Raw genomic sequence first — 144,179 nt, 5'->3', positions numbered from 1 at the left:
ATTAGCCCAGCCGGAGGCGGTAGGCTGGTGGTCCGGCCAATTACCAGCAATGGTGTAACTATTTGGCTGGACGCCGGGGTGGGGGGTGGGGCGTGAAGGAACAGTTGGGGTTGTTCAGTTCGGGGGTGGGACCAGGGGGCAGTTGGGGACAGGTTTAAGGGCCACCTGGGGGGTGGAGGGAGGGGGTAAGGGAGATCAGGTTGTAACACAAAAGGAGCAGGAAAGGAAAAGTGCCACGAGCCAGCTACCCAGTAAGATGTTGATCATAGTCAATGGCTGAGGATCTGCCCGCCCTGGGCGTGGGTTCCCTTAATGTGCGGGGGATGAACACCCCAACCAAGAGATCCTTGGTCTGCAGGGAATTTAGGAGGGCAAAGCTTGACCTGCTCTTTCTTCAGGAAACACACTGGGCCCGGGGGAAGGAACCGAAAATGCGAGGGGGCGGGATCGGGGAGGTCCTCAGTGCATCTCACAGAACCAAGAAAAGGGGGGTAGCCATACTACTAGCAAGGGACGTTGGCTTTGAAGTGGAAGCCACGGTGAAGGACCCAGAGGGCCGATATCTGCTGGCAAAGGGCTCTTTGCGGGGTTCCCCCCTGACTCTGGCAGTTGTGTACGGCCCTAATAAGGGCCAGGTGCAATTCTGGGAGGGAGTGAAGGACGAATTGAAATTGTTTGTTCACGGGATGTTGGTGGTGGGGGGGGATTTCAATATGGTCCTAGACCCAACCGCGGATAGGAAACGCTTGGGGCCGCAGCTCACTAGGGCCGCAGATAAAACCATGGCCCGTACATTCCAGAGGGTCAACGCGGAGCTAGGCCTGGTGGACACCATCCCGACTCCCAGGACAGGCCTCCCGTCCTTCACCTACTACTCAGCAATCCACATATCATACTCCCATATAGATCATATCCTGGTAGATGAACCCCTTCTCCCCCATGTCTCTGGCCACAGGGTTGACCCGGTTCCTTGGTCCGATCACGACTTGGTCCGTACCACTATAGTAGGGGGACTGCGGAGTGGCAGTAGAGGGCGATGGAAGTGTAATGACTCCCTGCTGAAGGACGAAGTTCTAGTACAGGAGGTGCAGGACGCCATCTCGGAGTATTTCGAGTTGAACGACAACGGCGAGGTGGGCACACACGTGCTGTGGGACACCTTTAAGGCGACCTTACGCGGCGTCCTCATTAGAATGGGAGCCCAGAAAAAGAGGGAGAGGGAGGCCCAGGAAAAATCCCTGAGGGAAAAGATAGCCCAACTCCAACCGGGTGACCTCCCGCAGGCTCCCCTGGAAAGAGAGCAGATTGCTACCCTGGAAAACTACAAACTCCAGTTGAAAGACCTCCTGTTACATAGGACCGAACGGAGCCTCCAGCTAGTGAAACAGAAACATTATGAAAAGGGGGACAGAGCTGACAAAATCCTGGCCTGGAAACTCAGAGAGATTCAAAGGAACAGAACGGTGAAGGCAGTGAAGAATGATCGGGGATCATTAGATCACAACACCCCTAACATTGGAGCAGCCTTTCACCGTTACTATGAAAAGTTATACTCGTCAGAATATGACGGGGATGACACTCAGATAGAGGGTTTCCTGGACTCCATCCAGATCCCATCCTTGACAGGTGAAATGGCGGAGGGTCTAGAGGGCCGGGTGACGGAAGAGGAGGTGGAGCATGCGATCAGTGGGATGAAGGTGGGAACGTCCCCGGGGGAAGACGGCTTCTCCGTATACTTCTATAAGAGGTTTCGGGCTATCATAGCCCCTCACCTGGTGAGGGTGTTTAACAGGGTGTTAAGGGGGGCTCTCTGCCGGAGACCATGATGAGGGCCATAATTGTGGTCATGCCCAAAGAGGGCAAAGACCCCACTGAATGCTCCTCATATCGCCCAATCTCCCTCCTAAATATAGATGTAAAGATCCTGGCCAAGGTGATAGGCAAACGGATGGAGGGGATAATGCCCAAGCTGGTTCACGGGGATCAAGTGGGATTCATAGGGGGCAGGCAAGGCTCTGATAACATCAGGAAGACGATAGACCTAATCCACCATGTCCAAGAATCAGATCTAGATGCAAGTCTGCTTTCCCTGGACTCCGAGAAAGCTTTTGACAGGGTGGAGTGGAGGTACATGCAACTCCTCCTCCGTCGAATTGGCTTCAGGGCTCATATCAGGAACTGGGTTTCCGCCCTATACAGGGCCCCAACCGCGAGAGTGCAGGTGAATGGAGAACTCTCCGACTCATTCTCCCTCACACGGGGGACGCGACAGGGATGCCCACTCTCCCCTTTAATATATGTCCTGATGATGGAGCCCCTGGCCATAGCGGTCCGAGCTCACCCCAACATTAAAGGGATTAAAAGAGGAGAGGTGGAGTTCAAGCTCTCCCTGTTTGATGACGATATTCTTGCATACCCGGTGGAGCCCGGCACCTCGCTCCCCCCCCTCCTGGCCCTGATGACGACCTTTGGGCAATTCTCGGGGCTAAAAATAAACGCGTCAAAATCAGTGTTACTCCCTATGATGGCTCGGGACCCGGGGCTAGACCACCGGGATGGGTGTGCGGGGATTGTGGTGGGGAAGGACTCCATCAGGTACTTGGGTGTACTCCTCACAAGGGATCTCTCTAAACTGGCTTCGGCGAATGATGGGCCCATTATGGCACAGATAAAGTCAGACCTGAGGAGGTGGGCACGTATGATCCTGTCCTGGTACGGGCGCATGACAGCGGTGAAAATGAACATCCTCCAAGACTGCTGTATCTTTTCACGGCACTTCCAACGGGGGTCCCCGACCAGATGTTTCGAGACCTACAGAGGGCAGTCCGAGAGTTTGTTTGGCAAGGGAAGAACCCGAGGATAGGGAAGGCCATTCTAACGTTACCTAGGGAGGAGGGCGGTTTCAGGCTGCCGGACTTCCTTCTCTACCACCGGGCCGCCTTTCTAAGGGTCTTGTTGGAACACATGAGGGAGGGGATGGGCATCTATTGGTCTTATCTGGAGGACATGGATGCCCACCCTCTGAAAGTACGCAACCTTTTGTGGCTGCCGCGTAAACACATCCCAAATAAATTGCAGACCCACCCAACCCTGGGAATACTCTGGTCGATTTGGAAGGAGGGACCCACAACTGCGCACCTCACGTCCTGGCCCTCCCCGATGTCTTCGCTCTGGGGCCTCCCGCTCAAACTAGGTAGCAGGGGATTCAGGAATGCCCAGTCCTGGTCGGATGGGGGGCTGGAATGGGCGGGGCAGCTGTTCAAGGAGGGCGAGTTCCTCGAATACGAGGAGCTGCGAGAAGTACTTGGGCGGGGGTCTCTTTCAGTCTTTGAATATCTGTGCCTGAAGGGCATCCTCTGTGACCAGACTTGGGGCCTGAATCTGCGGAGACAGCTGACCCCCTTTGAAAAGTTATTAGACACGGCGACAATGAGGAAGGGGGTAGTATCCAAAATGTACCAAATATTGAACACTGTTAACTTGGAAGGGAGGAGAGGGTTTCGTGGGTTCTGGAATGACCTGGCAGGAGAGGCTCTCTCGGAAGACGCATGGTCCAGGGTGTTTAAAATAGCTTTCCATGGGAACCTGTTCAGGTCGGACATGGAGCACAACTTTAAGATTTTACTGGGATGGCATAGGGACCCATCTAAGTTATCCAAGATGTTCCCGGGGGTGTCCCCCAGTTGCCCAAGAGGATGTGGCCAGGTGGGGACGAGGTGTCACATGTGGTGGTCCTGCCCTAAGGTACAGGGGTTCTGGGAGAAGGTACGGGGATGGATGGCGGAGGTCACCGAAGAACTTCTCCCACTCAATCCACTGACGATGTTGTTGGGCCTCCCACTGGAGGAGGCGGAAATATATAGGTACCCAAGAATGTGGGAGACCATGTTGCCATCAGGAAGGGTGGCCCTAGCGCAAAGGTGGAAAAGTCTGGAGACCCCCTCTAAGGAAGACTGGCTAAAAAAACTGAAGAACATATTCCTCATGGACAAACTGACAGCCATGGTAAACAACGAATCGAGCACCTTCCAGGCAAATTGGTATGGGGTTTACCAGGCATGGGGTTGGGAGGCTCACTGACATTACGTGGACAACACAGGGCGGGGGGCGATGGAGCCGGAGAGAACCACTCAAGAACAATGGGGTAGCCCACGGCCCAGGAGACAGCGGATCCGTCTAAGCCACCATTTAAGGGAATGCACAGCATGGCTCCAAAGCACTGAACTTCGAGTATGGTTGATGACTCCTGTGATTGGTTTTACGATGGGGCTCTGATCTGGGGGGAGGGGTGGAGTTGGAGAGGGGGGTGAGGGGAGAGGGGGGAAGGAGACTACGGGGGTTCGATGATGATGTTAATGTGATATTCATACTGCTCCCGGTGTTGTCATTGTGTCTTTTTCTGAAAAATTACCAATAAAACCAAAGTTAAAAACAAAAAAATGTACTTCAGCGGCACTCGAAAGTGTGTGACTCAACCACCTTGTGACTCTAATGTATTAATTAAATGCAATTACATAGACATAAACCAAATACATGTCTATTCTTCTCATAATAGCATCATTTAAAAATGTAGTGTGTTTTAGGGAAATATGTCACCACACGTTTCATGTTCGGGACATTCTAATGTGCCCAACAATCTTCAGGAGCTTGACAGTGTCATGCAATTGGAAGGTTTTACTTATAGTCCTTCTTTTCTTTGTATTAAAGAAATTGTTTATTTCTCTTAGGCTTTGTTAGTGAAGTCCATGCGGGATATCTCTCACGTGGAAGGAACACATAAAATACAAATTATTGCTTTTTATCTAGTCATACTGTTATGCTTCTTGATAGCTACAACAACACAATTAGCGACAATAGATACATGAATTACCTGTATGAAGCCGTTTGTGCTTCCCCTTTAATGGGGCACCTTCATTTTCTGTCGTAGGATCCCGATTGATCACCTATTAGGATACATATCGTTACCCTCTTCCATAGCTCTCAACCATTTGTGTCGCAAAGGCGGGTGAAATCATTCGATTTTGTTTTTGGCGGGTGAGACGCCTATTGGAATGAATGGGCGAGCAGGAGGCTTGGCGGGTGAATCAGCCCTTCACAAGGCGGGTGACACCTGCCAAAAGCATGTGAGTTGAGAGCTATGCCTATTCAATCTACGCAGAATGATTGCTACACGCCCCTTGCTCCACATGCCCCCAGAGAGATCTGTACTCACCAGATGGAGATTTAGTTAGGGTGGGCGTTTTCTGATTCATCTGATTATTATGATAGTTCGTGCTTGTACTGTCCCAGTGATAGCTATCAGTAGAATATATGGGTTTCCTTATCATTGTTATTCCGGAAATAAATATGTGTACATATCACTGTTGTAATCTACTTTACAATCACTTGTTTTGCACTTTTTATAAATAATTTTTTTTTCAAAAAGCCTACCTGTGAGTCTCTACATTTCACATGTGCCATACATATCCCAGGAGGATAGCTCAGTGGAAATGTGCTCGTCTTGGAAGCAAGACGACACTAAGCAATACAGGTTCGATCCCCTGGCACGCGCTTAGAAACCTCTGGGTATTTAAGCATGTTATAAATACGCAACTAATACACAAAAAACAATTACAGAACTAAAACAAACTAAAAAAACAATTCTTGTAAAAGCGCCTTGATGCCCACAGACTGTGTGAGCGCTTTAAAAATTCTAAATAAATAAATGTTAACTGCTGCGTATCTCTCACGTCATCATTTTCCTTCCTTGATGTGCAGCTGGACAGAGATCAAAGAAAAAAGCAAGAATGACACGTGTCAAACTAGACTGTATTTGGGGCTCAATTCAATTGATATGTGTGTGCCTGTTGGTTACAGGCATCACTCCCACGTTCTCTCTTCTCTAATTCTACGGTGGCTCTCTGCCGTGTACATCAAGTCCTTGTTTGCACAAGTAGCGTGTGCTCGCATTCTCTTGTTCCTTTTTGTTTAGGAAATGTTTGCTTAGTCATAGTGTTTCTACGCTTCGTGTGTAAACATAGATAAGAGACTTCTAATCTTAATGCTGATGGATCTGCATATGATGGTATATCGGGTGCCATTATGGAATGGTTTTGCCATATATTACACTCCCTTCGCTTGTCTATCAACTGCCTGATTGAGAATACATTTATTATGTCAAACATGTTTTATGGTGTTAGAAAGTTCACAATTATGACACACCTTAGTATAGCTGGTAAATACCACAAATTCATCATGATTAATCTGTTAATAGCAAATAGGTCCCCTTAAAAATATATACTTATTTAGTCATCCTAGGCTTATAGAATGCCTGGACAGTTCTTATATTTGTATTGCTTCAGTTTGTACCATTCAATTGCCTCTTTAAGACCCGCTCTTTGGTATTTTGGAGCAAAAATGAGTTCTTTTCTATGCAATTTCTTGTCTCTTGCAAAATGCTTCAATTATCAAATATTCTTGTTTTTCGTTTCTGTCTAGATATCACAAACCACATGGACATGTGATCCTGTATATACCTATATCTCTGTTACAATTTGTGAATTATTGCTGTTTCCATGGTTGTGCTAATCCTATGTCTATTTCTTCTGTTTTTGAAGTATTTTTACATATTCCACACATCCCACAAGGGTGGTGTCCTATAATCAGACTGATTCCCCATGTCTCTACAAGAGTAAATTGTCTTTCAGTAGGTTGCCTGATAGTATTGGTACTGACAATGTTTCCGATTGTTGTACTCGTATTGAAGGTGAAAACACCTCTACTTACTTGTCTGTTTTGTAAAAGATTTTCCAATGTTTAGAGATATTTTAAATTTTTAAACTGTAGTTGGTAAATATCATTACACATACTACACATATTTTGGAGTCTCCTCTTTGGATTTTGCATGTTCTTCCAATAGCACCTCTCTGTTGTTATTAAAAGCTCTTTTGGCTGCTTTTCTAACTAGTTTTTTAGTATAACCTCTCTTAGCTTATTTGTTAGCTGGTGCATTTCTCTTTCATATGGCTCATTCTTATGTTTCTTTTAAGCCTAAGAAATTGGCCAAATGGTAGATTTGTAGAGGAGCCCTCAAATATGGCCTGCCCTCCAACCGACCATTTGGAAGTTCCAGTAACGGTCACGCCGAGATATATGACGTATGATGAGCAAATAAACCAGCAGAGAGACGCAGTGGGACTCTGTCCGGTACCTATCAGACAGACAGTACCTATTGAAGTACCTACACTTAAGAAACCTTGGACAGTAAGGTACCCATTGAGAAAACCGTATCGACAAGTGAGACAGAATGACGATTGTCAAAACGTAATGCCTGAAGAAGCCACGAAAGTCCTAAAAGAGGATGAATGGTGACGTCACAAGAACTCGGACTGACACGCAGATAAAGAAAATGACGACCTGTGAATGATGAAAAGAGACGAAACACCATGGATAAGCGACATCCTGAGTGAAGTAAAAGGACAATGTCAAGTATAAGATGCTTATGCCATCAGAGCGATGAAGATATTCAACCAGTTTACATGTGTACATATGCTTGGAAACGCAAGAAAACTGAGGAAATTAGATGCAGCAAGCGCCACATATACATATCTACTTCAAAAGGAGCACTTTATATGACGTATATGTCCACTTTGCAAAAGGGCAGAACCAACTGCAAGTAACCAGAGGGCCCAGGAGAGAAGGCCCTCAAGCACAGGAATCGAAAGCCAAAGACAGAAATGAAACTCAGATGCATGAGACCCGTGCAAAGAAACCAAGGTCATCTTAGCTGACACAGGCTAATACAATTTATGACGCCAAGAGCGGAGCATCCCGTTCAAAGGAGTCAAGATAAGCAGCAGAAGGCATTGGGTGGACAGAAAGCTAAAATCAAATACACAAATTTCATGGAGACAGAGATGATTTCACGGTGCCTAAACCACGTATCCTGCCAAACCAGAAGAGTTGGGACCTTCACACCTACATGCAGCCTTGAGCCATGCACAGATATCCGAGTTCTCCCAGACAGAGAGGCAGCATCGAGGCCTACAAATTAGAAACTAATTGACACATGGCCAGTGAGTCAGTGATGGATGGTGGTACTGGTTGGTCGGAGGCTAGGGGAGCTGACGGGCACCCTGCATCTGGCCGACCATTCTGCATGCTGCTAGGCAAAGTGGAAAAGTACAAGGTGACGTGGTATCAACCCAATCACAATGCACCAAGTAATCTACGATCCTATAGTCTGTACAACCAATGAGACGTCGTACTTTTAGTGACATCTACAGTAGTCATTCTGAAGGAAGGGCTTAGATGCCCCACCTGACACAAGTTATCTAATCCTTTTACTCCACTATCATATACAGAGATAGTACCTATGGTAAAGTTACCTTTCTATAACCAATAGAATTGCATACAACATTTTTTGCGTTTCACATCAGCGATGACGGTTTTTTTGTATAAAGGATGTGATTCTTGTGAAGTTCATCGGATTTGAAGTGAGAAGGAAGATCGAGCAACTGATGTTATTCATAACTCCCCATTTTTTGTACTTGTCATTAAACAGACTTCCTTTGCCAAACCATTGAGTTGTCATTATTTATTTGATGCTTGATTATGAATCTGCATCCCCATCCATCTCACGGGTGCTGCTATTCCATCTTAAGGTGCCGTTTGGGAAAACCTCATTCCTATGGGCCGGCTGGGTTCCCTCCTGCACACTTGGTAGCAGAGATTGATGGTTTTCGATTATCTATTAGATAAGACACCCATTGACCGTTGACATAAAGTAACTCTAGGTCTTCGGCAATATCATGAGTCCTTTTCCATCCGGCTAAGTAGACCGCGAAGCTCCCCGTAGATAGTGGTTAGAATAAAGATCAAAACCTGCAGGTGAAGGTCTGAAGGGACCTGTACTTTCCCCTACAAACCCCTTCCCACTTCTACGAGCAGCTGAGCGGGCGAATGGCAGGAGAGGTGGTGATGAAGGCGGTGATCCCGAGCACCCAGAGAGGAAATATGCGAACAGTGAGTGAAAAAGACTGAATGCTTTGGCAAAAGTGCATGCCTTAGAACAAGTAAGGGAAGGTAACGGAGGGAGGAGGAAGAAAAGAAAAGAAAAATATAGTTAGAAGTAGAGTAGAATGTATATATATATATATATATATATATATATATATATATATATATATATATATATATATATATATATATATACACGGAAGGAAATAGAGACTCAAGGGGTGACCAAGTAGTGGATAGGAATACCAGGGAGAACACCCGAGAAGAGGGGGATACCAGGAGGATACCTGAGATAAGAGCGGAATACCGGGGAGGGCACCCGAGAAGAGAAAGCATACGCCCAAATTCCTACACTTAATATAGCGGCTAGAAGAAGCCTGCATCCATAGTCCTGAATAAAATGGGAATAAATAAGAGACCACAGCAGTTAAAGACGTCTGTGAAGGGGATGGGCTTACACCCCATGTCGGGGTAAAATCTAGGGGCAGAAGATCTGTGTAGCCAGCTGGAGTTTGTCTAGTCTGTTAACGTTTGCCTTATGTGTTGTGACGTCATAGGATGAAATTTTTCCTTTAAGGAACGAGCATAAAAAATTATGCGATCAAGTAACTGAGATATTGTACAATACGAATTGAGATTTGTTGGTTGAAAAAGGAAGTATAATTTTTGTGGAAAAAACGGGATTTGAGCTTGCGACGATTGGTGCTCGCTCATATTGTTGGAGCCGTTTTAAAGAAACAGAAGGGCATAACAAGTGTTAAATGAAGGAAGGGGAACAGATTTAAGCCTGGAGGATATGACTCCATTAGTACACTTGTGCAAACAGTTGCCAAAACATGCATCCAAGCTGAAAAAGTACAGTGCAGAACGGGTTAAAGGAACCTCGAACAAAATCTTTATGCCGTGGCCCCAGGGTGGATCGCTGTCTAAAGCGGTCCTACAGAACATGACGACATATTTGCACGCCACATACAAAGGTAAAAGTTAGATAAACGCGTAGCTAGTTTAGAGCTTTGGAAGATGTACCAAGAGGATAAGGAGGAGGAGCCACCATTAGATTGGACACTAAACGTATGTACAGAGGGGGGTGAAATCCCTTCAGCGCCACCTGCCCCGCCTGAAACAAAAATCAAAGTCAGTAAGGACAAAGGATTATACCCGCTAAGAGAGCTTAAAGCAGTCACGGGGTACAGCAACCCGGCATATGAGTCACCTGCGCAAAGTAGTGATGAAAGCCCAGACAAAGACAGAGGTAGAGATATCGCCTCCAAGGTCCCAAGGGACAAGGAGAGACACGAAAATGAGAGGAAAGACCAGGCACAAGCAAGTACATCTCCCGATACAGAGAGAGAAGGCAAGATATGGAAAGGAAATAAGGATAGAACTGATGAGATAGCATTTGCACAGAATGAATGGATGGGAGGTCAGATTCTATTGAAACTCGATGGTAAAAGCATTGATGGCGCGAATCGAAAAGAGAAGTTAGATGATGTACGGAGAATGGAGAAGGACAGGAACAAGGATTAAGGGCTGAAAAAATTGGGAAAAAAGATAGGCAGAGACGAGATCAGTTATATCGCAAAGGGTAAGAAAGATAATGAGATCATAAACAGAGAGCATCTATTGATCAAGACAGACAGGAACGAAGGCGAATAGAAGATGAGCAAAAGATACGGCAGATAAGAACAAAGAGACGACGGGATGAGGGAATATGAAGGGCAAATGAACGTAGAAATGCAAAGAAAGAGGGAGAAGATAGAGTCAGAAAGGAAGCGAGGAGGTGCAGAGAATTCAATGACGACATAGAATGTAAGCGGAGACAGAGGGCACACGATCTTCAATATCTGGAAAGAGAGGTTAAAAAACTTGTTCCAGTAGTAGAGTTGGAAGACATCGAAGAATTCTTTCCTGAGTAAGATTCAGTACCAGGCATGTCTAGTGTAAATATCGGGGATGACTTTGACACCAGAAGCATCGGAGAGACGATCGATAGAATATACGACGAGATGGGGCTAGAACAAGTACCCCAAGGGGAAGGGGAGGACGAGCGTCTGGAGAACACTCAGCTTTATGATGCTGAGGATGTATCCCTAAATAGTAAGAATATAGAGCTATCCCTAGATAAATTGGAAATCAGTAAGAACAAGGAGGATGCGAGAAGTTGCACAAGTTGGGCACAGATAATGTCAATTGCAGAAAGAGAGGAATATGAGGAAAGGGAAGACGAGAGAAGACACAAAAGACGGTTCTCAAGGGGAAAGGGAATAAGATGGTCGGAGCCTAGTGTGTCTGCACTGAGGGCATTGGAATCAGCCACACAATCAGGCCAACGCAAAGAAATATTGTACGGTCAGAGGGGGCTGTCTCCACCACCCTATGTGAGCCGACTGAGGACATTACCACGTAGGTGGCGATGCGAGAATATCACTCCTGCAGTAGATAGAAAAACAATGAGAGAAGAGAGAGAGGACTATGCATCCCAATTTCCGTTGGTCGAGAAAGGAGGAATGAGACCACAGTATATTCCACGGCCACACATGGATCAGGAAAACCTGAAAAACAAGCTCCCAATGCTGACTTTGGGAGCCAGAAAACAGATACACGAGTCAGAAAAAATGACGAGAGGGAACACATTAGCTATAGGTGATATCAAGGGTCTTTTAATCGCCATACTTGGTGATAGAGCTAATGATGTGTGGATACGTGCAGGTTACTCTGGTGTGACTACAGTTAATACTGCGCATGATGGAGCACCATTTAACAATTGCAGAGCCGCAGTATGGAAAGCATTACAATCGCTCTATCCGGATACTTCTGACATGGGAGCTATAATGTCATGGAAAATGAAGGAGTCAGTACACCCTTTGCTTTACATTCAGAATTTCCAAGAAGTGTGGGTACATGAAACGCGCGAAACTTGGGGGAAATCTATACCTGTGTTCTACCATATATTATGCCAAGGGCTGCCATATCAGGTACAGAAGCAGCTCAAGACATTAGTAGGAATCAAGGCCAAACCGTGGTCTGAAATACAGTTGACCATAGCTTACTATTGCAGACTGCTGCAAGAGAAGAATCGCAAAAAAGAGGCTACACGAAAAGGCGAGGGGGCGAAATTAGTGCAGAAGAAATTGTCAAAATATGCCATTGGATGGATCAAACATGCAGCAGGCCAACAATCAACAGCAGGGTAATCAGGGCAATAATGGGTTTTACCCCAGAGGGAGAGGCTTTCGAGGAAGAGGATGGCAGAGTAATCATGGAGGTTTCCAAAACATGCAGCATGGAAGTCAGGATATGTTAGATGGGGAAATGATCAGACCATCGCCAATATGTTGTGGGTGTGTGGGATGACAGGGCACCTAGCACACACATGCAGAAGTGAAGGCATGGTGCAAAACGACCAAGGACCAGAGCAGGTATTGTGAATCCACCTGTGTTATTACAACAAGGAGGAAATGGAGTTGTGCAAAATCACACGGTGCAAACGCAAATGCCCGGAGCGCAGCAAAGCTCGCAAACTCAGAATTTGATAAATAGTCCACATGGACAGTCCCAACAGTCACTGATGCAAATGTCACAAACAACAAGTATAGGTCAGGCTGTGAATGATGGGATAAGAGTTAACACTGGTGATGGTGGAAGACCATTCACGCAAAATCGGACAAAATTGTATATGGACCAGGACATCTCACTGGGAAACCTGATGTGTTCTATCCTATCAGTGACACCAGACCCTCACCAGGAACCAAGGGTGGATGTTGTTATAAGGGGTGAAGAATATTCCTTCTTAGTTGACACGGGTGCAACATGCTCGTGCATACGTGAAGGCAAGTTTTCCTTATCCGGCGATGCCATAAACACTCAGGGCTTCACAGGAGCAACAAGTTGTGTTCCTTTTACAGACACACTTCCAGTCTCTATAGGAGAATGTGACATGAATGTGCCCCTGTTATATTCAAGGCAAACCCCTGTAAATATATTGAGTCGAGACTTAGGCCCTCATTACGACCCTGGCGGAATTCGAAAAACGATGGCGGAAATGTAATACCGCCATCGAATACCGCTTGTTGCGATTATGACCCGTCACCGTAAAGTACGATGCCATTAGCGACACCGTAGTGAACGCCAACGCTAACTGCACCAAGTACGCGCACGCGCGCCTTGCAAAACCGTAATTACCACCATGGCGCAACAGTACGCGAATTCTGACCCTAGCGGACATTTACTCAACGCCATCAAGCATGGCGGAAAGTACCATTCCGCCATGGCGAGAATTACGGCATCGCGAACCAACCGTAAATGGCCCTACTGAGTGCCTGTACTCCACTCCCTGCCCACATTGCACAACTCCCCGTAGGCGCAATGTAGTCACACTATGCAACCAGTGAAATGTACAAGTCACCCATGCATGCCAACGAACAAATGCATGCAGGGGCTCCAAGTGGCTTGTGAGTGGCCATCCATATTTGGCATGTCACCATTGCCGTACTGATGCAGCACAGGCATGTGAAGGTTCAAGTACACCAAAATGAACTGAAATATTCCATGAGACAAAACAACAATAGTCCCCCATCGCTTGCCACCAGTGTAAATCAACATTCAAAGCAGTATCCTGAGGGAGACTGCACCAGCCCTGTACTCTTGCCAGTAGACAAACCAACCATCAGCATAAGCATGTACCACACAAGTTGGCAGAGTGACTGAGCAGCCAGGCTCATCTCAAGAGGGGCCAATGGGAGCTGTAGGGCACAGATGGCATGAATACAGAAGCAATTCCAATGGACCTGACCTCAGTCTCCCTCCAAGAAACGCACGCAAACACAGGCACCTGTGACCAGCCATTTTCTGATAATCCCATCATTCCACCAATCCACCTGGCTGACCGGCATCTGTTGCACAAAAGCTAATCCCCCGCCCCTGAGCATGACATCATAAAAACAGTCATAATGGCAGCCCCTATCTCTGACCTAACTGGGCTTTGTAGGCAAACGCGGCCAGTACAGTACCACACAACTCTACTCAGAAGCCGGAACCCAATGCAGATCATCTCACAATACATCGCGGCACCAATCGGAATATGCTACATTACTAGCAAAGAATAACGCTACACGGTTAATAACTGAATATAAATTTAATGCACATCAAAATCACCAAGCCCATACAGCTATTTGCTCATAAACTCCCAAATAATTTTCATTACTGTGGACTGCATCCGCAATAAATGACCAGCTACTTCTTGTGTGACACCCTGTTCCTTCATGGTACACAGGGGCTACATTTACGTTCAAAAAGGCAACATGGAAGCGCCTAGAACCGCAGGGCCGTCCCATGAAGTAGGCACTAGTCCAGCTGAAAGTTTGAGATGTTGCTCCTAGCCACTAGTACTGCGTAAGGGCATGTGGCCCATTGGCGATCGTCCCATAAGATCGTAATGGTGCTCCACTGATTAACTCGAAGCTGCAGGTGTCGACTGTAGAAGCCATCTGCAGGAGTGGCGTACAGATGGCAGCGGCAAAAGGGGAGGAGATACCTGTCACCCAAATGAATAAAAATAAAAATAGTATGGGCATCCGAACTTCATATGTATTGCTCACTTCATTCAACACACTAAATCTACAACCATATGCATGCTAGCCCACTCAAAAGGATCAATTTCACCCAAAAATCACTTGCGAATCATAACGATATAAATCGAGGTGAATACACTATCACAAACGAGTGTTTGTGTGCATGCGTCTGTTAAAACAGAATCCATTAGATGGGATTGGTAACGTGCATAGACACAAGTGTTTGAAGGCGCGTCGAGACAGGGAGGGTTCAACAAGGGCAGATAGACGATGGTCCCACTATGGCAACATTGCATCACATAGCGCAGGGGAAGGGGATAGATTCCAAAAAGCCATGTACATGGCAAACCCTCAATTAAATCATCTGTCCATGCATCCATTCATCATTCCCTCATCCCGGTATAAAAACGCCTGAATATTTACTCACATAACATTTGAAATTTCCATTGAGTCTGTGCGTAATGCAGTCTGCAAAATCCACTGTGCTCCTGGCCGGATTTCTAGTGTAGTGAAATAACATGTAATTGGGAACGTCCTGCCTTATCGTCCACTACGCTATTGCGCATCCCATTCAATTCATATCAATCATTGCATTCTCGTCATGGGCCCTGTCCCAAGGACATTCAACAATAGAACGTTATATTTCCAGTCAGACCTGTGGGCGTCTCCTCGCCGCTAGTTGAAAACCAAAAGCGCTGTCCTTCGAAATCCTCATTTGCAACATCACGTCAAAAAGGCATCTGTGAACGCTTGAATTCACAAATACATCTATGTGGTGCGGCTGTGTGTGAAAATGGTAACTGGCTCCAATCACTAATGGGACTCCCCGCCCTTCGGTGAACGTCGGTACAGTGCTGCATGAGGGTCCACCGTTGATCGAGTACTACATTCCACTGACCCTTCACAAGTTTGTTCGCGACTGCAAATATAGTATGTGAAACAATGTGACCATAGCAGAATTAACATATAAACCAATATTTCACTGCCATCGGGATTAAATACATGATTGTAATTGCAAGATGCCATGCGTCAAATTGCAGCGTTGTGTGCGGGACGTGCTCGCCCAATAGTTACTGCAGCTGGCACAGGTGGAATGAATCACCACAGGTGGAGGCTATACAGCCTGAAAACACATAAATTGCACACCCAAACCCCTCCCACAACCACACCCACTCCAAAATGCTACCGACAGGACTAGCGATGTTGGGCCTGGGGGACCTGATAGCACTGCAAGTACTCCAACTTCAAGAAGAAGGCGAACATCAACTACTACAACAACCGGCCGCACAGAGGAGACGAAGGAGGAGGAGGAGGAGGGCAAGGCAGGGGCAGCAAGGCCCACCAGCACAGCCACTACCACCACGCAGGCAGCCCGCAATCCCACGCCTTCGAGCTAATCCGTTCAACCTCACTGCTGAGCAGATCCACACCCTCTACCGTTTGGACCGGGAAACCATAACCGCCATTGTCAACATGACACACGCTGACCTTGTCAGCATGATAGATAGCCCAACCGCCATCCCACCCCTACTGAAGGTGGTGTCTGTACTCCACTTCCTGGCCACAGGCACCTACCAGCACACAGTCGGACAGTTGCATGGCATTTCACAGCCACTATTGTCACGGACACTATTCCAAGTGCTTGATGCCCTCCTGAAGCACACAGACGACTACATCTCTTTACCACGCTCGGAGCAGGAGCTTACAAACACAAAAGTGGGATTCCATGCACTTGGCGGCATACCGGGTTGCATTGGTGCCATCGACTGCACCCATGTGGAATTGGTTGTCCCACATGCCATGGAGGTCCAGTACCGCAACCGGAAACAATATCATTCTATCAATGTACAAATGGTGTGTGACTCCAACAGGATCTTTACACATTGTTGTGCCCGATTTACAGGATCAACCCATGATTCTATGGTCTTGAGGAACTCTACAATACCACGCTACATGGAGCGACACGCAGGGCACCGATCCTGGCTACTCGGTGAGTCTCATTTAATGCATGTGAATGTGGGGTAGGTGATGCGTCAATGACCTGGCAGGAAGGGGGGGGGATGCGTGCGTAGTAATGTTATTCCACAAACATCCTTCTTTGTCCACATACAGGTGATGCCGGGTATCCACTGAAGAGATGGCTCCTTACACCAATCCGGAACCCACAGAACCAGCATGAGGAGGACTACAACCATGCCCACTCACGTACCCGTGTAGTCATAGAACAGGCATTCGGCCTACTGAAGGCTCGTTTCCGCTGCCTCAGCAGGTCTGGCGGGGCACTCCTGTACCGCCATGAGAAGGTTGCAAAGATGGTCATGGCATGTGTCATGCTACACAACATGTGCATACGTAGAAATGTGGCCATGCCCCCTGACGCAGAACTGCAAGCACCTGAAGATGGTCATGATGAGGGTGGGGATGTGGCAGCACCTCAAGGAGTCCGCGAGGCACAGGAGGCCCGTGAAATTCGTCAGAATCTCATAGATGCATGCTTCTAGCACTCACGCCTGGTGGCTGTTACATGGACACGGGACTTGTGGCACTGTGTGTGTCTGGAACATGCACAATGTGGACTGTACGCCAAGAAAGGCCTCGTACACAAAGATCAATGTCCACACATCTCATTGGATGAATATGAAGAAATGTATAGCAAATGTGAAATGATGTTACACACCCAATCGACCCGCCACCCAAAGAAGCACAACACACCCCCTCCACCCTCCTACTTCCCCCCCGAACACCAGTGTCCAAAGATGCTCAGTGTCATTGGGCAGACGCTATTGCAAGCCCCCTCTCCGGGTATCAGGGGCACCCCTGCCTGTGGAGCGCAGGTTCCTCCCAGATCTACGTTGGGGGCTGCCCTGGACGGAACTTGCAACGGATGATGTCTCTGCCTGCTCACGTCCATGCATGTCCCTAAGGGTTTGTGAGAGCTCAGTGAGCACACGGCGCACAGCGGCAAGTTCATCACATATGTCTTTGGACGTCGCATGCAGTTCCCCCCTCAGGCTCTCGGTGCTTCTCTCCATTTGTCCCCTCAGGCTCTCGGTGCTTCCCTCCATTTGTGCCCTTAGTGTCTCTGTACTTCGCTCCATTTCTGCCCTAAGTGTCTCAGTAGATGTTTCAATGGCTGCCTTAGAACCCCCACATTCAGCAGCATGCTCCTTGAGGAGCGTGGCCAGTTGCTGCTGTTGCACAATCAACTGCTCGAGGGACTGTTGCCTCTGCTGGGCCATGCCCATTTGCGGTGGTGTCACAGAGGGGCTGATCACCTCATGTTGCCTTGCCACAGGCCTTGTGGGGGTTGGCCAGTCGTCGTCTTGTGGGTGCCCCTGCGTGGTTTCCTCATGGTGTACGGGATGAAACAAACAGGGGGATTGAGACAGGTCATGGATGGATCCTACATCTACAGCACCGTTTTCTGTGTCGGAGCATGCTGGCATGAAAGCAGTGTCACCTATGGTGCTGCTGCCACCAGAAGCAGTGCCTTCTGTGGCATCCATTGGGGGGACCTGTGGTACTGCTGTTGTGGACATGCTGGCTGCTGGGGTGCCTGTTGAAGTCCCCTCCAGTGTGCTGCCACTTGATTTGTGCTGCTGCCGTGTCTTGTTCCGTGCAGCTGAGGTGGAGGGTCTTTGGCCTTTGGTCTTGGCCCTCTTTGCAGGTGTGCTGGTAGGTGTGTCCTGTAGCTCGTCGTTTGATTCGGACCCTGTGGTGGAGTAAAGGAGGGCGAGCGTTATTTATGGGTCTGTGGAAATTGGAATGGCAATGTATCACATGCATTGGGGTGGTACCTGAGGGTGATTTGGGTCAGGGCCTTGGAGGTGGTCTCATTTTTGTGTGGATTGAGGATGCAGTTATTTTGCAGCCTGCAGTTAGGGTGTGCATGCTGCACATGTAGAGGGTGTTTTTAGGATTTTTACTTATTTATGTATTTGATCTGACTTTTAAAGGGCGCTATCATGGAAATGTATGTGGACGTTCTCCTGGACATGTGTTTCTATTGCACTATGGGGACACATGGTACTTCACATGATTGGACATTGTGGATTTAGCATTGTTTTATTTGGGCCACCTACCTGATTCTTCGGATGTCTGCACTCCTTTCTCCATCCCTCCGACTCCCTCTATGCTCTCCATTCCAATGGTGGAGGCACAGATTTCTTCCCAGGGGGTCAACTTGATGGGTGATTCCGATCCTCCCCCGGTAGCTGTGGCAATGTTTCGGTTGGCAGAAAGTATGCTCCGGACGCGTATCCGCAAGTCGTCCCATTGCTTTCTGCATTGCTGTGGGTTGCGGGGTGCGGTCCCCACCGCACTTACCCGCTGTGCCACCAGGGCCCATATGGCCTTCTTGTTCGCAAGTGCCGTCCTGGTCATTTGCGTCGAGAAGACGACGGCAGCATTCTCCTGGAGGGTCTCTGTGAGCACGGTGAGTTCCTCATGGGAGAAGTGGACCTGCCGCTTGCGATCGCACTCTTTTTTAGCAACTTTTCCCATATTTATTTTTTTAACTGGGGTGGCTAACGGGTTGGGATGTGTCTCAGGGTCGGATTTTTAATGGTTGTGTTGGGATTCTGATTTTATAGGTGTACGGCGTGCTGTTTCCCGTTCCGGCCCCATGTTTTTACTTCCGTTTCCGTATATTTACGGTGACCGTAATTTGCGCTGACCGCTCATTACGGTGACCGCTAAGATGGGTGGGGGAATTGCACCTAGGGCGGCGTACGACGGCGGTAAGGGGCGTTTTGGGGTCATTTCCGCCATCGCGGACTTTGCACTTCCGCCATAGCGTAATGCTCGTGCCCGATGGGTCAGAATTAGCCGCACTTTGCTCCATCGTGCTATGGCGGAAACGCTATTTACGCTGTGGCGGTCATGTCAGTTACTTTCCGCCAGGGTCGTAATGAGGGCCTTAGTGTCAAAGTTAAACATGACAATCTCGTTCACGGAGAAGGGCATAGTATGCTCGACTCCAGGAATGCACTATTTGAACGTATGCAAGATGATTAGAGCATACGCAGGACACACAGCCATGAGAGCTATCCCATTGGAGCCAGAAATATTTGCATACGGAGTACGGGTGCTGATGGCATGGCTACCAGGCCTTGCAGACAAAACCATGAGGACCTCAGATGAGTTTCTATTTAGGCCAAGAATACCTATGCACGAGGAGAAGGGACAAGTATTTCCCTTGATGATGCACACAGACATAGTGCGAGGGAAAATGGCTTTGATCGATGGTTGTGATGATGAAGGCCGACAATGGTGCACAGTGATCGCCATTGAAGAAGGATACAGGCTGACTGACGTCACGGATGACAATCTGTTAGACGAATGAACAGACGCTGAGGAAATAACAGTTGAAGTGAATCTCACTTTTTGGGCGAAGATGATCAAAAGAGAAGTGCCCCAGAGAATGATGTTGCCACAGAACCGTCCTGAATATTTTAAGGTCGATATGGCCGAGGTGCCTGTCTCAGTATGGACCACAGGCCCCTATGATGTAGGCCTATTGAAAGGAGTAAGAGAAGTCAAAATTAAACTGAAGCCAGGAGCTATTTTACCAAAGGTATGACAGTATACCATGTCTAGGGAGGCAGATGAGGGAATTTTCAAGACTATTTTGGCTATGATGGAACAGGGCATCTTAGTGACATCAGAGTCGTCATGCAATACCGCAGTTTATCCTGTCAACAAATCAAAGGGAGGGTCTTGGAGGCTAATTCAAGATCTACGCCCGATAAACGATATTGTAGAAGCCGAGTTCCCTTTAGTCCCGAACCCAGCCACAATCCTATGTAATATACCTGTTGAGGCAAAATATTTCACAGTGATTGACCTGAAAAATGTGTTTTTCTCAATCCCATTGCATCGAGACTCACAAGATCTGACATCATTTACCTTCAGACAGATGCATCTGAAAAGCACGAGGTTACCCCAGGGGTATTGTGAGTCTCCCTCAATTTTCAATAAGGTCCTACAGATGGATTTAAGCAATATCGCATTAGAGAGTGTTGTCTTGCAATGTGTAGATGACATCTTAATCTGCAGCACCACAGAGGAAAAGTTCAGACACGATTCTATTCAGCTATTGACTACTGGCTGAGAAAGGATATAAACTGGACAAAGAAAAGTTACAATATTGTCAGCAAGAAGTGTTGTATATAGGGTAGCTGATCTCACACAAGGGGAAAAGAGTTACCCCGGAAAGGGATGAAGCCATACTGAACACAGACAAGCCATACAGGATAAAAAAGATGCAGAGCTTATTAGGTCTTTGCAATTATGTCATAGCTTCGGTCTTTGGCTACAGCTCATATAGCAAGCCCTTGTTACAGGCCCTAAATAAGGCACAGGTGATGAAAGAAAAAATTGTGTGGTCTGAGACCATGGAGGAAGGGTTTACTGAACTCAAGAAAGCCATTTGCATGGCACCAGTTTTAGGGATTCCCAACTATGCAGAGGAATTCTACCTGTTCACACACACGAATGGCAGCGTCATGACGGCAGTACTCACACAGAGAACCACATTGGGGTACAAGACCCTGGCATATTACAGTGGGAATTTGGACCCAGTGATGAGAGGCCACTTCCTGTGCGAACAAAGTTTAGCTGCCGCAATGTTCGCCATAGACAAAGTGACAACCATTGTGATGGGATGCTCAATGACGTTGTACGTCGAGCACACGCTATTTGCCATTCTAGAGAAGCCAAAGGGCACATTGACGTCTCAGAGAGCTTCTGCTTATGAAGTGATCCTATCGAATGTTTTGTTTAAGATCATTCGATGCAAGATAGTGATCCCTGCTATGTTTATAGCAGAGCCATTCACTGAAGGAGAGCCAATACATGACTGCGTGAGCTATGAAGAATTTTATGATGAGATGTACCAAGTAATCTAGGATCCTATAGACCGAAGAACCAATGAGACGTTGGACTTTTAGTGACATCCACAGTAGTCATTCTGAAGGAAGGGCTTAGATGCCCCACCTGACAATAGTTATCCAATCCTTTTACTCCACTATCATATACAGATAGTACCTATAGTAAAGTTACCTTCCTATAACCAATAGAATTGCATGCAACATTTTTAGCATTTCACGTCAGCGATGACAAGTTTTTTGTATAAAGGATGTGATTCTTGTGACGTTCATTAGAGTTAAAGCGAGAAGGAAGCTCGAGCAACTGCTGATATTCATAACTCCCCGTTCTTTGTACTTGTCATTAAACAAACTTGACTAATGACTTGAGTTGTCATTATTGATTTGATGCTTGAGTATGAATCTGCATCCCCATCCATCTCACGGGTGCTGCTATTCCATCTTAAAGTGCCGTTTGGGAAAACCCCATTACTATGGGCCAGCTGGGGTCTCTCCTGCACAGATTGTCTCGTAGGTCGTTCACATGATGGCTGAACCAATAACATGCTCAAACCTTATTGTGGTGATATTATGTGAATTTGAGTCTGGGGAATGTTTGAGCCCATTGAGTGTGAAAAGCTCAAGGAACCCTGGGATATCCCTATTGTGCATATATGAGTACCATAAAGGACCTTCCATATTTTATATTTTTAAACACATTTTCCCATAATTTTGAAATGACTCTTTTTTAGTGTTTTAAACTTTTATTTTTGTAGTTACACTGCTGCTTAGGGGTAGTGCTATTGTACAGAGTGTCTTGTTATGACACTTTTTTTTACAACAGACCCTTTAAAAAACTGCTGGCGTGTTGGCAGAAAAGAAATAACGTATCTTCCAACTTCAGAAACTGTACCCTAGAATTTTGCTGTCTGCCTTTCCTTTCCTTGTGTGGGTAAAGTTATTACAACCTGGCATTTTTTCCCTATGAGCTTTGGGGAATCCAATCCTAACCTGTACCTTTTCATCCTGCATCCATTTCCCACACCAAGGTGATCCCGAGCTCAGGTATACAAGGGTTGGAGACGGGATAAGTATTTAAAAGTAAGGTAAGTGTGACAAAATGCACATTGCCATGCCCGCCTACACCTGTTTCCCAATAAGTGCATTGGAACCATCCCCCTGCTACCATCCCTATTTTTTCCAAGGGCAACTACTTCACATCCGTGGATCTCAGTGATGCGTATTTCTACATCCTTATTCGAGAATGTTACAGGCAATTCCTCAGGTTTGTAGTGGGGAACAACCATTTTCAGTTTAGAGTGCTGCCTTTTGGATTCCACACAGCCACCAGGGTTTTCACGAAGGACTTGGATCTCATGCTGGCCGATTGCCATGCTGTCTTACAAATGCTTGTTTCCATTGCTATGGCACCTGCACGTAGGTTAGAAGAGATGGGGGCTTTGGTTGCTTATGGTCCTAATATCATGCTTGTACTGGAGGAATTGGTCCAATGCCCTCCTCCGCTCTTTCGTCCCAAGCTCATCTCAGATTTTCACTTGCACTAAGATATGATATATTATATGATATGATATGGCATTTATAACGCGCCTATGCACAAGTGTTTCAAGGCGCGACAAGGCAAGGGAGGGGAACAAAGGGAGGACAGACAACGAACCTACTAGGCCAGGTGTCATTCAGATTGCGCAAGTGCGTGGGAAGGGGGCAGGGACAGTGCAGTACATGGGAATAGATAATAACAATAAATAAGTAACGGCCAGTAAGTGGCAAGTGCAGGGTAAGTGCAGACATCAGGTGTCAAGGGCTGGTAGGGGAATGTAGGGATACAGAAACAGTCCCCAAGTGCAGGGGTTGCCAGGCGGGAAGTGCAGGTGTGTGACGCTGGCGGGGGAGGGACCTGAGCCTGAGATCAGAGGATGTCCATGTGGCCAGTGCATTTCAGGTTACAGCCAGGAGGTCAGCAGAGCAGAGGAGGAGAAAAAGCAGAAGCAAAGAGAAAGGTTTTGAGGCGCTTCTGGAACCGGAGATGGTTCTCCTCAAGTTTAAGGGAGGCAGGGAGACTGTTACAGAAGAAGGCCCCAGCCGAGGAAAGAGATCTACCACCAACTAGTTGCTTGGAGAAGCGACTGAACCTGAGGGAGTTGGAGGCGCATGAGCGAAGAGCTCGAGATGGAAGATATTTAGGAAGAGAGAGTTGAAGGTATTGAGGCCCCAGGCCCCAGAAGTCCTTGTGGCCTATGCAGGGGGTTTTGAACTTAATCCTCGCAGCCACTGGGAGCCAGTGCAGTGATTTCAGTCCTGGAGAGATACGATCCCTGGGCTTGAGGCCAAGGACAAGTCTTGCAGTCCTGTTCCTGTTCTGGATGAGTTGCAGAGGGCGCAGAGTAGAGGCAGTCCAGCCTGGAGAGAACCAGAGCTCTGGAGACAGTGAGCTTCTGGGGGAAGGAGAGGAAAGGAAGAATACCTCTGAGGAGGTGCAGCTGGTAGTGTGACTTCTTAGAGACGTCAGAGATGTGAGGAGAGAAGGATAGTGTGGAGTCAAAGATGATCCCAAGGTTTTTAGCCTTGCCAGTGGGAGCAGGAAGAGGGCCAAGAGACGTCGGCCAGAGAGCTACAGGAAATGAGGGAACGGGTGTGCCGATGAGGAGAATCTCAGTCTTACTGGCAATAAGGCAGAGGCCGTTGGTAGCACACCACTTCCGGATAGCCGACAGACAGTCAGAGAAGAGGGAAGGAGAGGAGTAGGCCGAGGGTAGCCTGAAAATGAACTGGGTGTCATCTGCTTAGCACTGAAAGTTGGGGCAGAGAGCAGCGATGTGGTGGGAAAGGAGTGCCAGTTATTCGTTGAACAGCCAGGGAGAGAGGTTAGACCCCTGGGGGACACCACAGGTAGAGAAGAAGATAGTGGAGAGGAAGGACTCAAGTTGGAGTGTCAGTCTGACCAGTGATACCCAGGTTATCACAGAGACGATTGAACAGGATGGCATGGTTGACTGTGTCAAAGGCAGAAGAGAGATCAAGCAGGATGAGGACGCAAGGGGTGTTAGAGTCCAGGTTAGAGAACAGGTCTTCACAGATGTTTAGGAGAGCAGTTTCCCTGCTTCTGGCAACTCTGAAGCCAGACTGATGGTCATGAAGACAACCAACAGATTCAGTGTGGAGATTAAGCTGGTAGATGGCCAGTTTCTCCAGGATCTTGCCCGGGAAGGGAGTGATGGAGATTGGGCTATAGTTAGCCAGGCAGGAGGGCTCGGCAGAGGATTTCTTAAGAAGAGGGTGCACAAGGGACTGCTTCAGGGCATATGGGAAGACTCCAGTGGCGAAGGAGTGATTGCAGAAATCAGCCAGGGTGGGAGCCAGGGAGTCGATGTGGTCCTTCATAGTTTTGGAGGAACAGGGATGAACCTGTTTCGATGAGACTTTCATAGATCGGACTTGTCTAGAAACCTTGTCTGAGGAGAACAGGGGAAAGGCAGAGAAGGAGGAGAAGGAGGGAGGAGAGGTGGCTGCTGAAGGGCCAGAGGAAGAGCAGGGAGAAGAGGGAGGGAGGGGATAGGAGGAGGGGGAGGACAGGATGTCCTGGGTTTTAGAGATGAAGTGAGAAGCCAGTGCCGTGCAGAGGGCCTGGGAAGGGACAGGAGAGATAGAGACTGCGGCAGGATTGGCCAGTTCCTTGTAGATTTTAGAGAGTTCAGCCGAGTTGTTAGTAGCCGCAGAGAGGGGGGCTTTGATATGGGCTCTCTTCCTGGTTAGGACAGAGAGCCGGTATTGCCTTTGGAAAAGGTGGCAGGCCAGTTTGTGAGAGGATGTACATGAAGCGCGCCTTTCCTCTTGGCCACCCTGCACTTGCGTTTTAGGGTGACGAGGTCAGAGTCGTACCAGGAGTTGCACTTGGCTTTGGGCTTCAGGCGTATCCTCATGACAGGGGCAAGGATATCAAGAGTATCACATATAGCAGAGTGGAGCGTGGAGAGGACTGTGTCAGGGTGAGAGCCAGCCAATGGAGGAGGGGGGGGTGAGAAGGTGGCGGCGAAAGCCTCAGCTGATTGGCGGTTCATGGGTCGGATGACCGAGAAGGTGGGTGACAGTGAAGGAAATGGCTTTGCTTGAGGGGTAGGGAGGGTGAGGTGGGAGGCGAGGAGAAAGTGGTCACTCCAGGAGAGAGAAGTGCAGAGAGGGACAGAAAGGGGAAGGTCTGAGATGATCAGAACATCCAGGGTGTGCCCTGCAGAGTGAGTTTGGCCAGAGGGGATAATAGTGAGTGAGAGAGAGTCGCAGTGTTTGTGAGAAGAGTCCAGAGGGAGGACAGGAGGCATCCAGGTGGATGTTGAAGTCTCTAAGAAGGAGACTTCAACATCCTTCCTACCCTTGGTGATTTTGCTGGTGACCGTGGTTCTCCTCAGCCTCAGCCCTTGGATGCGAACCAGGTCTTGATATTCTATTTGGTTCAACTGGTACGCCCAGCCCAGACTGTCTTCCCGCTCCACCTTCCCGCTTCCCAGCTTCCACTTCCACCTTGCCTCCCTCCTCCCAGCCCACCCCTCCACCAGGATTGGTTCATTTGATGATCATCACTGACCCTCCCAAGGCAGCCCTCTGCCCATGCAGCCCCTGTGGCTCCATAATGTGTCTGCAGGTGTCAGCAGGGGAAGCCAGTGGCCAGCCGTCAACCAGCAGCGACTAGTATTGTATGAGTGGCCCGGGTGTGGAATAGAGCCATCACTCTACCCTTAAAATCCTGCCATATAGCAACCTTACCTACACTAGAATAATGCTGTGATTATTATCCTGTGCCACGCTGGAATAGCGCTGTGACATTTATGAAAGTATTTAAATTCCATTGTGCAACCTCAGCCTTTCTCCCCACTTTATAGGACTCTCAGACTTGGTGTGTTTTTCTGCGGTATTTAAATTGCATTGTGAAAGTAGTGTTGTTCATTGGTTCTGCCTTCTTAGCAAAGCATTCATCTAGCAAACTGTTCTACTATTGTCCAAGCACTTTCATCTTGCTCAATTGTCTACTATTGTCTCGCCTGTCTTTGTCTCATCTGCCCGCGCCCCTCCCTGTGTCCTTCCTTCCCTAGTTTACTTCCCGCCCCCACCCCTTCCTCCTCTCTCCTCCCCCTACCTACTCTATGGTGCTCTCTGTTTCTCCTATCTTTTCTAACTGTTTCTCTATCGACTATCCTGCTCTCGTCACTAAATCTGGTTGGAGGAAGTTTAAAAAGGACATCCTGGTCTCCAACCCAGGCCTCCCTATCGCTGACACCTATACCAGTGCTTCTTCCAGGCAAACCCTCACCAACACCCTCTTTGACGTCCCCTCACCAGACCTATGGACTCTCCATATGGTCTCTGTGCTTTCTCCTTTCTCTTCTTCTCCCATTAATGGTGGCATCCAGTTTGAGGCCCTCCTGGCCTCCTTCCACTCTATGTTTACCTGAATGGTACCATATTGGACCAAGGCCCTCAGACTAACCTTCTCCTCTTTGATAGACGCTTCCCGCACCTCATCAATATCCTTTCTTCTCCTGCTGTCCCCTCTCTTCCCTCCACGACTTCCTTGCCTCCCCCTGCTGTCTCCTCCTTGGCTACCTTGCTCTCTCCTTCTTCCTCTTCTGCCCCCCCTCAGGCTTATTCTTCTACACCTCTGCAGAGTATATCTCTGATTTGTACCCCTCCCCGGAAGTCTTTCAAAGATGGCAACCTTCTCCATTTTGCCACTCTCAACTCTCGCTCAGCTGTCAAAACTCCTCTGACATCTGCCACCTCTTTGAAGAACTTGACCCCAATGTCCTTGGTCTCACTGAAACATGGTGCACGGCTAGCTCTGTCACAAGCTTTGATACTCTCCTCCCTGACAGCTACAAGATCCTCTCCGCCTCCAGGTCCAACCATAACGGAGGGGGTGTAGCCCTGATCTTCCCTGAGTGGATTCATGCCACTGTCATTCCTACGCAGGCCTACTCCTCTTTCGAATGTCTCGTCTGCAGGCTCTCTTCTCTCTCCCCTAGCCATTCCATTCCCTCACTGTGGCTACCATCTATCGGCCACCTGGTCAGATGGCCTCCTTCCTCTCTGAGTGGGCGGACCTCTCTGTCATGCTTCGCCGCCCCTTGCGATTTGGAATAGATGGCGCTTCGGGCTCCATTATTGACACACCACGTATCTTCCCTGAACGTAATCAGCGGTCTAGCTGTTTTCAACATGGCCGCCACCTGTCCAGCTTTTATTCTGCTTGAACCTGCATCCGGCGCAGTTCAACCCCTATTGCTCTCTTTGCTTTGGGTGCGACGCTGCCAGTATTTCCTCTTGGCTCAGGTGAGCCCCTCTTTCCTGCATTTCGTCTCCTTTTATATGTTCATTCGCTTGCTGCCCTTCTCTCGCCCCTCTGCCGGTTCCCTCTCCTTACTGTTTTCTTCTCTGTTCCTCTCTTTTTGTTTTCCCCTTTCACCTTGTCTGCCTTTCCTCGCTCCTGTTTCCTTCCAGTGTGATTTTCTTTGCCTTACCTCCGCTTGGCACCCCTCTGCCGTTCCGCTTCTCCTTGTCGGCTCCTTCGTAGCTTCCTCCGTTCCCGAGGTCTCTTCCGTGCTTCCTTACTTACCTCCTGTGGTCCGCACTGCGATAGCTCTTCCTCCCCTTCTGGACCTTGCTACAGTCTCTTCTATTTTACTTACCCAGTGGAAGTTTACAGAACCTTGTGACAAGCTCTTCCATTCCACTTACCTACTCAAGTCACTCCGGACCCTGCTTCAGAGTCTTCAGTCCTACCGCCCACTGGAATTATTCTTCTTGAGTACATCACTTCCAAGCCACCACGTACAACACCAGGGGTTTTTTATGCCTGTTCGTCTTTTTCCCCTGTAGGCTATTACAGCATATTCACCACCGGACTACTTGTCCCATAAGTACTCACGGTGGCGAAGTCCCGGGGTAGACCATATCTTCACGAAAAGAAAGTCTACCGAAGAAGGCGGAATACTACCACTAGCCCCGCCAGCACAGGTGAGAAGATGGGGGAAGGATTTTCTGACGACGAGTGTGACACTCTCCTCTTCCCTCCTGGCCTCGAACACTCAACTCATTCTGCTTGGAGACTTTAACATCTACCTCGATGCTTCCTGTCCTTCCTCTGGACTCTTTTGTGACCTCTGCGACTCTCTATCACCCTATATCCTCCCCTCTGGCCGACTCACTCTGCAGGGTACACTCTGGATGTTCTGATCTCTACAGACCTTCCTCTTTCTATCCATCTAACCACTCCTCTCTCCTGGAGTGGTCACTTTCTCCTTTCCTCACAGCTCACTCTCTCCACCCCTCAGGCCAAGCCAACTCCAGCACTGCTACCTACCTTCTTGGTTATCTGAACCATGAAGCGTGTGTCAGTTGAGGCTTTTGCTGCCACTTTCTGATACCCCCCCCTCCTCCTGCGGCTGACTCACATCCTGACACAGCCCTTTCTATGCTCCACTCTGCTATATCTGATACTCTTGATGTTTTTGCCCCTGTCATGAGGATCTGCTTGAAACCCAAAGCGAAGTGCAACTCCTGGTATGACTCAGACCTTGTCACCCTTAAACGCAAGCGCAGGGTGGCTGAGAGGAAATGACATGCTTCCTGTACGTCCTCTGACAAACTGGCCTGCCGCCTGCTCCAAAGGCAATACCGGCTCTCTGTCTGCACCGAGAGCCCTCATCCAAGCCTGCATCTCTGCGGCATCCAACAACTCGGCCGAACTCTTTAAAATCTCCAATCCTGCTGCAGTCTCTACCTTTACTGTCCTCTCTGCACGGCCCTGGCTTCTCATTCCATCTCTAAAACTAAGGACATCCTGTCCTGTCTCTCTTCCTCTCCTACTCCTCCCTCTAATCCCCTCTCTTCCTCAGGCCCTTCTGTGGCCACCTCTTCTCCCCCCTTCTCTGCCTTTCCCCTGTTCTCCCCAGATGAGGTTTCTGACAAGTCTGATCTATGAAAGTCACGTCAAAAACAGGTTCTCCCCTGTTCCTCTAAAACCATCAAGGACCACATTGACACCCTGGCTCCTGCTTTGGCTGACTTCTGCAACCACTCCTTCACCACTGGAGTCTTCCCTTCCCCCCTGAAGCACTCCCTTGTGCACTCTCTTCTTAAGAAACCCTCAGCTGACCTCTCCTGCCAAGCTAACTACCGCCCACTCTCCATCACTCCTTTCCTGGGCAAACTCCTGGAAAAGCTGGCGATCTCCAAGCTTAATCACACTGAATTGGTTGGTTGTCTCCATGACCATCAGCCTGGCTTCAGAGTTGCCAGAAGCACTGAACCTGCTCTCCTGAACATCCGTGAAGACCTGCTCTCCAACCTTGACTCCAATACCCCCTGTGTCCTCATCTTACTTGATCTCTCCTCTGTATTTGACACGGTCAACCATGCCATCCTGCTCAACCGTCTCCGTGATAACCTGCGTATCACCGATCAGGCCCTGGCTTGGCTGACCTCTTTCCTCTCCGATTGATCCTCCCAGGTCCAACTTGGGTCCTTCCTCTCCTCTATCTCTATCTCTACCTGTGGTGTTCCCCAGGGGTCTAACCTCTCTACCTGGCTGTTCAACCAATACCTGGCACTTCTTGCCCACTGGATTGCCGCTCTTTGCCCCAATTTTCAGGCACCCTTCCGCCACCTCTTCTCCTTCTCTCATCTCTCACTGTCTGTCCGCTATCCAGGCGTGGTGTGCCGCCAACAATCTCTGCCTTAATGCCAGTAAGACTGAGATTCTCCTCATCGGCACACCTGCTCCCTCCTTTCCTGTCGCTCTCTGGCCGGCCTCTCTTTGCCCTCTTCCTTCTCCCACTGGTGAGGCTAAATCCCTCTGGGTCATCTTCGACTCCACTCTCTCCACACATCTACTATGTCTCTAAGAAGTCATATTACCAGCTGCAACTCCTCAGATGTATTCTTCCTTTCCTCTCCTTCCCCCAGGAGCTCACTGTCTCCAGAGCTCTGGTTCTCTCTAGGCTGGACTACTGCAACAGCCTCTTTCTAAATATGCCTGCTTCTACCCTCCACCCTCTGCAACTCATCCAGAACAGGATTGTGAGACTTGTCCTTTGCCTCAAGCCCAGGGATCGTATCTCTCCAGGACTGAGATCTCTGCACTGGCTCCCAGTGGCTGTGGGGATTAAGTTCAAACCCCTCTGCATTGACCACAACGCCTTCTGGGGCCTGGGGCCTCAATACCTCCAACTCTCTTTTCCTAAATATCTTCCTTGGCTAGCTCTTCGCTCATCTGCCTCCACCTCACTCAGGGCCAGTCTCTTCTCCAAGCAACGAGTTGGTGGTAGATCTCTTTCTTCGGCTGGGGGCTTCCTCTGGAACTGCCTCCCTGCCTCCCTGAAACTTGGGAAAAACAGTCTCTGGTTCCGGAAGCACCTCAAGACCATCCTCTTTGCTTCTGCTTTCTCTCCTCCTCTCCCCTGCTGAACTCCTGACTGAAACTACACTGGTCACCTGACTACCCTCTGATCTCGGCCCCAGGTCCGCTCCCCTGCCACCTGCACCCCTGCACTGCCTCGCAGGTAACCCCTGCACTTGGGGGCTGTTTCTGTATCCTTACCGTCCCCCAGCTCTTGACACTTGATGTCTGCACTTACCGTGCACTTGCCACAAGCTGGCCTGCACTTTTACCTATTGCTTTTATTTATTTTATGTATTGTTTACTGTCGATCCTGTGTATTGCACTGCCCCTTTCCCCTGCACTTTCCCTTCCCCTCCCCTGCACTTGCACGATCTCAATGTCATGGCCTAGTAAGATAGTTGTCTGTCTTCCCTCTGTGCCCCCTCCCTGGCCTCGTTGCGCCTTGAAACACTTGTGTATAGGCGCGTTATAAATGTCATATCATATCATCATATCATAGTTGGTGAAGATGGCCTTCATCCCCTTACTGTCTCAGGGGAGGGGTAATGGTCACCAAGCCACGGGGGGCAGATTCCTGGACACTTTCAGACGGAAGAAATCCTGTCTCGTGAGGCGGAATGGAATGACCGGTAAGTAATCCTGGACACATCCCAAGTATTTACAATGCTGGTGTTGTGGGTGCAAAACAGAACAAGCTCGTTTTCAATCACTGCCTTAGAGCCTTCCTCTGCTTACTAAACCGGGCATTTTGGGACGTTCTGTAACGCTCTTAATCCTGTGTTAAAACAGCAATTCGAAACAATGTGTTTTCTTTACAGGAAGAACACAATTGCAGAGGCCCCTTAAAAAAAATCGATGTTTAAATGGACCTGTTTTTTTTTTTTAGGAAAGGAACGCGGCATTGCTAAGGCATGTGTTTACGAACTGTGTTGAGCAATCTTGTTTGCAGTATTTTTTTTCATGCATTTCGTAGAAAAAGCTCTCACACAGATGACTTTGATCCTCTGAAATCTGAACACACCTCTATAGAGCGCGAGCGCTGGTCTTCCACACCCAACCGCCCAGTGCACAGTGTAACATGTCAAGCGAGACGGCGTGCCCTGCAGCGCCCTGTTTTCAAGGCAGTAGTCATTTGGCTGAACTCCGGCTCCGAATGTTAACTCTTAGTGTGCATCGAGTTGCCAGAAGATCAGAAATAAACTACTGCTTCACAAGTACTGCACGACTTCTCAACTGGGAAGGCCCGTCCACAGCTCGCATGTGATGTTTCTGAGGAGGACTCAAATGGCAGGGAAAACCGATGTCTTTCCGGGGCATATTCCTGTCCCAGAACAGCTGCGCCGGCAAAGCTGCTAATGGCTGTACCTTTGACCTTTATTAGCATGGTTATGATTGAAGGTCAGAAGGTTAGTAACCAACTGCAAATTACTAGATTGGAATGCCTACGAGCGTATTCTGTTTGCGCGTGCGCAATGGTCCATCATAATTGTAACTAATGTTTTTTAATAGAAGCAGCTGCTGATTTCCGACATGTTTTTTAGCCAGACCGCTTAACTGGTAGGGTTTACAACTGTTAAAATGAAACGATTGACATTACATAGCAGTTTGTTTAAAGAATAATGGATATTTGTATTTTAATGTCAAAATTGATAATATAAATGTATTAACAGAAGGAGTCACAAACTTCTGAAAATTAAAAGGATACCAGGCCAGGAAAAAAAGTGTGCCTGGCGTAGCGCCAACCTCACTTTCGTTATGTTTGTGCTGCTAGCTCTAAGAAGCAGTAACGCGCTTCACAGAGAATGCTTATTGTAACTAGGGCATGCCAAACATGAGACGGTATAAATAATATGTTGCATGGGCGCTAGCTGACACCGGATTACCGAGGTCAGTATATGATCATAGCGTATAAATGAGGACATTAATTTGGGATGTTATATGCATAAGTGTCCCATTCATTTCCATTGATGCTTATCTCGTACTGTTTTTTCTCTGCATTCCGTGAAGTTTAGTCCTGCACAAGTTCCAAAATGCAAAAACGTACATTGACATTACCTCACTCTACTGCGAGACATTTGGGTAAGTTCACCAGAATCACTTGATTTATTTCACCAATTACTAAAGAGTGGCTTGGTAGCCAAGTCTCCAAGTTTCAAAATCAGCAGCTTGGCCACTAGAACTCATCCTCTCAAGTGCCCAAAGCATCCCACAAAGTGGCCATACCTTAAGGTGTGTCTTGATGAGCGTCATCAAAGAAATAAGAGCCCTTCTTCATTCAAGCCCCCTTTCCTTTCGCGTCCCTCTGCGCACTAGCTGAAAACGGCACTGGTTACCTGGCCACTCTTCTGACTCTGGGCCCAGGCCCCACCAGTTGCCCACCTGCACTGCCTCCCTGGCAACCCCTGCACTGGGGACTGTTTTCTGTATCCCTACAGTCCCCCTACCAGCACTTACGTCTGCACTTCCTTGCACTTGCCACAAGTGGTCTTTTTATTTATCTATCTGATTCTACTATCCCTGTACTGCACTTTCCTCTCTCCTTTCCCCCCTCCCCTTGCACTTGCGCGATCTGAATGACACCTGGCCTAGTAGGATCGTTGTTCTGTCTTCCCTCTGTTCCCCCTCCCTTGCCGCGTCACAACTTGAAACACTTGTGTATAGGCACGTTATAAATGCCATATCATATCATACCATTGAAGGGGTATCTATGCACATCGGCATAGCATTAATTCCCTTCAAATGCTGAAAGAGTGAGTAATGAGCCATGGTGTTACACCTGGGGACTATCAGTGTTGAAAGTTACTCCATAGCGTTGCGTACTTTGTTGATTTTTTTGCCAGTTTTGAGGCACAATCATGCAAACGCCCTTAAGCTGCCTGACTGCAGTATGGGATGTGATCTGTGTGTAGTCCATGGCCGAACGGGGCCCGGCTAGCAGGGGCTACATGAGTGTCCCCTAAGGGAACACCTAGAAATAAAGATAGACACTATGGTAACAAAAGGATTTTATTTAATGTGTAGTGTGTTATAATTATGTGTGTGCTGTGTGTGTGTCTGTGTCTGTTTGGATCAAACCATCCATTGCACCATGGGGAGTGATAGAATGTTGAAAAAGAAAGAAACGAAAAAGTACAATGGAACAGAACTCCACTACAGAGGAGTGGACTGGGCAGTGGAGAAAAGAATCGAAGAGGATTTTAATATAGACGACAATTGAAAAAAGACAGTTGAAAGAAGAGAAAAGAGGGAAGCAGAGAAGAGGAGAGACTTACCTGTGTGTGTGGAGAGTGCTGTTGCCTTGAGCGCCCCCCTTCCTCTTCAGAGCCTAAGTCCACAAATGGCACCAGGACGTGATTGGGGAACTCCCTCAGAGAGTGAGCCAGGAGGGGCAGCTCTGCTGTCCTGGGGCCGTGGCCAGTGTCGGTCTGCCTGGGGGCCAGACTAGATGGGTCCAGGAATCATCAAGGGCCTGGCCAGTGTGCATGGGCCGGCTGACCAGGCCAAAGATGGACAGCCCAGCCTGTGCCGCATGTGAGGTACAGCCCACACCAGGCTGCTGGGCCTTGTCCCCAGTCGGCCTGCCTCGTGGCCAGCGAGATGGGTCCATTTCTAAAAGTCATGCCAAGCTGTGTATCTTAGGCGTAGCACCAAAGGTGAATAATGGCAAAGTCTGCTCCACCTTGGTGGCTAGCCTGGGTAAAGAGGAGGAGTGGAGGAAGTCTAAGGCTGCTCCGTTGGGCAGCCCTGGTGAAGGAACCCTGGACTGCCCCGCAGAGTGGCCCAGATGAAGATCAGAGGCCCGCCACCGGCATCGCAAGGCGCATTGAAGAGTGGCAGCCCAAGAGCAACCCTTGGCTGTGATCAATGATGGTATCCCCTGTTGCTAAGGGGATGCCAACTGAAATTAAAATGGTTATGGGTGTGACACTGAAACCAGCGGTGCCATGGCACAGAGCAAGTCACCATAAGCAAATACGGTGGAGTGGCCACGCGGTGCCGGGGGGAGGACCCCACACTAATGGGATACCCTGAAGATTTTAAATAAGGCAGCACAGCGCTTGCAGTGATTAGAGTGGGTGGGCCCCCAGCCAATGGGCCCACCCAGAAGATTATAACAGGTCACAGGCACGGCTGTGATCATGGGTGGCCCCCCACCAATGGGGCCACCCAGAAGATTTGCTACCAACGGCAGGCTCTACTCGCGCAGTGAGCAATCCAGAAGTAAAAAAGCAGCACAGGCAGCGCAGTGATCTTGGGTGGCCCTGTGTGATGTATGGGTCCACCCAGAAGAATGAACAGGTGGGACCAGCCACAGTCACACCAGAAGATAGGGCCCCAGCCAGCCTGCAGCAAGCATCACCTTCCAGCCCTGCAACGGCCAGCCCTTCCACTAGCCTTGCAGCTAGCCATCAGTGTGCCAACGTCACCAAGGATAGACCCATGAAGGTGCTGAAAGAGGGGTAACTGTCTGCAGGGGTTTTAATGGGAATGCTATGTAGGTTTAAAAGTTAAGTAAGGGTAGGACGTTAAAAATATAAAAGGACATTAAGTATAAAAAGGGGACAGAGAGCAGGTATGCTGGCATGAAGTATCGGGATAGGATGACGGCCTGCCTGAGGCCACCTAGCAAGATGGAACCACCCACAGAGGTCATCCTCTGGCCTCACAATCCATGTGGGTGGTACCTTAGTGTAGTTAAGGGCTCTGCTACCACAGACTCACCTTAAGGGTCCCCGAAACCTCTCCAAGGAAGGGTGAGCTGACATAGCAGGATCCTATTCAGTTGAGGCTCATGCCAGGGCAATCCTAAAAGTACTAAAAGTATAAAAGTGATCGCTATAAAATTCACTCTGGTGTCTGTGTTTAGCTAGTCATCTCAGAACTCAAGGTGTAGCCCATTTCCTGTTATCAACAATTTTATTTTGAGGTGCAACGCCCCTCCCTATTGTCTGGCCTTCGGGGCTGGGGAGGTGATTCCCATGGGGACTGTCCGTGGTCCAGGGTGAGGGAGGTGGAGACAAAAAAGGTAGCAGGCGCCCCTCTCTTGAAAGAACACAGCATGATAACTGGTTCAGTGGTTATTGAGAGTTTGCAGCCATCTGCTTTTTGCTCACTGTACCTTTCACAGATGGGAAATAGCCATTTGCATATCAGTCTTTGTCGCACCCACATGGGCAGTCCAGCACTGAAATGCTATGGAAATTCTCTTCTGAACAAGAGAACCAACAGCAACCCCATACACGTGTTTCAGCCTTATTGAGCCTCATCAGTGAGGTGAAGCTGTGCCTCTCTGAGCACAGTGAGCAGGGAGTCCACGTCTGGTTGCCCCCAGGTAACTTAGGGTGACCAACCCCAAGTTCCTTCCAAAAATACAAAAAAGGTAGCAGGCGCTCCTCTCTTGAAAGAACACGGAAAGATAACCGGTACATTGTTTATTAACCACTTTGAGAGTTTGCATCCATCTGCTTTTTGCTCACTGTACCTTTCACAGATGGGAAATATCCATTTGCACATCAGTCTTTGTCCCACCCACATGGGCAGTCCAGCACCGAAATGCTACGGCAATTCTCTTCTGAACAAGAGTACCAACAGCATCCCCATACACGTGTTTGTTGGGCGTCATCAATGAGGTGAAGCTGTGCCTCTCACGGCACAGTGAGCTGGGAGTGCTACAAACTCTCTTCTCAGAACAGGTTATCATGCCGTGTTCTTTCTGGAGAGGAGCGCCTGCTACCTTTTTTGAGGTAGGTGGATTACCTTGGTTGGACCAGGGCCAGAAAACAGGAACTACAATGCAAGTTTTATCCCAAGATGGACACAATCCGCTCTTTCCAAAGTCAGAAGGTGGAGGAGAATGGGGAAGGGAGAGTTAGACAGTGTTTCTGCATTTGCAGTGCACTGCCTCAGAATCTGCTACAGGGCAATGGGGGGTGGAGTGGAAAGTGGACTGGGCACGGGAGAGAGTAAGAAGTACGGGAGGAACTGATCCACAGCTACAATTGGAAACAACTGAGCTATAGAAGTAAGCATTAGACATATAAAAGGGTAGCTGAGGTAAGTAGAGTCAAGATGAAGGTTGAAGTCACCTAGGAAAAAACACAGGTGTTGAACTAGGTAGCATGATAGTAACAAGAAAGTCAAAATCCTTATAAAATAAGTGAACACGACCAGGGGGATAATATAAGGAACACATGACAGGGCAAGGACGAGGAAATGCTCTGATTTTATGTTAAGACCAGAAGCTTTTAACTAAGCATTTAACAGCAAAGACAAAGGCCCTCATTCCGAGTATGGTGGTAGCCATGGAGCAATTAGCTCCATGGCTGCCTCCCATACCGGTACCGCCTCCGGTGTTGTCCAATGGGACTTACCGGTCCATTCCGACCCTGGAGGGACTGGTAAGTCCCCATTGTACAAACCATTCCCCATTACCATTTGAGCCCCGATAGGGCTCAATGGGAATGGGGAGGGCAAAAATAATGGGATCGCGAATAGCAAGCCCGTTACTTGTGCCCTGGTCCCCTAACGGGACCCGTGAGGTACGTTTGGTCCGACCAAACGTACCTTATGGGTCCCGTTAGGGGACCTCGAAATAGGGCAGTAGGGGATTACGACACCGGTCTCCTTACAGGTGCCCGGTATCCCCTACCGCCAAACTCGGAATGAGGGCCAAAATGTTTCAAAACTTTGTAAAAAAGACAAAACTGAACAGAGAATACTAAAGAACATTCAAACTCAAGATGGCTGCAAATACCATGCTTCTCTATCTAATTACAGACATCCCGACTGCGTAAATACAACGAATGCTAATGAGTCATCCTCTACTTTGTTGCTCTGCCAGCATGAGTTAAGGCAAGCTAAGTTATGCCTATGTCTTTCTGTATTGGTGTTTCTATTTATTTCTAATATTTATATTTGTTTTGCACAAAAGAAGAAAGAAAACATGCCACCCCTCCCTCTTACGCTGAAACAGTGCAGAACACAATATCCATGAGCAGGAATAGATCAATGTCTGCTCAAAAACCTTGATATCTGATCAAAACAATTTATTAATTCTCTTTTTCAAATTTCACTAAAAACATATTATATACACCATTCAATAATGAGAAAGACAAAAATAGTGATCCCGAAGGTTAGTACATAAAAAGTGTGTAGAGGTACAATGTTGAACACAAAAGAAGAAAATATTGCAAACGTAAAAAACACACTCTTTTGTATTTGACATACACTAAAGGGTCATATGTCACGGTAGATGGAGATTATCAACTTGCTAGAATACATTTCCCATCTTCTATTATGGCATAGGACTTTGAGATGCAATAGGGTGGTTTGTTATGGCCAGGGATTAAGCCCTAGTTCTTGGGAAAGACTAGCCTTGATCCATTGTCTAGGCGAGCTACAGTTCGACACACTGTGTCTCAGCCCCACCTTATTGATTCGCCCTTTCTAGGACATTCTTGGCATTATTGAAGAGGGCCTTCATCAGGACTAGAGGCATTTTTCATGTTAAAGTTGATCTGAGAGAACCCCCGGAATCCATCGGAAAACAAGAAAGAGAGTGGAAAAGATACGTGATTTTTTTTTTTTAGACTGCCTGAGATTTCCTCAGGTGTGTTCTAGCAGAGACTGTAACATTGGACTAAACTTGGTGTAAGTATAGTATATAGGGCTGCAAAATTCATTTTTCTTCTTTCATTTAGAAGAGTTGTTATCTAGCGCTTAATGAAACAAAAGATAATGGCCTAAAGGTATCTTGGGAATGGCACCACTCCCACTCAATTAATGAATTTCACAATAGTAGCACATGGCATAAACTCAAACTTGCCTTCACGTTGTAGGCTGTGGCACTTGCATATGTCTGGACTTGTTCTGGTCAATGGTGTACTTCATGTATCACCACACAGCGGCATGCGCCTGAGTTGAGATATTTTATTTATTTTATTTTTACATTTATAGCAGTGCACTAAGCCCTTGCGCATCTGGGCACTAGGTACATTAGTAGGTATAGTCCAGGTGGGTGATACATGAATGGAATTTTGGCGAAGAGATGAGTCTTTAGGTTTATCTGTATTGGGTTGAAGCAGATATATGGGCTAAACTGGTGTTTCCTTTTGCTCAGCATCTGCACCATTACTTTTTTGCATAATTCCCTAATATTGGCGATTTTTAATTTTTTTATTGTTTTACATTTCAGAATGGAGGAGGACTTGCTTCACACCAGCCTTAATGACAATCATTCCCACTCAATTAGAGACTCACACAACAAAAGCACAAGATATACATCCCCTGCTTGCCTTCACGTTGTAAAGCTGTGGCACTTCCGTATATTGTAAGGGAGGAAGGGTTATTTTGCCCACCGTGCATTCAGCACAAAAGAAACCTAATGCTTGTGCAATAGTGGTGAGACGTCCTCCATTGCCCTTCCCTGACAACAGCGGGAGAGGGGCTACTGCAAGACACATCCGGACTCCTATTTGTGCACCTCCAGGCTCCATTAACTGCTAACTAAAAAGCCTTCTCTACCCTTTGCAACGCTGTGCACAGCGAACACTGACAGTCCCCACCTCCTCCTCCGTGTCTGTGCCGCCCAAGCTCTTTTCTCACGGATGCTCTGGCGCAAATTGTTACAAGTAAAAAGTGTATTCTTTTCCTTCCTCTGAAATCACTGCCCTGTGAGTGACCGGGGCGAATCTCGACTTGTGGCCTAACCATCTCCACAAACCCGCTCCCCTCACCTCGACCTTTGGAAGTTATTGCTTGCACAAGCCTTTGCACCTCCATTCGTCATAACTGGTTTCATGTCATCATATATTCCGACCAAAACCAACACCTATCAATCCATTCCCTCAAGCTCTGGGGTGCCATGACAAATAAATCCTAGATGAAGCCCCCTGAGGCCAAGACCCTCGTACCCTTTACTTCTACAAAGGCCTGAGTTGGGAATATGTAATAAGTGTCTACAATTTATAGGTATCCCCACATTGTAGTATTTGGTTTATGTTGTGCATTATTTACTGCATGTCAGGAGATATTGTGTAGCTTAGTTTAGACAGAACATTCTCCTCTCGTGGACCCGACCTGACCTTCACCTTGCATGGACGAGCCCAGCTGGCCCACGTGAAGCCTACCAGACCTCCTAGCTACCAGCCAATCGTGTGGAGCCGGTCCCTACACTACTATAATGTATCCATGTCTTTCACCAATCCCAATGTAACTGGATGTACCTATAGGAAGACGTCACTAGTGATGTTTCTAAAGCTTATAATGTACTGTTTTTGCATTGTCTGGCAGAGCGCTCTCGAGGCAGCAGAGTCCTTGGCATGCACTATTTTCTATAAATCTTTGTTTTAATCACAACCTTTCTCCTGATCTCATTCCCTACTGGGGTGTGTCCATTTATTATGAGTTTATAAATGTCTTTTTGGGGAAATGACCACCTTCACTTGGTGGCCCTCACGTGATTGCGGGTGCTCCGAGAAAGACCCCCGTACCGTGCAGCGAGATCTGGGACGCCCCCATCAAGACCACTGCTACCTATGGATGACCAGTAGTTAAAAGCGTACGCCCCAGAAAGGATGCAAGGGTCCCGGCTTTGCAAATACCTGACTGCTCACCGGAGCCTGGCATGGCTTATTGGGGGCCGACACTCTGATTTTGGGTAGACCGTGAACTGAGGCTCTCGGATCACCTCGGACACGCAAGTATTGGTTGCGAAAAAATTAAAGGAAGGGAAATTAAAGGGGGTAAAAAGGAAAAGTGTAAAGTTGAGGAAACAGCCTGGGAGTCAGATTAAGCGTGCATGGGATTGTATGAGTGTTGACCAGTGTGCTTTTCTTCTTCTTTTCTTGTTATAGCCATTAAGTTTTTTTATAGAAGTAACAGGCTAAGAGGAGAATATGGGAACCTAGCTCCGAAAGGGGGTGGAAGGCAGCGCTGCATAGTACTGTCTTGACCAGTGCAGGGATATAAGTGGAAATAAAAAAGGAAATACGTAGGAGTCTTGCATATTGAGTAGACTCGGGAGATATTAGACAACTCTTTTTCTTGCGTGAGTAACTTTCTTAGAGGTTGGCCCAGAACGGGCCCAGGAAGAGGTGAATGTGAAGAGCGTATGGGGGGGAAGAATCCAACAGTCTCATAAAGGGAAGGGCTAAATCCAAAGTGCTATAGATATCTGTTTTATGTTCATTATTGTTAGTGGACTATGTCAGTTTGTTCAGGTGTGTCTGTTAAATGGTTTTATGTTTCATTTGGTTTGAATATGCTCATGCCATGTTCAGGATATGACAAGGTGTAAGTGAAATGTTTTAAACTGTGATGTTACAAGATCTATGCTACGCAACCTAAGGTTAAAAAGTATCATGATCAATGGCTCACTGAGATTAAGATGGAGGGGTCATCCCAGGTATGGCCAGAAGGGGGATCATTTGATAAAAGAGTATTAGATTTTGTGACAACATATTTACTGGCCAAATACAGGGTGAAACAACTCCAAAATAGAGAGGTCCTGGATCTCTGGAGGAGGTTCGAAGAAAGGCCTCCTGCCAATAGCACGGAAAAGGATGCACCACCTGAGGCGGTACCTGCCCAGGTAGTAAATGGGGGAGAAAGTTAGGGAGGGGAGCCCAAAAAACTGTGCCGACTACTAACCAGACCTGCCGAGGGATATAGCAACCCGTTGTATTTGCCCCAGCTAAGAGCACCCTCCACACCCACGGCAGTACCCATGCCCCCTTATGATCCCAGAGGATTGTATGGGCCCACATGTGCACCACCAGTAAACATTGCACGTCTAACTAGGGATTTAGAAGCACAACTGACGACCACACAAACAGAATTAACACGGCTGAGAAAACTGTGTGATAGGAGCCAAATGTTGCCAGGGGGTGGCCAGACACCATTGACGTCTCCATCAAACAACCCCTCCAGTTTAACAGAGGATGAGTGGAAGTCTGGAGAGTTTTTCTTCCATCTTAACAACACCCCAATAAAAGTACTATGAGTAGAGCAAGGGAGCGACCAAGCAAGTGATGAACAATGCAGTGTAGCACCTGACAGGGAAATAGAAGATTGTTGGAGTGATTTGGATGAATATGAGGAAGGAGCAGCCGAAGCAGGCCTACTACTGCCAATGTGAATACAGCCGGAAGAAGGGGAGCAGCTGAGGGAAAGATGGCAGGGAAGGCTCGGGAGGGGGCTAGGGAATATGGTACCGACAAAAAAGAAAAGAGTAAAGATAAGTAAGACAAGGGGGAAAGCAAAGTTACAGATGCCCCTCATTCACAAAGGAGCAGGAAGGCCTCACTATGTACCTTGGGCACTGATGGACAAAACTAATTTGTTAAAAGCATTGCCTCCGCTTTCGGGAGGAGCGGGGGAGTGGACATATGCCTTTGAGAAAAACTCTGTAGGGTCCCACTGGCTATAGGGTATGTTAACAGCTTGCTAGTGTCCGCTGTGGACGGGTCATCCTTTAATTACGTGGGCCCGGGTATGGCATGCACTGCAGAGAACCTCCCCCCCCCTGATTTACACACTGTGAGGCAATGCACAATGGGGAAGATGAAGACGCTGCACAGTACATTCCTTGGGTGTAGGACATGTGGAAGGCAGAAACGGGCACCGCTTGGGACGAGTCAACCTCCCTTTTTCTCTTCATTATCAAAAGAGGCCTCCCAAAGGAGGTACAGAAGGCCCTAGATAAAATTGCTGGCATAGATGCAGAGGGCTGGCCTGAAATACAGAGTATCATAGTACACTACTGTAGGAGGATCAAAGAATGGGAAAAAGAAATCACACAGAGAAGGTTGGCGGATGAAGCAAAGCTTGTGCAGAATAAACTGGTGAAGGTCGCAGTGGTAACAGCCGCCATGTCCTCTGAGAGGGAGGGGGGCAGAGAGAAGGGGTCAGTAGCATTACAGGCAAGAGTGGCAGCAACATGGGCAGCAAACGGGCCAGAGCAATGGACTGGAGAGGAACAGTACGAGGGGCCCCAATGCCAGGGAAGCCCTGAAAAAGGAAGTGGTGGGTACAGGGAACAGAGAGGAAGATATGGAGGGCAAGGGTCTTGAGGAGGGTGACAAGGCACATGTTGAACCTGTTGAAGGTGGGGCCATTTTTCAAGGGAATGTTGCACTTGACCTATGGATACTACCATAATGCACAATGATTTGGCAATGAACAGCAGTTTGGTTACCCCCACCCAGGCAGCCGGTATGGATTATCCATGGGAGGGTACGGACTGCGAGAGCAATATGACAACAACTACCAACAAGGGCCTCATACAACACAGCAATGACCCCAAGCACCACAACCAGGGATGCAACAGTGATTAACATGCCAAAATATAATGGGGAACACACACACAAATCCTTTCGCCACTACAGGAAATGGCGCACCAATGCCGTTTCATGGAACAGCCATGATCGGGGAAAGCGTTTTCTCCTTTCCAGGTACAAATACCCATCCAGATTAGGACAGCCCACAGAGAGCACTTGCGTGTCCAGTCCTATCAACTACCCTATGTCCAGACGAGGAACCACTGGCAGGAGCAGAGATAGGAAACAAGCAGTTCATCTTTATGGTGGATTTAGCGGCAGAAATATCGTGCTTCATAAAAGGACGGTTTCCGCTGTCTTGCAAGAATTTGGAAACACAGGGATTCTCTGGGACAATTTTAAAGGTTCCCTACAGTAAAGATTTGGATGTAACAATAGGGGGGAAAACAATGCGAGCACCCCTACTATATCACAAAGATTTGCCGATAAATTTGCTAGGGAGGCACCTCCTTAGTAAGCTCAATATGACCATCTCTTTTACAGAAAGGGGTGTGGTATGCTCAACTCCTGGGGTGTGCCGACCCAGGGCAATGCTAATGATTAACACCATAACCAACGAAGTTGCAGTGAGGGGAGGTGCCCACGAATGCAGACATGTTTGTGTATGGTATACAGGTCGTGGCGAGAGTGGTGCCAGAAATAACATGGAAAGAATGGAGAGTACCCTCTGATTTTGTTTTCCGCCCCGTTGCAGCCCCAGAGATTGTACCAGGTACCCTCCTCTCTTTAGATCTACAAGGAGTGCAAGTATCAGCTAAAAGTATTGTGGCAATAGGACTGGACAGGCATGGATGTGAATGGAGGACAGTGTTATGCATAGATCCAAACGTAGCACTGTGCGATTTAACGGATGAGGAGCTGTTCACTGACGATGTCAATGACGGGGAGATAATAATGGAGATGTGCATGCCATGTGACATAATGATCCAAACAGACGGGTGACTAACCCCCTCGTGGCCATTGTCAGTGCACCGCCATCAATTTTCTGATGAGGGTATGCAACAGGTACCCACAGGCTTTTTGACCACAGGAAGTAACACCAGTAAAGATAAAACTCAAGCCAGGTGCAGTACTGCCCCTGGTCAAACAATACCCCCTGTCCAGTGAAGCTGAGGAAGGAATAAAAAAAACTATACATGCACTACTAGAGCAAGGTATCATTGTAACATCAAATTTGCCTTGTAATACAGCGATTTATCCAATTAAAAAAGTGAGGGGTGGGGCTTGGAGGATGATACAGGACTTCGCCCACTTAATGACATCATACAGAAGGAGTTCCCCCTTTTCCCAAACCCTGCATCCATCTTGTGTAGTACACAGTCACGTGCTTCACAGTAGCAGACTTGAAGAATGCTTTTTTCTCGGTACCAGTTGATTCCAGTTCCCAGTATCTGACAGCATTTAACCTGGGGGGGAAAATATACGAGCGTTACAGAACGGCCCAGGGATATTGTGAAAGCCCAAGTATTTTCAACAGGATTTTGCATGAAGTGCTTCGAAACATTGATGCCAAAAGCACAATAATTCAGTATGTAGACAACCTTCTGATTTGCAGTGAAAGCGAAGAACAGTGTAGAGCAGACTCCGTAACATTGTTGAACTTATGGGCACAAAATGGATACAAGGTAGACAAAGGGAAGTTGCAATACTGTCTAGCAGAAGTACTGTATCGGATGGCAATGAATAATTCCAGAGAGAGCAACAGCAATACGTGCAACAACAATGCCCAAGACAGTAAAGGATATGCAGAAATTCCTCGGTTTATATAATTATTGCTGAGCATGGATACGCGATTATGCAGCCTACACATGCCCCCTACTTCAGGCACTCAAGGAGGCACAAAAGGAGAGCACAGCAATAGCATGGACACCAGAGATGTTCACAGCAGTTTACACAATAGCAACAGCATCCGTTATGGCTACCCCAGATTATGAACAGGAGTTTTACCTAGTCTCACACTGTAATGGCACACTCATGACAGAGGTATTAACACAGAAAACATCACTAAGCCACAGGCCATTGGCCTATTAGAGCGGCACTCTCGATTCTGTAATGCAAGGATATTTTGCGTGCGAACAGGCTCTCGCAGCAGCTGCCTTTGCAATTGAAAAAAGTGTCACCATAGTGATGGGGTGCTCAGTGACACTATTTGTTGAACACTCTTTGTTTGCTATACTAGAGCGATCGAAATCCACACTCACTACACAGCGGGCTACAGCATATGAAATAATAATTTCAGGCCCAAACATACACGTAGTGCATTGTAAAACTGTAAACCCAGCCACCTTCATCACAGAGCCATGCCCAGTGGAAGACATGCAGGAACATGACTGTGCCACCTATGAGGGGGAGGTTGACGACATTACCAAAGCAAGTAAGAACGCTCTAGGAGAAGGTGAAGTGTACGTTGTGGATGGGTCAGCATCCATTGACCCAGAAACAGGTGAGAAGCATTTTGGTGAGGCAGTAATGAGATTGGAGGGTGAAGAGTATGAGATCATAGTTCAAAAACGACTGCCCTCACACTATTCAGCACAAGCAGCAGAATTGATAGTGCTAATTGAGGCATTACACACAGCCAAAGGATGTCCAGTAACGATCTACTCAGACTCGGGATATTTGACGACCACGGTACATGCCGGGCTATCACGATGGTGGAGGAGAGGTTTCAGGAGGGCAGACAGATCCCCAGTACAACACGCTCAGTTATTAAATGACCTGATAGAAGCATTAGCTGAGCCCTCAGTGATTGCTTAGGTAAAATGCCAGGCCCACACCAATAACAATGATGTCATCTCATTAGGAAATGTGGCAGCAGATGCCGCTGCAAAGCAGGCGGCATACTTTCACAAACCACACGCAGTAGAATGTATGCTTAAAAATAACATGCAGGAAGACAAGGAAGAGTGATATAACTCAGTGCCTATTTCTGTTACGCTAACCTGGTCTCTGCGGAGGCGTTGGGGCACAGTTGCAGCCCTCCCTGAACTTGAATCACCCCCTACAGGCCTCTCTCTCAGTAGAAAAGCTGTGTGCGGTGGTACGTGGTGATACTGCTCCTGCGTGGAGATAAGAGTGTGTGAGTGCGCCAATCTGTGATTGTTGTACCTCTCGAACCCTTCACCCCAAAGTACAGTTTCTGTGAGCATACGCCGACCCATTAAGCTCACCTGTAAATTATGGAAGATAGGCTCTCCGTCCTGCTACTTCTGGCAGGGGCGCGTTAATGGGATCTAGTTCCTTCACTGATCCCTGATAAGGATTAGTCTAGTCCAGCTGTGACTATGCTCCACCTTATGATTGTTAAATCTTTCTTGAGCTCTTGTGATGTTGTGCGTTCTGTTTAATGTCTTTATATGTTGCTCCTATTTACGCCCGCAATAATGTCTCCCTTCTGTTTTCTTCCCCTAGATGGAAATGCAGCCTCAATGCAGCTTTGAGACGCGAGACGTGGCCGGATGGAAGATGGATGCTACCGCAATGTTCGACAGCAGGTAACTGATTGTTTAAGGGAATGTGTGAAGTATGGCGAAGCGTAATCTTAAACTGACTTTTTTTTCAATGTCTAACCTTGTCTTCTGTTTTTCCTTGCAGGCACTGCTGTCGACGATGGAGCGTGTTGTGCTGTGGTGCCAAGATGAAGATTTTAGCGTTCCGGAAAGTGTAAGGATGAATACTTGGTTCGCCGAAGAGATGTACAGGTAAGAACAGCTTCCCCCAGTTGGTAAGTATGCTGGCGGGAAGCAGGATGTCCAGGAAGCAGGATATTCAAAGGTAAGTCTGACCTCAGGCGACGGTGAGCGTTACGCTGCTTGCAAGTGCAGAATAACACGAAGCATCCGTCTTGAGGATCGGGGCAGCTTATATAGCTGAGATCATAGGCACGCCCATTAGGGCCGGCTTACCAGCCACACCCTGCCACTCCTAGAGAGTGAGCACGTGCAAAGGCAATCCATTAGCAGCCACACCCAAGAATACTCTTGGGGCTGCTTAATGGATGGATTGTTCAAGGTTAATGCATCCTGCTTAATGGATGGAATGTTCAAGTTTAATGCATCTGAAGTGCTATGTCCATAATAAAAGCTTTTTGGTTTTAAATGGATGTTTTTGTTTACTTTTGTTCATGAGCCTGGCGCCAAAGTCCACCCAGGTCTCCTGTGCATGCAACCCCTGCATGTCTGTGCCCCTGACTTCATGACCATGACAATTTCACAGATAATTGAGCTACAAAACCGTGCATGAAATGAGGAGCAAGAAATATGGGTAAGAAGGGGTTGCAGACAATCACCAACAGATCTTCTCTGGTGTCAGGAAATAACTGGGAAAGTAGTAATGCCTGTACAATTATTACACATAGCATTCCAACAGCTCCCCTTCACAGCACACACCTCAAAACAACACATAGCTGTGGATTTTCAAGACAAATGGTTTGTCCCAAACCTCCAGGAGCACCTGACAAAAATGACAATAGAGTGTATCACTTGTCAAATGTACAACTCTGGGATGACACTCAGAACTCTGCGGGGAACACTCCCTTGCCCCATCGGACCTTTCCAGGAGCTATACATAGATTATGCAGACATGGGAGAGAGGTGTAATGGGGCAAGGTACCTCACAGTAGTGGTTTGTTTGTTTTCTCGCTGGGTGGAAGCAAGTCCTTGTGCACACCCAGACGTGATATGTGCAGCATAATTTTTGATGAGAGAGGTGTTCCCACGATGGAGGATTTGTGATGTGATACGGTAGGATAATGGGACCCATTTTGTAAATGACCTTTTCAATGAAGTAACATCCATGCTAGAAGTAAAACACACATTATGTTCGATTTACCACCTGCAAGCAAATGGGATGGTCAAGCAAATAAATGGCCTCCTCAAAAACAGACTGTCCAAACTGTGACACACCCTCAAAAAGAAATGGGTGTATTGCCTGCCCTTAGCTCTATTCCAACTTAGAACTCAACCAAGCAAGGACTATTATTTGTTCCCACACGAAATCGTAACAGGGAGACATATACAAACACCACTGTCCCCAGTAAGAAGGGCATTGGATGCTCACAGAGCTGCCACAGTGCTGGAGGGCGAGTTTAAGGAATATCTGACACAACTCACAAGTGCTGTGAGAAGTATAGCTAAACTGATATCACCACCATTCACGAGGGAAGGGGAAACAAACACCAAAACACCAGCAACAGACAGTCCCACTTCTCAGTTAATGCACAGGGAATTTGTATACATGCGCAGCTTTGTGCGGAGATGGAACTCTTCAGGATTTCATGGTCCTTATGAAGTTACATACTGCACTCATTTTACAGTAAAGGTTAAGGGCCTGAAACATTGGCTACACCTCTCTGATGTCAGGAAAGCACATGGCAGCACGGTGCCCGAAAGTGAACAGCCACAAGAACAAGAAACGGCTGTGCCATGAGTAGAAAATGTTCACAGAATAGGTATAAATGTAAATACCAGTAACCGAAGAGAAATGTAAATACAATTGCAATATACAGCTTCTTGAGTATATGAAGTGGAACTGTGATTAAATATGTCTCTCTCTCTGTCACTCTCTCTTCTCCACTCCCAATTTCTCTTAACTAAGTTGCTCAAAAAAACAAAGTGTAAAGTTTTTTCATGATTGTATGTGTGCTTAACCACTTGCATTGCCCTCTTCAGGTTCAAATATAGCGGGAACGAGGGCTCTCAATGACAACATTTCTATCACTCAGAAAACAGTATTCAGAGTGACATCACTTTCAGGCAGAGCTTTCTTGGGCAGCGAGAGAGGCTTAGTTGCAAGCTCAAGGGCAGCTGTGCTGTAATCCTACCTGTTCGTTCCAGCGCATGTGTCTATCAGGAAACACCTCTGTCTCTGCTCCAGTGTCAGGGTGGCAGCGGCAACATCAGTTCACTATATAGATCTGTCACGACTCGCTCCCTTCGCTCCCGTTCCCACCACTTGGGTGCATGATTTGGGGTTTATTCCCTACTGGACCTTTCCTCCGAACCTTATGCTACAGTGCTGTGATGAATTGGGAGCGCTAAATCCCTATTTTCCAAGCTACTTCCCTTCCGGGTCCATTCCAGGTTTTTGGCAGCCAGCATGCTTCTTTAACCAAATGACTATGGTTCCCAGAATGCCTGGCCCACTGCTCCACCTCCACCCTTGCAGGACAAGATTGGGTGGAGGATAGGCAACAGCTGTGGCTGCAGGTGCAGCAATCAGCACACCTGAGGCGTGTGCTCGTTAAGCAGCTTTAAAAGTCTTACTTCAGTCCAGCGCTGGTCATCGTTTGCAGTGTTCCTGTTGTGACTAGTCCCTTGTTCCTTGTTCCTTGCCTTTGTACCTAGTTCCTAGTTCCTGTTTTCTTGTTCCTCCGCCCTGAATCTCGGATTCATGTGCTAATTGATTTCTGCTCCCTTGATTCCCTTTTTGTCTTCCTCTGTTTGCAGGCAGCATTTCTCAGTGCTTTCCCCTTTTAGATGCAGCCCAGTTTGTCTGTGTTCTATATTTCTTTGACTCTGTCCTTTGCTGCTGTAAACCCGTATGCCTTAGCCTTCCTCTTAGATTAGCTTCCTGTCTTTTCCTTGGAGGGGTAGGGAGAAGTTTGCCTTGGTTATTTCGTTTTTTCCCTGCTCCTGATCCTTACTTTCTATTGGTATCCATTCCATGTTTTCCATTGCACTGCTGCATTTATTTCCCATTTGATTATTAGGTGTGGGGTGCGGTTGTAGCTAGCTCCTGTGTGAATGCTTATGTTTTCCTCACTAATTTGTAATCACTATTCCAACTTAGGTATTTAGTTTTCCTCCCATTGCTGTTCTAGCCTTTCGGGGTCCCAGTTTCATCAACAGGATTCGTGGGCTAGCTGACATTCAAGAGGTTTATCTCATCCTCGTGAGTACAGTTCTTTAGTTCCCTTATTTAATACCATCTAGAGTGTTAGTTCACAGATCCTGTCATTGCTTGCCCTCCACGTGGGTTTAGCGCTGTCAGTACCTGTAACAGCAATTGGGGGTAAGGCGCTTGCCGACTTTCCTCGCGGTCAGGTGCTTACCCCACATCCCTTTTCATATATTGGTTTTGATGTCACACTCTATTTGCACTCCTGGGTTCTAGCATACATGAGTCGTTGTTCCTGTGTGCACATTTCCCTTGCCATATTCGCTGCCTTTGTACTCGCCTGACTAATCCCGACAGAATGACCAGCCCAAAATTCCCATTGAATATGGCAAGTTTAAGAAAGAAAGGCAGCAAGGTCTCTAACAAGTTTGTACAGAAAGCTTCCCCTACATTTACCTGTGACAATCAAATCACTAGTCCTGACTTAAATGAACTCCTTGTCACGAATGGGCATTTACGTGCAAAGTATTTTTCCCATAGGATGGCACATCCTACATTGCCTGATCCTAGTTCTATCTTTTGTTTTTATCCCGATTCTATGTCAGCGCAAGCCTTAGCCGCAGAAAACAACACACTGTTAGACTTATTATACAAGAGTACCTCTGTTGTTGAACCCCATGATTCCAGTTGTGCTTCACCTCAGATAGAACAGTTTCATGATACAAACATAAAGAATGGAGGGGTTCCTTGCATAACTTCTGTTTTCTACCCTCAGTCTAAAGCATACTCCTTTGCACAGGTACATACTGTAGTCCCTAATGCCAAGAGGTCTAATGTCAATAGTTTGCTTAAGGGAAACACAGACCAAGTTGGTAAGAGAAACTATAAATCACAGAACCTGCAAGCAGTAGATGACAATGTACAATCGGTGCACATCCAGATTGCTAGTGCAGGATCCAGCCCTGATGCCACTATGCCTCCCCCTGTGCCTACTGATAGTGATGTACAGTTAATGCAGGGCATGCTAAGAGCTAAGCTTGAGGAGTTAAGAAAATAATTCATTTCTTTACAAGAGGAGAATAAAACCTTGCACTCTTTACTGAATACACCTCAGACTTTATCTGTTGATGTTGAGGAAGTGAACACTGTTCAGCCCCTGAGTGCATAGACTTTGGTAAACCATGATATTTGTCAATATGTTAGATCTATTGGGAGTGAAGGTCTTTCGTCTAGCACAGCGCTTAATCTGGGCACAGTTTCTAACAATTGTTCTGCTGTTTGTCAGGGATTGCAGTTAGCTGAAGATTTACAAGCCACTCCTTTACCTAAAATTTCCTGTGTAGCAGTTTGTCATAATTCTGAGCTAGCACACATACAAGCTTCTGATTTCCAAACACAATCCACAATGGTGGCATACACAGATTCAGTCACTACAGTAGGCTTAGGCCCTGCTCTTGATACAGCTGCTGAGACTGAAGTAGATGTTAAAGCTGATGTGGAAAACGATGTTACCTCTGGGTTCACTCTTCCTTCTGCCAATTCTGATCAATACGAACAGTCAGAGACAGTACAGATTTCATGTTCTGATGGACTCATTCCACAGTATACAGAACCAAAAAACCGGCAGGCGATTCCTGAACTGTTGATTGATAATCTGCCTCTTTCAGAAGCTAAAACAGAGGAATGGACAATTGACGAAATCCTGATTAACAGAGACTTTACTATGGTGATTCCACTGGTTGATTTTGACTTCTACAAAGAAAGAGACTCTGTGTCACCCACTAAAGAAAGGGACTGCAAGGGTACAGCTCAGTCTTTGGTTACTGGTGCCAAGGAGTCTACTGCCCTAAAGGTGCCCTCCATTCCTGAGCCACCAATGTGTCTGTCAACTTCTGAGACTTCTGTCTGTCCTCCTACAACCATTGACTCTTCTATGATCCAATCCACAGCCCTGCAGTCATCTTTGGCACACGTGTCTTCAACCAATGAACCGCTGCCATGTCTGCCATTTACTCAAGAGCCAGTCCCAAAGACCTGGACATGTTTGTATCCAGCAACCGAGATTGCTTCAGCTTGCATGCCTTCAGCCTCAAGGTTTCCCCTGGCCTGCCTGTCTTCAGCTACAGTGACTCATCCTGCAGATCATCCTTCAGCTTTAGAGCCTCCGGTAGTCCATCAAAAGTGCATGTCTTCAGTCCCGGAGTATACTGAGTATTTGCCTTCAGTTCATGAGACGCCTGTATCCTGCTTAGCCTCGCTGCCAATATCAGAGGTATACCTGTCTACACCATCAGATCCTGCTGTATTTTCTTCTGCTCCAGCGATTCCTCCTGAATCCCAACCATTTACTGTCGATGAACGTCTAGCTTGCCTTTCTTTTGCTTCAGGAGGAGCACCAGAATGCCTGCCTTTTCCACAAGACGATTCTCCCAACTGCTTCACTTTAGCATCAGAGCCTCCTAAAGATGCAGCATCAGAGTTTGAGACTTTTGCCAGCTCCCGCTTCAGAGTCATCAAGCTGGACCAAGTGGTGAGTCAGAACCACTCACCTGGGTATGCACAGGGGGTGGTGCAGACCGGCCTATTACCTACAGGACTTGTGCAACAGAATTCCGCCAAGAAGCACCAGTTGGGTGCTAGTAGCCAAAGGAAGGGAATGACTGCTGCAGTTCAAAATGTGTCTGTTATTGCTCCTTCTGCGAGTGTGCCTGAAATACCAAGTACTGCGTCTATCACTCCCATCAGTATGCCAAACGTCCCTGCTGTTGTATCCCACGTGCAACAAAGTGGCTACACGACTGTCACCAGGAGTACCAGCCTTGTACAACCCATTGGACTTCCAGGTCTCCAAGGCGTAGAACATGTGCAGTCAAACCTTAGTCACTTTCAACCACAAGCCTTTTCCCAGATGGATGACAGAAGAAAATCTGAACCTCTACCTCAGCCGCCACCTTCTCTAATGGCTGAACATAAACCTTTCCTGAAGCCAGCAATTTCCTCACCTCCCGCATGTCCACTCTCGGCAGAAAGGCTAACAGGGCTTCTACCATTGTCTAAGGCATGTTGCACCAGCCTGCCTCCCTCCTCAAAGACTTATAAGGGTCCACTCCCAGTGACTGAGCTTCCTGGACCTTCCAACTCTGCTTCAGGTCCTGCCATCAGTGCCACCTCCAAAGAAAAAGCACTCCCATCATGGAAAGAAGATGTCTCGTGCGGGTGGCGGGCACCCGAAGACGGCCGTAGGAGGGGGTATACTGTCACGACTCGCTCCCTTCGCTCCCGTTCCCACCACTTGGGTGCATGATTTGGGGTTTATTCCCTACTGGACCTTTCCTCCGAACCTTATGCTACAGTGCTGTGATGAATTGGGAGCGCTAAATCCCTATTTTCCAAGCTACTTCCCTTCCGGATCCATTCCAGGTTTTTGGCAGCCAGCATGCTTCTTTAACCAAATGACTATGGTTCCCAGAATGCCTGGCCCACTGCTCCACCTCCACCCTTGCAGGACAAGGTTGGGTGGAGGATAGGCAACAGCTGTGGCTGCAGGTGCAGCAATCAGCACACCTGAGGCGTGTGCTCGTTAAGCAGCTTTAAAAGCCTAAGTCTTACTTCAGTCCAGCGCTGGTCATCGTTTGCAGTGTTCCTGTTGTGACTAGTCCCTTGTTCCTTGTTCCTTGCCTTTGTACCTAGTTCCTAGTTCCTGTTTTCTTGTTCCTCCGCCCTGAATCTCGGATTCATGTGCTAATTGATTTCTGCTCCCTTGATTCCCTTTTTGTCTTCCTCTGTTTGCAGGCAGCATTTCTCAGTGCTTTCCCCTTTTAGATGCAGCCCGGTTTGTCTGTGTTCTATATTTCTTTGACTCTGTCCTTTGCTGCTGTAAACCCGTATGCCTTAGCCTTCCTCTTAGATTAGCTTCCTGTCTTTTCCTTGGAGGGGTAGGGAGAAGTTTGCCTTGGTTATTTCGTTTTTTCCCTGCTCCTGATCCTTACTTTCTATTGGGATCCATTCCATGTTTTCCATTGCACTGCTGCATTTATTTCCCATTTGATTATTAGGTGTGGTGTGCGGTTGTAGCTAGCTCCTGTGTGAATGCTTATGTTTTCCTCACTAATTTGTAATCACTATTCCAATTTAGGTATTTAGTTTTCCTCCCATTGCTGTTCTAGCCTTTCGGGGTCCCAGTTTCATCAACAGGATTCGTGGGCTAGCTGACATTCAAGAGGTTTATCTCGTCCTCGTGAGTACAGTTCTTTAGTTCCCTTATTTAATACCATCTAGAGTGTTAGTTCACAGATCCTGTCATTGCTTGCCCTCCACGTGGGTTTAGCGCTGTCAGTACCTGTAACAGCAATTGGGGGTAAGGCGCTTGCCGACTTTCCTCGCGGTCAGGTGCTTACCCCACATCCCTTTTCATATATTGGTTTTGATGTCACACTCTATTTGCACTCCTGGGTTCTAGCATACATGAGTCGTTGTTCCTGTGTGCACATTTCCCTTGCCATATTCGCTGCCTTTGTACTCGCCTGACTAATCCTGACAAGATCCATGCAGATATGTCATGTGTTTGTCTTACTAACAGGTGACTATGCCAAGAAATATGGCGGCCTTATTAGTGTGTGAACCTGAAACCATAACAAGTTATGGCTTAGCTCTGCATACATCAGTAGTATTTTAGAGCGCCTCCATTGTCCACCTCTATTCCAGTCTGATGGTCAAAACAATTTGATGGGCAACACAAGGGCATCACAAGGGCGTGATCAAACAATGATAATAAATATGATAAAAAATATATGAAAATTCTGATTGGCACACTTTGTAAGTTTGTCAATGCCTTCTTTAAACAAAACCTGGTACCAACCACCCTCAAGAATGCATGAATTATGCCTTTGTTAAAGAAACCAGGCTTGTGTCTAAAATGCCATGCAATTACTGGCCTATTATGAATACTGCTTTCATGCTGAGAATTCTGGGCTGGGTAGCTTACACACAAATTACAGCCCATCTTAATGCCCAGCGGATCCTTAATAAATGGCAGTCTGGCTTCAGGCAGGCTGTAGGACAGAAACTGACATGTTGGATCTGAAGTCCAGGCTGCCGCAGATCATGGACAAAGGACAGACTGCAATGCTTCTGGACCTGTCCGCGACCTTCGACCTGGTGGACCATGAGTTGATGGCAGCCAGGTTGAGGGAAGTTGCAGGTTTTTCAGAGAATGCTGTATTGTGGATAAGTTCCTTTTTGGGTGACCACTGGTGCAGGGTATGTAGTCAGAATTCAGAAGCACAACTGATCCTACTGCAATACGGTGTGCCATAGAAGGCTTGTCTATCTATATCCCTGTACACCATTGATCTTTTGGAGAAATATGGGATTGGCTTTATGAATTACGCAGATGACACGTAATGTTTCATCCCTTTATCTGGCAATAGCTATGAGGCTGACAATAGTATAAATAAGATCTCTGATCTTATACAAAACTGGATGTTAAATAATGGTCCAGAGCTGCACAAGGAAAAGACCTAGCTAATGGTGATTGGTACAAAAGGAAGAATCTACAAATTGGCAGAAGAGCATCGTCACCTTCTAGTGGCAGCTTGCAATATTAAGACTAAAGAGAAAGTAAAAACCTTAGGGCTCTATTTGGACTAGCACCTGAATATGAAGACACATGTGAGCGAATTAGTCTCCTCAATTGCTTATTATATTAAATTGTTGGAGCAGCTCTGCCCATACATCCCCGAAGCCAACTGTGAAATCATAGAACCAGAACCAGAATAGGGTCAAAAATTGAGTACTGCAGTAACCTACTGGTTGGGATCTCCAAATCAGAATGTGCTAGATTGCAAACAGTGCAAAATGATATGATCAGAGAAATCTTGGGGCTTAAGAGGCGTGATCATATGTCCAAAGCATGACACAACTTACACTGTTTACCAGTAAGGGCAAGGGATTGAATTTCGCCTCCTCCTAATCGCACATGTGTCTGATGGGTTTAAGTTGTAATACCTGAGTAAAGCACTGACTTATAAATCTGGTACAAGGTGCATGAGGTCGAGTGACATGAATCCACTCAAAATTCTGTCTTGTAAATTGACAGTAGTTAAGAAATGTGATTTTTCTCTGGGTGCTCCTACAGCCTGGAATGCTATTCCACTAGATTTGAAGGAAATTAGGACCACTGCCCAGTTTCGAAAAAAGCTTAAGACATTTCTATTCAGATAGAATGCCTGCTTCTTTCTGCGGGGACTGCCACTTCGGATCTAGCATAATACGCTTCTATAGTTTGTGTTATTTGTTGTATGTCTGTTGTGCCCATAAGCCTCAGGGTAATTTGGTGCATGGTATAAATGTGTTAAAGAAAAAAATAAAAAAGAAATGAAAAAAGAAAGAAGGGTGTATACTTCATAACACCACACATTTTTTGCCGATGATATGCTGAATGACATTTTACAGCCAGAACGTTGTAAGTCTATTATTAATGCATAAACAGACCCCATTCAATGTTTGTGTTTAGACCCCCTGATGACAGAGCCCAATCTGTGGATCCATTTTTGTTCTATTTTGCAGAGGGTCAGATCATGATCCCATCCTCTCGGTGCTTCCTTGATAGTCTGGATAGTAAACCACATTAACTCCCTGGGTTTGTGGGGTTTTTAAACAAAATGGGCAACCATTGGTTTTTCTGGCACACATTTTTTAAAGGAGGACTTGTGTTCACAGAGTCTCTGCTTAATTTTGTGTTTGGTTTTGCCGATATATATATGGCCACAAGGACATTTGATTCCATAGATAGTCCATTGTGTATTGCAGTAAAAGTCTTGAAACACCACTGCAAATCACATAGGCCGATCACATTCATATCTTTTTTTGAGCAGGCATATTGAACATCACTTGCACCTGAAATGTCCTATCACTGGTGAAAGAGCCAATAAAGTCGTTTGTGTGACAGGTTCTGGTTTGTGGTTTTTATATGTCTGCACAAGCGTTTGCTTAATATTTCTCTGTCTTTTGAAAGCAAACCTCAGTATTTCAGGATTGAAGTCTGGGCTCTTAAGTGTATTCCAATGCAGCAGGATCATTCTACTGCGTGCATTGCTTATTGGGCTAAAGGTAGATATGCATGTGATTTTATCTGAAGTGATTATTGGCTGCTTAGTGAGACATCTGTCTCTGGCAGTGTTGTGGAGCTTATTTTTGCATCTATGATTATTTTCAGTGGGTAACCCCGATGTTGGAATCTTGCGGTCAGTTCACTACTATGCAAGTCGAAATCTGCAGTTGATGTACAGTTTCTGAAAGTTCTTACGAACTGACTCAGTGGGTGAAAGCTGGCACAGTGAAGCAGGTTGTTTTTATCTGTTGGTTTCTATAGATGGTTGTCTCTAGGTTGCCATTGTCTGATTTAGGAATCTGTAGGTATAGAAACGCTTTTGAGCTCATCATGAACTTGATTTATTGATCCAATGAGTTTAACTACATGAGAAACTCAGCCAGAAGCACTGCATTGCCTTTCCAGGTCATGTAAAAATCATCCATATACCTATGCCAGCTGGTAATGTTGGCAGTACAAGGACTGTCCTCAATATACATGGACTGGGACTCAAAATGGTCCATGTAGAGGTTTTCAATATCAGGGGCAAATGTTGCCCCTATAATTGTGCCATGTTTTTGTTTATAGAAACATACTTCATAAAGAAAGCAATTCTCTATTATTGCAATTCTAATTCATTTAAGAATAAAGGCAATTGGGAATTAATTCAGTCTCTATTTGTCTGTCAAGATATGATCTCATAACCTGACCTCTGAAATGCTCATATAAAGAGCTTCTACATCGAGGGTCATTAGAAAATGTTCTTGTTCTACGGTGATCTGAGATTGAATGTTGATCATCTCCGTGGTATTGCACACATAACATTTAAATTGTTTTGACAAAAGGTCTCAGGAAAATATCTGGTTAGAAAGGTCTTCTCATCTGAATCAATCCAACCTTGGATGAAGGCATGTTTGTTTAGGCTGTCAGTTTCTTCTTGTAAATTTTTTGTTGAGTATGTGTCAAGTCTCATGTAGAACATTTGGTTAATTAGTTGTTTTAAGAGTTCGGCATTGTAAGATACTCGTGACTATAAGATAATTCCTCATCCATTATCCACAGTTTTTATGATAATATCAGGATGACTCTGCAGAGTTTAAATTGCTTTTCTTTCGTCTTTAGTCAAATTGTCTTGATAGTGATTTTTGTTTGTAAGTAGTTTTTCAGTTTCCTGTAGTATTATATTCTCAAATGTTACAATTTCAAGACTTAGCATAGCGGTAGATGTAAAAAAGGTGAACAGGGATTTTAAGTCTTTGATACTCCTCTAGTTGTAGCTACTGAAGAGTCACAGAACAAATATTTAAGATGTAGAATTCTGAAAACGTTCTGAATTCTGCTTCTGTTTGGAATTGGTCAGCCCAACTATAAGGAACACAACTGAGCCCTTTGTTAAGGAGGTTGGTTTCATTCTGGGACAGTCTATATTCTGTCAGATTGAAAATAGGTGCTACCATTCCTGCTGTTCTCTCGATGTCTCGTTCTCATCTTGTGTACCCCTTGCTGTCTGTACCTTCCTTGTCTGCCCCCCCCCTTCGAAAAAACTGTGCTGGTTGATTGTGTGCTCCTATGTTGAGGTAGACGGACCCTCACCCACTGCTTCTGAGACGCTGCTATTTGAGGTATTATATGTTTCAGAAAATGTCACAAATGTTTACTTGTAGCCTGTTTTGTTGAATCTTTTCCTAGTCCCTACATTTTTATTTTATTCTTTTTTTTATCAAACAATTTTTATTCATTTTACATACATGCATTCACTTTAGGGAAAGGGGTAAAGGAACAACAACATGGAGGGGGCACGTCCCCTGGGATTGCCAAGCACAAAATTAAGGTTCTTGTGGGCCACTCAGCACATGTCTAGCATTTCTGAGTAGATATGCATAGTCAACTACAGGGGTAAAGCCTCTGTTGCTCCCTGGTTGACTCAACAGGCTTCCTCCCACCTTTGCCATATCTTGTGCACCTTTTGCGGGCACCCTCTCTCTGCATATACTCTGTGTTCCATTGCTGCACATGCGTCAACGTCCATGACCCACTGTTCATAGCTTGGAGTCAGCTCTGATCCCCACAAATGAGCAATGTTCCTTCAAAGTACAGCCATTGCTGTCGACCAGAGCAGATTCTCGTATCGGGACAAGTCGCTTTCATCAGACGCCTAACAGCAAATGTTTTGGTTCCCTCAATGCTGGTTTGCCCATGACTCTCGTCATTTTATCGCAGCATTTCCGCCAGAGCTGGTGCACATTGTCACATTCCCAAAGTATATGAAAAAATGTCCCTTTTTCTCTTTTGCAACGCAGGCATCGTGGGTCTGGGGCTCTGCCCCACCGAAACAAGGCCATTCTTGGGTAGTGTGTACTGTGTAGGATTTTCAATTGAACCAGTCTACGCCTAGATGATATGGTTACTTCATGGGGATACATTAGCGCCTCCACCCAGTCCTCTGGTTTTAATGTCCCTACATCCTTCTCCCATTTGGCCTTGAGGCTAGCTGGTTCCAGTGTGGCGAAGGATGTGATCGCATTGTACATGGTGGAGGTGATTTTGTGCTTAATCCGTTCCTGGAAAATGTTGCGTTCCATCGGGGTGTATTCTGGCATGTCTTTCATGTTCTGTAGATTAGATTGCAGTGCGTGTTTCATTTGGGTGTAGTGATATATTTACGTGTGCGGAAGGGAGAGGTCAGCCTGTAGTATCTCAAACGGGACTATGCTGTTCTCCCGCACTATATCCCCGATCCATGCTACCCCATGCTGGTTCCAGGCGGGCCAATTGGGTAGCTTGCTAATTTCTGGGAGGAATCTATTGTTCCAAAGGGGTTGTGCCGGTGTCAGTTTCAAATCCCACCCCAGGAGGTGTTGTGTTTCTGCCCAGATTCTGGTGATTTGTGTCGATATCGAGGGGGGTGTCGCGTTGTCCAGGCTGCAGTACAGAAGTTCCAAGGAGGATGTCATGCTATCGGTGTTGATTTCTCTAATGTGTGGTAGGTTTGCGTCCCCGTGAAGCATGTCATTCACTACCGCCATCTGCCCCACCCAGTAGTATGTTTGTAACCTAGGTAGTCCAATTCCTCCCTCCCAGACGGACCTCTGCAGTGTGGAGAGCGCTATCCGTGGGTGACCCCCGCACCATAGTAGTTTCCGGATGGTACGATCAATTTTGAGAAATTCGTGCTTTGGGATGTGGAGTGGTGCGTTTTGTAGGATGTACAGAAATCTAGGGAGTGCAATCATCTGAACAGGGCCGCTGCGTCAGTGGTAGAGAGATCCAGTGGGGGTGTCCTCCGCGAACCTAGTCGCAATGGGATATTGGTTGTTGGGTATGTAATCTATGAGGCTTTTTGTGATTTGTACCCCGAGATATTTAAATTGTTCTGGTACAATGCGGAAGGGACAGTTTGTTAGTGTCGGGGCAGTTAAACCCCACGGGAAATAGCGTTGATTTGGACCAGTTTACGCAAAGCCCGCAAAAAGCCTCATACCTTTTTAGCATGTGTGTGACTCTGTGACAGGAGTTACTCGGGTCTTTCAGATAAATTAGCATGTCGTCCACGTAGAGTGAGACCCTGTCCTCCCATGTGTCTGACCATTGGAAGCCTTCCCTGAGTGGGGTATTTCGCAGGAGCACAGCCAGAGTTTCTATGGCGATTGCAAAGATCATGGCTGACAGAGGGCAGCCCTGCCTTGTGCCTCTGCCCAACAGAAATGGGTCTGATTGCCAGCCATTTACTTTTGTTCTGGCCCCAGGACAGCTGTATAGTAATTTCACCCAGCTCATGAAGTGTCGGCCGAATCCCATGCAGGACATTATTTCCCAGATGGCTTCCCAACGTACCGAATCAAAGGCCTTTTCGAAAATCGATTGCTAGTAGAGCGTGTGGACCCCGGAGCTTGTCTGCCCTTTCCAGGGCTGAGTATAACCTATATATGTTCATATGGGTTGATCTCTGGGGCATGAAGCCGCATTGGTTCGGGTGGATCAATGAAGGGATGACCTGCTGCAGTCGGTCCGCCATCACTTTAGCTAATATTTTGGTATCACTGTTTATAAGTGAGATAGGTCTGTATGAACTACAGAGTTTGGGGGTTTATCTGCCTTGGGTATTGCTGTTATTGTGGCTTCTCTTAGGTCTGGAGACAGAGAGCCCTGGTTCTTTACGTGCTGGTACATGCACAATAGGTGTGGGGTGATTGCATTCATTCCCACCTTACGCCACAGCTCAACCAGGAAGCCGTTTGGGCCCAGAGCCTTGCCGGATTGGAGTCCAGCCATAGCGCTCAGTACCTCCTCCTCTGTGATATCCCTCTCTAGGAGGTCCCGTTGTGCCGTGGATCAAAGTGGGAAGAGCAATTTCCTCCAAAATTGAGGTATCCATAGGGGTGGTGGGAGACTTGTACAGTTCGGTATAGTAGGCTGCAAATCCCCCCGCTATGTCTTGGTCTGTCACTATTGGGTTTGGCGCCCCCGTTTCAAGCTTCCTAACTTGGCTGTGGCCCTGTTCTCTGCATTCTAACCATGCCAGCATCTTGCTGGCTTTATCCCCCGTTTCCTATATCCTCGCCCTCATCGTACTATGCGCTTGCCTGCCTGTTTTACCTGCTGTTCTGTCTCTTGTACCTTTAAGAGATGTCTCATTTTGTATGCAGTACTCCATGAGATGATTTCACCTCTAAGTACTGCTTTGTACGCCTCCCACAGCACCCCAGGGTCCAATGCGGATGGTGTATTTAGTTCAAAGTATGTTTTAGTCATTTCTTGGAGCTTGTCCACCAGTTCTGGGATGCCTAAATAGTAAGTGTTAAGGCGCCAGCAGGGAGGGGGGGTTGGCCTGGATGTATTGAGGGCTAGTATCAGTGGGAGTGATCAGAGATTCCTCTGGGAAGTAGGTGTGCCTCATGTGCCCAATGTATGTCAATTGCCGAAATGAAGAAATAGACTAATCTGGAAAGCGAGGCGTGTGCCCCGGAAAGATAGGAGTATTCTCTGTCATTGGGATGGAGGTCCCTCCAAGCGTCCCGCATGCCGAGGGTATTTACAAATGTGGCGAGCTTAGTGGGTGTGCTGGGCTTCCTACCACACAGATGTGAGTGATCTAGTTCAGTGTTCATAACTTCGTTAAAGTCTCCCCCCATAACCATAATGTTGGACGTGTCTTCTGTGATTAGTGGGGAGATGTCGATAAGTAGTGGGGATAATAGGGTGGGTGGCACGTAAATTGCCAACAACGCAATGGTTTGTTTCCAGAGCGTGCCTATCGCGTATACGTATCTACCACCCGTGTCTTGAGTGACGGTATTAAGATGGAAGGGACGCCTCTTGTGTATTAGTATCATGACACCTTGGGAGCCCATGGTGAAGCCGGCATGTAATGCAAGCCTGTAGTTGGTGCGCTTGAATAGGGTGCAGTTGGTACCTGCCAGGTGGGTTTCAGTCAGAAAAACTATATCCGGGGCGTGCCTATTTAGGTATTGCATGACAAGTCGACATTTTACTCCGTTGCCAAGGCCATTGACATTCCATGTCATGAGCCTGAAGATCTAGGAATACTAGCGACTGGGCTGCGAGTTGCCATGATCATTTGTGGTAGGGAAAGTATGTGCTGAAGGAGGTGGCCTGGCAGGCTTCACAAAATTTTGTTTGGGTGTTGTTGCCCTCTTGTCTGTCTTTGGTATGTATTGTGCTTGACAAATCCGTTTCTTAACTGAACTAAACAAACCCATAACCCCCCACCCTATACTCCTCCCGAACATCAAAATTGTTAGCTGTCAACTGGACAATTTACATATACTCAACTGAACAATAGCTCAGGTAACTACCCCTGCAATAAGTGGTTGGAGGATGCTACCTTATGTGCTGTAGAGAGAAAGAGAAGCACGGCGAGAGCAAAACAAACGGGGGAGAAAGGTGGGTAGAAAGAAAGGAGGGGTGCCCTCATCGAAACCGTATAGTGAAAGCATGTCCCGCCCTGTGTGTGGCGTTGGGATTTTTCTGCGGGACATTGGATAACGCTGCTTTCTACTCACTGCTAGATCGGGGACTTCGCTGGGTATCGAGGTGGGGATCTGCCACCCATGTCTTCTGGTGGGACTTGTGCTGGTGCCCGCAGGGGAACCAGTCGTTGGTCGGCCGGCGGCCTGGGGTTTCTGCCCCTGTTGCTTCAAAGTGTCACCCACTCCCCGTCTATATGTTGCTCAGCCCAGTGCCATGCTTCTTTGGGGTCGTTGAAGTGGACTGTTGTTCCTCTATGGTAGATTTTGAGCTGGGCGGGGAAGAGCAGAGCGTATTTTATCCCAGTGTTTGAAGTTGTCTTTTGAGCTGGTCGAAAGATTGTCTAGCTTTTTGTACTTCGCGCATGTAGTCGGGGAATAAGGCAATTTTTGAGCAGTTGAAGGTGATTGTGCCCTTAGCACGACCCCGCTGTAGCAATGCATCTCGGTCTCTGTAGTTTAAAAATCTCGCTATTACGGTTCGTGGAGGAGCACCTGGCACTGGCCTTCCCATGGGCATGCAGTGTGCTCTTTCAATGGAGAAGAACTTAGAGAAGGAGTCCGGTTCGAACAGGTCCGTGAGCCATTGTTCGAGAAAGAGTTCCATGCAAGGGTCTTCTGTCTTTTCGGGTATGCCGAGTATACGCACATTGTTACACCTAGATCTCCCTTCTCCTTCTTCAATTCTGTCTTCCAGGGATTTGAACTTGGCTGTGACTCCTTGGAGCTGCTGTTGCATATTTGTTAGGCCGTCTTCTGCATTTGAGATGTGTTGTTCGGCCTCTCCGGTGCGTGCTGACAATCTTTGTAGGTCAAGCCTGAGGAAGGAGACATCTAGACCTATCCCATCCATCTTCTGCTCCATTGAGGTGCGGGAATCCGCTATTGTGGCCATGACGTCCTTTAGAGAGAGCATATGTTCAGGCTCTGTTTCCATGTGGTCCAGTGGTTGGCACTCCTGGGTTTGTGTCGGAGGTATAGTGTATTGATCTATTCTGTTTTGTATGGGAAATTTCTTCTTTGTCTTTACCCATGTTTACTACCAGGTCTCACCGCTGGACAGGTGTGTTTCTGGTGTATTGCTCACTGATCTTGCTGTTTGGAGGTCAGTGTGGTTTGGTCCGAGATCTCGTGGTGTTTGATGCTCTGCCTTCTCGTTGGGCTGCTGGTGGTATTCCTGTTCTGTTGGGGGATGCAGCGTGGTCATGTGCCGCAGCAAGGAGGGGAGGGGTGGCTCAGCCGTGGTCTGTTTCGCTGGATACAGAGGTGGGCTGAATAGTTTCACCCTTTTTCCCTTGATGGTTAGCGGTGCTACTGTGGTGTCCTGGCGGATCAGGTTATATACGAAATTGTATTCAGTATGCTGGGTCTTTCCTGGGACCCGCTGGTTTTCCCCTGCCCGCTCCCCACCGTCGTCAGGGCCTGTGCAGTGACCCTCTGCACTGTAGCCAGTGTGGTGTGAGATTCCGGGTCTGGGCTATGCCACCACTTTTCCCTGGGTTGCCTCTAGGTTTGGGGTCCTCCTGGCCACCAGCGTGGCACTACTGGATCACCTGTCTATTGCTCATGGTGGTGTGGGTGCTTTCACTGCCGGGGCGGTCCTCTGATTGCTTTGCTCCCCTCGGGTGGAACTGTTTTGGGAGGGGGGGAGGATTCACTAGCAGCAAGCTCAGCATGTGGCATACTACCGGTCCTCCGGTTATCTGTTCAGGCTGATATGTACTCCGGTTGCGCAGGGGGGTTGTGTGGTACCTCCCAGGCAGGCCCCTAGTTGGGGAAGGGGCTCTCCCTCCAAACGTAATGTGCGCCTTTACCGCTTTGCTACGCGGGTCCTCCAGACTTTGTGCCGGGCAGCATTCGCCTGTGCTTGAGGGGCTGCGTGGCTGGATGATTACCCCCGGGTGGGCTGGGTATATTTGGAGGGGAGCTTGCTGGCTCTGCACGTGATACACACCGTGGCCCCTCAGTCCTCTCACTGTTAGTAGTATGCGGGCTGGTGGGAGGGGGGCCGTTGTGTTGCATGGGCCACTGAGGGAGCACTCACCGGGCAGGCAGCATGACCACGGTTCTCCTCCCTCACCGATCCTCCTTCATTCCATGTACTTCTTGGGCTTCCGCCATCAGGGTAACTGCGGTGGGACAGAGGCAGCGTGGTGCGCTGCAAGGCCGGATCACACCCAGCCGCCACCTGCACGCTCATCCCGGGCCCGGTTCACCACCCGGAGGCTCCCACCATGAGGCACACCAGTCCAGCCTCCCAGGCTGTGGCCGCCACAGGTCCGCGGGAGGGGTGCGCACCAACCAGCTGGTGTTTCGCTCCTTCTGCCGGGGATTTCTTTCTCGGGCCAGCGGCCACCCGGATCGATCACAGGGCAGCAGTCCCTCCTCACTGCAGGTGTCGAGCGCCTCCGCAGCGCTGCGCCGTTCACCGCACTTCGCCCGCAGGCTAGGCGGCCTTTTTGGACACGCTTGCGACGGCCTCCACTCTCACTTTCACACGCTCCTTAATCTTTTTCCCCTGGCCGATTTTTGTTGTTCCACGGTCAGGTTAAGCCCCAGGATGTCCGTTACATGGGAGGAGTACTCGTAGACCCTGCAGAGGCTGAAACAGGCAGTTTTACCAGGATGTAAGCTGCGGTCGCGGGAGCGACAGAGACTCACGTCTGTCTCATCGCGCTGCTGGCCACACCCCGACCCTTGATAGAATTCTGGAGACACTAGGGATATTTCCTTTCCTTTCTATAGTTTTCAATATCTTTCTTCAGCTTCCAATTTTCTTATTTAGAGTAAATTGCTTAACCATATTAATCTCATTGTTTATTTTTTCAAGCTTAGCTTTGATATCTGGAATAATGGATTCCTCATGGATTTTATTTTCCATGACATCCAATTCGTATTTCTGTTTTTTTGTGCCTCTTCTTCTGCTGTCTCTATGATGAGAATGATCCAGTCCCTTGAGCACTTATTACCACTCCTGCTAAAGTTCAACTTAAATTTAGGATTGTCTCTAAAAACTCTATTAATATTACAGACCTGAAGACCACCTGGGATGACTCCCACTTTCAAATACTTGAGCATTCATGGTCTGAATGATTCTGTGCAGACTAGATTCATCCTTTTTTGGGTCAGGATATATAAATCATTTGTCTGGGGATTAGTGATGAAAGTCGGAGACCGGAATGCAAACAAAGAGGGTTGACCGAGCAATTTCTGGAAATGCTCATTGGAAAATGACAATGTGGACGTTCTCCATCTTATTGGGCTTATATTTCACACCCACCAAACAACAGGTTCTCCAACAGCATGACAAATGTTTGAGGGTGCTTCCTACTTTTTTGATAACAGGGGGCTTGTTTTAGAACCAGAATATCCTGCTACACATACAAAAGAAGGACCACGGGCTACCCCTCCCCTTATGCTGACACAGTAAAAAATACAGTATGTACTAGCAGGAACACTTTTAACTATATCGTTTGCAATGGCATTTCAAGATTTTTACAAACAGCAATACACAATGCGCTATCTATGGAATCAAATTCCCTTGTGGCCTGATATATATTGGCAAAACCAACACAAAATTTAGCAGAGAATCTGTGAACACAGGTCCTGCTTAAAAAACAGCGTGCCAGAAAAATATCAAGGAAGCACCAAAAGGAGGGCTTCATGATCTGACCCTCTGCAAAACAGAACAAAAATTGATCCACAGATTGGACTCTGGCACCAGGTGTCTAAACATGATCGTTGAATGGGGTCTGTTCATGCATTAATGCTAGACCTACAATGTTCTGGCTGTTAAATGTCATTCAGCATATCATCAGCAAAAGATTTGCAGTGTTATGATGCATCAGCCCTTCTTCATCATCTTCATATATTTTTTCATCATATTTGTAATTGTTGTTTGATCACGCCATGTGATGCCCATCAAATGTATTTGATCATCAGAATGGAATAGAGGTTGACAATGTGGGCGCTCTAATATCCTACTAATGTATGCAGAGCTAAGCCGAATTACAATTAGTAAATTGTAACTGTTGCCAGGTAGTGTCTAGACCTATATCGATTTCTTTAGAGTTGTTAAAAGAAATAGTAGTACTAAGGAATCATACGAGGAAGAAGCAAGAGCTCTTTCGAAAAAACTTTGTGACAGAAACTAACTAAGTTCGATGTTTTACACTGCCAACAAGAATGATGATTGATACCAACCTATGCCGTTGGTCTTGGTTTTACTGTAACACTTGAAAATACAGTGACATACCTCCTGAAGAAAGTTCCGTAATAATTGTATGAGAACTGAAACCTGTTGAGTTTTCTCCATCTAGGCAAGCAATTACTAGTTTGATGAATAATCCACTGCAATAATAGGAGTCTTTGAGTATTGTAAGACGGTTAACACCCCTACAATAATCAAACAACTCAATTGATGTCAACTAGACATACGCTTCCTAACTCTATTTAGGTTTATATGTCACGACTATAGTGTCTGTTTTTAGACAGTGTTTTTAGTCTTTACTGCTACCAGTGATAATGACTGTGTGTTTGCTTATTTACTTAATTAAATGTGTTTTTTCTTAAATATAACTATGCATAAACTATTGACAATGCATAAATTACAGTATTGATTTAATGAGTGTTCATTGTAAACTGTTGCTAATAGCTAACTACCTGTGCTGTCTTTTGAGATACATGAAATGCACCATTGACCAGAACAAGCCAAGACACATGCAAGTGCCACAGCCTACAACATGAAGGCAAGTTTGAGTTTATGCCATGTGCTACTGTGGTTAAATTCATTAATTGAGTGGGAGTGGTGCCATTCCCAAGAAACCTATAGGCCATTACCTTTTGTTTCATTAAGCACAAGATGACAACTCTTCACAACAGAAGAAGAAGAAAAAGGAATTTTGCAAGCCCATACTTACACAAAGGTTAGTCCCATGTTTCACTCTCTGCTATAAATATACCTGAAGAAATCTCAGGAAATCACAAAAAAATCACTTATCTTTTGCCCTCTTTTCTTGTTTTCTGATGGATTCCAGGGTTCTCCCAGATCAACTCTAACATACAAAATTTCCCAACTCCTGAAGAATGCTCTTCAATAATGCTAAGGATGTCCTAAGAAGGGCGTATCAATAACGTGGGGTCGAAACACAGTGTGTCGACCTGTAGCCTGACTAGAAAATAGATCAATGCTAGTCTTTCCCAAGTACTAGGACATAACGTTCCACTCTGTGGCATCTCAAAGTCCTATGCCATAATAGAAGATGGAAAATGTATTCCAGCAAGTTTATAAGCTCTATTTACCCTGACATATTAACATTTAGTATATGTCAAACACAACAGAGTGTATAACTTGTGATTTTTACATTTGCAATATTGTCTTCTTTTGTGTTTAAAATTGTACCACTACACACTCGGTGCACTAACTCTTCGGGATCACTATTTTTGTCTTTCTCATTATTTATTATTAGTCCCATGTTACAGTCTCTGCTATAAGTATACCTATAACTATACCTGAAGAAAGCTCAGGCAGTCTCAAAAAGTCACGTATATTTTCCACTCTTTTTCTTGTTTTCTGAAGGATTCCGGGGTTCTCCCAGATCAACTCTAACATGAAATTCCTCCAGTCCTGATGAAGGCTGTCATCAACAATGCTAAGAATGTCCTAGGAAGGGCGTATCAATAAAGTGGGAATGAAACACAACGTCGAAACACAGTGTGCCGATCCGTGGCCTGACTGCAATATTTTCTTTTTAGTAAAAATTGAAAAAGAGAATTAATAAACTGTTTTGATCAGATATCACGTTTAAAAAAAAAATATTTAGGTAACAGGTGGTCAGGTTACATTGACGTTCTCCTTTCTTACAGAGTATGCACAGTTATAAGTAGCATTGCATTTATATCATACAGCATCAATTACAATTATTACAATATGTTTCAGGGTCTTTCACCGCTGGGTTTCTCTCAAATATTATCGAAATGGTTCCCAAAAGTCCTTGGGTCTGTTCATCGTCGTCATAGTCCCCAAATAGCTGTCTTCTCTCTCTTGCACATAGGTCAGTTCTCTAAGCCATTCATGTATCCTTGGTCCGCCCTGGATTTCCACTTGAACAGTATTCACTTTTTTTGCTATAATACATCCCATGTTGAATTGCCTATGGGTTTTAAGAGCAGCCTTTCCAATAACCCCCAGCAGGTGCTTGAGGGGGAGTAAGGACAGGGGGATTCCTGTGATTGTGTGAAGTATTTCTGCCACTTCTTCCCAATATTTTGACACCCTGGGGCAGCTCCAAAACATATGAATCGTGTCCTGAAGCACATTTCATGCATTTGTCAGGTGTTTAACAAGAGAATTGTGATACCCTTGAGGGGGTATAATGGAGCCTGTTTAACACTTTAAATTGTTTATGTCGCAAGTGGGAATTGAGGGAGATATCCTTGATTAGGTGACAGAATCTCTGCCATTTAGTGTCGTCAGTGCTCGTTTCTGTGACCCTCTCCCATTTCCCCTTCACCATGCTTTGTTGAGCGGCTGTGTCCTGTTTCAGCCTGTATAGCCTAGAGATTAGCCGATTCCATTCTTCCACTAGCACTATAGCTTCACTGCAATTCGAGGGCTCCGGGACCTTAGGGAACAATGGCCACTTCTTCCGCACTGCCACCCGCATTCTAAAATATTGTAGCATTTTGATTGGGTTGTCACCCAGTTTTGCCTTAAAGTCTTCCTTGCTTTCAAATCCACCCTCTTCATTTTGGTCCCTGTGTCCCATGAAGCCTGGAGGTCAATGTCAAATGGTAAGTGAAGGCCAGGGCAGTCCATAATGGCATACTGTCATTATATGGAGTCGGTATGTCTATGCACTTGAATATACGTTGCCATGCATTTACTGTCATGCTAACTTGGTCGAATGTGTAGGTATCTGTGTAGTGATTGTCTAAAATGACTGATTTGAGGTCTGTCGGGGCTGCTCGATAATATTCTAGAGCTTGGTGTCCCTAAAGCAGGTATGTGCTAAACTCAAAATGTTACTGTGTCTTGTATATATGAAACAAGTATCTGATGTTAAGCTTCAGATGTTGATAATAAGGTTTTTCTTTCCTGTTGTTGTAATATTTTTTATTATAAGAAGAAATAAATGTTTGATTATTTCTTTCAGGAGGATGTAACGCTCACCTGGTATCCACGGGGAGGTCACTCAGCCTGTTCTGACCTCTTACCCTTCCCTGGAGTCTACTCGACTGGAGACTGGGCCTGAAACACAGGATTGGTAGAGTTTAACTCCCTATTGTCTCTGTGTGCTTGAACCCCTTCTTGCCCGGGGTCCAACCCTTCCCTTTGATCCACAGCTCACCTTGTTTTCTTGGAAAGTGTGCTCTCCATCCTGCTTTCAGCGCAGGAGCGCGTTGATTGATGCGGGCTCGTTGCTGCCTAGTTCCTTCACTGGCAAGAGTCCAACAGGTAAGTATAATGAGTCTTTTGAACAGTTCTCTAACTTCGTTCCTTTCCTTCCTTCGATGATGGCCGGGGTTGGGATATGGCGACGTGCTGCTGAGATGAGTAGCTCTGAAGGTGAGTGAGAGCGCGATGCGGGATGCGACCCTTTCGTATTTGTATTGAACTGAGTTCTTTTTCTGTGTCTTTTAGGTGCAGTGACGTTTTCAGCGTGGATGTCGGTTATGTGAGTAAGCGCGGTATGCGGCACCTCTAGATGTTTCCACGCTAACCTGGAGTGTCTTTTCCCTCTTGCAGATGGATGAGAAGTTCCGGAGACAGAATTCCCCCAGAGTGGCTGGGATTCAGGTAAACGTTTGAAGCTCGCACAGTCTTTGAAAATAAGCAAAGATTTGCTCAATGCCTTTTTTCTGTTCTTTTCCCTTTTCCTTAGGAAGCGGCATGCCGGGATGAGAGTGACACCGCCGAAGATGCCCGCAGAACAGAAGGAACGATAAATGATGGGCAGAAGTTCCGCAAGGTAAGGCTGTTCCTAACAGTGTTCTTGTTCTTGCAGGAGCTGAGCGCAGAAGAAAGATGCAGGCCTACTGGAGACCGATCCGAACACAGTGAGTGTCACGCTGCAGGTGCAGAAAACGCAAAGCAGGTTTCTCAGCCTGGGCGTGGCTTAAATAGTCTCTGGGTATCCCAGGTGTCTCTGGGCTGAACCACACCCAAAAGACTGGACTGCACATGCAGTTCTGGGAACCGAAATATGTGGGGGCATCCATCTTGTCCCCATCAATGCACTACAAGTCCAATCCCCAATGTTATCCTATGGGAGTGAGTGAGTCTGGTGCCACAAGCGCCAAGTCTGACTCCAAGTGGGTCTTTGGAGGGATGGAGAGGCCTTTGAGGGCCATGTAGGTGATTGTGGCCTGGCTCCAGCCTGACATCTTGAAGGGCTGGGGACATGAGGGACAGGAATCATGACAGCACTCCCCCCCAAGGCCCCTCTCAAGGTGGCTCTTCTGTCTAGTCCTGGTTTGTTTGGATGGCTTTGATGAAATCGTCTAAGCAAGCGAGGTGCATGGATGTACTCACAAGGCTCCCATGTCCTGTCTTGGGGACCATATCCCTTCCAGTCTAATAAGTAGTATAATTTGGATCTGACGTACTTTGAATCCAGGATGTCCTTGACTTCAAATTCTGGCTCCCCGGCAACTACTACTGGCTGCGGTGGCATTGCTACCCGGGTCCCAGGTTAAACAGGTTTAAGGAGAGACACGTGGAACACAGGATGAATCTGCATGTTTGACGGCAAAGCTAGTCTGACCACCACAGGATTTATCACAGAGGTGACGGTGAATGGACCCAGGTATCTTGGACGGAAAGTTTGGGTTCCTTTAATGGACACGTGTTTAGACGCCAGAAAGACTTTGTCTCCCACTTGGTAGTTGGGTGCCTTTGCTCGGTGTTGATCAGCAAGCTTCTTTTGGTGATTCTTAGCTTGAAGTAGGTGTTCAGCTGCCCTTTTAAAGGTTTGAGAAATAGTCGTGTGCAAGGTTCTGACACATGGCATTTCCAGGGTTGTAGAAACGTCCAACTCAGAAGTATGTGGGAAGTCTGCCATACATGGTATAAAAGGGTGTCTGCCTAGTGCTGGTATGCAGGGAATTATTATAAGCATATTCAGCTATCCATAATAGGTCGAACCAGCTTCCTTCAGCTTGGTGTAACATGCAACGCAGATACTGCTCGAGCGTCTGATTTGTCCTCTCAGTTTGACCATCCTTTTGTGGATGGTGACTGGTGGATAGCCGGATGTCGATCTGGGCCATAGAGCAGCATTTTCTCCAGAAGTTAGATACGAATTGAGTACCTCGGTCTGAGACCAAAACTGAAGGAAACCCATGGAGCCGTACGATGCCTTCAAGAAATACCTTTGCCAGAGTGGAAGTATTTGGGAGCCCCTTAAGAGGAATGAAATGTGCCATTTTTGAAAAAAGGTCCACGATCACAAGAATAGTGTTAAACCCTTGACTGGGTGGTAAGTCAGTAATAAAATCGAGGGACAACATGTGCCAGGGTGCTGGTGGGATTTTCAATGGTTGTAATAGCCCAGCCGGTTTCTGCCTGGATGACTTGTTTTGAGCACACACTCCACAAGATAGGATGAATTGGATAATGTCTTTACGCCACGTGGGCCACCAATAATTTCGTTTTACCTTGGCTAGGGTTTTAGCGATTCCGGGGTGACCCTCGATCAAGGAATCATGATAACCGGACATGACTTGTTCTCGTAGTTCTTGGTTTGGTAAGAATAAATGATTCCTGAAGTAGGGCAACTGATCTTTTAACATGTAATGTTCTCCTTGTGCACTCCACGCTTGTAATTGCTCCGGACTCATCAGGTTTTGGATTTCTTCATGTAATTCTTTCTTTTTTTAAAAAAAACTTTATTTATTAATTGTTGGTGGTACACGTCGCCTCTTCAACATAACATTCCATAACATTCAACAATTCGGTAATTAAATATCGAAACACGGTCACAGCATGTAGAGTCTACACAGTCGGTACATTTCCGAGTCCAACCGGGCTGCTTCCAGCCGACCCCGATTCACACAAGTATACTCTGAACGGAGCCCAGATGTCTTTAGGTTTGCATGGCCTCGGTAGCGACATTACATATTGTTCCTCACATTCATTGACATAAGCCAGTTCTTTAAGAAAGTGATTTGCACGTGGTGCGTATGTACTCTTCCATTGTTGCAATATACATTTTTTAGCCACTATGCATGCTACATTAAATAATCGTCTGGTCATCTCCGAGGTCTTCCCGATATCTCCGAATATGTATTTTGGGGGCGTTGGGTCTGCCGGGATCTGTGTAATGTCTACTAGAATGGACACTACTTCACCGCAGAACCTGTGTATGGGTGGGCAGCTCCAATACATATGGAATTAATCGGCATGTACGCTCCCACATTTCAGGCAACTGGCAGAACCATCTCGTGTGAATTTAGCTACCTTCTCGGGTGTGTAGTGCAACTTGTTTAGTACCTTAAATTGGTTTTGGCATAGGCCTGCATTAATGGACACCCTTTTGGTTAAATCACAGTATTTTTCCCATGCCTTGTCTGAGATGGTGATTCCTAGATCAGCTTCCCATGAGATTTTGATCTTATTTGTCGTAGGCGTTCTCGCCTGCACGACTGCGTAGAGCCCCAAGACACTAACCCCCGCCTTGGTAGACAACGCAGCGAGACATGGGTGAGTGGGTGGTTCGTCAGGGAAAAGAGGCCATCTGGCTTTAAAAGCCATCCGCATCCGATGATATTGTAGTATTTTCAGTTGATCCCTCCCCATTCCAACTTTAAATTCCTCTAATGTTATGAATTTGCCATTAGGGTAGATATCTTTGAGTTTGAATTCCTCCTCTGGATCCCAATTTGTTCAGACATCTGGGTCATACGATGGTGCTATGCCGGGGAAGTTCCAGAAGGGTTACTTCCGAGTAATAAGGAGTCTCTAATTCAAGCCTACGGAAGAGTCTAGACCATGCATGCACTGTTGTGCTAACCGGATGGAATGGGCAATCATCTTTATGTTTCTTGTTAAAGATTATGGTGCGTAGGTCGGTGGGGCGTGCAGCGTGCTTTTCAATACCAACGTGAGGGGAGGTGTTCAGTTCATCATACCAGTATCTGATAAATTGGGCTTGTGCCACCAGGTAGTATAGCTCAAAGTCTGGGGCCGCTATGCCCCCTTTGTTGTAGGGTTCCACCATTTCTTCCCACTTCATTCTGGCTGCACCCCCTCCCCATACAAACTTCACCGCCAAGGATCGGAGGGCTGTGAAAAACTGTGCACTTGTCCACAACGGAATGTTAGTAAATATATATAGTAATTTCGGTAGTATTACCATTTTCAATACGGCCACTCGACCAATAAGTGAGATAGGGAGTTTTGTCCATAAACAAAGTTTGGTGGATATACTACTTAATAGGTGTTCATGATTGTCAGCATAGAGGGAGTCTTTTTCACCAGACACGATAATTCCCAGATATCTTATTTTGGTGGGGGACCATTGCAGACCATATGTGTTGGTCGGGCATCTCGTGGCAGGGGTCAGGGGGAATATCTCAGATTTGGACCTGTTAGTTTTATAGCCCGAATATTCGGCAAACTCCTGTATGGTCTTGATCGCCGGGCCCAAGTGTACATCCGGTTCTCGGATATATAGCAATGTATCATCTGCGTATAGAGATATTGATTGGGTTAGGCCGGTCATTGTGATGCCCCTCTGCCCCTGGTGTTCCCTGATTGCTGCCGCAACTGGTTCCATTGTGAGGGCGAATAGTATAGGGGAAAATGGGCACCCCTGTCGCGTACCCCTACCCAGCCCAAACCAGTCGGACATCATGCGATTGGTCAGCACCCTGGCTCCCGGGTCAGAGTACAACAGACCGACGCATCTCAAAAAGTATGGGCCTATACCAAATTTCTCTAGCACTTTAAACAAGTACAACCATGATACTGAATCAAACGCTTTTTCAGCGTCGAGTGATACAGCTACCGCCTGGGCTTCTGGTTTTATCTGGGCCACGATTCCAAACAATCTCCTAAGGTTGAGGGCTGTCGACCTGGTGGGGATAAAGCCGCACTGATCTGGATGTACCAATGTGGGCATGTGTCGTAGGAGTCTTGTGGCCAGGATTTTGGCAAATATTTTAGCATCGCAGTTTATCAGCTTTTAGTAGGTTGGCTAAGGTGCACCCTGCTCTGTTGCCCTCACCATATCTACACGCTCTATGAGGGGTTGACATATAAAGCATTTCCCTGGTAGCTAGCTTATTGAATTCCAATAGGCTACGGTTGATGTCTGAGAGGGTTTCATTGTTATGTTTATCTGTGTAGTTCCCTTCCACGTTTCCCAGGCGTTTTTCCACCTCCTCAAACTCTATCCTAACCGCCTTCAACATGGCTGTGGACTTAGAAAGCAGTATTCCTCTCACCCATAACTTAAAGGCCTCCAAGAGGGTATGATGGCTATCTACTGAACCCCTGTTGATTTCGAGGAAGTGTTCCACCTCTATATGTAATGCATCCACTACTGCTGAGTCCTTGAGGATATCTGGTGGCATCTTCCATCTCCTAGTTGAGGGTTTTGTGTTTCCCAATGTCATTTCCATTGTAACAGGAGAGTGGTCTGAAATGGTGCGGGGGGGTATCTCACAATTATCTATCTGATGCATGAGGCTTGTGGAGGCCAGCCAGTAATCTATTCTGGACTCAGTGTCATGCACCGATGAGTAAAATGTGTATTGTCTCTTATATGGGTGTAGCGGTCTACATGCGTCGACCATTGTCAACTGCAACAGGATTTGTAGCAACATCACTGCCGCCTTGGCGGGGGCTCGATGTTTTGTATTGGAATGGTCCAGTGTGACATCCAGAATTGTGTTAAAATCCCCCCCACAGGATCTGTTCAAACCCTGTATACCCTATTTCATGTACCACGTCTATATAGAACTCAGGGTCGTCTAAGTTCGGGCCATAGGTATTTACCAACACCACCTCCCTTCCCACAACGCTACCCCATACTATGACGTAGCGTCCATGAGTGTCCACTTTGCTTTTACCAAATCGAAAACCAACAGAGGGGTTGTATAAGAGTGAGAACACCTCTTACCTGTGTGGAGTAGTCTGTATAGTATCTATTTTGTCCCCAGTTCTTCAAAAAGTCTATGTTTACCTTTCGGAGTGCATGGGTCTCTTGGAGCATGATCACCTGCGGATGATGCCTGGTGACGTAGGCTCCCACCTTTCTTGACTTAGATCGATTGTTCAATCCTCGGACATTCCACATAAGGAGCTTTAACTTCAGTCCCTTATCCCTCGCTCCGGTGTATGCCATGACTGTATGTTAATATTGTTTTTCTTGTTCCGGTTTTTCCCGGGAGAATGTCATGTGCAGCGACGCGACCACCAATTTTAACTTGTAAAACCCTTCCAACTGGGTTCCCAAAGCACCTCCCCCCATCTTGAATCCCATATAACTCAACAAAATGAAGTCTATCATAACAAATTGACCCCCCACCCACATCATCTCCCCCAACATGACGATGTTGCCCAATAACGCTCGGAACTTTCCCGATGGGCATTCCCCCAAAAAACTTTGGAACTTTCCTGAGGGTAGCCTGCTGCAGCCATCCAGCCACCTTTCCGGGGGCTCACGGCTCAGAGCTACATTAAATCTGTGTCCAGGCCACTCTCTGCAATTGTTCCTGGCTTCCTGTGGCGGGGATTAAATGGCATGGACCCTTCAGTCTGCTGCGTCAAGCATCTCTGCTCCCGGCTGGATTCCAGCGTTTTGATCATTTGCCCTGTCTCTGGGAAGCAAAAGGATGGAAGCCTCCACGTATGTCATGGCTTCCGTGGGATTTTCAAAAAAGTGGGCTCTACCACCATGTTGGATTCTGATCTTCGCAGGAAAGATCAGGGCATAGGGTACATTTCGCATCCGCAGTTGCCTTTTCACCGGTTCATAAGATCGACGTTGCGCCTGCACCCCAGCAGAGAAATCCGGGTATATATAGATTCTATTGTGCTCAAAGTGCAACATGCCTTTCTCTCTGGAGAGTCGGAGGACAGCATCCCTGTCTCTATAGTTAAGGATACGTGCTATTATGGTGCGAGGCGGTGCCCCAGGTTTCGGCGGTGGTGCAAGAGTGCGGTGAGCCCTCTCCACGATAAAATGTTCTGAGAAAGATTCAGCCCCCAGGATATCTTTCAAAAGGTGTTCCACTTGCCGCTCCATATCGCCCTTACCAAAGGTCTCCGCAACCCCAACAATCCGGATGTTATTTCTACGAGATCTCGATTCTAAATCCTCGCATTTACTTTGAGTTTTACGAAGTTCTGTTTTGAGTTGGGCTATGCCGCGGCCATGTTGCGAAATTGTGTCTTCGGTTGCGCTGATTCTATTCTCCATTTCCGTAATACGTGAGCTCTCTTTCTCTACTCTGGCCTTCAGGGATACGATTGTTGCCACTAGGTCATCCAATTTGACAGTGACTGCCACGAACCCGTTCTGGACTAGTGTTGCCAGACGCTCTAAGGGGCCTTCACCCGGCCTGTCCGATGGTTGTTGCGACCCATCGGGCGCCCTGCATGGTTGGGAGTTGGCAAAAGAGTCCATTGTGCCGGTCCTTTTCCCTCCTGCACCCTTCCTCTCGGTGCGGCCCATGTAGGTTAGTGTGTAACCTTGGAGTGTGTTGTGTCCTCCCATGTATCTTGTCGCTGATAGGAACCACATAGTATGAAGGCTCTGTATCTTCCTCACCCACTGCTTGGACCGGGTATTTGCTCTTTTTCTCTTCTTCCTACCATCCGAACAGGTATTGCCACCAGGCGGACCCCCCCCCCCGGCTGATCAGAATATCCACTGCACTATAGTTCTTAGCGGGGCGTCTCATTGTCCCACTCCGGGTAGTGGATGGGGCATTTGTCCAGGCCTGATGTTACTGTGCCCTCTCAGGGTATTAGTGGCTCCTTCCTATCACTGCAGGGGTTATTGTGGACCAAGTGTCAGTGTTTCACCTCTTGCCTGGGGGTGCAGCCATCGGCACCCCACTGTCAGTGGCTGCGCGGCCCTGCACTGATCACTCAGGACCCCCACGCTATTTCTGCACAACGTGGCTTCCACTGCGCTCGCAGGGCCTTGTATTGTGCGTGTGTTGCCGTGGGTCCCGTTCACACCACACCGTTAGGGGCTACCTCCGTGTCCCATTCCGTGTCGGGAGCCATCCCCTCCTCGGGCTATCCTGCAGCGGCGGGGGGGGTGAGGAGGGATTCCCACCTACCCCGCCCCACTTACTTGTCCTGCCGGGCCGGAGTGCGCTTTCGGTGTCTCTCCGCGCCGTGCCCAGGCGCCCTCGTAGGAGCGCTCTTGTGGGGGAGCAGGGCCAGGCCCCCGGGGAGCCGACGCAGAATCCCGTGCCGCACGCCAGTCGGAGCTATGCCCAGCTCTGCTTGCAGCCCGTACAGATGTTCGCACCAGCTCCCCAACAGCACGCCCCCGGCCCAGCTCCTCATGTGCTCCAACAGCGGCAATATCACTGCGTGTGTCGGCTTAAGGATGCCGGGTTACTGTGGCTCTTCTAGGGGGCTCTGCACCACAGCGTACACCGCTGTGCCCCTCCCCCGCCGCGGACGGGTCTCCCACGTTCCGTCTCTGGCCTCCACTAAATTTCCTGCGGAGCCTCAGGGCGGCGACGCCGCTTTTCCACAGCCGCCTTGTCTTCCGGGTGGGATAGCCCGGCACACCAAGCCACAGATTCACCAAATTTCTTCAGGGTACGTGTAGGAGACCCTCTGACACAGGAATCTTCTTCGTGTCAACCGTGTGTAGAGCGGCGCAGGAAGGATATTTTAGAACAGGATTTTTCATATGAGCCGGAGCTCTCCTTTCAGGCGGTCATCTTTGATGCGCGCAACAGCACCCCACCTTCATGTAATTCTTTCTGAGTTATGGTTGCTGTGATTACTAGGAGCTTGTCACTCGGGATGATTGCTATTGGGTCAGGGGTCTGATACCCTTGCTCTTCCACCCCCATACGGGAAAGGGCATCAGCCTTCCCGTTTTTCACCCCTGGTCGAAATGTAATCACGTAGTCATATTCAGCAAAACAAAGAGCCCAACGTAGTTGTCGTGAGGATTGGGCCTTTGCCGTTTTTAGGTACTGGAGGTTCCGGTGGTCAGTTATTACGGTGATTGTGTGTCTGGCGCCCAAGAGGTAGTGCCGCCATGCCTTAAAGGCTGACTTAATGGCCAGGAGTTCTTTGTCTGTGATAGCGTAATTGAGTTCAGGGGATGTGAATTTACGCGACCAGAAGGCAACAGGGTGTAGCTGGCCTGTTTCGTGGTCCTTTTGTGAGAGGACGGCTCCCATAACCATGCTTGAGGCGTTTGTTTCCACCAGGTATGGGAGATCAGGGCGAGGGTGGCGTAAGATTGGGGCAGATGTGAATCTTGCTTTGAGTTCCTGGAAAGCTTCCTCAGCTTCTGTTGTCCACTGGAACTTTTTGTTGCTTTTCCTTAGCAATGACGTGATGGGATGCACGATTTCTGAAAATCCTGGGATGAACCGGCGGTAGAAGTTTGCAAAACCCAGCATACTTTGAACCCCCTTGAATGAATTTGGGGATGGCCAGTTAAGGATAGCATCTACGTTGTGTACATCCATTCGGATTCCATTCGGGCTGAGAATAAAGCCCAGGAATTCCACCTCAGAGACGTGGAATGAGCACTTTTTGAGCTTGGCGTAGAGCTGGTGTTGACAGAGTTTCTCCAATACGGATCGGACGTGTTTAATGTGGTCCTGCTTTGATGTGGAATAAACTAGAATATCGTCGTTGTCACTAGAGCACAGACATCAATCAATTCCCATAGGACATCGTTCATGAAGTATTGAAATGCTGCAGGTGCATTGCAAAGGCCAAAGGGCATTACTTGATATTCGTACAAGCCGTATTTGGTGCGAAAAGTGGTTTTCCATTCGTCCCCCTGTTTTACGCGAACAAGGTGATAAGCTCCCCTGAGGTCTAGTTTTGTGTAGATTTGGGCATCTTTGACTCGATCAAGCAATTCAGGGATCAGTGGCAGGGTGTAGCGTTTTTTTACGGTAATCTGGTTCAGTGCGCGATAGTCGATGCACGTTCTCAAGTCCCCCTCCTTTTTCGGTACGAAGAATAGAGGACTGGCTGCTGGAGACTTCGAGGGACTGATGAACCCGTTGGCCAGGTATTGGTCAAGATAGGCCTTAAGGTGCTGGTTTCCTGAGTGCGTAAATTAGCCCACAAGGGATTTGTGCACCGGGTATCAGGTCGATTTGGAAATCGTATGGACTATGCGGTGGCAGGGTATTAGCCTGTCCTTTCTGAAAGACATCTTGAAAGTACTGGTATTCACTTGGTAGGGTGCCGATTGCCACAGTCGCAAGCGTGGAGGTTCTGGTGTCTATTGGTTGTTTCTCTTGGCGATAACATGTGTGGGCGCAAGTCTCGGGAAAGGCCAATTCCTTTGCTCACCAATCGATTCAAGGATTGTGAGCTACCAACCATGGCATTCCCAAAATCAACCGGAACTGTGGTGCCTTAATGAGGTCGAAAACGATAGATTCTTGGTGTCCATCCTGGCACAGAAGGGTTAAAGCTGCAGTGCATTGGGATACTGGACCAGAAGCTATTTCCTTGCTGTCGACAGTGGTAACAGTGTCAGTGGTTGATTTAGGGCGTAATGGAAGCCCCATCTTTGCCGCAAGATCCTGGTCGATGTAATTCCCAACGGCTCCACTGTCAATGTACGCTCTTACTGCGTGCATCCGAGATGATTGTTGGTGATTGATCAAGACCACAGATAGTGCAAAATGGGAGGTCTGTAGTTCACTTTCTTCGCTCGACAAGTGGACCCTTACACTTGCCGGGCTGGGGAGTTTTCCGATTCCTTGATGGTATCTTCCTTGTCCGTGGCCCCTACCGTCCTCCTCGGTGGCTTCACAGGGCACTCTTTAAGGAAATGACCTGACCTTCCACAGTACAGACATAACTGCTGCTGTCTCCTTTTATCCCTTTCCGCTTTAGTCAAGGGGGATCTGACCCCCCCGATTTGCATTGGTTCTCCTGAACCTTCCGTTGTGCAGGAAATATTGTCCTTTGAACTCACATACATAGGGTGAGGGTCCGGTCTGGTTTGATCTGCTCTTCGGTCCTGCAACCTATGATCCAGTTGAACAACAAGGTCAATGAATTCTGAGCAGTCTTTCGGGGGGTTCACTACTTGTGCGAGAACATCCTTGAGCTCCCCCCGCAACCCCTGATGAAATAACATGGTTCTCTTCTCCACTGGCCATTCTGCTTCAACTACGAGTCTATTGAATGTGGCTATGTATGTTAATAGGTATTGATTCCCTTGGCGTAGGGACAGAAGTTTGTTGTCTAATTCCTGCCCATGAGTAAGACGGGCGAACAGCTTTTCCATCTCCTGCTGAAAGCCCCTAAAGTCATACAGCAAAGGATCGTCTTGGGCCACAAAGGGTACAGACCAGTCCGCGGCGCTACCACTCAGGTAAGATAGCACAAAAGCGACCCGTGATTGGTCATTCGGAAAGTCCCCTGGTCTACAAAGGAAGTTCAGGCGGCACTGGTTCATGAACATTGCAAACCTCTTGGGATCCCCCATAAATCATTCGGGCGGGGCCAAGGGAACTGCCCCAGGAAGGGTTATCTGAACAGGATTGGCTGATGGTGCTGGCATCGAGGGCACGCTTCCCGGCAATGGTGCATGCCCTGCTTGTGACTGGAGAAGTTGCCGGCTTAAATCATCAGTGCGTTCTTTGGCTACTATCAGCTCTCTCCTCAGGTTGTTGGTCTCCTGCCTGGCTGCATGTACTTCGGAACGTAGCTGCCCAAATATGTGGGCTAACTGGTCGGTTTCTGACATTTCCATGATGCCCAGGTGGATTTAGATGTGAGGCTTGGCGTTCTGTAACGCTCACCTGGTATCCACGGGGATATCACTCAGTCTGTTCTGACCTCTTATGACCTCAAACCCTTCCCTGGAGTCTACTCGACTGGAGACTGCACCTGAAACGCAGGATTGGTAGAGTTTAACTCCCTATTGTCTCTGTGTGCTTGAACCCTTTCTTCCCCGGGGTCCAACCCTTCCCTTTGATCCACAGCTCACCTTGTTTTCTTGGAAAGTGTGCTCTTCGTCCTGCTTTCAGCGCAGGGGCACGTTGATTGATGCGGGCTCGTTGCTGCCTAGTTACTTCACTGGCAAGAGTACGACAGGTAAGTATAATGATTCTTTTGAACAGTTCTCTAACTTCGTTCCTTTCCTTCCTTCGATGATGGCCGGGGTCGGGGGATGCGACATGCTGCTGAGATGAGTAGTGCTGAAGGTGAGTGAGAGCGCGATGCGGGATGCGACCCTTTCGTATTTGTATTGAATCGGGTTCTTTTTCTGTGTCTTTTAGGTGCCGCAATGTTTTCAGCGTGGATGCCGGCTATGAAGAAGAAATGCGGTGAGTAAGCGCGGTATGCGGTGCCTCTAGATGTTTCCACGCTAACCTGGAGTGTCTTTTCCCTCTTGCAGATGGATGAGAAGTTCCGGAGACAGAGTTCCCCCAGAGCAGCTGGGATTCAGGTAAGCATTTGAAGCTCGCACAGCCTTTGAAAATAAGCAAAGATTTGCTGAATGCTTACTAATGCCTTTTTTCTGTTCTTTTCCCTTTTCCTTAGGAAGCGGCGTGCCGGGATGGGAATGACACCGCCGAAGATACCCGCAGAACAGAAGGAGCGATGAATGATGGGCAGAAGCGCCGCAAGGTAAGGCTGTTCCTAACGGTGTTCTTGATCTTGCAGGAGCTGAGCGCAGAAGAAAGATGCAGGCCTACTGGAGACCGATCCGAACACGGTGAGTGTCACGCTGCAGGTGCAGAAAACGCAAAGCATGTTTCTGAGCCTGGGCGTGGCTTAAATAATCTCTGGGTATCCCAGGTGTCTCTGGGCTGAACCACACCCGAAAGACTAGACTGCACATGCAGTTCTGGGAACCGAAATATGTGGGGCATCCATCTTGTCCCCATCAATGCACTACAAGTCCAATCCCCAATGTTATCATGTGGGGTGAGTGAGTCTGGTGCCACAAGCGCCAAGTCTGACTCCAAGTGGGTCTTTGGAGGAATGGAGAGGCCCTTGAGGGCCAAGTAGGTGATCGTGGCCTGGCTCCAGCCTGACATCTTGGAGGGCTGGGGACATGAGGGGCAGGAATCATGACAGAGGATCACAAGCTGTGTGTGGTTGATTGCCTGAAGTGTTATGAATGTAGGGTGCCTCATCTCAGAGACTGTTCTATCACCCACCCACCTTTTTACCTCTTCTATTTGTTGCAGTGATCGCTGAAAGGATGTGAGGATTTGCTTTTAGGTCAGATGCAGTTTCAGAAGAGCTCCAGAGGATTTTAGCCTGTTTATTGATGAGCTGAATCACCTTCTTGGTGTGAGGTGTATATTGGCTGTCTGTAATATTGTTGCAGCAGCAGAAGATGACTCATTGACCTTGGTTGTATTGATGCAGTGGGACTGTTGGTGATTGGATAACCTAGGACCATGGCCTTTGCAACCATCTTTGATTGGGATGGTGTGCAATGTTCTCTGTTTACAGTTTTTTCTTGTTAACAAAGGGTTGAAACATGTTCTCTTGTCTGCTGGTTCGAAGTAAAGAAGGTTAAATGCATAATACTTGCCACTGGCCTCTGTGTCTGTTAATAGAATCTAAATCCTTACTTGCATTAGCGAGTGGGGAAATACATTAATTACCAGTAATGCTCATTACACCTAGTCCAATTCTTCCTCTTCAAAGTAAATACTCTTGAAGGCAGCAGCTTTCCAACAGTAGCCTAATCCAAAAATCCTATCTTTTGTTAATATACTCCACCTCCTTACATTCAGGAACCCGAACCCCATTATTGTTCCTAGGTTTCCTGACTAGACAATAGATCAATGCTAGTCTTTCCCAAGCACTAGGACATAACGTTCCACTCTGCTGCATCTCAAAGTCCTATGCCATAATAGAAGATGGGAAATGTATCCCAGCAAGTTTATAAGCTCTATTTACCCTGACATATTAACATTTAGTATATGTCAAACACAACAGAATGTATAACTTGTGATTTTTACATTTGCAATATTGTCTTCTTTTGTGTTTAAAATTGTTCCACTACACACTTTTCGGTGCACTAACTCTTCAGGATCACTATTTTTGTCTTTCTCATTATTTATTATTAGTCCCATGTTACAGTCTCTGCTATAACTATACCTATAACTATACCTGAAGAAATCTCAGGCAGTCTCAAAAAGTCACGTATCTTTTCCACTCTTTTTCTTGTTTTCTGAAGGATTCCGGGGGTTCTTCCAGATCAACTCTAACATGAAATTCCTCCATTCCTGATGAAGGCTCTCATCACTAACGCTAAGAATGTCCTAGGAAGGGTGTATCAATAAAGTGGGAATGAAACACAGCGTCGAAACACACAGCCGATTCATGGAATTAATGTGCGCTGAAAATTCCGGCGCAGAGGTGCCAAAACGTGCGAATCGCAGTGCAAGTGCGAAAATCGCAGGGAAACGAGCGCACATCGATTCATGGAAGTCCGTGCGCGAGAAAATATTGGATGTGCGCTGAAAAAGTGCGCGGCGCACGCCGGCGCACAGGTCATCCAACGGCGTGCGCCACGGCCACAGCGAAACCGCACATAGCGCGGCGCATATAACAAAAGTAGGCCGAACACGGGGTGTAACACTCGGAATGGGGAACAACGCGTGAAAATATGGGTGTCACGGGGGAAGTACAGGAGGCAAGTGTGCGGAACGCCCACACGCTCGCCTACAACTCGTATTCATGGAATCGAATAGGGCAAACCAGCGCACGGTCAAAGACGCCCACAGGGCCAAACAAGTCCGCCACAAGAAAGCAGGCGGTAGCGTCCCTGCGCCTGAAATAAATGTGCGCCAAAATGTGCTCTAACAAAAAGCACCTATATCCAGCTATGATGAATGATCCATACTGTGGCCCTCTAGGACAAATGAGGTGCAAAGGGGTACCGACAAACACGGACACCCGCTGTGTGAAAAATAGCGTGTGCGTGTATTTCGGGGTGCGCGGGAAGTTCCACACACGATTGGCCTGGGTACATGTATTTCGAGGTGCGTGGGAAGTTCCACACGCGATTGTCCGTGGTACGTGTATTTCGGGGTGTGCGAGAAGTTCCACACGCGATTTCAGCAGGGTACGTGTATTCCAAGGTGCGCGGGAAGTTTCACACACGAATTTGCAGGGTACGTGTATTTTGGTGTGCGCGTGAAGTTCCACACACGATTTCAGCAGGGTATGTGTACTCCGGGTGCGCAGGAAATTACACATGCGAATCCAGCATCCTACGCGTATTTCGGGGGTGCCGGGGAGTCCTACACGTGAATTGGCCGTGTGGGTCCTCCCAGCTGTTCCCTCTACACCCTCCACGGCCCCTGCAGGCGGCCCACACCACAGGGGACTACCCTGCACCCCTGCACATGTCCCACAGGCTGCCCATCCACCATGGCCATGCCCCCCAGCCAACCCACATGTCACCTTGCACTACTGCCCACCAACACATGTCTCCCAGCACCCCCACCCCCCAGCATCCAGGGGCACCCTCCACCAGGCCCCCACTCATGTCTCCCACCCCCCTCACCCCCCAGCATCCAGGGGCACCCTCCACCAGGCCCCCACTCATGTCTCCCTGCACCTTCACCCCCCAGCAACCAGGGGTACCCTCCACCAGGCCCCCACTCATGTCTCCCAGCACCCCCACCCCCCAGCATCCAGGGGCACCCTCCACCAGGCCCCCACTCATGTCTCCCTGCACCCCCACCCCCCAGCATCCAGGGGCACCCTCCACCAGGCCCCCACTCATGTCTCCCAGCACCACCACCCCCCAGCATCCAGGGGCACCCTCCACCAGGCCCACACTCATGTCTCCCTTCACCCCCACCCCCAGCATCCAGGGGCACCCTCCACCAGGCCCCCACTCATGTCTCCCAGCACCCCCACCCCCCAGCATCCAGGGGCACCCTCCACCAGGCCCCACTCCTGTCTCCCTGCACCCCCACCCCCCAGCATCCAGGGGCACCCTCCACCAGGCCCCCACTCATGTCTCCCCCCCACCCCCCAGCAGTCAGGGGCACCCTCCCCAAGGCCCCCCCTCATGTCTCCCTGCACCCCCACCCACCAGCACTGTGGGGCACCCTCCACCAGGCCCCCACTCATGTCTCCCTGCACCCCCACCCCCCAGCATCCAGGGGCACCCTCCACCAGGCCCCCACTCATGTTGCCCACCCCCCAGCAGTCAGGGGCACCCTCCACCAGGCCCCCACTCATGTCGTTCCACCCCTCCACCCCCCAGCAGTCAGGGGCACCCTCCACCTGGCCCCCACTCATGTCTCCCCCCCACCCCTCAGCAGTCAGGGGCACCCTCCACCAGGCCCACACTCATGTCTCCCTGCACCCCCACCCCCCAGCATCCAGGGGCACCCTCCACCAGGCCCACACTCATGTCTCCCTGCACCCCCAGCATCCAGGGGGAACCCTCCACCAGGCCCCCACTCATGTCTCCCAGCACCCCCACCCCCCAGCATCCAGGGGCACCCTCCACCAGGCCCCCACTCATGTCTCCCAGCACCCCCACCCCCCAGCATCCAGGGGCACCCTCCACCAGGCCCACACTCATGTCTCCCTGCCCCCTCACCCCCCAGCATCCAGGGGCACCCTCCACCAGGCCCCCACTCATGTCTCCCAGCACCCCCACCCCCCAGCATCCAGGGGCACCCTCCACCAGGCCCCCACTCATGTCTCCCTGCACCCCCACCCCCCAGTTCTGTGGGCCACCCTCCACCAGGCCCCCACTCATGTCTCCCTGCACCCCCACCCCCCAGCATCCAGGAGAACCCTCCACCAGGCCCCCACTCATGTCTCCCTGCACCCCCACCCCCCAGTATCCAGGGGCACCCTCCACCAGACCCCACTCATGTCCAACTCATGTCCCCCTGCACCCCCACCCCCCAGCACTGTGGGGCACCCTCCACCAGGCCCCCACTCATGTCTCCCAGCACCCCCACCCCCAGCATCCAGGGGCACCCTCCACCAGGCCCCCACTCATGTCTCCCTGCACCCCCAACCCCCAGCATACAGGGGCACCCTCCACTAGGCCCCCACTCATGTCTCCCAGCACCCCCACCCCCCAGCATCCAGGGGCACCCTCCACCAGGCCCCCACTCCTGTCACCCTGCACCCCCACCCCCCAGCATCCAGGGGCACCCTCCACCAGGCCCACACTCATGTCTCCCTGCACCCCCACCCCCAGCATCCAGGGGCACCCTCCACCAGGCCCCCACTCCTGTCCCCCATTCACCCCCAGCATCCAGGGGCACCCTCCACCAGGCCCTAACTCATGTCTCCCCCCACCCCCACCCCCCAGCAGTCAGGGGCACCCTCCACCAGGCCCCAACCCATGTCTCCCAGCACACCCACCCCCCAGCATCCAGGGGCACCGTCCACCAGGCCCCCACTCATGTCTCCCTGCAACCCCACCCCCCAGCATCCAGGGGCACCCTCCACCAGGCCCCCACTCATGTATCCCAGCACCCCCACCCCCAGCATCCAGGGGCACCCTCCACCAGGCCCACACTCATGTCTCCCTGCACCCCCACCCCCCAGCATCCAGGGGCACCCTCCACCAGACCCCCACTCATGTCTCCCAGCACCCCCACCCCCCAGCATCCAGGGGCACCCTCCACCAGGCCCCCACTCATGTCTCCCTGTACCCCCACCCCCCAGCACTGTGGCGCACCCTCCACCAGGCCCCCACTCATGTCTACCTGCACCCCCACCGCCCAGCATCCAGGGGCACCCTCCACCAGGCCCCCACTCATGTCTCCCTGCACCCCCACCCCCCAGCATCCAGGGGCACCCTCCACCAGGCCCCACTCATGTCCAACTCATGTCCCCCTGCACCCCCACCCCCCAGCATCCAGGGGCACCCTCCACCAGGCCCCACTCATGTCCAACTCATGTCCCCCTGCACCCCCACCCCCCAGCAGTCAGGGGCATGCTCCACCAAGCCCCCACTCATGTCTATCACCGCCCCACCCCCGAGCAGTCAGGGGCACCCTCCACCAGGCCCCCACTCATGTCCAACTCATGTCCCCCTGCACCCCCACCCCCCAGCACTGTGGGGCACCCTCCACCAGGCCCCCACTCATGTCTCCCTGCACCCCCACCCCCCAGCATCCAGGGCACCCTCCACCAGGACCCCACTCATGTCTCCCTGCACCCCCACCCCCCAGCATCCAGGGGCACCCTCCACCAGGCCCCCACTCATGTATCCCAGCACCCCCACCCCCAGCATCCAGGGGCACCCTCCACCAGGCCCACACTCATGTCTCCCTGCACCCCCACCCCCCAGCATCCAGGGGCACCCTCCACCAGACCCCCACTCATGTCTCCCAGCACCCCCACCCCCCAGCATCCAGGGGCACCCTCCACCAGGCCCCCACTCATGTCTCCCTGTACCCCCACCCCCCAGCACTGTGGCGCACCCTCCACCAGGCCCCCACTCATGTCTCCCTGCACCCCCACCCCCCAGCATCCAGGGGCACCCTCCACCAGGCCCCCACTCATGTATCCCAGCACCCCCACCCCCAGCATCCAGGGGCACCCTCCACCAGGCCCCACTCATGTCCAACTCATGTCCCCCTGCACCCCCACCCCCCAGCATCCAGGGGCACCCTCCACCAGGCCCCACTCATGTCCAACTCATGTCCCCCTGCACCCCCACCCCCCAGCAGTCAGGGGCACGCTCCACCAAGCCCCCACTCATGTCTATCACCGCCCCACCCCCGAGCAGTCAGGGGCACCCTCCACCAGGCCCCCACTCATGTCCAACTCATGTCCCCCTGCACCCCCACCCCCCAGCACTGTGGGGCACCCTCCACCAGGCCCCCACTCATGTCTCCCAGCACCCCCACCCCCCAGCATCCAGGGCACCCTCCACCAGGACCCCACTCATGTCTCCCTGCACCCCCATCCCCCAGCATCCAGGGGCACCCTCCACCAGGCCCCCACTCATGTCTCCCAGCACCCCCACCCCCCAGCATCCAGGGCATCCTCCGCCAGGCCCACACTCATGTCTCCCTGCACCCCCACCCCCCAGCATCCAGGGGCACCCTCCACCAGGCCCCCACTCATGTCTCCCAGCACCCCCACCCCCCAGCATCCAGGGGCACCCTCCACCAGGCCCACACTCATGTCTCCCTGCACCCCCACCCGCCAGCAGTCAGGGGCACCCTCCACCAGGCCCCCACTCATGTCTCCCACCCCCTCCCACCCCCCAGCAGTCAGGGGCACCCTCCACCAGGCCCCCACTCATGTCCAACACATTTCCCCCCGCACCCCCACCCCCCAGCATCCAGGGGCACCCTCCACCAGGCCCCCACTCATGCCACCCAGCACCCCCACCCCCCAGCATCCAGGGGCACCCTCCACCAGGCCCACACTCATGTCTCCCTGCACCCCCACCCCCCAGCATCCAGGGGCACCCTCCACCAGGCCCCCACTCATGTCTCCCAGCACCCCCACCCCCCAGCATCCAGGGGCACCCTCCACCAGGCCCCCACTCCTGTCTCCCAGCACCCCCACCCCCCAGCATCCAGGGGCACCCTCCACCAGGCCCACACTCATGTCTCCCTGCGCCCCCACCCCCCAGCATCCAGGGGCACCCTCCACCAGGCCCCCACTCATGTCTCCCAGCACCCCCACCCCCCAGCATCCAGGGGCACCCTCCACCAGGCCCACACTCATGTCTCCCTGCACCCCCAACCCCCAGCATCCAGGGGCACCCTCCACCAGGCCCCCACTCATGTCTCCCAGCACCCCCCCCAGCATCCAGGGGCACCCTCCACCAGGCCCCCACTCCTGTCTCCCTGCACCCCCACCGCCCAGCATCCAGGGGCACCCTCCACCAGGCCCCCACTCATGTCTCCCACCCCCCCACCCCCCAGCAGTCCGGGACACCCTCCACCAGGCCCCCATTCATGTCTCCCAGCACCCCCACCCCCATCACTGTGGGGCACCATCCACCAGGCCCCCACGCATGTCTCCCTGCACCCCCACCCCTCAGCAGTGCGATTTGCCTGGGTACGTGTATTTCAAGGGTGAAATACACGGGTTGTCTTGCACGCGATTTCATCAGGGTACGTGTATTAGGGGTCCGCTTGAACTTCCACACGCGATATCAGCAGGGTACGTGTATTACGGGTCAGCGTGAGCTTCCACACGTGATATCAGCAGGGTACGTGTATTACAGGTCCGCGTGAACTTCCACACGCGATATCAGCAGGGTACATGTATTACGGGTTCGCGTGAACTTCCACAGGCGACTGGGCCTGGGAGAGTGGGGTATGTGTTTTCCTGGGGTGGGCGGGAATATTCAATCGCGACTCGGCCTGGGAGAGCGTGTTACGTGTATTCCTGGGGTGGGCGGGAATATTCACTCGCGACTGGGCCTGGGAGAGCGTGTTACGTGTATTCCTGGGGTGGGCGGGAAGATTTACACGGTCGCCTACAACGCGCCAAAAAAAAAAGGTCCAATGCGGAAACACATACGCCAGCATGAAGCAGGCGCACGTCCCGCGCAGCATAAAAGTGTGCGCAAACAACAAACAAGCTCAGACGCCAGGATGAATATACCATTCCTAGCAGTAGTGGCCGTGGGATACCGCAGGAGGAGGAGGATAGTCAGGGCCAGAATCTTCACACCCAGAACCAACCTTTTTGGTATGCCTGATGACCAGGTGTATGGGAGGTACAGGTTTCCACCTCACATAATATTCGACCTGGTCAGTGAGTGGGAGGATGACCTCACATCACCCACCCTGTGCTCCCAAGCACTCAGCCCCCTGGAGAAGGTCCTCAATGTACTGCACTTCTTGGCTACTGGATCATTTCAGCGGACAAGTGCCATAGTGGGGGGGGTGTCACAGGCCACGCAGTCACGGTGCCTACACCAGGTGTTGGCCATCATCACTGCACGCCCATCAGTCCGCAGGCACATATACCTGCCCAGAACACCTGCAGAAAGGCAGGCTGTCAGCCAGGATTTCTACAGGGTGGCACAATTCCCCAAAGTGCTAGGTACCATTGATTGCACCCATGTGGCTCTACGTCCCCCCAGGGCATCTGAGCACATCTATAGAAACCGCAAGCACTGGCATTCCATCAACGTCCAGGTAGTATGTGATGCCAAGGGAATCATCACCTCAGTATATGCCAGCTATCCAGGGTCCACCCACGACAGCTTCATTTACAGGATGTCAACCCTAAACCGGGACATGAAAGCTGGGCGGCATGGTGATGCATGGCTGCTTGGTGAGTAGAAATGCCACAGCACACGCATGCATGACAGATACAGAGTAATGTCACTACCCCACTAATGATCCCCATCACCACCTCCCCAGGGGACAGTGCCTACCCTCTGAGCACCCACATGATGACGCCAATTCGGAACCCCATCACGCCTCCCGAGGTAAGATACAACACAGCCCATATTGCAACCCGGGGCATAGTGGAGCGCACATTCGGAGTGCTCAAGTCACGCTTTCGCTCCCTTGACCGTTCTGGTGGCCAGCTGTTATAAGCTCCCCCAGTAGTGTGCAAGATCATAGTGGCAGCATGTGTCCTGCACAATGTTGCAACACGCCGGGGCCTGGCTGTGGGCATGGTGGTGCCCCCACATCCCCAACCACATGCACGCCCGCTGTGCATGGGAGCGGAAAGGGCACGGGGTGAGGCAGCCCGTACGCAGCTTGTGGCTAATTACTTCACATAGAAATCACACCCCTGTGGAGTGCACACAGCCCTGGCACATACCATCTGACAATCAATGATGACTCAATCTGACAATTCTGATGAATTAAGGGACAGTCAACTGTCAGAACCATAGCAGCCTGAGATTTTTCACCTGGAAGTGTCACAATGTGTGCATCCCTACCTACACAAACACCACCAATGCAGTGTCATCAAAAGACACACTTCTATGCAGCAAAAATGAATACCCACTTGCAAAATACAACATGAGAACAGTGCCATGTCAGTCAACCCCTCCCCGGCACCGCCACACAACACACCATGGCATGTCATGCTATGTGAGAGCAAACAAATTAATCCCCACAACATGACACAAGTGTCACAAAGTACAGTGTTCCTAATGGAAACTGGCCACACATGAAATGCTCACAGTAATGCAGGACCAACAACACACATTACCAAATATTTAGCAATAATACTAATCACCTACACAACCTCCAACCCACCATAAACATGACAGTACGGATTTAAAAAATTGGTAGTCTCACTACCTGATAATGCCAGCACTTCGAACACTTCCAACTGTACAGTGTTAGCACCACGCAAAAGTGTAGGTGCACTGCTTACAACATGGACTCCATTTCCAAAGTAGACCGCCTTGTGAAGACATGAGAAATGGACCTGCAAATTAGGAGGATGAGATGGATGCAGAGGCACATATCAATACACCATGCAGTGTACAATACAACAACAATATCCACTAGGAATGTATACACAGTATTGACTACAGACTGCCCACACATCAAATGGGAGTCCAACGTCACTGTGTAAGTCAATGTCACTTGGGCACACTCTTTGCAAGCCCATGGAAATGGGAAGCAGGAGGGGTGTGTGTCACACAAACCCAAGCATCTAACCCAAATTCAGGACAAGCCTGCATGTGCCCAGCCACAATACAGCGTATGCCCACGGGAGCCACACAAGGCAACACACTGCCAAAAAAATCAAAAATCAAAAATGGCCATGAATGGGCCAGGCGGGTGGGGGAGGCCACCCAGGAGGTCAGAGGACAGGGTGCACACCAAAAACACCTCCATGGGCTCATGGCCTGCACGGCTACCCTATTGTGAGAGATTCACTGCTGTCGCTCTCCTCACCCTCTGCAGCTGCATCAGGAGGTGGTGGCAATATGGGAGGCAGCCCACGCAAAGCCCTAGTCTGGTCCTCCATGGCAGCAAGCATGCGGGTGTGGAAGGTCTGGTTCTGGAGGATAATCGTGCGGAGGTCCCCATGCAACAACTCACGGGATGCCCGGACCTCCTCCCTAGTTGCCTGCATCTCAGCTGAGAGCGTACGTGTGAGCCGCTCCAGCTGCTGTTCGTGTCAGTTGAAGCCTCAAGCTCAACAAGAGTCACCCTGAGCTGACAGAGTTCCACCCTCAGGGCTTCCCTGTGGCCCTGGGACTCAATAGAAATGGCTTCCTGCAGAGTCTCCAGTGCCGCCCGTCTGTCCCTGTTGGATGCCAACATGTCCTCCCTGTGTGACTGGCAAATGGAGTCTGTTGCCTGCTGTAGTTGTTCCATCAGACTTTCTTGGGGGACAATGGAAGTGGACACCCTATCCATGGCCTGAGCCATCATCTCAGATGATGCTGCCTGTTGGTTTGCCATACCGTATATGGATTGCTCCCATGCGGTATTGCCAGGTGGCGTACGGCCACCGCGTCGGCGGGCACCACACCTGTCTGGGGCAAGGCGAACTTCGCCTGGCTGCAGGACTGCATTCCCCCTCTGATCTGCTGGCCCAGGATCAGATGTTGCGGAGTGTGACCCTGCATCCGTAACCACCAAAGGCGGACCTACCAACACTGACATCCCCATTGAGGGTTCTACCCCTGGTGCAGGTGGGTTGGACAGTACAGAATCCCTCCCAGAAACACTTACCTGCGACCGCACATAGGTCTCATCATCCGAATCGACACCTGAATAGAGCTCGGGGGAGGTGCACCCAGAGACACCCCTTGAGATAATGGTCTGCCGCAAGTGTGGGTTCTCACCCACCACCACACCACGTCCCTCACTGGTGCCCGGTCGGGCCTGAGACCCCTCCTGGGTCTGCACCATCTCCACAACCCCAGCAGTATCAAGTGCGTCATCCCCTAAAAAGACATGAAAGAAAAGAAATGGGAACAGGCATTAGCACCATGGCACAGATTTAGGGCTGAGAAGCAACAGAAACAGTACTTCATTGACACATGTCCCACATGACTATAACCCTCCCATGCATGCACCGTCACTGTGTATGAAGGGGAGACAAATGGCACACATTGATGACACCAAGATGGAAGACCAACACATTTGCTGCATGCTGGCTAGCAGTGCCATCACACATTGGCCTGTGATGGGCATGTCCAATACACATACATGACACATGCCATCACACAGATGGCATGTACCATAGCCATGTCACACATGTGACAATAGGACTGAGAAATGCCTAGTGAAAGTGGTGGAATGCAAACAATCATCCTGAATGAACACAGAATAATACGCAACTATGTTGTGGCAAGATGACACTTCAAGGGCAACTGGTGTGAGGTTGGGCTGAATGTCTACTGTTGCCAGAAGGGATACTGCAATACCCAAATCCTGGTGCGCAGAATGTATTGGATGAAGCACATGGGTGACCCAAACCACTCAGGCACACACACCCTCACCTGGCACTCAATCAGAAGCCCTCACACACACACCATGCACATGGATGACACACACATGCATGTGCACTCACCGGACAATGCCTCGTAATCTGGCAGGTCTCCCACCTCCGTGACGTAGGTCCCAGCAACATACTCATGTGGAGTGAGTTCAATGTCCTCTGCTGGAGACCCACCTCCAGTCACTAGAGTAGCGGCATGACTTGAGGCCAGCTTTTTCTTTGCCCTGCGCTTCAGGTAATTCCAGTAATTGTAGCAATCATTAGCTGTGCGCCTCAAGAATCCAAGGGCACTTATGATGTCCACGATGGTCTGTCAGTGTGCCAGACGTTGTGCAGGTGTGGTCTTGCATCCTGCAGTAATCACCATTTCGCTGTCATGTGCGGACACATACTCCACAAGTGCATCAAGTTTGGCCTGATTGAAGCTGGGCTTCCTTGGTGGGCCGGACTGTGTAGCCGTGTCTGGGGCATCAGCCTGTACTGGACGAGCACTCTTCCTCTTCCGCTTGGAAGGTGGTGGGGATCCTGAGTGTCCTACGCCGCTCTGGACACTAGGGGCAGGAGCCCCGGTGGACTGTGGACTAGGAGTGTGGGAATGAACACTCACCATGGGACTTGGTGCAGGCATTAGCTGAAGTGTGATGAAGTCAGGGGGAACGTCAGCAGGATCGACTGGGACCGACACTGTCCTGGCTGGGAGACTCAGAGCTGGGGTGAATGGAGCCGCAGCTGCCCCTGCAGCCTCCCCACCCTGCCTACTCGGGGCAGCAGATGACATAGCTGCCCCTGATCCACGTGGCCTGGTGACACCAACGTGCACTGCCACACGTGGCCTAGACCTGCTGACCTGGAAGTCAGCCATGGAGTCACCCTGTGCCAGGTCTGGTGCCACAATGGGCTGGTCCAACAAGGGCTGAGCAGGGATGGTGTCAGCCACGTTACCCTCAACCAGGGGGGGGCATGGGTGTCCCTGACTGGTCACCCACACATGGGGGGCTAGGGGCACCCTGCAAGTCCCGGCCACGTCGCCTAGCATATCCACCACGGCCACCTCTTGAGGCTCGGCCACCTTTGCCACCCTTACCGTGTGCTCGCCTCCCAACCATGGCACTGATGTTGTTGTGCGTATGGGAGTTGCAGTAAACTATTGTCCTGGGCAATTGGGGGTCAAAGGGGTAGGGTACTAGATGGAATTCGTATCCTAGTGCTCTAGCAAGGCTGTATGTGACCCCTGGGGGAAGATGACGGGTCACGCAACGCACAGACACCCCAAAAAAGGGAGATAATGTGCACGCAGCTGCTCCTAGACCACGTGCGTGGAAAAATAAACCTGCACTACGCTGTGGCACCCAGAAACACAAAAAATGAACGTATGCGTGTCACACGCAGCCTAGAATGACCTCTGAAGGGGTACGCAACACACAGGGCAAGCACAGATGTTAAATACGTGTGCGACTCACCGTCTGCCTGGAAAAATCGCGTGAAAAATACGCGCGTGTGCACGTTGGCAACACCCCCACCAAAAGAAGAATTGTACGCTGTCTGAGGAGACAGGACAACAGAAGAAGTGAACGCTGTTTGAGGAAACAGGCCCAGGAAAAAGACAAAAAGAGAAAAAGCTGTCGGAGGTAACAGGGAGTACAAACTTGGAATGCCGTGAAGTAAATCGCATGTGAACCGACAAGAAGTACAGATTTCACCCACTCGCTCTCCACGAAAAGCACGTACAAGGAAATGGCGTTCTACCCGTACCTTTTAAACATGCCCACACGTCCAGCTTCACTTCCGCGTGTACGTGCTAAGGCCCTATCCTCCAATTACACGAGCTGACACTCTGACGTGCAGTCATTGGACGTGTAACATGCACCCGTGTACAGGGAAACGCCCGCGCATGCACGTCACAGACGCGCATACGTGCTGAGGCCCTTTCCACCAATTACACGCTATGACACTCTGACGTGCTTATTTTTTCTACGCGCCATGGAAAATGCACATGCTCGTAACGTCATAGACGCGCCTACACGCTGGGGGCCTTTGGGCCAATGAATTCGCGTACGTGTACTGATGCGCTTACGCGCAGACGTGCTGGATTTTCACGTGCCAAATCACTCTGTATCAAGCTGGCCACGTGTAAGCACACGGAAGACCACGCTCCTGCCCAGAAGGCCGAATTACTGCCCCCCAGACCACCGAGCACGCTCCCACCTGCCATCTGCTGCTGCCTGATTGTCTACTGCCCAGGTGCCCTGCCATTTGTTGCCTGCACATCAGCCAGGGGTGCTGTTACTTTGACCACCCCTGCTGGAACCAAAGACTCCCGACTGGGATTCCATTGCTCCACAGACCAGCCCCAGGACCCAGTTGCCCACCCACTCCTGTCTCTGGGGTTGTCATGTCGGGCACTGCAAAATCTGGCACCACTGGCAACCCCCGGCCAGAGAGGCAGAGGGGCACCAGCTTCACTGCCACCGAAGTTGGTGTCCTGGCGGAGCAAGTCCTGGGGCAGTATGATGCCCTCTTCGGAAGTTTGCGCGCCGACAAGGAAGGATGGACTCGGATCTGGACGGACATCGTGACTGCCATCAACGCGGAGGGGTTGGCAGTCTGACTATTCCATCATGTCAAGAAGCGCTGGGAGGACTTCAGGTCCAGGACCCTGAATAAGGCCCGGCGCCTCTTGAAAGCAGCGGATGCTAAGGGGCGCCGGGGCCACTTGTCGGACGATCAGATGAGGGTCCTGGAATGCATATCCCCAGCGCTCCACGTCCCGGTCCTTGAGAGGCAGACCCGTCTGGAGTCGAGCGGTAAGTGTACATGCATCATGATTGTAGGCTGTGCGTGTGGTGGCGTGCCAGTAGTGTGCAGGTTGCACATGTGTTTTTATGAGGCCAAGTATGGGGGGTGTACAGGGCCGTGAGGCTAACACATGCGAGGGCTCTCATGTGTGAGACATGGATGGTGCTTGTGTGTGTAGGCTTGCATGCCAAATGCAGATGTGTGGGCACACATGTTTGGATGAATGTGTATGTAAGTAGGCATGTTCGTGATGTCACATATGGATGTTGGTTTCAGCTGCATGTATCAGCACTGTGTACATGTGCATGTGTGTGTATTTGACAAGGGTGCAACAGTGATGCAACATGGATGCATGTGACAGCGGGATGTGGAAGCCTGATTGGCAGATGTGACATGGATGCCAATCTGAACATTGCGACAGTTGGCAGAGGTGTACACATGCATGCAAGTGTGGTGGTGTGTGTGCATGTGTAGTGCACTCCCTGTGTTGCATGTGATGTCTGGCTCACCTTTGCCTGCTCATGCTGTTGTATGTGTATGGATGGTGCTGGCTGTTGCAATATGGCTGTGTATGGCTCATGTGTGCGAGTTGAAATGACATGTGTGTTGGCGATTGTGATGCCATGTCTGAGGTTTCCCAATGCCACTCATGTACAACTGTCATGTGTGTATGTGTCCATTGTACAGTGCCCTGATGCCTGTGTTTTATTTCTCCCTGTCTGCAGCGTCAATTGATGAAGAGGGCGGAGAAGGTGCTGTGGAGCACAGCGGCAGGGATTGCACCGCCAGCCGGAGACGCAAGGCCCGGCTCCCCTCCGAGGTTGTCATCTCGCCGGTGAGTGAGGAGTCCGGTGCCGCGTCCCAGGCCGCAGCTGCAGAGGGGAGATCCAAGAGGTGGAGGTCGGAGTTGGACTCCTCGGCAGCAGAAGGGGCAGCTGGGACCCCACAGGGCCCAACGGGGGAAGATGGCACGGAGTCATCCAGGTTGGTGGGGGGGTTTGGTGGAGGAGGAGGTCGTGCAAGCGACAGAGATGGGGTCTGGAGGTGGGGATTCCACTGGTGCTAGTGGTGCAGTGCAGGACCAGGGACAGGAGGCAGCACAGGCCGCCGCGGAGGTGCCTGTGTGCAATCCTGTCCCTGATCCAGTCACTGCATCATCTTGCACCAGCAGGGATGCCTACGTCCAGACCCGTTTTCAGGCAGGGGATGAGCTTACAACAACTGGCCTTCCTCTGCCTGCGGACGTGGCTATCCAGGTACGGGTTGAGCCTTTCCTGACTGGTGTGGCGTTGCGTCAACGGGCCATGCGAGGTGACCTGCAGTCTTTTCATGAGGAGACTGCACGTCATCTCGAATGGCTCATTGACCGCGTCGGCCTACTGGGACAGGTCACCCAGGCAGGATTCCTCCGTTTGCTGGAGCTTGTTCCGACCCCCTCCTCAACTGAACCCCCAATGCGCCAGTCATCCTCTGTGCCATCTTTCCACCCATTTGTCACCTGGGTGCCCTGTGGAGCTGCCTCTGACGGTGCGGCCAGGCTGGTGGAGGACACATCCCTGCCACAGTCGGGAGTCGGACGTCCAGCAGGGGTGGCCACATCAACGACTGCACCCTGGCCCGTGGAGGATGTGCAGGCAGCAGGAGCCAGGGCACGGGCACAGGCACAGCAGCAGCAGCAACAAGGTGGGAGCCATGATGGCTCGGGGCCTTCGACATCGGAGTGGCAGGCATCGGCCGGAGGGCAGGAGGACCCAGGACGGGAAGTGTCTTCCGTGTGGCTGCGGTTGGGCGACGCCATAGATGCGGAGCGGAAGCGGGCAGAAGAGGCACGGCTCACGATGGTCAGGGCAGAGAACTCAATGCGGAGGGCCCTGAGGCGGGCCGAGTGCCTCGAGGCAATCCGCAGGGAGTTGGAGGAGAACATGTCGTCGGCCCTGCGGACCCTCGGGGCCATGGAGGAGGACCGCCTCCGGGACATTGAGCAGGAGTTCGATGATGCCCTGGCCCGGAACATCCAGAAGTGAGCCGTCGGACTAGCCCGCTGCCCTTGTAAATAGTTCTTTAGTGTTAAGTTTCCTTTCGGTTTTGTTTTGTTTTGGGGCGCTTGGACAATGCCCCAACTTCTTGTATATAGTTCTTCATTAGGTAGTATTTTATTTTATAGGTTTCATTTAAAGGATTGGGCACATGGACCCTGGATGTTCACCTTGTACATAGTTTGACAATGGATTTGGATTGTTGATTTTTTTTTCCCATGGATCAATGGTTTTTTCTTATTTTGGAACCTTGGATTTAGTTTCTTAGACTGACACTTTGGAGACTTGCTTTTGGATTGCTTTTCATTTGGATTTCATGCATCTCTTTCATTTATTGGACATGCTGGATTTCATTTATTATTTCCATTTTCTTCTGTTCCATTTCATTGCCTTGCTTTTCTGTTTAATACATTATAATTTGGTACTTCAATGTGTGGTATTCTCTCTTCGGTTTCATGCATGTCACAATGTGTGTTCTATCATTCACATGCTGTCATTGTGTGGGTTTGACGGATATGTGTTGATGTGCAGACTAGCCATTTGGGATGCATCATGTGCTGGTGATTTCTTTGTGGGGTGGATGTCATACCTGGTGGTGTGTTCGGACTCGGGTGGCGTAGGCAGTGTATTGAGGGGCATGGAGGCCATGATTATGGATCGTCATGAGGTGTTGGGGGGACATGTATGGGGGCCTGCTGGCAGGTGCCCTGCACTGCTGGGGGGTGGGGTGCTGGGAGACATGAGTGGGGGCCTGGTGGAGGGTGCCCCTGACTGCTGCGGGGTGGGGGTGCAGGGGGACATGAGTTGGACATGAGTGGGGGCCTGGTGGAGGGTGCCCCTGGATGCCTGGGGGTGGGGGTGCTGGGAGACATGTGTGGGGGCATGGTGGAGGGTGCCCTGCACTGCAGGGCGGTGGGGGTGCTGGGAGATATGAGTGGGGGCCTGGTGGAGGGTGCCCCTGACTACTGGGGTGTGGGGGTGCAGGGGGACATGAGTTGGACATGAGTGGGGGCCTGGTGGAGGGTGCCCCTGGATGCTGGGGGGTGGGGGTGCTGGGAGACATGTGTGGGGGCCTGGTGGAGGGTGCCCTGCACTGCTGGGGGGTGGGGGTGCTGGGAGACATGTGTGGGGGCCTGGTGGAGTGTGCCCCTGGATGCTGGGGGGTGGGGGTGCTGGGAGACATGTGTGGGGGTATGGTGGAGGGTACCTGCACTGCTGGGGGGTGGGGGTGTTGGGAGACATGTGTGGGGGCCTGGTGGAGTGTGCCCCTGGATGCTGGGGGGGTGCTGGGAGACATGTGTGGGGGCATATTGGAGGGTGTCCTGCACTGCTGGGGGGTGGGGGTGCTGGGAGACATGAGTTGGAAATGAGTGGGGGCCTGGTGGAGGGTGCCCTGGATGCTGGGGGGTGGGGGTGCTGGGAGACATGTGTGGGGCCTGGTGGAGGGTGCCCCTGACTGCTGGGGGGTGGAGGTGCAGGGGGACATGAGTTGGACATGAGTGGGGGCCTGGTGGGAGGTGCCCCTGGATGCTGGGGGGTGGGGGTGCTGGGAGACATGTGTGGGGGCATGGTGGAGGGTGCCCTGCACTGATGGGGGGTGGGGGTGCTGGGAGACATGAGTGGGGGCCTGGTGGAGGGTGCCCCTGACTGCTGGGGTGTGGGGGTGCAGGGGGACATGAGTTGGACATGAGTGGGGGCCTGGTGGAGGGTGCCCCTGGATGCTGGGGGGTGGGGGTGCTGGGAGACATGTGTGGAGGCCTGGTGGAGGGTGCCCTGCACTGCTGGGGGGTGGGGGTGCTGGGAGACATGTGTGGGGGCCTGGTGGAGTGTGCCCCTGGATGCTGGGGTGTGGGGGTGCTGGGAGGCATGTGTGGGGGCATGGTGGAGGGTGCCCTGCACTGCTGGGAGGTGGGGGTGCTGGGAGACATGAGTGGGGGCCTGGTGGAGGGTGCCCCACAGTGCTGGGGGGTGGGGGTGCAGGGGGACATGAGTTGGCTATGAGTGGGGGCCTGGTGGAGGGTGCCCCTGGATGCTGGGGGGTGGGGGTGCAGGGAGACGTGTGGGGGCCTGGTTGAGGGTGCCCCTGAATGCTGGGGGGTGCGGGTGCTGGGAGACATGCGTTGTTGATCAGTAGTGCAAGGTGACATGTGGCTTGGCTGGGGGGCATGCCCATGGTGGATGGGCTGCCTGCGGGACATGAGCAGGGGTGCAGGGTAGTCCCCTGTGGTGTGGGCTGCCTGCATGGGCCGTGGAGGGTGTTGAGGGAACACCTGGGAGGACCCACAGGCCAATTCACATGTAGTACTCCCCGCGCACCCCTGAAATACACGTACCCTGCCGAATTCGCGTGTGAGACTTCCCGCGCACCCCTGGAACACACATACCCAGGACAATCGCGTGTGGAACTTCCCGCGCACCCCTGAAAGACACGTACCCTGCTGAATTTGTGTGTGAAACTTCACGCGCACCCCTGAAATACATGTGCCCTGATGGAATCGCGTGTGAAACTTCCCGCGCACCCCTGAAATACACGTACCCTGCTGAATTTGCGTGTGATACATCCCGCGCACCCCTGGAATACACGTACCCAGGACAATCGCTTGTGGAACTTCACACGCACCCCTGAAATACACGTACCCTGCTAAATTTGCGTGTGAAACTTCCCGCGCACCCCTGAAATACATGTGCCCTGATAGAATCGCGTTTGAAACTTCACGCGCACCCCTGAAATACACGTACCCTGCTGAATTTGCATGTGAAACTTCACGCCCACCCCTGGAACACACGTACACAGGACAATCGCGTGTGAAAATTCCCACGCACCCCTGAAATACACATACCCTGCTGAATTTGCGTGCGAAACTTCCCGCGCACCCCTGGAATACACGTACCAAGGACAATCGCGTGTGGAACTTCCCGCGCACCCCTGAAATACACGTACCCTGCTGTATTCGCGTGTGAAACTTCCCGTGCACCCCTGAAATACACGTGCCCTGATGGAATCGCGTGTGAAACTTCACGCGAACCCCTGAAATACATGTACGCAGGACAATCGCGTGTGAAACTTCCTGCGAACCCCTGAAATACACATTCCCCGCTTGGCGTTTGCTGTTCGGCAGCCCTGTGAACTGGTCCAGGGTTAGCGCAGACATTTGCGATGAATTGGGGATTTTGATGGCTTTTCCTTGCGCGAGGGCGTTCTTGGGGGCGTAACTGGCGCTGCTGCAGGGTCGCTGCGCCACTCTGCACCACGGCTGGTTTTGGAGGCTAAAATCCATGAATACGCTGTGCGATTAAATGGATTTTATCGCACGTGGCTGGCGCAGTGTATCACACGGGGACACTGTGCGCCAGCCGCGTGCGCCACTTTTGTGCGAAATTCTATGAATTACCCTGACAGTGTGTCGATCTGTGGCCTGACTGCAATATTTTCTTCTTTTGTGTTTAAAACTGTACCTATAAATGTTTTTCGGTGTACTAACCCTTCAGGATCACAATTGTTGTCTTTCTCATTATTGAATGATGCATAATGTGTTTTTAGTAAAAATTGAAAAAGAGAATTAATAAACTGTTTTGATCAGATATCACGTTTTAAAAAAATATTTAGGTAACAGGTGGTCAGGTTACATTGACGTTCTCCTTTCTTACAGAGTATGCACAGTTATTAGTAGCATTGCATTTATATCATACAGCATCAATTACAATTATTACATTATGTTTCAGGGTCTTTCACCGCTGGGTTTCTCTCAAATATTATCGAAATGGTTCCCAAAAGTCCTTGGGTCTGTTCATCGTCGTCATAGTCCCCAAATAGCTGTCTTCTCTCTCTTGCACATAGGTCAGTTCTCTAAGCCATTCATGTATCCTTGGTCCGCCCTGGATTTCCACTTGAACAGTATGCACTTTATTTGCTATAATACATCCCATGTTGAATTGCCTATGGGTTTAAAGAGCAGCCTTTCCAATAACCCCCAGCAGGTGCTTGAGGGGGAGTAAGGACAGGGGGATTCCTGTGAAGTATTTCTGCCACTTCTTCCCAATATGTTGACACCCCGGGGCAGCTCCAAAACATATGAATCGTGTCCTGCAGCACATTTCATGCATTTGTCAGGTGTTTAACAAGAGAATTGTGATACCCTTGAGGGGGTATAATGGAGCCTGTTTAACACTTTAAATTGGTTATGTCGCAGGTGGGAATTGAGGGAGACATCCTTGATCAGGTGACAGAATCTCTGCCATTTAGTGTCGTCAGTGCTCGTTTCTGTGACCCTCTCCCATTTCCCCTTCACCATGCTTTGTTGAGCGCCTGTGCCCTGTTTCAACCTGTATAGCCTAGAGATTAGCCCATTCCATTCTTCCACTAGCACTATAGCTTCAGTGCAATTCGAGGGCTCCAGGACCTTAGGGAACAATGGCCACTTCTTCCGCACTGCCACCCGCATTCTAAAATATTGTAGCATTTTGATTGGGTTGTCACCCAGTTTTGCCTTAAAGTCTTCCTTGCTTTCAAATCCACCCTCTTCATTTCGGTCCCTGTGTCCCATGAAGCCTGGAGGTCAATGTCAAATGGTGAGTGAAGGCCAGGGCAGTCCATAATGGCATACTGTCATTATATGGAGTCGGTATGTGTATGCGCTTGAATATACGTTGCCATGCATTTACTGTCATGCTAACTTGGTCGAATGTGTAGGTATCTGTGTAGTGATTGTCTAAAATGACTGATTTGAGGTCTGTCGGGGCTGCTTCATAGTATTCTAGAGCTTGGTGTCCCTAAAGCAGGTATGTGCTAAACTCAAAATATTACTATGTCTTGTATATATGAAACAAGTATCTGATGTTAAGCTTTAGATGTTGATAATGAGGTTTTTCTTTCCTGATGTTGTAATATTTTTTATTATAAGAAGAAATACATGTTTGATTAGTTCTTTCAGGAGGATGTAACGCTCACCTGGTATCCACGGGGACGTCACTCAGCCTGTTCTGACCTCTTATGACCTCGAACCCTTCCCTTGAGTCTACTCGACTGGAGACTGGGCCTGAAACACAGGATTGGTAGAGATTAACTCCCTATTGTCTCTGTGTGCTTGAACCCCTTCTTGCCCGGGGTCCAACCCTTCCCTTTGATCCACAGCTCACCTTGTTTTCTTGGAAAGTGTGCTCTCCATCCTGCTTTCAGCGCAGGGGCGCGTTGATTGATGCAGGCTTGTTGCTGCCTAGTTACTTCACTGGCAAGAGTCCGACAGGTAAGTATAATGAGTCTTTTGAACAGTTCTCTAACTTCGTTCCTTTCCTTCCTTCGATGATGGCCGGGGTCGGGATATGGCGACATGCTGCTGAGATGTGTAGCGCTGAAGGTGAGTGAGAGCGCGATGCGGGATGCGACCCTTTCGTATTTGTATTGAATTCAGTTCTTTTTCTGTGTCTTTTAGGTGCAGTGACATTTTCAGCGTGGATGCCGGTTATGAAGAAGAAATGCGGTAAGTAAGCGTGGTATGCTGCACCTCTAGATGTTTTCACGCTAACCTGGAGTGTTTTTTCCCTCTTGCAGATGGATGAGAAGTTCTGGAGACAGAGTTCCCCCAGAGCGGCTGGGATTCAAGTAAGCGTTTGAAGCTCGCACAGTCTTTGAAAATAAGCGAAGATTTGCTGAATGCTTACTAATGCCTTTTTTCTGTTCTTTTCCCTTTTCCTTAGGAAGCGGCGTGCCGGGATGGGAGTGACACCGCCGAAGATGCCCACAGAGCAGAAGGAGCGATGAATGATGGGCAGAAGCACCGCAAGGTAAGGCTGTTCCTAACAGTGTTCTTGTTCTTGCAGGAGCTGAGCGCAGAAGAAAGATGCAGGCCTACTGGAGACCGATCCGAACACAGTGAGTGTCACGCTGCAGGTGCAGAAAACGCAAAGCAGGTTTCTCAGCCTGGGCATGGCTTAAATAGTCTCTGGGTATCCCAGGTGTCTCTGGGCTGAACCACACCCAAAAGACTGGACTGCACATGCAGTTCTGGGAACCGAAATATGTGTGGGCATCCATCTTGTCCCCATCAATGCACTACAAGTCCAATCCCCAATGTTATCCTATGGGAGTGAGTGAGTCTGGTGCCACAAGCGCCAAGTCTGACTCCAAGTGGGTCTTTGGAGGGATGGAAAGGCCCTTGAGGGCCATGTAGGTGAGCGTGGCCTGACTCCAGCCTGACATCTTGGAGGGCTGGGGACATGAGGGACAGGAATCATGACAGCACTCCCCCCCAAGGCCCCTCTCAAGGTGGCTCTTCTGTCTGGTCCTGGTTTGTTTGGATGGTTTTGATGAAATCGTCTAAGCAAGCGAGGTGCATGGATGTACTCACAAGGCTCCCATGTACTGTCTTGGGGACCATACCCCTTCCAGTCTACTAAGTAGTATAATTTGGATCTGACGTACTTTGAATCAAGGATGTCCTTGACTTCGAATTCTGGCTCCCCGGCAACTACTACTGGCTGCGGTGGCGTTGCTACCCGGGTCCCAGGTTGAACAGGTTTAAGGAGAGACAAGTGGAACACAGGATGAATCTGCATGTTTGACGGCAAAGCTAGTCTGACCACCACAGGATTTATCACAGAGGTGACGGTGAATGGACCCAGGTATCTTGGACGGAAAGTTCGGGTTCCTTTAATGGACACGTGTTTAGACGCCAGCCAGACTTTGTCTCCCACTTGGTAGTTGGGGGCCTTTGCTCGGTGTTGATCAGCAAACTTCTTTTGGTGATTCTTAGCTTGAAGTAGGTGTTCAGCTGCCCTTTTAAAGGTTTGAGAAATGGTCGTGTGCAAGGTTTTGACTGCTGGCATTTCCAGGGTTGTAGAAACGCCCAACTCAGAAGTATGTGGGAAGCCTGCCATACATGGTATAAAAGGGTGTCTGCCCAGTGCTGGTATGCAGGGAATTATTATAAGCATAGTCAGCTATCCATAATAGGTCGAACCAGCTTCCTTCAGCTTGGTGTAACATGCAACGCAGATACTGCTCGAGCGTCTGATTTGTCCTCTCAGTTTGACCATCCTTTTGTGGATGGTGACTGGTGGATAGCCGAATGTCGATCTGGGCCATAGAGCAGCATTTTCTCCAGAAGTTAGATACGAATTGAGTACCTCGGTCTGAGACCAAAACTGAAGGAAACCCATGGAGCCGTACGATGCCTTTAAGAAATACCTTTGCCAAAGTGGAAGCATTTGGGAGCCCCTTAAGAGGAATGAAATGTGCCATTTTTGAAAATAGGTCCATGACCACAAGAATAGTGTTAAACCCTTGACTGGGTGGTAAGTCAGTAATAAAATCGAGGGACAACGTGTGCCAGGGTGCTGGTGGGATTTTCAATGGTTGTAATAGCCCAGCTGGTTTCTGCTTGGATGACTTGTTTTGAGCACACACTCCACAAGATAGGATGAATTGGATAATGTCTTTACGCCATGTGGGCCACCAATAATTTTGTTTTACCTTGGCTAGGGTTTTAGTGATTCCGGGGTGGCTCTCGATCAAGGAATCATGATAACCGGACATGACTTGTTCTCATAGTTCTTGGTTTGGTAAGAATAAACGATTCCTGAAGTAGGGCAACTGATCTTTTATCATGTAATGTTCTCCTTGTGCACTCCACGCTTGTAATTGCTCCGGACTCATCAGGTTTTGGATTTCTTCATGTAATTCTTTCTTTTTTTAAAAAAAACTTTATTTATTAATGGTTGGTGGTACACGTCGCCTCTTCAACATAACATTCCATAACATTCAACAATTCAGTAATTAAATATCGAAACACGGTCACAGCATGTAGAGTCTACACAGTCGGTACATTTCTGAGTCCAGCGGGCTACTTCCAGCCGACCCCAATTCACACAAGTATACTCTGAACGGAGCCCGGATGTCTTTAGGTTTGCATGGCCTCGGTAGCGACATTACATATTGTTCCTCACATTCATTGACATAAGCCAGTTCTTTAAGAAAGTGATTTGCACGTGTTGCGTATGTACTCTTCCATTTTTGCAATATACATTTTTTAGCCACTATGCATGCTACATTAAATAATCGTCTGGTCACCTCCGAGGTCTTCCCGATATCTCCGAATATGTATTTTGGGGGTGTTGGGTCTGCCGGGATCTGTGTAATGTCTACTAGAATGGACACTACTTCACCCCAGAACCTGTGTATGGGTGGGCAGCTCGAATACATATGGAATTAATCGGCATGTACGCTCCCACATTTCAGGCAACTGGCAGAACCATCTTGTGTGAATTTAGCTACCTTCTCGGGTGAGTAGTGCAACTTGTTTAGTACCTTAAATTGGTTTTGGCATAGGCCTGCATTAATGGACACCCTTTTGGTTAAATCACAGTATTTTTCCCATGCCTTGTCTGAGATGGTGATTCCTAGATCAGCTTCCCATGAGATTTTGATCTTATTTGTCGTAGGCGTTCTCGCCTGCACGACTGCCTAGAGCCCCGAGACACTAACCCCCGCCTGCGTAGACAACGCAGCAAGACATGGGTGAGTGGGTGGTTCGTCAGGGAATAGAGGCCATCTGGCTTTAAAAGCCATCCGCATCCGATGATTTTGTAGTATTTTCAGTTGATTCCTCCCCATTCCAACTTTAAATTCCTCTAATGTTGTGAATTTGCCATTAGGGTAGATATCTTTGAGTTTGAATTCCTCCTCTGGATCCCAATTTGTTCGGACATCTGGGTCATACAATGGGGCTATGCCGAGGAAGTTCCAGAAGGGTTACTTCCGAGCAATAAGGAGTTTCTAATTCAAGCCTACGGAAGAGTCTAGACCATGCATGCACTGTTGTGCTAACCGGATGGAATGAGCAATCATCTTTATGTTTCTCGTTAAAGATTACGGTTCGTAGGTCGGTTGGGCGTGCAGCGTGCTTTTCAATACCAACGTGAGGGGAGGTGTTCAGTTCATCATACCAGTATCTGATAAATTGGGCTTGTGTCACCAGGTTATATAGCTTAAAGTCTGGGGCCGCTATTCCCCCTTTGTTGTAGGGTTCCACCATTTTTTCCCATTCTGGCTGCACTCCCTCCCCATACAAACTCCACCGCCAAGGATCGGAGGGCTGTGAAAAACTGTGCACCTGTCCACAACGGAATGTTAGTAAATATATATAATAATTTCGGTAGTATTACCATTTTCAATACGGCCACTCGACCAATAAGTGAGATAAGGAGTTTTGTCCATAAACAAAGTTTGGTGGATATACTACGTAATAGGTGTTCGTGATTGTCAGCATAGAGGGAGTCTTTTTCACCAGACACGATAATTCCCAGATATCTTATTTTGGTGGGGGACCATTGCAGACCATATGTGTTGGTCGGGCATCTCGTGGCAGGGGTCAGGGGGAATATCTCTGATTTGGACCTGTTAGTTTTATCGCCCGAGTTTTCGGCAAACTCCTGTATGGTCTCGATCGCCGAGCCCAAGTGTACATCCGGTTCTCGGGTATATAGCAATGTATCATCTGCGTATAGGGATATTGATTGGGTTAGGCCAGTCATCGTGATGCCCCTCTGCCCCTGGTGTTCCCTGATTGCTGCTGCAACTGGTTCCATTGTGAGGGCGAATAGTATAGGGGGAAATGGGCATCCCTCTCGCGTACCCCTACCCAGCCCAAACCAGTCGGACATCACATCATGCGATTGGTCAGCACCCTGGCTCCGGGGTCAGAGTACAACAGACCGACGCATCTCAAAAAGTATGGGCCTATACGAAATTTCTCTAGCACATTAAACAAGTACAACCATGATACTCAATCAAACGCTTTTTCAGCGTCGAGTGATACAGCTACCGCCTGGGCTTCTGGTTTTATCTGGGCCATGATTCCAAAGAGTCTCCTAAGGTTGAGGGCCGTCGACCTGGTGGGGATAAAGCCGCACTGATCTGGATGTACCAATGTGGGCATGTGTGGTAGGAGTCTTGTGGCCAGGATTTTGGCAAATATTTTAGCGTCGCAGTTTATTAGGGACAAGTGTCGGTAGGAGGACATCTCGTTGGGTGGTCGTCTGGGTTTCAGCAATACTGTTATTATGGCCTCTCTCATGGATGGTGGCAAGGTGCAGAGTTCTATAGCTTCCTCCCACACCGACAATAGCACCGGGGTCAGTTCCTCGTTTAACTCCTTATACAATTCTGCTCCTAGCTCGTCCGAGCCCAGTGCTTTGCTGCTGGCCAATGATTTGATCGCCTCAGCGACTTCCTCAGTGGTTGGTCTAATGTGAGTCTGTATTCCATGGGCAGCGTTGAGAGAGTGATGTTGTCGAGGTACGTTTTCACGTCTCCGGCTGATTTCGAATCATGGTTAGAGTAAAGGTCTGAGTAAAAACGGGTGAATTCCCTATTTATCCCTTCTTCTCTAGTGACCACTGAGCCGTCTCCCATTAGTATACTGGGGATCGACGAGTGCTGCCTTTCGGCTTTTAGTAGGTTGGCTAAGGTGCACCCTGCTCTGTTGCCCTCACCATATCTACACGCTCTATGAGGGGTTGACATATAAAGCAGTTCCCTGGTAGCTAGCTTATTGAATTCCAATAGGCTACAGTTGATGTCTGAGAGGGTTTCATTGTCATGTTTATCTGTGTAGTTCGCTTCCAGGTTTCACAGGCGTTTTTCCACCTCCTCAAGCTCTATCCTAACCGCCTTCAACATGGCTTTGGACTTAGAAAGCAGTATTCCTCTCACCCATACCTTAAAGGCCTCCAAGAGTGTATGATGGCTATCTACTGAACCCCTGTTGGTTTCGAGGAAGTGTTCCACCTCTATATGTAATGCATCCGCTACTGCTGAGTCCTTGAGGATATCTGGTGGCATCTTCCATCTCCTAGTTGAGGGTTTTGTGTTTCCCAATGTCATTTCCATTTTAACAGGAGAGTGGTCTGAAATGGTGCGGGGGAGTATCTCACAATTATCTATCTGATGCATGAGGCTTGTGGAGGCCAGCCAGTAATCTATTCTGGACTCAGTGTCATGCACCGATGAGTAAAATGTGTATTGTCTCTCATATGGGTGTAGCGGTCTCCATGCGTCGACCATTGTCAACTGCGACAGGATTTGTAGCAACATCACTGCCGCCTTGGAGGGGGCTCGATTTTTTTTTGTATTGGAACGGTCCAGTGTGACATCCAGGATTGTGTTAAAATCCCCCCCACAGGATCTGTTCAAACCCTGTGTACCCTATTTCATGTACCACGTCTATATAGAACTCAGGGTCGTCTAAGTTCGGGCCATAGGTATTTACCAACACCACCTCACTTCCCACAACGCTACCCCATACTATGACGTAGCGTCCATGAGTGTCCACTTTGCTTTTACCAAATCAAAAACCAACAGAGGGGTGTATAAGAGTGAGAACACCTCTTGCCTGTGTGGAGTAGTCTGTATAGTATCTATTTTGTCCCCAGTTCTTCAAAAAGTCTATGTTTACCTTTCGGAGTGCATGGGTCTCTTGCAGCATGATCACCTGCGGATGATGCCTGGTGACGTAGGCTCCCACCTTTCTTGACTTAGATCGATTGTTCAATCCTCGGACATTTCACGTAAGGAGCTTTAACTTCAGTCCCTTATCCCTCGCTCCGGTGTATACCATAACTGTGTGTTAATATTGTTTTTCTTGTTCCGGTTTTTCCCGGGAGAATGTCATGTGCAGCGACGCGACCACCAATTTTAACTTGTAAAACCCTTCCAACTGGGTTCCCAAAGCACCTCCCCCCATCTTGAATCCCATATAACCCAACAAAATGAAGTCTATCATAACAAATTGACCCCCCACCCACATCATCTCCCCCAACATGATGATGTTGCCCAATAACGCTCTGAACTTTCCCGATGGGCATTCCCCCAAAAAACTTTGGAACTTTCCTGAGGGTAGCCTGCTGCAGCCATCCGGCCACCTTTCCGGGGGCTCACGGCTCGGAGCTACATTAAATCTGTGTCCAGGCCACTCTCTGAAATTGTTCCTGGCTTCCTGTGGCGGGGATTAGATGGCATGGACCCTTCAGTCTGCTGCGTCAAGCATCTCCGCTCCCGGCTGGATTCCGGCATTTTGATCATTTGCCCTGTCTCTGGGAGGCAAAGGGATGGAAGCCTCCACGTATGTCATGGCTTCCGTGGGATTTTCAAAAAAGTGGGCTCTACCACCATGTTGGATTCTGATCTTCGCAGGAAAGATCAGGGCATAGGGTACATTTCGCATCCGCAGTTGCCTTTTCACCGGTTCATAAGATCGATGTTGCGCCTGCTCCCCAGCAGAGAAATCCGGGTATATATGGATTCTATTGTGCTCAAAGTGCAACTTGCCTTCCTCTCTGGAGAGTCGGAGGACAGCATCCCTGTCTCTATAGTTTAGGATAGGTGCTATTATGGTGCGAGGCGGTGCCCCAGGTTTCGGCGGTGGTGCCAGAGTGCGGTGAGCCCTCTCCACGAGAAAATGTTCCGAGAAAGATTCAGCCCCCAGGATATCTTTCAAAAGGTGTTCCACTTGCCGCTCCATTTCGCCATTACAAAGGTCTCCGCAACCCCAACAATCCAGATGTTATTTCTACGAGATCTCGATTCTAAATCCTCGCATTTACTTTGAGTTTTACAAAGTTCTGTTTTGAGTTGGGTTATGTTGCGGCCATGTTACGAAATTGTGTCTTCGTTTGCGCTGATTCTATTCTCCGTTTCCGTAATACGTGAGCTCTCTTTCTCCACTCTGGCCCTCAGGGATACGATTGTTGCCACCAGGTCATCCAATTTGACATTGACTGCCATGAACCCGTTCTGGACTAGTGTTGACAGACGCTCTAAGGGGTCTTCACCCGGCCTGTCCGATGGTTGTTGCGACCCATCTGGCGCCCTGCATGGTTGGGAGCTGGCAAAGGAGTCCATTGTGCCGTTTTTTTTCCCTCCTGCACCCTTCCTCTCGGTGCGGCCCATGTAGGTTAGTGTGTGACCTTGGAGTGTGTTGTGTCCTCCCACGTATCGTGTCGCTGATAGGAACCAAATAGTATGAAGGCTCTGTATCTTCCTCACCCACTGCTTGGACTGGGTATTTGCTCTCTTTCTCTTTTTCCTACCATCCGAACAGGTATCGCCACCAGGCGGACCCCCCCCGGCTGATCAGGATGTCCACTGCACTATAGTTCTTAGCGGGGCGTCTCACTGGCCCACTCCGGGGAGTGGATGGGGCATTTGTCCAGGCCTGATGTTACTGTGCCCTCTCAGGGTATTAGTGGCTCCTCCGTATCACTTCAGGGGGTATTGTCGACCAAGAGTGTCAGTGTTTCACCTCTTCACATAACAAGGATTTCAAAAGCCGTAAAAACTAAATTTGAAAATTTATGAAGTGCTATTCAAATGGTATCCAACAGGGTATCCTGATTATTCTAACTTAGAACAACCCAAGGTCACCATGAGAAGCATAGAAAAATATCATTTTACACAAAGAAAAACATATTTTATTTCTGACTTATTTATTTCACAAAAAGTGAGTGTGTTTAACAACTACATAAAATTCATTGCTTTAAACAAAGACATACAATTATAATTTAAACAAAATCTAAGTGCATTTTATAGAGGTCCGCCAGTTGATTTAGGCAAGATATAAATACATTTATATGCAATATGAAAGCATTTATACAGGTCTGCCAACGTACACATGGTATATGAAGAGAAAAGAAAAGGTCTCAAAGAGAATAAATCTATAAGCATTTGGGAACAAAAATGAGTTCCAACAGACAATGAGACCGTTAAGATGTTTCGGCGGGCCACCTGTAAGGCCACTGATGTTGGAAAACCGCCTTCCTCGGGGCAAAATGAGTAGTAAAATTCCCCTAAATGAATGAGGGGGAATACTTCAAAGGCAGGAGGTCAGGACGTCAAGCAAGACCCCGGTACAGAGCATGAGCAGGAGTGGCTGGAAGAAGACACTGAGTCTTGAAAAGATATAAAGTGCTCTTCTCCAAATATCGCAAACGGATCTTTAATTAATAGAACCCGATGGCCATGGACATTCTTCAGAGTGGAAGAGTTGATACCCTTTGGTGAAACAATGTTGGTATCAAATGGGTGTTGCGGTAACAAATACCTGCTGGTAGTAACAATCTGTTTTAACGGCAGGTCATGAAGGAGAGCCTATCCGTCCCCGTCGCACGGCAGCTCGGACTGCTCAGACTGCCTTCACTCGCCTCCACTCTGCCTTTCACCTCTTGCCTGGGGGTGCAGCCCTCGGCACCCCACTGTCAGTGACTGCGCGGCCCTGCACTGATCACTCAGGACCCCCACGCTATTTCTGCACAACGTGGCTTCCACTGCGCTCGCAGGGCCTTGTATTGTGCGTGTGTTGCCGTGGGTCCCGTTCACACCACACCGTTAGGGGCTACCTAGGTGTCCCGTTCCGTGTCGGGAGCCATCCCCTCCTCGGGCTATCCTGCAGCGGTGGGGGAGGTGAGGAGGGATTCCCACCTACCCCACCCCACTTACTTGTCCTGCCGGGCCAGAGTGCGCTTTCGGTGTCTCTCTGTGCCGTTCCCAGGTGCCCTCGTAGGAGCGCTCTTGTGGGGGAGCAGGGCCAGGCCCCCGGGGAGCTGACGCAGCATCCCGTGCCGCACGCCAGTCGGAGCTATGCCCAGCTCCGCTTGCAGCCCGTACAGATGTTCGCACCAGCTCCCCAACAGCACGCCCCCGGCCCAGCTCCTCGTGTGCTCCAACAGCGGCAATATCACTGTGTGTGTCGGCTTAAGGATGCCGTGTTACTGTGGCTCTTGTAGGGGGCTCTGCAGCACAGCGTACACCGCTGTGCCCCTCCCCCACCACGGCCGGGTCTCCCGCGTTCCGCCTCTGGCCTCCAGTAAATTTCATGCGGAGCCTCAGGGCGGCGACGCCGCTTTTCCACAGCCGCCTTGTCTTCCGGGTGGGATAGCCCGGCACACCAAGCCACAGATTCACCCAATTTCTTCAGGGTACGTGTAGGAGACCCTCTGACACAGGAATCTTCGTGTCAACCGTGTGTAGAGCGGTGCAGGAAGGATATTTTAGAACAGGATTTTTTATATGAGCCGGAGCTCTCCTTTCAGGCGGCCATCTTTAATGCGCGCAACAGCACCCCACCTTCATGTAATTCTTTCTGAGTTACGGTTGCTGTGATTCCTAGGAGCTTGTCACTCGGGATGATTGCTATTAGGTCAGTGGTCTGATACCCTTGCTCTTCCACCCCCATACGGGAAAGGGCATCAGCCTTCCCGTTTTTCACCCCTGGTCGAAATGTAATCACGTAGTCATATTCAGCAAAAAAAAGAGCCCAACGTAGTTGTCGTGAGGATTGGGCCTTTGCCGTTTTTAGGTACTGGAGGTTTCGGTGGTCAGTTATTACGGTGATTGTGTGTCTGGCGCCCAAGAGGTAGTGCCGCCATGCCTTAAAAGCTGAGTTAATGGCCAGGAGTTCTTTGTCTGTGATAGCGTAATTGAGTTCAGGGGATGTGAATTTACGCGACCAGAAGGCAACAGGGTGTAACTGGCCTGTTTCGGGGTCCTTTTGTGAGAGGACGGCTCCCATAGCCATGCCTGAGGCGTCCGTTTCCACCAGGTATGGGAGATCAGGGCGAGGGTGGGGTAAGATTGGGGCAGATGTGAATCTTGCTTTGAGTTCCTGGAAAGCTTCCTCAGCTTCTGTTGTCCACTGGAACTTTTTGTTGCTTTTTCTTAGCAATGACGTGATGGGATCCACGATTTGTGAAAATCCTGGGATGAACCGGCGGTATAAGTTTGCAAAACCCAGCATACTTTGAACCCCCTTGCATGAATCAGGATAGCATCTACATTGTGTACATCCATTTGGATTCCATTCGGGCTGAGAATAAAGCCCAGGAATTCCACCTCAGAGACGTGGAATGAGCACTTTTCGAGCTTGGCGTAGAGCTGGTGTTGACAGAGTTACTCCAATACGGATCAGACGTGTTTAATGTGGTCCTGCTTTGATGCGGAATATACTAGAATATCGTCGATGTACACTAGAGCACAGACATCAATCAATTCCCGTAGGACATCGTGCATGAAGTATTGAAATGCTGCAGGTGCACTGTAAAGGCCAAAGGGCATTAATTGATATTCGTACAAGCCGTATTTGGTGCGAAAAGCGGCTTTCCATTCGTCCCCCTGTTTTACGCGAACAAGGTGATATGCTCCCCTCAGGTCTAGTTTTGTGTAGATTTGGGCATCTTTGACTTGATCAAGCAATTCAGGGATCAGTGGCAGGGTGTAGCGTTTTTTTACGGTAATCTGGTTCAGTGTGCGATAGTCGATGCACGTTCTCAAGTCCCCCTCTTTTTCGGTACGAAGAATAGAGGACTGGCTGCTGGAGACTTCGAGGGACTGATGAACCCGTTGGCCAGGTATTGGTCAAGATAGGCCTTCAGGTGCTGGTTTTTTGGTTCGGTGAGTGCGTAAATTAGCCCACAAGGGATTTGTGCGCCGGGTATCAGGTCGATTTGGCAATCGTATGGTCTATGCGGTGGCAGGGTATTAGCCTGTTCTTTCTGAAAGACATCTTGAAAGTACTGGTATTCACTTGGTAGGGTGCCGATTGCCACAGTCGCAAGCGTGGAGGTTCTGGTGTCTATTGGTTGTTTCTCTTGGCGATAACATGTGTGGGCGCAAGTCTCGGGACAGGCCAATTCCTTTGCTCGCCAATCGATTCAAGGATTGTGAGCTACCAACCATGGCATTCCCAAAATCAACCAGAACTGTGGTGCCTTAATGAGGTCGAAAACGATAGATTCTTGGTGTCCATCCTGGCACAGAAGGGTTAAAGCTGCAGTGCATTGGGATACTGGACCAGAAGCTATTTCCGTGCTGTCGACAGTGGTAACAGTGTCGGTGGTTGATTTGGGGCGTAACGGAAGCCCCATCTTTGCCGCAGGATCCTGGTCGATGTAATTCCCAACGGCTCCACTGTCAATGTACGCTTTTACTGCGTGCATCCGAGATGGTTGTTGGTGATTGATCAAGACCACAGATAGTGCAAAATGGGAGGTCTGTAGTTCACTTTCTTCGCTCGACAAGTGGACCCCTACACTTGCCGGGCTGGGGAGTTTTCCGATTCCTTGATGGTATCTTCCTTGTCCGTGGCCCCTACCGTCCTCCTCAGTGGCTCTACAGGGCACTCTTTAAGGAAACGACCTGACCTTCCACAGTACAGACATAACTGCTGCTGTCTCCTTTTATCCCTTTCCGCTTTAGTCAAGGGGGATCTGACCCCCTGAGGGATCTGACCCCCTGATTTACATTGGTTCTCCTGAACCTTCCGTTGTGCGGGCAATATTGTCCTTTGAACGCACATACATAGGGCGAGGGTCCCGTCTGGTTCGATCTGCTCTTCGGTCTTGCAACCTATGATCCAGTTGAACAACAAGGTCAATGAATTCTGAGCAGTCTTTCGGGGGGTTCACTACTTGTGCGAGAACATCCTTGAACTTCCTCCGCAACCCCTGATGAAATAGCGTGGTTCTCTTCTCCACTGGCCATTCTGCTTCAACTACGAGTCTATTGAACGTGGCTATGTATGTTAATAGGTATTGAGTCCCTTGGCGTAGGGACAGAAGTTCGTTGTCTAATTCCTGCCCATGAGTACGATGGGCGAACAGCTTTTCCAACTCCTGCTGAAAGCCCCTGAAGTCATGCAGCAAAGGATCGTCTTGGGCCACAAAGGGTACAGACCAGTCCGCAGCGCTACCACTCAGGTAGGATAGCACAAAAGCGACCCCTGATTGGTCATTCGGAAAGTCCCCTGGTCTACAAAGGAAGTTCAGGCGGCACTGGTTCATGAACGTTGCAAATCTCTTAGGTTCCCCCATAAATCATTCGGGCGGGGCCAAGGGAACTGCCCCAGGAAGGGTTATCTGAACGGGATTGGCTGATGGTGCTGGCATCGAGGGCTCGCTTCCCGGCAATGGTGCATGCCCTGCTTGTGACTGGAGAAGTTGCCGGCTTAAATCATCAGTGTGTTCTTTGGCTACTATCAGCTCTCTCCTCAGGTTGTTGGTCTCCTGCCTGGCTGCATGTACTTCGGAACGTAGCTGCCCCAAATGTGGGCTAACTGGTCGGTTTCTGACGTTTCCATGACGCCCAGGTGGATTTTGATGTGAGGCTTGGCATTCTGTAACGCTCACCTGGTATCCACGGGGACGTCACTCAGCCTGTTCCGACCTCTTATGACCTCGAACCCTTCCCTGGAGTCTACTCGACTGGAGACTGCACCTGAAACACAGGATTGGTAGAGTTTAACTCCCTATTGTCTCTGTGTGCTTGAACCCCTTCTTCCCCGGGGTCCAACCCTTCCATTTGATCCACAGCTCACCTTGTTTTCTTGGAAAGTGTACTCTTCGTCCTGCTTTCAGCGCAGGGGCACGTTGATTGATGCGGGCTCGTTGCTGTCTAGTTACTTCACTGGCAAGAGTATGACAGCTAAGTATAATGAGTCTTTTGAACAGTTCTCTAACTTCGTTCCTTATCTTCCTTCGATGATGGCCGGGGTCGGGGGATGCGACGTGCTGCTGAGATGAGTAGCGCTGAAGGTGAGTGAAAGCGTGATGCGGGATGCGACCCTTTCATATTTGTATTGAATCAGGTTATTTTTCTGTGTCTTTTAGGTGCCGCAATGTTTTCAGCGTGGATGCCGGCTATGAAGAAGAAATGCGGTGAGTAAGCGCGGTATGCGGTGCCTCTAGATGTTTCCACGCTAACCTGGAGTGTCTTTTCCCTCTTGCAGATGGATGAGAAGTTCCGGAGACAGAGTTCCCCCAGAGCGTCTGGGATTCAGGTAAGCGTTTGAAGCTCGCACAGTCTTTGAAAATAAGCGAAGATTTGCTGAATGCTTACCAATGCCTTTTTTCTGTTCTTTTCCCTTTTCCTTAGGAAGCGGCGTGCCGGGATGGGCGTGACACCGCCGAAGATGCCCGCAGAACAGAAGGATCAATGAATGATGGTCAGAAGCGCCGCAAGGTAAGGCTGTTCCTAACGGTGTTCTTGATCTTGCAGGAGCTGAGCGCAGAAGAAAGATGCAGGCCTACTGGAGACCAATCCGAACACGGTGAGTGTCACGCTGCAGGTGCAGAAAACGCAAGGCATGTTTCTGAGCCTGGGCGTGGCTTAAATAGTCTCTGGGTATCCCATGTGTCTCTGGGCTGAACCACACCCAAAAGACTAGACTGCACATGCAGTTCTGGGAACCGAAATATGTGGGGGCATCCATCTTGTCCCCATCAATGCACTACAAGTCCAATCCCCAATGTTATCCTATGAGAGTGAGTGAGTCTGGTGCCACAAGCGCCAAGTCTGACTCCAAGTGGGTCTTTGGAGGGATGGAGAGGCCTTTGAGGACCAAGTAGGTGATCGTGGCCTGGCTCCAGCCTGACATCTTGGAGGGCTGGGGACATGAGGGGCAGGAATCATGACAGAGGATCACAAGCTGTGTGTGGTTGATTGCCTGAAGTGTTATGAATGTAGGGTGCCTCATCTCAGAGACTGTTCTATCACCCACCCACCTTTGTACCTCTTCTATTTGTTGCAGTGGTCGCTGAAAGGATGTGAGGATTTGCTTTAAGGATCAGATGCAGTTTCAGAAGAGCTCCAGAGGATTTTAGCCTGTTTATTGATGAGCTGAATCACCTTCTTGGTGTGAGGTGTATATTGGCTGTCTGTAATATTGTTGCAGCTGCAGAAGATGACTCATTGACCTTGGTTGTATTTATGCAGTGGGATTGTTGGTGATTGGATAACCTAGGACCATGGCCTTTGCAACCATCTTTGATTGGGATGGTGTGCAAGGTTCTCTGTTTACAGTTTTTTCTTGTTAACAAAGGGTTGAAACATGTTCTCTTGTCTGCTGGTTCGAAGTAAAGAAGGTTAAATGCATAATACTTGCCACTGGCCTCTGTGTCTGTTAATAGAATCTAAATCCTTACTCGCATTAGCGAGTGGGAAAATACATTAATTACCAGTAATGCTCATTACACCTAGTCCAATTCTTCCTCTTCAAAGTAAATACTCTTGAAGGCAGCAGCTTTCCAACAGTAGCCTAATCCAAAAATCCTATATTTTGTTAATATAATCCACCTCCTTACATTCAGGAACCCGAACCCCATTATTGTTCCTAGGTTTCCCAACTAGACAATAGATCAATGCTAGTCTTTCCCAAGCACTAGGACATAATGTTCCACTCTGTTGCATCTCAAAGTCCTATGCCATAATAGAAGATGGGAAATGTATTCCAGCAAGTTTATAAGCTCTGTTTACCCTGACATATTAACATTTAGTATATGTCAAACACAACAAAGTGTATAACTTGTGATTTTTACATTTGCAATATTTTCTTCTTTTGTGTTTAAAATTGTACCACTGCACACCTTTTGGTGCACTAACTCTTCGGGATCACTATTGTCTTTCTCATTATTTATTATTAGTCCCATGTTACAGTCTCTGCTATAACTATACCTATAACTATACCTGAAGAAATCTCAGGCAGTCTCAAAAAGTCACGTATCTTTTCCACTGTTTTTCTTCTTTTCTGAAGGATTCCGGGGTTCTTCCAGATCAACTCTAACATGAAATTCCTCAATTCCTGATGAAGGCTCTCATCAACAATGCTAAGAATGTCCTAGGAAGGGCGTATCAATAAAGTGGGAATTAAACACAGCGTCGAAACACAGTGTGTCTATCTGTGGCCTGTCTGCAATATTTTCTTCTTTTGTGTTTAAAACTGTACCTATAAATGCTTTTCGGTGTACTAACCCTTCAGGATCACAATTGTTGTCTTTTTCATTATTGAATGATGCATAATGTGTTTTTAGTAAAAAATTGAAAAAGAGAATTAATAAACTGTTTTGATCAGATATCAAGTTTTTAAAAATAAATGATTTAGGTAACAGGTGGTCAGGTTACATTGACGTTCTCCTTTCTTACAGAGTATGCACAGTTATTAGTAGCATTGCATTTAGATCATACAGCATCAATTACAATTATGACATTACGTTTCAGGGTCTTTCATCGCTGGGGTTCTCTCAAATATTCTCGAAATGGTTCCCAAAAGTCCTTGGGTCTGTTCATCGTCGTCATAGTCCCCAAATAGCTGTCTTCTCTCTCTTGCGCATAGGTCAGTTCTCTAAGCCATTCATGTATCGTTGGTCCGCCCTGGATTTCCACTTGAACAGTATGCACTTTTTTTGCTATAATACATCCCATGTTGAATTGCCTATGGGTTTTAGCAGCAGCCTTTCCAATAACCCCCAGCAGGTGCTTGAGGGGGAGTAAGGACAGGGGGATTCCTGTGATCGTGTGAAGTATTTCTGCCACTTCTTCCCAATATGTTGACACCCCGGGGCAGCTACAAAACATATGAATCGTTTCCTGCAGCACATTTCATGCATTTGTCAGGTGTTTAACAAGAGAATTGTGATACCCTTGAGGAGGTATAATGGAGCCTGTTTAACACTTTAAATTGGTTATGTCGCAGGTGAGAATTGAGGGAGACATCCTTGATTAGGTGACCGAATCTCTGCCATTTAGTGTCGTCAGTGCTCGTTTCTGTGACCCTCTCCAATTTCCCCTTCACCATGCTTTGTTGAGCGGCTGTGTCCTGTTTCAGCCTGTATAGCCTAGAGATTAGCCCATTCCATTCTTCCACTAGCACTATAGCTTCACTGCAGTTCGAGGGCTCCGGTACCTTAGGGAACGATGGCCACTTCTTCCGCACTGCCACCCGCATTCTAAAATATTGTAGCATTTTGATTGGGTTGTCACCCAGTTTTGCCTTAAAGTCTTCCTTGCTTTCAAATCCACCCTCTTCATATCGGTCCCTGTGTCCCATGAAGCCTGGAGGTCAATGTCGAATGGTGAGTGAAGGCCAGGGCAGTCCATAATGGCATACTGTCATTATATGGAGTCGGTATGTCTATGCACTTGAATATACGTTGCCATGCATTTACTGTCATGCTAACTTGGTAGAATGTGTAGGTATCTGTGTAGTGATTGTCTAAAATGACTGATTTGAGGTCTGTCGGGGCTGCTTCATAGTGTTCTAGAGCTCGGTGTCCCTAAAGCAGGCATGTGCTAAACTCACAATGTTACTATGCCTTGTATATATGAAACAAGTATCTGATGTTAAGCTTCAGATGTTGATAATAAGGTTTTTCTCTCCTGACGTTGTAATATTTTTTATTATAAGAAGAAATAAATGTTTGACCCGTTCTTTCAGGAGGATCACAAGCTGTGTGTGGTTGATTGCCTGAAATGTTATGAATGTAGGGTCCTTCATCTTAGAGACTGTTCTATCACCCACCCACCATTGTACCTCTTCTATTTGTTGCAATGGTCACTGAAAGGAAGTGAGGATTTGCTTTTAGGATCAGATTCAGTTTCAGAAGAGCTCCAGATGATCTTAGCCTGTTTATTGATGAGATGAATCACCTTCTTGGTGTGAGGTGTATATTGGCTGTCTTTAATATTGTTGCATCTGCAGAAGATGACTCATTGACCTTGGTTGTATTTATGCAGAGGGGTTGTTGGTGATTGGATAACCTAGGACCATGGCATTTGCAACCATCTTTGATTGGGATGGTGTGCAAGGTTCTCTGTTTACAGTTTTTTCTTGTTAAAAAAGGGTTAAAAAATGTTCTCTTGTCTGCTGGTATGAAGTAAAGTAGGTTACATGCATAATACTTGCCACTGGCCTCCGTGTCTGTTAATAGAATCTAAATCCTTACTCGCATTAGCGAGTGGGAAAATAGGTTAATTACCAATAATGCTCATTACACCTAGTCCAATTCTTCCTCTTCAAAGTAAATACTCTTGAAGGCAGCAGCTTTCCAACAGTAGCCTAATCCAAAAATCCTATCTTTTGTTAATATACTCCACCTCTTTACATTCAGGAACTCGAACCCCATTATTGTTCCTAAGGTTCCTGTATATATCCAAAGAGTGGCTGAACTGAAGTGCAGGGAGGTAGATGATGTCATAAGTACTATTAGTGCACCCTCTGGGTGCCGTTTGGTATGGCGATTGGCTAATCTGTCAACGATACAAACTGGTGTAGCCCACAAACATAACATCTGTTTCTTAGCCACTAGAAGAGCCCTGGAAATACCCTTTAACTTTGCATCTGTTAAACCATGGACATTTTAGTAGACCCATTATACATGGAACTGGTTGCTTAGCAACTGAGAAGTCTGCTACCAAGTTATTGTACGTAGCATCTCCTCCATATAGGCTCTTTCTCGCAACTCCAAAACATATCAACAATGGATCCTGTTTCTTTTTTTTATAGTTCCAGCTCAAATTAATAGGGATTAACTTGCATTGTCAAATCCTCTGGGGGGGGGGGAATCTGAATGATTCTTTGTTGAGTATAACGCAACTCAAAGCCCACTTTCCATCTTTTAGGACCAAGACACATTGATTTCCAGTCTCTTCAGGGAATTTTGGTCCTTACATTTTCTTCCCAATCCAAGGTAATTTTCCCTGGACGCAAAATAACTATATAAGGAGATGATATATAGTGGCAGATAAGTAGATTATATAATGTGGCTGCTGAGGGTGTTGACACCAATGAATGATGAATTATAGCAGGTTGTATCATGTTATTGTGAATTGTACCACAGACCAATGCCATTTTTTAAGGTCTCCAGATGCTCAGGTGGATCAGAAAAAGGAACCGGACTGGGGTGGTTAGTTAGTTGATAGGTTTGAGAGGGACAAGCACATGAGAGCTTTGATGTGCTGTTTGTAGCTTCAGTTTGGAAAAAATGGTCTCTGTGTGCTGGTATGGTTTAGTTGATTGTCATTGTGTGATGTTTTGTGTGTGGCTGTATGCGGGAGTTTCATGTGCATGTTGGGTGTTGTGGAGAATTGGTAGAGTGCTTGCAGTTTGAGTGTTTTGTGGTGAAGGTCTGGGTTGTGTGGTGGGTATACAGAGTGTTAAAGAGTTATTGGCAGGGTCAGTCGGGGGTTGTCTGAATTATTTTTGCGTTGGGGTAACCCGTCAGTTTATTTTGTTCCATTTTGGTTTAGTGTCAGATATTTATTTGGGTAGTGATGTATCTTGCCTCCTGCAACATGTACCCTGGGCCAGTGATGTACAAGGAGCAGGAACCAGGCTGACCCAGGTAAGTATAAACAGGAACAAGCTTTATTGCCTCTTAGTTACATAGATCAGATCATAAAGTAGGAGAGAAGATCTTCAGGCCTCCACCCTGGTTCCTTCCCGAGCTCCAAGTCCCAACCTTCGCTTCCTGGAGCACTCAGGTCCCCCAACACTCCAAGCTCCACTTGAACATTCCACTAGGCTCTGCACACAAACATACAATCAATCACAATATCCAGGATACTACAGGTAGTCCGGTTTCATTGTGTTTTCTTGCGTTGCAGAATTAGGGTTTCTCCCTGGTGATTTCATCAGCTCAGTGCTTTAAATAGAGCCATGTTTTTTAAGCTTCCTGAATTGTAAGTGATCTTCTGCTGTTCGTATTTTCTTTGGGAGAGGGTCCCATAGTTTCACAGCTATGCAAGAGAATGCTGATCCTCTGAATTCTTGTTTTGTGTATTGTTTTAGTTTGAGGTGGATGTCTGTGCCGGATCGTAGTGCTCGAGTTGGTTTGTAGATGGTGATTTCTTTACTGTATGAATTCCCCTCTTTGGCCGTGGATCACTCTGTGTGTTATGCAGAGAGTTTTTAAGAAGATTTGTTTTTGACTAGTAGCCAATGCAGTGTTCGTAGTGTGTTCTCTTCTAGTTAGTCCAAGGAATAGTCCTGCTACGTTCGGAATTCATTGTAGCTTCCTCATGAAGTATTCTGGCATTCTGAGGTGGATGCTGTTAGCATAGTCTATTCTTGACATGAGGAGAGAGGTGACAGCAAGTGTTCTGTGTGTGACAGAGAGATAGGGAAGTATCGTCTTGATTCTGTGTAGGTGGAAGAAGCATTTCTTTACTATTGCGTTGACTTGTGGTTCTAGTGTTAGTTCATTATCCATTAGGATTCCGGACGTTTTTTGACCACTTTGGATAATTCTGGTGGGTTTTCTAACTTGGTGGGCCAAGGAATACGAGTGTTGTTCAGCGGGTCGCCAGGGTTTTGCAAGGGTGGGGTTTAAGGCTGTTGGTGCTCATCCACTGGTTTAGTTCAGTGAGGCAGTTGGTGAGTGTTGGGGTTTGTTCATTGCTGGCATTGATTTTGTAGACAATGTGAGTGTCATCTGTGTAGTTATAGCAGGTTAGGCCATGTTGTTTAGAAGGTTGATCAGGAGGGTCATGTAGAAGTTGAAGAGTAATGGGAATAGCAATGAGCCCTGTGGGACTCCCCATGTTGTTTTCTGAGGTTTTGACTTGAATGGAGATATCCAGGTTGTTTCTGTTCTTTCTGTCAAGAAGGACTTTTGCAAGCATAGAGTTGTGTTGCTGATCCCAATACCTTCTAGTCTTCTGATGAGTGTATAGAGTAGTATTAGTGCTCAGTTGATGTTGTAGTCTCTGTTGGTTTTAGATCGTCCCATTTAAATTTTAGTTCACTTTCCGTTGCTCTCATGGGTCTGAAGCATTCTTGTGCCTGATCCAACAGTCAGTTGTTTTCTACATATTCCAAGATTTGTCCATAGACATAGCTTTCTAGGAGTTTCACCTGATAGGGGATATTTAAAATTGTTCTGTAGTTGGTTAGGTCTTCTGAATTTCCCGAAGTATCTTTTCGGAGTGGCTTGATGTAGGCCTATTTTGAAGGCTTTTGGCACGATTGCTTTTTCCAGTGAGTGATTGAAAAGATTGCAGTAATATTCTGTCAGTGTTCCATGGGTGAGGATGATCTTGAAGATGTCGGGTGGGCATGGATCTGCAGGAGAGCCTGCTCTATTGCTTTTGCTGACCAGGCTGTTGAATGTATCTGATGAGATCTGCGGGAGGTGGTTTAGTCTAGTCTGTGGTTCTGGTGTTAGCTGGTTGAGGTGGCCAGTGCTGCTTTTTGGCTTGCTTTCAATGATTTGCTGGATGCTGGTGATTTTATTTTTGAAGTGATCTGCAATATCGTTGCATAGTTTTTGCTTAAGGGTTGGGGCATTGTTGCATGTGGACGTGTTTCTCTTTTCATTTATGATGTTGAACATTTCTTTCTGGGTGTTGCTGTTTGTGATCTTTTCATTGCAGTATGCTTTTTTGCTTTGAATATTTCGGCTTTGTATAATCCAATCTGTCTTTGTTTTGTGTTTTTTTTGGCGTTGGTCATAGTTTTTTCTCCATTCTTTTTCTAGTATCCTGTTGGGTTCTTTCAATGCTTTGTGATGTGGCGTGAGCCACCTTGTCATTGTTTTTTTTAGTGAGGGGGTGAAGGGGTTTTCTGGTGCAAAGTCATCCAGCATTTTCATGATACCTTTTTGGATTGTGTCTGTTCTTTCATCTAGGATGATGGTTGCTGTTTTTGCAGCTTCCAGTCTCGTGCTTAGGTCCACACTGTTCATGGCTCTCCAGTTTCTTTTCAGAATTGGAGGGTTTTTAGGAAGGTTGTCAGGTATTCTTGTTGGTGGTTGGATCATGAACAGTATAAGGAGGTGGTTGCTCCAGAGGGTTTGCATCGGAGGTGCAGTTGGGACCAGGCTTTCGTTGCAGAAGATTGCATCTAGTATGTGGCCTACTGTGTGTGCCGCTCCTTTCACCAGTTGTTTGGGTGCATTGTCGCTAGTTGATTAGTTAGTGTTTTGGGTGAGTTGCAGTTCTCTTCTTCTTGTAGTTTTGAGACAGCCAAGTTTCTGTGAGGAATAGCTTGACTATGCCTCCATTGCATAGCGGGCTGTATATTTCTGTCATGTGCTTGGCTATTGATCTGGCATTGACTACGTTGCAGTGCATCTTTCTGTTTCTTTTGGTCTGTTTGGTCTTTGGCAGTGTATTCTGGTGGTTGTGTTGGTCAGGGTTTCAATCGGATTGCTTATTCTGGTTTGTTGACACTGTTTTTTTTGTTGAGTAATTCAGTCAGATTTCTTATTGGGATAGTGTCTTCTTCGAAATCGTTTTCCTGTCAACGATGATAGTGCCTTTTGTCATGGCAGGTTTTTTAGATGAGTGGCGTGTAGGTGGCATTTCTTTCAGGTCTGATTTTGTGTGTTTCCCATCTTTCCCCTAGGTTTCTGGTTATCCTTCTGATGTGCGTGTGGTTCTTGCGGATAGATTGTTGTTTGATTGGGTGGTAGGATGAAAGGTAGGATTTTAGGTAGAATGAATTTGGTCTTGTTCTGGAGAGTGGATATTTTTCCGTAGAGCTTGTGGGTGCATTATCCCTTGGTAGGCGCCTGCTCATGAGTGTGAAGTTCTGAGCTTGTTCCATTTCATTAGTTCTGTTTTGGATTTTCCTTATGGAGTCAGTCTTTCCTGTCGCAAAGCTGGCGCGATCCCTGGGGGGAATGTCACTGGGTCGGGTATTTTTTGGCCCTGGCTGGCAGTAACTAACCATGCAGTCGGGGACTAACCTTTCTGACTAAGGCTAACCCTATCGGGGACTGACCCTGGTGGTTTACTGACTAACTTTGGCAGTCAGGGACTACATTTGGGTGGTTAGTTGTATTGGGTTCATGTTAGTATGAGCCTCCCAGTGGAGATATGTCACGATCTGCGGTTAAGTCTTTCCTTGAGTGTTCCTGTGCTTCTCTCTCTCCGTGTGGGAGCCTGTAGTTTTTGTGTTAGCCTACTTGTGGTGATCTGTGGTGGTCTGTGATTATATCCTTCCTTTTGAGGTCAAGCATGCCTGTCTGTCCTAGTGGGATCTTGCCGTTTTGTGGTTGTATTTGCATCGGGTTCACAGTTGTGACAGCCTCCCTGTGATGCCCTCCTTTGATTTGGTCTTATCTTTTAGGGTCCTGTATAGTTGTCTTCCTCTGTGGGCTCTTGTATTTGAATTGGGGTCAATAGGGTTGAAAGCCTCCCTGTGGGGATCTGTGGTGTCCTGTGGTTATTTCTTCCCCTATTGGCTCCTTCGTGGCTATCTCTCCTTGTGGTCTCCCATGACTTTTTTGTTGTATCTGGTTCACCGGCGGTGGCCTTCCTGTGCTGACTTGTGGTTTTGTAGTTGTAATGTGTTGACATAGGTGAATGCCTCCTTGTGGTGACCTGTGGTGGTTTGTGGTTAGGTCTTCCCTTTAGGGACCTTGTATAGTTGTCTCCATTTGTGGGCCTGTGTAGTTTTGTATTTGTATAGTGATCAACAGCAACAATAGCCTGCCTGTGGTGTTCTCTGGTTAGTTTACCTGAATTCAACAATAGCTATAGTCCAGTACCTCTCTTAGATTCAACAGTGGGTCTATTCTGAGAGTTCTCCTAGATTCAGCAATTGCTAGACCCAGTGAGTTCTCCTAGAGTCAACAATGGCATATTCCGATAGTTCTCCCGGATTCAACAGTGGCTATACTCTGAGTGTTCTCCTAAATACACTAATTGGTGTACTATGTTAGTTTGTCTCGATTCAACAGTGGTTATATTGTAGATGTCTCATGTATTCAACAGTGGCTATACTCTGAAACCTTTCCTAGATTCAACCAAGGCTCTACTCTGAGAGTTCCCCTAGAGTCAACAGTGATTATACTCTGAAAGTTCACCTAGATTCAACAGTGGCTATTGTGATGAATCCAGCAACATCATCACCGATTCTCTGAAGGGAAGATTCTCTTACATGGCCAGGGAAAGACAGAAGATACCTGACTCTGACACTGGGGATGGCTATCTGTGAGAGGGCCACGTAGGGGAGGACAAACTCCAGAGAGGCAGGAAAACACTGAATCAAAATAAACCTTCAGATTTAATCCTTAATGACACCCATGTTCCTTTCCAACATGCCTCTATGGCTTATTGTGGCGGAGATAAAGAAGTCCCAGGTTTTCTTGACCAACAACATTATTTACCTTCTCCCCTTTTTTTAGTACTGAGATGAGCAAGAGGGATGAGCAATGAAACTTAAAACACACAGTTGAACAGAATATGAAGGAGAGGCAGAGGATGCAGCATAACACAGATTGTGCTGACGCTGACTGGAACGCCGAAGGTGAGAATACTGTGGAAAGCAGCATGGAGGCTGACGGGAACAGCATGTAGAGAGACCGGACCAAGAGAAGCTCACCTTCTTTATTGATATAAGCCAGAAGCAAAGGAAGATAAAGTGGGAGCCAAACTGCTAACGGGACGCACTCCCATTCAGCAAACCGAAGTAAAAGAAGACTGAAGGACGCGAGGCACGCCAGAGCTGACCGGTAATCCCAGAGAGAGTAAGAGGGTTACCGGAGCACTTGATAGTGAGTGTCGCATATCATTAACAGCGCAAGAAAGCCCAAAAAAAGTAATTGGAGGAACCAATGAAAAGAAGAAGTGTTAAGAAAAGGTTGATGACCGAAATGTTGGAGCGAGAGGTTGATACGAATACAAACAATGTTACGAAAGGTTCGGTATCCCAAATCTTGGAAAGAGAGATTGATACAAATGCAAAAAGTGTTAAGAAAGGGTCGGTGACCACAATCTTGGAGATGGAGGTTGATACGAATACGAACACTGTGAAGAAAAGGTCAGTAACCCAAATCTTGGAAAGAGAGATTGATAAAAATACCAATAGTGTTAAAAAAGGGTCAGTGACCCAATACTTGAAAAGAGAGATTGATTCAAATATAAACAGTGTTAAGAATGGGTCATTGACCCAATATTTGGAGAAAGAGGCTGATACCAATACGAACAGTGTGAAGAAATGGTTGGTGACCCAGTGCTTGGGAAAGGATATTGACACAAATACGACCACTGTTAAGAACGGGTTGGTGACCCAATATTTGAAAAGAGGAGTTGATATCAATAATAACCTTGCTGGGAAAGGGTTGGTGACCCAATACAGGACAATCATTATTTCTTAGATTCAAGAAAGAGTGAGTGGATAATGGAAAAGGCCTGCAGGACAGTGAAATAGGCAAACAATGAGTCTGGGACTCATACCCATGAAAGGATATAAAGCCCTGGCAGTAGAGTAAACTACGCACTGTGCGAGTCTGGGACCTGCACCCAAGAAACAGAATTGCAATATCCTCGCAGGAGAGCAAACCAGGTACTATGTGGATCGGGTACCTGCACCAAAGAAACAGAATTCTGATATCCTGGCAAGAGGATAAACCAGGCACTGTGCGAGTCTGGGACCCACACCCAAGAAACAGAACTGTGATATCCTGGCAGGAGAGTAAACCAGGAGTAAGAAGAAAAGTCAACCTGAATATGTAGAATGGTGTGAACGAATACAAAAAGGGAAGACCCATACCCCTTTTTAAGGATCAGTATAAAAGTCTCAATAGCCTGGTAGGAGAGTACACCAGGGGTAATAAGAGGCACAGTCAAAGGAAAAGGGAAGAACCATACCCATTTAAGGTTAACTGAGATATGGAGTGCGATTAACTGAAGAATTAAGAGAACTGTGTGTTTAAAATAGACGCACAGAATTATACCCCCTGGAATAACCTTGTACTGTATTAATACATTGGATGGTGAAAATCAGAAGGATCAAAGGGAAAGAGTTTAAACTGTGGAAGCATAATAAGTGGAGAAACTCAAGGGTGAAGTTGTACCCCGTGAAGTGACATTGTGTATAAAGAAAGAGACACAAGGGGAGCGCCCTTTGAAACAGTGGAACATTATTTGACCTTATTTTTCCTGAAGTGTCAGACATACAGTAAAAGACCAGAACAAACATAGAGGATCGGAGGAGCCCTTCCTCTCGTGGAACTTTAAGTCCTTTTTGTTTTTGGCACCTTAGAACTTTGTTTGGAACTCTGAAAGAAAGATACACGTGCATGGCTTACAAAAAACCCTTTGTACACATTGTTTTGAGTTTAGTGTGTAAGGGTCAGTTTAGGGTTTTTGGACACAGGACGGAGAAGGCTCTTTGGTTTAACATCCTGACACAGACGTCCTCATAAACATAGGGACAGGTAGGAATTCCCCAACCCCTCTTATTATTTTGACAATAAAGGTCCTTATTCATACTGAAACTTGTTACTGTGTCAGTCTTACTCTTGATCCCCTACACTATACTTTTACCGTTCTTCTAGATTCAGTGGTTATCTTGTAAATGTCACATGTATTCAACAGTGGTTATACTCTAAAACGACTCCTATATTCAACAGTGGCTATACTCTGTGAGTTCTCCCAGATTCAACAGTGACTGTACTCTGAGAGTTCTCCCAAATTCAACAATGGCTGTACTCTGCTAGTTTTTTAATTTCAACAGTGGTTATATTGTAGATGTCACATGTGTTCAACAGTGACTACGCTCTGAAACGTCTCCTACATTCCACAATGGCTATACTCTAAGAGTTCTCCTAGATTCAACAGTGGCTATTTCATGACAGTTATTATATATTCAACAGCGGTATCTTACAGATATTACATGTGCTCGACAGTGGCTATGCTCTGACAAATTCTCCTAGGTTCAAAAGTGTCTATATTCTGACAGTTCCTCTAGATTCAACAGTTATTATGATGTATATGTTGCATGTATTCAACAGTGGCTGTACTTTAAAACTTCTCCTAGATTCAATAGAGGCTTTACTCTGAGAGTTCTTCTAGATTCAAAAATAGCCATGCTAGTTTTCTAGATTAAATATTGGTTATATTGTAGATGCCAAATATGCCACATGTGTTCAACCATGGCTCGACTCTGACACTTCTCCTAGATTCTACAATGTCTATACTCTGAGAGTTCTCCTAGATTCAACAGTGGCTATTCTATTGCAGTTCTTCTAGATTCAACAGCGGTTATGTTACAGATGTCACATGTATTCAACAGTTGAGATACTCTGTAAAACTCTCCTAGGTTCAACAGTGACTATATTCTGATAGTTCTTCTAGATTCAGCAGTGACTATGAAGTATATTTCACATGTATTCAACAGTGGCTGTACTTTGAAACTTCTCTTAGATTTGACAGTGGCTATACTCTGAGAGTTCTGCTGGATTCAACAGTGGCTGTTCTCTGAGAGTTCACCTAGATTCAACAGTGGCTATACTCTGACAGTTCGTCTAAGTTCAACAGTGGTTACGATGTGGATGTCACATGTATTGAATAGTGGCTATACTTTGAAACTTCTCCTAGATTCAGCAGTGGCTCTACTCTAAACGTTCTCCCAGGTTTAACAGTGGCTGCTCTGTGAGAGCTCCCCTAGATTCGACAGTGGCTATATACTCCAATGGTTCACCTAGCAAAACCTCTAAGTGCAGCAATGTGTAAGCAATCACAGGAGTAAACACAGTAACAAAAACCATAGCATTTAGCATGATTTAAAATAATGGCAGGCATCAACACAGTAACAAAACCATAGAGCGCAGACAGATTTAAACAATGCTAGGGGTCAACCCAGTGGGCCTCATTCCGAGTATGGAGGTAGTCATGGCGCTATTTGCGCCATGACTACCTCCCATACCGGTACCGACTCCGACCTGGTTCAATGGGGACTTACCAGTCCATTCCGACCCTGGAGGGACCAGTAAATCATCATTGAAAATTCCATTCCCCATTCCCATTTGAGCCCCCATAGGGCTCAATGGGAATGGGGAAGTAGCTAATAACGGTACCACAATTTGCAGTACCGTTATTAGCTCCAAAGTCCTTTAACGGGTACCGTCCATAACGCCTGGTCAGACCAGGTGTTAAGGGAGGGACCCGCTAAGGGACCTCGGAATAGGGCGCAAAGGGTTTACCAGCACCGGTGTCCTTACCGGTGCCGGTATGAGGCCCAGTAACAAAACCATAGAGTGCAGCAGGTTCCAAACAATGGTAGGTTCAGTTGAGAATGATGTAATAATAATGTGATAGTGGCAGGGTTTCAGGGGCTCAGTGATGGCTCAACTCCCTAGTCTTGCCAACTTACCTGGTTGTAGCAGTAGGATGCTTTTTCAGGCTCCCGGAATGAACAGGCGCAAACAGGGGATGGGAGCGGCCCTACGGGGATGCCCCTTGCCTCTGACCCTTCACCAGCTGCCTGGGCCATGTTGCCCTGGCGCTACTAGCAAAGATGGTTACTTCCTGGGCAGAGCACCAATCACAGAAGGGGTAGGTGCTAGAGGGGTGGGAAGAGGGCTTGGGAGGCAGGGTGCCGGGGAAGACTAGGCACGGGGAACGTGGGTGAGGAAGGGCGAAGAAAGCAAAGTTAGGTGACTCACGTATGATAATATCAAAGGAGAAAAAAAGTATTGTGAACAGTTCTTCAAGTTGGCAATAGCATCTCATTTCCCCCTCTTTAAACTTATATATAAATTTAAGGAATTCAACATTTAATAGAGTGTTATCAGGCATTGCTTGCTGTAGTCTCCAAATCCCTGCCTTTTGCCAAGTTGTCCACCAGATAGATTTATTATTAATTGGAATTGCTTCATTCTTCCATATGCTTGAAGATTCTGATAAACGAAATTAGGTTCCCCAGCACTATTACTTTTTCCTCATTCCTGGATTGTGTGTTTGATTGGAGGCGGAGTAGAGTGTACTGGTAAATGTATTTCGATGTACAATAAGCAGTCTAAAGGAATTGGATGAACTTTTGTATTTAAACATTATTTCTCCCTCAGAGAGGGAGGTCTGCTGACCAGTTCCCCTCTCCAAAAAATGCCATGCCAGAAGCATAGAATTCACCTGTGGCCAGCTGCATCAGTATATTGATCTGTAGTTCCTGTTCTCCTGCCGCACAGGGCAAGTTTAGGGTACCCTCTTGACAGCTGGAGTGACAGCTAAAGTCACTACAGTCCAGGGCTGCATTTAAGATATGCATCTCTGTTCCAAAACCCCCATCAATTTCAGTTTACTCTCCTGGTGGCACATTATACTCATAGTAATTGAAGCCACATCCAGGCTGACCATGGTGCTGCCGCCAGCAAGACTGTAGCCTTTGGGATTGCCTCAATTGATTTCCTTTTGTGAGGGTAGGCAACACCCTTTACAGAAAGAGAGCGACTTCACAGGAATCAAAGGTAACACCCATTCACAAAAGGAGTAGCCTCATACCAGTGTACTTCATACCAAAAGCGCCTTTGATACCATAGAGAAGGGAAGGGTGGGATTACTGTAGCCAGAGGGAGCTCCTTCCAGCTGGAAGAAGGTTCCACCATCTTGTTTCTCTCTGCCTCTATCTCCCCCCCACTTCCTATAGCGCAAAACACTTTAACAGTGAGGTCAGGAGGCAAGGTCCCTTGGATCCAAGCACAGGGACTGGAGACTTAAACCAGGCTTGCTTTAATCCAATCACTGGTGGGCTTTTGCGTTTAAACAATGGGTACTCCCATTCCTTCTGAGATTTACTTTGGAACAATCACCTATGAATGAATTTCGTTTGACCTCTGTTGGGAGAGTTGACTTTCCCAAGCCTTCCACCAGTGAGGTAAAGACTGAGAGGCCAAGGCAGAAGTGAGCTCTGTTCCCTACCCATCCCCAGTCCACATTGGAGGTGAACTAACTGCATGCACAAGACTTGCATCTCTACCAGTCAAACTGCTGCCCAGACCCTCATCATGGTGAAGGACTCCTGAAAGTGTGGACCATCCTCCCTTGCATTGGCAGCCACGTCATTGGGACTATGATTGTCCTTTCAAGCCCTGAGGCAGAATCACAGCATCAGAGAGCCAGGGCAGGCAGGATTCCTGCATTGCCCACTGGCGAACCACAGCGAACCTTGATTTGAGAATGTTTGACCACATCATACCACCTGGATGCTCCGGTGCTGTCTTTGGCATTCAACTGGTTATCGAACCACTGATTTTCATGTTCAAACCTGTTTGCCACTGGACAGCACTACCTGAGTGTGACATTGCTTCAGCTCGATCTATGAGCTCTTTATTGCATCTGCCACCTTCGAACTTCCACTTGCTCGCCAGCATCTTTCCTGTGATCTTCATCTCCAGTCGACACAACCCTGGTGGAATATCAATCCCTGAACATTGGATGCTGCATCAAACCGAACTGTGCATCCAGTCTCCAGCATCTTCACTGTCGAATTGATCATCAAACTGACCCTAGCGGCCCTCATGATCCACAGTCTCTCAAACGCTTTATCGAATTGATCTTGTAGAGCAGCACACCCAATCACCAGCATCTGCCAGTTGAACCAACCGTTGAACAGACCTGCACTACTCTGTATGATCTGTTCTTCTTCAAGCATCACCTTTGAACTGCAACAAGCTCGTGTTCGATCCCTGCTCAACACTGCTTTGCATCTAGACAAATGTGGCAGCTGCACTCGAACTGCGTTGAACCGTACACACATCACCAAGAAGCCATGAATGCTGTAGTCAAACCACCAAGGAGGTACTATTGGTCCATAACTGCACCCCCATGTCCATTTCAGGCCCTAGGGACTGGTTTGTTGATTGTGCCTTTTTCCTCTAGATATCCCCTCTTAAAAGAATATTGTGGTCATTGAATTTCACCCCAGTATTCTTGCCCGCAATGCTGCATTCTCTCTTTTCTTGCATATTATCTGTTCTTTCCACAGGGATGGGTATTGTACAGTTTTTCCATTTAGGTTTTGTGCAGATGGTTTGTTGAAGTATATATAGTTTTATAGAACCTTGATAGGACATTCCCTTTATTTTGGACTGTTATTCTTTGCTGTTTGGGCGGCTATGGAATCACATTCACAGCCTTTTTTAGAGTAGAGCCTTTCCTCAGCCCACGTTACCACAAAAGGTGAAGTAGGTATATCTCTTAACGCTTTCTGTTTTAACTTTATGATTGGGCTCACTGGTGATGTGTAGAGGTGTGAGCGCTGAACAGGTGGTTCATTCACTTTTCACCCAATTCTCCTGCAGAGCAGATGTCATTTTGTCAGACTATAGCCTCAAATGTTTCAGAACACTGCCTTCCGAGGCTTCCAAGAACATACACATAGTCAACTACCCGCAACTGCCCAAGAGGAATGTGGTCCTAACATCTTCTAAATATCTCTATATACTACATAAAATGAAGAGTGACCCAGGTTATATTAACTTTATAGAGCCTAACCATAGGCCGTACTGGGTGTTATGGGCTTTGAAGTCTATGAAACTTAGTAATGAGGAACAGTAGCACTGGATGAAATGAAAATTACCAGTAAGTAATCAGAGCATTACCACCACATTCCTCTTCCCCATCACAGCACCTGCTCATAATATTTTCCAAAGGCATAACATTGGGCACTCACACCATCTATGAAATGCTGTGGTGCTTTGGAAAACTCAGCGGTCTGGAGGGGACAACACAATGGGTGCTCATACTAAAGGCATGGTTGTGACAGAGGAACTGGAGAAGCCAAAGCAAGAAGTCTGACTGGAGAGTAAAGCCTGAACAGGCAGCAAACCCACTGCTGAGGGAGAACCCCCTTTGCATAGTGGCAGATATTTGTGGGAGGAACACTTTAATCTTTACCCTAGCTGACCAGTGTGCACACGAGTCAATCCCTGATGAAGCCCACCCCACCTCACCAGTGGAGGACTCCTGTACCCCTGCATCTGCAAAACATCGGGCAGACCTGACCCATAGAAAGCAGTTGAAATAGCCAAGGGCAACAGTTCTGAGCACACAGGGTGGGAGGTACACCCCGGGGACGTATACCTGCTAATCAACAGGAGGTCATAAACCATATTTTTAAAATCCCAGTAGGGTTTTGTGTCAACATAGTTGGAGACTTGAAGTGGCCCAGTGCCAGGTGTCAGTCAGAGCCAAACTATGTTTCCCTTGGAGGGCCAACAATATCAATACCAGCCCTTTTAAATGACACAGATGTCTGGTATTGTGCCTGAGGCATTGTTAGATGTGTGCATCAACCCAGTACTCCCTGGTGCTCAATCTACCCAGATGGGAACCATCAGATGACTCGGAGTACAGCCCAGGACACCGCTGGAATCTAAGGGAAATATTGAAACTGAAAACATCACACATTCTCCTGGTTCCAGTGCCTTGGCAGTCAGCCTCCTCCAATGTAGCATCAATATGCCCACCCCCATGATGTCATCGGTTCATCTATACTGGGAAAACATTCATGAGAAGTTACATACCAGCATTTACTTCAGCCAAAATCTAGTAATTCCTCACTTTGCCATGCCACCTGGATGAGAGAACTAGGAGGAGGAGGCTGGAAGGAGGAGTTGAGCCCACCATGACCTAGGTGACATGAGCACTGATTAATTCATGGTGAGAGTCAAGGATCTAGAGCAATTTCAGACAGGTTCCTGGGTCGGGCAGCAGAAACATAGGAGAGACTTAACTGTAGCTCCCACCTTCTATACCAGATGCTCACCTCTGTAGCAACATTATATTACTGAATTCAGGAGGAGGAATGTTCTAGGGACCTCTGCAAAAAAGCCACCCCCAACCCTTCCCATCTCGTTGCCTGGCATGCCCCGTTTCACAGTTGGATGCCTCTGTGAGACCTGCCATAGGGGAGAAGAAAGGCCTCTCTTCTTGCGACACTAGGACTGTGGAAAATGTGAGCAGGTGAGGATGACGAAGGAAGTTGCTCATACATGATGTGACAAGTGAACAATTTTCCAAGTGAAATAATTCATGGGAAATAGCTTACCTTGGGTTCCACTCTAAACTCTATGGACTAGTCCTCATCACACTGTGCTGCGTTAGGTGGGAAAATTATGCCATTATTACTCACTTTTATGGAGGCTGCAACCTCCTTAGCACCTACTAAAATAACTCTGATGGCGGTCTCCAGTCTCGCCAAACCATCATTCATAGGGCGCTGTATCCCTAGGCTTTCTGGTTTTCAGTCGAATACCATAAACCCCGGTAATGTATGGGGGTGATGAGCTGGCTGGAGAGGGGGCTTGGCATAAAACAGGAGAAGAGCCCTACCCCCAGTATGCCTCCTCACCTGTACCCTGACCATATGAATATAAATACACATTCTATGCTACATCATTGTCTTTGTAAAGAATATATATATATATATTTTCTTTACAAAGACAAAAATGGTTGGGATGGATTTTTCAGTGTCTCTGTTTGTGCCCCGGACCTTCTTTTTTCCTCTCCCTTGAATGTAGGTTTTGAATAAGAAATGCACAGACACCAAATATGTATATTACATCGTTTTTTGTAAAAGAAAATGTCAGTGGGCAGGTGCTACTTTGAGCAATGGTTGCCAATTTTGAGGTTTTTTTTGTGACCATCAATTCGTGCACCTCCAAAAATATACTTATCTCAAAATGTGCAACAATTCCTCAAAATAATCCCGACTAGTGATGAATACCTTTTTTTGCTAAGTAAGGATGTAACATAAATCTTGCAGAATGTGCATTTGTGCTCCCAGGCTCTCTTTGTTGCCTTTCCAATATATGTAGTATTAGAATAAAACACGCGTAGGCACTGCAAATTGTCAGTTACATCCATTAAAAAGAATATATATATGTGCCAGTGGACAGGGGCTGTTTCGCTTGGCTCTAGAAATAAAAATGGACCTGAAATTTGCCACACTTCCTCTAAACCACTCCCAACCATTGACCTATACTTTTTTCCTTTTACAAAAAAAAGTAATGTAACATTGTATTTGCAGTATCTTCATTTATGCTCTCAGGCTGTTTGCTTCTGTTCCTGCACACATGTTGAGATAAGGCAAGCAACAGGTAAGAGGGAGGTGGGTGTCTAGTGTTTAAGGAGTCCGCGATAAAGTACATTGTTGCACAGTAGCCTTACACTTTTAGGACCCTTCCTACTCCAGCGCATTGATGCCCTGATAACCCTCCCCAGTCTCCACTTGAATGCCTGTTGTGACGAATCCCTAGGTGTTGTCACGTCTCCCCTACGGGGAGCCCCTTCCCATGAGGCTAGGGAGGTGAGGCTGCTACCCAATATTCCCCTGGGGTTGCACTCAGCAGGTGGAACTCATGGGGAGGGAAAACCCCTATGGGATTAGTGACAACCTGGGGAGAACACCCACATAACCCTAACACACCTTCCTACCCTCCTCTCACCAACACTTTCCCTATTGTTCCTATATGTTTTTGCCATACCATTAGTATAGGAAGTACTGCGATGAGGAAGAGTGTGGACTCCTCAAGGAACATGTCTCCCTTAAGTAGTGAGACAAGGGAGAGACCAATTGACTCACTGGAATACCTCAAGAGTTGTACTAGGATGAAGAAGAAGTGCAGAAGCATAAAGAGCACTCATGAGAACTTGAATGGTCTAGTGTTTCCCAAAACCTGATTGGGAAGAACCCATTCAAAACTGAAGAGGGAAACCAGGAAGGGGAGAGAAGACCTTCCTGGAGGAATCGCAGACAAGAAATCGACGGGAGCAGAGAACAGAGAAGGTTGTTCCTGGAGACGCTGCCCTCGAGGCAGAGCTGTCTGCCTGTATAGCTGGATAGCCATTCCACCGGGTATAGACTGACCGGAGCCGTGGAGAAGCAGACATCGGGGTACGAGAAGCAGCTGGAACGAAGCCCATGAAGAACCAAATTCTGCGGAGCTGCTGAAGCACATAGGAAAGTAGCAGGGGCTGTAAAAGGCATGAAAGACACAGAGAAGAGCCCATGATGAACCGAAGAACACTGCTAAGCCCCTTTCAGGTGCCTGGGTTGCTGGCACAGTTGGTGGATCTTCAGAAGGCCTGACAAGTGTCTGAAAATGGGTCAGGGACCTTCACCCTTTTATGAAGAGTAACCTAAGTCATCTTCATAATCACAGTACCTGGCAAGATAGTGAACCAGATCTGCAGCGCCAAAAGGGATGAATCCTACTGGTCTGCGACCCGTACCATTTTGTGAAGAGCAATCCAAGTAGTCTTCATATCACAGTACCTGGCAAGATAGTAAACCAGGACTACCGCAAAAAAGACAAGAGAAACACATGGGTCTGGGAGCCGCACCCATAAGATTGAGAGATCATGTGGACTGTGAAATTTTGAACTGCAAACTAAGCCAGGGGAATGGAGGCTTTTCCCCCTGGCAAGATTGAACTGTGAATTGTGAAAGCAAAAGGGGCAAAGAAGCCAGGCAAAGTGAGGCATTCTGGCTGGCAGCGTAAACTGCATACTAAATTTTGAGAAGGGCTTGGGGGAAGGGAGTCATTCCCCCAGCCTTCGTGAACCGTAAAGACAAGCAACATCAGGAGAAGAAAGCAAATACCTCCTGGTGTTGTGCCCCTTAAAGCCAAGAAAGATCAAGGGAAAGCAGACCTACCCTTGGTGGTGTATAGTATGAAGCCAAAGAGAAGAAGGCCCAGTAAGGAAGTAATTCCCTTGGCACTGTGGAGGCATTGAGAACCAAATTCTTGGAGAAGGGTGGCATTCTCCAGGAACCCAATAGTGAAGCAAACTATGGACAATAAGGAATGATGTTTGAGTTGGAACTTTCTCTCTTCAATTGAAACTGAAACTTTTACAGCATCACAGGCTGGAACTTTGTTTCCTGGGAAAAGAAGTGAGACCTGCGGAAGAGGGTCATTCTCTCAGGTGGAGTTCCCACCTATGACTGGAATTGTGACTCATTGGCCCTCATTACGAGTTTGGCGGTAGCCATGGAGCTATTAGCTCCATGGCTGCCACCAAACCGGGCTCATTTACCGGGTTCCTGTAATGAGGAATAACATTGGAGGACCCGGTAATTCCTCCTTGCTGGAACCATTCCCCATTCCCATTTGAGCCCCCATAGGGCTCAAGGGGAATGGGGATGGATGTAACAACAGGCACATTATAAGTGTCCCGTTGTTACCTCCTTCTTCCCCTCGCGGGACCCGGAAAGCACACCTGGTTTTACCCGGCATCCAATCCGGGTCCCGCGATGGGAAGTCTGTAATGAGCCCTGACGGAATGAAGGGGGCCGGTCCCGTACCGGCCCCCTTCATTCCGTCAGCGCAAGCCTCATAATGAGGCCCATTGTCCAGAAGAAGGGAGTCATTTTTCTGGAACAGGAAGATCCACTACCTCTTTTTTATTAGTTACCAGTTTGAGGGACAGATGTAGGCATTTTGACACATGGCAGTGGACTCTTTTTATTTACTTGGACATTCTGACTGATTCCTTAATTCCTTAGTAGAGGCAGGGAACCCCCTCTTAGTTAGGGAGAGATAGGTTTCCTCTTTATTGTTGCCTATTTTGCCTGTTTTAAACTTCATGCCAACAAGCATGCCAAATGTGTATCAGTCTCCCCCTCCTGCACCCTTACGCTGTGTAAAACTATGACTAAACCAGGTGACATCATCCACATATTTTGTTGCGTCTATGTCTTTAAATACATTTACAAAACTCAAAAGTAATTATTTAGTCTCATGCAAAGCTACAATTATCCTCTTTTTGCCTAACATATTTCTACAAGGATGTATATGTTTGTCGGAGTGGAGACAAAAACATAACTTTCTCCCAACTAGAGCCTGAAAGATATATATGTGGTCATAATTCTATGTTTCAGACTGTGCTTAAATCCTTGCATCACCACTTAACTGAAGTTTGTGATCTTAGGCAAATCCTTTAATCTCAATGTGACTCATCCGTGAAAAGTAGAAGTCTTTGGAACTGATTCGTTCACATTGTACTCTAGAAACAAAATGTCCCACTCATTCTATTGATGGAGAGCCTAGCGACCATAGAAATCCCAGCGGTGCGCAGTTTAAATCAGCATAACATAACATAAATAGCTTTTTGGTTCACTCATGACAATTGTTAATAATGTTGCTTTCCATCTTATCATCCAGTATCAAAGCCTCATGTCACTTCCTATAAAATAATTGTCTGTGATTTAACACTGATGACAATACATATGCAAATTAGGGTTCACTGTACGCCCTTTGTCAGATAGACCCTTACACAGCATAGAACCTGCCCTGGATAGTGATAAAGGGAATCATTCTGTACACAAAATTGCCTGCATCCTATCCAGGGGTAGTGTCTCACTCACATGTGTTGCTAGCCTTCTCAGCAGAAACATGTTGGCTACCCCCTTTGAAACACTGTTCCCTCAAAAGCCTGTCTATTGAGAACATTATTGTCATTTCAATATGTCCCATGATATTTCTACTCCCAAAATTATGTATGTCACTAAACGCATATTTTTCATGTACACTGGAAAAACACTTTTGCTCTCCATTATTTTCCACAAAAAATGTATAAGCACTGATACACGCAGATGTTGGAATGTTGTAAAAACATTGGAAAAACACCACTGGAATTGACAAAACATAAACACTGAAAACCAGAAAGCCTATGTCGTCCTTATGAATTAGTTCACATGTTGTTCTGGATGCCTAGAACCACACTTAGCATTGTATGATTTCTACCCAGAAGCCAGAGGATAGGGGGACATGCATTGTTCTGTTACACCCATAAGGGCATGTGTTATCCAGGAAGGCAGTTATATCGAATTTGATCCAATGGATCGCTGCTCAGGAGCCCCATAGATGGGATGGGGTGTACAAGAAAAGTGCTGGTCTTTGGGTGCCAACACCCATGTAGGTAATATGTCAATCGCCATTTCCACCATCATGGGTGTGGTACAATAGCACGCTCAGCAGCAAGTGGATAACAGGGCTTATTTGTCTGGACCAGCTTGATGGTTGTGAAGTGCTCTACAATCACCTTAAGACCTTGCAGGCTCTCTACTCATGAGGAGCCTCTACAAGTTCCCTCGTGGCATGAGCAAGCCCACAACCAGCAGGGCCAGTGGAAGATAGTTCATTGTAGATCCATGACCATGGGTATTGACCAATAGCATGTTTAATCGCCAGTGAAGAAGCGGCTCCGTCTCCTCAGCCAGCCTGGCATGCATGGAGAGAGTCACTGAAAACCCATTAAGACCCAGTGGGTCATCTACCCGCCATGGTCCCTCTGAAGCTCCATACATGGAGCGGGTGCACAACGTTGACCGCAGCCAGGCCCAACAGGGCTTGGGGGAGATGATTCACCACTCGTCTTCAGAAACCAGTGATTGAGGGGCACTAGTTCCACGACCAACCCAGTGGTGACTATCAAGCCATCTGGCTGAATGCTCACCAGGATCCTCTTCCATCTTCATATATGCATTTCAACTCTGGTGCTATCCCAGCAGGACCAGGAGGAAGTGGTTCTTATGACAAACGTCTCATTTTGACATCCGTAGTCTGCCCAGCAGGCAGAGAAGGAATGTTCTCCTAGCCCTTGTGTCACCAGGGGGGCCTACATAGCTGCTCTATATATAATATCTCCACTCCAGGCTCACCCAGAAGAGAGTGAGACTTTTGGGGTCGTTACGAGTTTGGAGGTAGCCATGGCGCTATTAGCACCATGGCTGCCTCCAAACTCGGGTCAGGGTCCGGTCTGACTGAATGGGGACTTACTGGGTCCTTCCGACCTTGGAGGACCCGGTAAGTCCCCATTCTGTAGACCATTCCCATTCGAGCCCCCATTGGGCTCAATGGGAAAGGGGAAGGCGCTAATTACGGGCCCGCAAATAGCGGGCCCGTTATTAGCGCCCTGGTCCCTTAGCGGGACCTGAAAAGGACATGTGGTCAGACCACACGTCCTTTGCGGGTCCCGCTAAGCGACCTCGGAATTGGGCGGTAAGGGTTTAATGGCACCGGCATCATTACCGGTGACTGTTAACCCTTACCGCCCAACTCAGAATGAGGCCCTTTGTCTAATATGTGGGGTCAAAACCGATGTATTATAAACTGGTGACTGCCTGGTAGGCCCCACCAGGCCCTGTCTGAAAGAAAGGATAAAAAAACAGAAGGATTGTGGAACAATTATGGGGTTCTATACCCTGCATGAAAGCGGAAGCAGTACATATAAAATAAGAGTGTTTTGGAATGTCCTGCTGTCAGAAGACTTGTGCCTTCATGAGTAGGGATTTACAAAGGCAAATATGAGGTTAATAGCAGTAGTAACAGATCAAGGTTTCCTGAAGAAAAACGTGCATCAAAATTATGGAAATATAAGGGCTGTTAGGACTCATGGTTTTGCAACCAGCAGCTCCCCAGATGTTTTGGACCACAATTCCCATAATCCCTCACCATCGACTATGCTGACTAGGACCAATGGGAGTTGTAGTCCAAAACATCCAGAGAGCCAAAGGTTGCAGATCCAGAGAGAGAAGGCGAGTAGAGAAGTTATTCAGTAGAACGCAGAAAGATCACAGACAGATCAAAGTGGGGGAGCGGAGATGTAGCAGCACAGGGGACAGGTTCCAAAAGTAATGCAACTGGATGCTTTTATGTTTTATAGTCTGGAAAAAGGAGAAATGTAGACTATTAATGCAGGAGAGGTACGAAGTGTCGGCCCTCATTACGAGTCTGCAGGTAATCGGCCGGTGCTACCGGCGGGTTACCGGCAGACTTTCCTTTCCGTTTCCACCACCTGATATCCTGGTACAACAGAAATATTATGGGAGGCAGAAGAACTGTAAGTTCCCATTAGGAACCCAGAAGCACCGGCGCCGTTAGTAGCGATGTCAGTGATTCTGCCAAAAAATCTACTGGTAGAGGTCAGGCCTGCTAGTAGTTCACAGTCCCTACCAGCACACTTGCAGTTTGCCGGTCTGGAAAGGGTGCTGGTAACCGTTGTTACTGCCACTTTTTTTCTGGACCAGCAAACTTGTAATGAGGGCCATGGTGTGTGGTTTTATGTGTAAGTCACATGTATTATACGGGGAAA

General features: G+C 48.3%; 1 long non-coding RNA gene across 2 annotated transcripts; it reads left to right on the top strand.

The window, feature by feature from the left end:
* Positions 1-31,943: 31,943 nt before the first annotated feature.
* LOC138515602 (uncharacterized) lies at positions 31,944-120,425 on the top strand. Of its 2 annotated transcripts, none has more exons than XR_011282099.1 (3): positions 31,944-32,248; positions 32,850-32,921; positions 120,109-120,425. It is a non-coding gene; the product is annotated as an uncharacterized lncRNA (long non-coding RNA). The 2 variants fall into 2 exon arrangements; XR_011282098.1 differs by lacking the exon at positions 120,109-120,425 and adding an exon at positions 39,037-40,132.
* Positions 120,426-144,179: the final 23,754 nt, after the last annotated feature.

This window comes from Ambystoma mexicanum, chromosome 6q (assembly GCF_040938575.1).
Source record: "Ambystoma mexicanum isolate Mex_15411 chromosome 6q, UKY_AmexF1_1, whole genome shotgun sequence".
NCBI classification, from domain to species: Eukaryota; Metazoa; Chordata; class Amphibia; order Caudata; family Ambystomatidae; genus Ambystoma; species Ambystoma mexicanum.
The sequence above is the reverse complement of the archived record's forward strand: the minus strand, read 5'-3'. Positions and strand labels throughout refer to the sequence as shown.